The following is a 126,507-nucleotide window of genomic DNA, read 5'->3' on the forward strand; positions in this document are numbered from 1 at the left end:
CTGCTGTAGACAGGCCAGGGTGCTCAGACATCACCTGGGGGTTGGTAGAGGATGAAGGACCTGATCAGATATCGAGGTGGGGGGTAGGTTCTGGTTAAACTGACTTAGCAGAATTCTTATTAAACTAGATTTTACAAGAAAGTGCAGACATGGGTCCAGGAGAAGTTTCAGGAGCCTAAGAGACTCTTAAACACAGAGAACAAACTGAGGATTGCTGGTGGGGTGTTGGGTGGGAGGTTGGGCTAAATGGGCGATGGGCGTTAAGGAGGGCACTCGCTGGGATGAGCACTAGGGGTTATATGTTAAGCGATGAATCACTAAATTCTATTCCTGAAATCATTATTACACATTATCACACTCTGTTCTGTTCCAGCATAAAATTCAAGTTGCCTAAAATTTGCCATTGGTCCTAAAATAAAATCTGTGACCTTTACCACAGCCTTTAAAAGCTGTACTTGTTCTGGCTTCCAAGAATACTCTCCTCCTTGCTAACTACACCCTAGTTATACTGGCCTGCCTTCAGGTCGAACATGCCATGCCAAGCTCTTGCCTCAGCGTCTTTGCATATGTTGACCCTATGCCCAGAGTGTTCTCTCCCAGCTCTGCACAGGCTCCCTCTTGTCCTTCTGGTGTCAACTTAGCCTTCCCAACCCCGCTAGGTAAAAAGTGCTTCCTTGAAAGCCCTTCAGATTTGCAGTCTGTTTCCCCTGTCCCCTCCAATTTTAAGTGGATCAAGGGCAGGGAACTGTCCGTCTTGCTCCCGGCTACAGCTCGACGCAGCACAGAGCGTGGCACATAGCAAGTCTGCTGTGCTTTACTCCCCAGCTCCTTTCTGGGTCCACAGGCCAACCCTCAACCAGCCTGGAAGCTGTTTTCTGACTTCCTTTCCTGCAGCCCCTATACTTCTGTTCTCAGGCTTTGCCCTTTCTCTACATCTCTGTCCATCAGGTCTCATTGGTCTGTCTTCCAGAATGGTACCCATCTGGTTCTAGGTGTAAGTCCCAGCTGGGTGGGCTCCCCCTGCTGTCATCCCTCCCCCACCACGGAGCTGGTGTGGTGCCAGCCTAAGTAGGGTCACTAGGAGCCACTCTAGAGCCCAATATTACCCTTTCCCCACAGAGTGGGATAAGAAACAAACACTTAAAAGCAAAGAAGGCTTCCAAAGTCATAGTCGACAGGAACCAGGCAGGTGAAATTGGCAGGTGGAACAGCAGAGGCGCCGTGCTGTGGTGAGAGGCACAGACACCTGTGGGGACGGAGCTCCGGCAAGCTGGAAAGAGCAGGCCCCACCGACAGGGAGTTGCTGCTGCTCGGCTCCAGCTGATTGTTGCCATGTAGCAATCAGGCCCAATGTCACAGGCTCAGATTTTTTTTTAAGACAATCGAAAACCCAGGGAGCCTGGGTGGCTCAGTCAGTTGAGGGTCTGACTCTTGATTTCGGCTCAGGTCATGATCCCAGGGTCATGGGATTGAGCCCTCGTGTGGGGTTCTGTCCTGAGCATGGAGTCTGCTTTGAATTCCCTGCTCCCCCCCACCCCCCGTCCCTCTCCCTCACTTACATGCTCTCCCTCCCTAAAAACAAAAATAAAAAATGAAAAAAAAAAGAATCCAGCACCCAAAACCTGTATTTTTATTACTTTCTCAGTTAAGTTAGCAGCTTATTCAGTTTTTGAGAAAACATATGGATCAAATAAAACCTATCAATGGGCCACCTCTGGTTGCAGCCTCTGGGAAAGGTGAGGCCCTCTTCCCACCTTGGAAGCAACCCTGTAATTGCCCACATCACCCTCTCTCACCTGTAGAATCCCATTCAGAAGTAGTCCAAAGTTCCAGAATCTCTTTTCCCCCAACCAAAAATCCCAATTTCCTCACTGTAGTGAAATCCAGCTTGCACTGGAATGCAATCTGATTCAAATCATTTCTGCCTCCCAAATTCAATAAATACCATGAGGATTACCTGCTTTTCAAAAGTAATCTAAATGTGTTTATGATGTTTCAATTAATAGAATCAGAGGTGATGAGCGAAAGTATGTAGCTAGGAGATAATTGGGGAAGGTGCCAAGAGCTGAGCCAAGCACTTTAGATGCAGGAAACTCCTTCAGTCATATGACGTAAGTACAGTCATTATCTCTCTTCTACAGAAGAAAAGGAGGCTTAGAAAACTTAAGCCACCAGCCCAACGTCCCTCACCCTAACAAGTGGTGACAGCAGGTTTGCTTAACACTGAAGTCTATACACTTAACCATATTATTCAATATTTCTTCTCTATGTGATAGTATATAACCTCCAGGTAATGGTGGTCCTGGACACAACTTCAAAAGGGACATCCTTGAGATATGTGTGTCCCTCTAAGAGCCTAAGAATACTCATGTGGCCCACCTCCTTTTAAGACAATTCCTCCCCTTCCCCACTGCATGCCAAGCCCATACTTTGAAGGCAAAAGCAGAGGGGCCTTCAGATATCAACAGGACTCCTTTGCAGACAGATGGTGCCCACTACTGGAGAAGAAAAAATGCCCACTTTTCCAGGCAACTCTCAGTCCTGTTAGGAAAGAGGCAAAAGGGACTCAAGTAAAAAGGCCTGGAGAAACACCCTGGCCACCTGGTCAACAATACTTCCCAACTAAGTCCTCATGTTATGTACCCCGGGGATCCCACCAGCCCAAAAGTACTCGAACAAACTCTCAATCGGGCCGTTGTTCCTGTTATTCTCTTTATTCCAAAACAGATTAATTACAAATGTCAACTTTTCAAATGCAACATCTGGCTAAGTTAGGAATATTCACAGCCTCTTGCTAAGGCGCCACATGCCAAAGAAACAGGATATTTGGGCTCACAGGTGTGCGCTCTGTGTCGGGGAAATAGAAAAACAACAAGCAAACGTATAACCACAATTCTGACTTTTTTTTGTTTAAATAAAGTTTCTTCATTCCTCTTTACGAACTGTGAATTGTTCTTGACTCCTTTTCTTGATGTTCATCTCAGCTTGCAAAATTTCTTTCCTTCTTCTGGCACTAATGTGCTGTTCTGAAAGAAAATGGAGACAAACACCAAATTACTGAAGGTTTCAGTTCGCTGTTACAGTTCCTAACTGGTGACAACAGAGAGACCAAGGTTCTCTGCCGTTTTAAGATCCTATTTATATAGGAATAATCATTAATCTATTAATTGTATTTATTTATCCCCCATCTCATTTCACAAGAGATTGTGAGACCACTAGTTCCAGCAAAAGCTGATGATAACGTAAATATGAACAACAGCGCAAACCTGACGACTAGGAAAGAAAAGTGGCATGTGGAGCTCTGACATGAGGTAATTCCAGGCACACCTCTCACAGTGCAAGGCCAGAAAGACAGTGTAAATTTCAACTAGGGGAAGAAAAAGGAAAGCCTAAAGAATGTCCATCTTCAATTTCCCACGCTCCGAGTCCGCCAACCAGCACGGGCCCTCACGTAGCTTGGACGATGACATTCCGGCCACTCAGGACAGAAACCCACACCATACTCCTGCCATGCAGGTCTCCAGTCGTGTTCTTGCCAATGGTCAGCCTCAGTGTCTAAACCTAAGAACGATTCTCAAAAATGGAACTCAGCTCACAGAAAAACTCTAAGAGGAGACAAAAACCTCTCTATCTCTTATTCCTTCTTTCCCCATGGCTGCCCTACCCTCGACTCTACGAACTGAGGGGAAACGTGAGAACGGAAATGACAATCTAGACAGCTGCTGTGCAGGTAGGAGGGTGAAGCAGCAAACAGGTGTTTTGGGCAGCTCCGGCAGGCAGAGGCACCGCGCCGACACGCACGCCGTCCTTAGCGGGCAGTTCTACCCAGTGGTGAGGGCTGACGCGATGGCGATGCAGTCTTGCAGAATGGTAGGCTCCAAACCGATTAATCCACAGTTCCAGGGGACACACACACAGGCACAGAACTAATCCTGAAGGCTGAAGTGAGTGCCCCTAATCCCCTGCCAACATGCAGCGGTTCCCAGGTGCACTAAAACGTGTGTGCTCCGGAACGACCATGAGGAGAGGAGAGCGTGAGTATGAAACAGGAGGAGCTGAAAGGGCAGCGGCCCACCAGCCTCCGTCTTGGCTAAGGAGGTGCAGCCTCTATTGTGCCTCATCAAATCGATGTCTGTCCTCAGATCAAAAGCACTTAGCTACCACAGACTTTCCTTTAAAATACTAGGCCCCGACCTCTGAAGTCCCAAACGTCCACATGATCAAGCATCTTTCCTCTCTCTCAAGCAGTGTGATTTGGGGGTAGCAGCAGCATGAGAGTAGACTATCTAAATAGCAAGAAAAAAAAATCAATCCAGAGTTATTTTGAAGAATTAAAGAGCTCAATATTTAGCAGAAAGGACTAGTTCTGAAAGTAAAATCTCAGAACAACTCTAATGCAAGACAAAATCAACTGGGTATGTTAGGGAATGGGGGAGGACACAAGGGACTGACTACACAGGGGAACTTTCTGGAGTGTAGAAATAGTCTATACCTTGACTGAGGTGCTATTTACACGACTGTGTAATTTGTCAATATTCAGATTGTACTCAAAAAGGGCAACTTTTACCGGATATAAATTGTACCTCAATTAAACCCAAAACAACAAAACCAGGACAAATGCAGTCTTTGTGTTGAGGATTAGATGTGCCAGCTTATGCTCACACATCAGTGAAAAGGCTCTACATTCCATGCTTTTGTTGATCTCCCTGATCTGCAGAGGATTAAAAATTAGATGGTTCTGCTGCCTTGGCAGGGAAGCCACTTCCAAGGCAAGGGATCAGGGAACATGACTTGAAAATTCAAATACTTTCCTTCTCTATATGTTGGCCTAGTTACAGGTGTCAGCAAATGATGCCCCATGGGCCAAATCCAGCCCACCACCTGTTTTTGTAAATAAAGTTTTATTGGAACACAGCCATGCTAATTTGTTTAGTCTACGGCTGCTTTCACATTATAGTGACAGAGTTGAGTAGCTGTGACGGAGGCCATATGGTCTGCAAAGCCTAAAATACTATCTTTCCAGAGAACTTTTCCTGATCCCTAGTCTAGAGGAACTGATCAATGAAGCGCATACTCTCTCTCCTTCCCTCCCTTCACCTTGCTTTCACCTCCATCCTCATCCTAGGATTAATACCTAGGAAAATGGGTGATATTTCACTTGACATTTTAGTCACACAGGGATCAGCCCTGAACTACACCCTGAGTTCTAGAAACCGGGGTTCTGATGCTGGCTTTGAGCTATGGCCATTAGTCCTTCGTAACAGAGAATCTCACCAAACCACACTGTTTGGCCCAACCAAAGATCAGTGTTATAAAAAGGCCTAGAAACAGTGACAAGGTGTGCCAGGATTTGCCATGGGACCATCATTTAATGAATTGAGATGTTCTGAACGGGGTCCCCTTTCAAGAAGTCCAAGGTTGCATCTGTCTTATCCTCAACTCTGCTTTCCTCATCGAGAAAGGGGCTGCTGTCTATCAAGTACCCCATGGGCATAAGGGAGGATGGAGTCTAATGCAGCCAAAGCCAGGTCAAATTACCCTATCAGTTGGGCTCACTCAGGGAGTTTTGGTTTTTTGCCCTGGTCCACTAAGTTCAAAAATGGCCCCAGAATTCAGCTTTGGCTTGGGGAAGGTGGGGAGGAACGAGTGGGCTGAACATCAGATAAAAAACTGACATGCATAAGGTGGGCAAGATGGGAAAGGGGCCCTGCTTCTGGGATGAGTCCACCCTTCATCTTTACCGTAGTGTCCTATATTTTGCCAATCTACTGCTCTGCTCTGCAGCGATCCTGCCAAAGGAAAGAGGGTTTGAGAATCAAGAAAGGACAGTGGGAAGAGAAATAAGCTTGAGAAAAGAAATGGCAAACACCCAACCAGAGCTTCCATTAGGGTCCGTGCCTCCCCCAGTGGCAGAGTTTGTTCTAGGACTCACAGCAGAACTTTCCGTATGAGGGTGCGTGCATGTCTGTGTGCACACATGCTGGAGAGGGGATGAGGACCATGGTCTCTCTCCCCAGAAAATGTACACAATTTTAGGATTTCAGATTAGGAACTCCTGCTAAACAGGATCTAAATCAAATGGTTTCCAGTCCACTACTCCCCTGATTTGTACATCTTGTGTGGGCAACTTCCAGAAAAGAGAGAACTCAACAGAGCACAGCCTTTTGGCTCCCTGGGGCCTGGACTGGCTGCTGCAAGGGAACAGGGCTCTGCTTAGAAAAAACAGCTGAGTCCCTGGCTCTTTCTCAGATGCGATGCGTAGCTGCCAAGTTAAGGCTCCTGGAAGGGCAGAGAAATGAACCAGCTGCCACTGCCGGTGCTAAGGGAAGCTCTGGTGGAACGTGGATCACTACAGGGAAGTGAGGGAGCACCTCGGGGCCAGGTCTCCACGAGGCGAGGCACTCAGCGCACAATGGCGACTCAGGCAGGGATGAGACAGGTGGCTCTCCCGCCTACTAATGGTCTCTGAGAAAGCCTCTCTGATCTGCCCAACTTAATTGGCAGCCATGTTGGAGGGCACACTATTGAGTTACATTCTTACAGCAAAAGTCCTGGAGAGGAGAAAGCAGGGCACATCTGAAAATGTTAACTTCCAAAGGTGCAAGCAGTTCTGACCTTTTCTTACCGACCTTTCCGTGGCTCAAATCACCCAAGTTCTAATAAAGTCAAATCAATGAGAAACACCTATGTGACATTTAAATTTGCTTCTAATCCAGGTTCGAAAATCAAGCTGCCAGCAAGCTGCTGCCGTGCTGAGATCTGACCGTTTGTGTGAACCTAAGGTTGTCTGGTTCTCAGGGACGTGGTACAGGCTACCGAGCAGGGCTCCCTGTTAGGGGCTTCTTAAAACCTATGGCATTTGGGGGTGGGGGTGGGATGGGATGGGAAGAGCGTGGACCTCACACTTAGGAGGAAACGCTCCGTGAGTCTGCCAGGGGTTATAGAGGATTAGCTCTGGGGCATGGGAGGAGGACAAAATAGGATTCCCCGTGGCGAGTAGAGAACATTTTTACACAGCCAGCACATTAACAACGATCTTCTACCGCACATGTTCTAATCCATTTTAATCTTCATAAAGCAATTATTTTCTTCTCTTGTTCTAATGTGTCAGGGCATAAATCACTGTGGTTTTAATACATTTAAAACTGATCACCAAGGCCCCTTTCGGACTTAAAAGGCTGGATTAAGGTGTCACACTTGCCCCTAAGGATACGAATCGTTCTGCCACATACCCTTGTTCAAAGAGCTGGGTGAGCAGAGCTGACAAAAATATTTCTAATCCCACTCTGAGTCCCTGGCCCATCCCCAGCCTTACCTCTTGATTGCCTGCTGGGCCAGCATCCTATTGCCAGCCAGGAACGTCACGCTGCCCAAGATGGCCAGGTACTTCAGGGTCTGGAACATGTTGAGCTGAGTCCAGTAGACATACATGAGCCCCAGCATGGCTACAGGAACAGATGTCATGACAGCCAATTAAACTGCTGGACTCTGAAGAGGTCTCTATTTCTAGACCAGCTCATTTTATTCCTTTTATCTGGTGCCAGAAAATTAACTCAATATACTTACCTTGGCTACCGAGAAATTCAGAGGTAAAAATCAGATGTCAGCTACCTTAACTATCCGGTTCCATGTTCCAACTCACATCTATTTCCTTTAATGTAGGTTTTTTATTTTTGTTGGGTTTTTTTTAAAGCATTACTATGATACTATATTTGGCATTCATTTTATTTTTTAAATTCTGAATGAAAGCATGCAGGGTTAAATAAATGAATAATTTCCTTTCTATTAAAAAAAGATTAATTAAGGGGATTTTGCCAGTGTGAGTAGGAAGGAAGCAGGAAGCACTGAGGAAGAAGGTTTAGTGAAAAGGGCTCAGGCCTGGGCACTGGGAGCCCTGGGTTCTGGTCCAGGCTCTTCCTTGCCTAGCTGCTTCCATTTCTCTGAGCCTACATTCTCTCACTTGTTGAACAGGGAGGATCGTAACTCCTGCCCTGGGCACCCACATCACAGCTGTGATGAAAATCAAATGAGGGAATGTGCACAAAAAACACTCTGGCAAGAAAAGTCATGGCTCTAAACAAATTTATATTCAGGTTCTAGTCTCAGCTTCACTCAGGAGGCTCAGGAGGGCTATCATCAAACCCAGTAACTAGGCTGGTGAGAAAGGTCATCCTGTCAATTTTGCCCAGAAAGATGACGGATGAACTACGGCAGGGGTTCTTAACTGTTTCTGAGGTCACGGACCACTGTGAGAATCTGATCAAAGTTACAAACTCCCTCTTTCCTGAGAAAAACACAGACACACATTTGCCTAGAATTTTAACTGATTCATCTGTGGACCGCTACAGAATCACACACTATGGATGCACAGAGGGTGATTCCCCAAAGCGTCAACGAAATCAGAGAATACTGAAATCTCAGTGAAATGCAAGGCGCCACAGATCCATCAGGGTCAAACGTCTCAAACGCTTAGCTGGTTTGTGAATTTACCGTCTTGTTATGTTTAGGTCCTAAGTTCTCAAGAGAATAACATGGGATAGTGTGGCCAACTGTGGAAGAAAGTGTTTTCTATTACTGTCCAGGCCCAGCCGCCAACAAACGTGAAGATCGATATGGTGGGGAAAGATAACCTTTGGAAACTGCATTAATGCTCTTCATCCAGGAAGATGGCTCAATGTAAAGCTACGGCAAGTGAGTAATCTCTGGAAATGAACAGGGCTATTAAGTATGGGTAAATGGCCAGCCAAAAGCAGCCTAGCACAATGAAACCCAATATAATGACAGCTGTTCTACGCTGATGGACCAAACAGGTTTATCATCATATTAACTGTCCTAAAAGGCCAGGAGGAAGAGGGAAATGTTATGCTATTAAGTCATTATAGTTAATAGGTTGTGGGTCTACTTAACAGGGCTTTTGCATGGGCAGGCAAAATGTCAGAGGAAGCTAAATGGAATTAGCAGCCTAGAGTGCTTACCAGCATGTCCCAGGTGAAAGATGATCGTGCTTGGAGCAAAAGTGAAGTTGGAGACATTGGCACCAATCCGGATCCACTGAACGATGGGGAGAGATAAATTAAAAAGACATTAGAACTTGAAAGGGAAGGCAACACATGCTACGTCAATGCTAATCCAATGAACAGCCCCAAGGGCTTAAAAGTTCATGTATACTTGAAGGACAGGAAATTTTTCCAAGTGACAGCCATCCTATTATAAGTCCTCGGGAAAAAAATTGTTCCCTCTTCTCTTTAGGAAGGCATTCCTACACCTGCTCTCAAATGTGCTCGAGTAACTCAAACCTGAACATCCTTTTTAATGACTGCAAACTCTTCTATTTTAAAGCAGGTGAAACCACAAAGCTGAAAGGTCACAGACCGCATTTATGATGAAGTAACTGGCACTCAGGCTAATTCCTCTAAGTACTGGTAAGATAAGACCCTTGGCAGCCGGTAGGGTGCATGCTCCTGCCGTGGGTTCCATGCCTTTTGAAATTCTGATCACTCATGAGAACAGGTGCCCATACCCTCAGTCTGGTTTCTGAAAGACTGTGCCATGCCTTCCAGATTTAGACTGACCAATAATTCCTTTACTAAAATCAATGAATAAATTAGAAACACAGGCAGCTAACTTTCCAGAAGTAAGATCTAATGAGTTTTCCATACAGTTATCAAAATTCTCTGAACTTCGAGGATATGCTTCTTATATTTATAATTTGTAAAGAGAGACCAAAAGAAAATTATTAAAAAAAATTCAAACAGTACACTGAAGTATAAAAATTTCCTTCCTTTATACTCCCTAAAAGGTCCTCTCCTTAGAGGTGACCAACACTAACAGATAATGCCTTTTCAAGGTTTTTACAAAGAGGACCATACTAAACATACTCTTCTACCCCTGGCCTTCTTCACCCAGTACATCTTGGCAATCTTGTCAATACCAGCATATAAATCTATATATTCTTTTAATAAAGTGCATATTATTCCATCATATGGATATACCATAATTTATTTAACACTTGCTTTTATGAGGGTTTTGGGTTGTTTATGGTTTTAGGTTCACTGAAATGCACAGCCTCTGTTCTCTGTTGTTATCTTTTCAAAAAAAAAAAAATTATTTATTTATTTATTTATTTATTTATTTATTTACTTGTTTATTGAGAGAGAGAGAGAGAAACAGCAGGGGAGAGAGAGAGAATCCCAAGCGGGCTCCGAGCTATCAGCGCAGAGCCCGACACACAATGCAGAGTTCGATATCATGAACTGTGTTATCATGACCTGAGCTGAAATCAAGAGTCAGACGCTAAACCGACTGAGCCACCCAGGTGTCCCTCTGTACTCTCTTTTTATATAGCTATCAGCATTGGGCCTTGCCTTCTTCACACTTGACCTCATCTGAACACTCCTGCAGACTATCCCAGTCCATACACTTTTATCATTTTTTAGTGGCTATAAGGTACTTTCTCATGCCTCTCGTTTATGGATCAGTTGGCTGTTCCCCACAGTGGGGAATTTCAGTTATTCTAAAATTTTTTGACCATCGGTTCAGGTCACAGCTGCTGGACCCCTTCAGAGCTGTGCAGAGGCCAGAGCACAAAGCCTCCTTTAGAACAGCTACATCTGCTGAGTCTGGCGCCAGACACACGCTGCCCATGCTAATTACAGCTACTCACCAGAGCAAAGAGCAGGAGCAAGGGCGAGAGGATCAGGGCTGTGAACGTATTGGACACCACGGTGGGGGGCCTCTTCTCAGGCTCTCGGAACAGGTGCTGCCAAAAGAAGACATACCAAGAGTATTTAAGAATGTGCCCTTGCCCGCAGGGGCTGCCATGTATACCAGGAACCAAAATGCCAATGACAGTCAAGAAGAAGAAATGCTTCCCAGAGGCTAAACCCTCCTGGAAGTGAGAGGACACTGGGCTTCTGCCTCTTCTCAATGCTGGCTTCTAATCCCAGAGGCCTCTTTCCAAAGACACCAGTCCCAGCTCACTACTTGGGCAACCCTCTTTTTCTCGCAAAGACTCACTGCCGTTTAGAGGTTAGAAAATGCAACCCATTCAGTGGCATTTTGCTTAGTGTCAGAGAGGGTGCCCAGGTATATGGATGGTTTGGATGATATATCCAAGGCAGGACTCTGGCTTTCATAATGCTTCTGGGTTCCTAGGGTGGCACTATCATATATTACTGCCCCACTTAAGTTAGCTAACTGGTGGTAACCTCACTCACTGTAAAAGAGCTTCACTACTGATGGTTCCAACCATAACTCACCCCTTCTGCATCCAGCCCATGGCTCTAAGGAAGCCCTAAATGAACCTTCTCTCTTCCTTGTTCTGCCTGATTTCCAGAATTGGAACCAGAAAGCTGGGCAAGCACTGCTCTGGTATTTCTTTGTTTTGCTTTGTTCTGAGAACCTCTGTATGAAGATCTTTGGGAGGCTCATCTAGACAGTGTCACCCAGCAGGGTCAGTGATGGACTAGGGGTCCAGAAGACTTCTATTTGGGCCCAAGTAGAGGGGCAAGTTGCTTTGCCAACTTTTTGCCTCAGTTTCTAACTGGAAAATCGGGGATGGGAGGGCAATGACCATCCTATTAGGTTTGCAAGGTGGCTGTAAAGACCAAATGCAATAGGGCATCTGACTGTGCTTTGTAAGCTCTAACATGTGCAAATTTAACTTCTTTTCAGTCTTTCTTCCAATGCACAGACTCATGTCTGTCTTTCCTTGCCAATGTCCAACCAACCCAGCTCCAGGATGAGGCAACACCACCTGGGAGTCCTGTTCCCAAATTTTCACCTCAGTTCCTCTTTGCTGCCACTACCATTAAGGGATCTCTAACACCGTCTATGGCAGATCAGTCAGCACCCTTCATCCTCACAGTTGTACCTTCTATTTAACTGCATTTTACAATCTTAAACAATGCTGTATCAACATTAGGAGGATTTCAAAGAAGAATCCTACTACTTACACCCTTTGGACCCTTGTCCTTTTTTTAAATAGTGAAACAAGAGTAAGCAGTCTGCTTGGAACATCTCGACATTCATTCAGATGTGGTGTGAATAGTTTCCACATTACTACAGTATGATCATTTCTTAGGACTGCAAAATAGTCCACTGAGTGCGTCCACCTCAGTCTCCTTAACCAATGGCTCAAACTGCTTAACAATTACTATACTTATTTTGTTTATGTTTATTTTGTAAAATGTTTTAGAGACTTTTCAAAGCCTTTCTTCCTTGATCAGTTACTTATTTTGATTCTCACAACAGTCCTGTGGAGCTGAGCTGGGCTGGGCAGAGATTGCTAACTGTGTGCATGGAAGATGAATCCCTGGAGAGAGGATTGCCTGGGGGAGGAGACCCCTATGCTCCCACCCAGTTGAGTTTTCCACCTACAGGCCCCAATAGCCCTGATTTCTGCAGGAGCAGAGAGGAAGAATGCCAAACCCATCGGTCCTGTAGCTGTCAACTGAAGGCTGAGCCTCCTGAATGTTTAGGAAAAACAGACTGTGATTCTGTGTCCAACTATGTGCTTTCAGGGAGCTGGTCACTGGGCTCTTTGAGCCTATTTTTTCAAGTTCTAGGTTGGCACTGATATTTGTCCCGTTTAATTTGCAGTGTGGTGAAGCCAAAACTATAAAATATCGTGTAAACAGGTTAAAGGAGATCCCAGAGCCACAGTTCAGGCATTCGCTGCCCTCTCTCGTTGTGCCCATTTTACGTATCTCCTCCATGTTTAGTGGGAGAGCCCTTAGGCTCCTTATACCTGAATTTCCTGTTTGGGGGTGAAAAGGTTCTTGGACAGGACAGTCGATGGAGCATCTTCTTCAGGGAACTTGATGACCACATCAGCCTAAAAAAATAAGGGCAGCTTTTAAAGGCACAGGGTAGAGAAGGGGTTGAAACAGGGTAGCATGCCCTAACCCACATGCAGGCCCATAACTGAAAACAGCTCCTAGCAGTCTAATCACTTCTGATCTATTAGCTGACAACTGAGGCAGTAAAAATGTCAAGAACAAAATAATAAGTATTTGTTGAAACTGCTTTTTAGAGCTAGAATTTCAATTTTCTACTGGTCTGGTGAGCCCCACAGAGCTGCTTAATACAAAAATCCCAGCTGGTATTCAGGCTGTTACAGTTGCAATCAGAAACTGCTGGTGTCCCTGGGAAGTGTGATTTAGTCACAGAAAAAAGAAATGAAAATGTGCTCTCGTACAAAAAGCAGCCCGAAGTCCAGGAGAAGAAAAAGGGCTCTGAATACAACGCAAAGAAATGCAGCCGCCCCTTTGTCTTGCAGAGGGAGCGACCGCCATCCAAGGCCTGGGGTTTGGCCTCTGCTACCTTTCCAACCTCACCACCCACTGCTCTTGACCAGATGCAGGGGCTCCAGCAAAATGGACCCACTCAGGCCTCACCGAAAACATCTTCTGCGGGTCATTCCCCAGCCCCCAGATACTTTTCTGATAAACCCCTGCAATTCTTCCACCCCTCACTCGAATGCTGTCTTTCAAGAAGTATTTCGCTCATCACATCCATCAGATGTGAGATATGGAGGTGAAAAGCACTATGTAAACTATAACACGGTATGCCAATATTGGTTAATAGTTCATTAGCATCTTGCATATTCTAGAATTCATCTGAATTATTTTCAAAATTCAAATCTTACCCTTTCCCACCCCACCCTGTGAGGCTATACCACATCTCAAAGACCAGGCTTTTATCTCTTACATTTATGTATCCCCCATAGTGCTTTGCTATAAAATGAAAACTTCCTTTGAGTGGAACTTTTATAGAAATTTGCTAGGACCCACGAGGGCAAATTCATGCTTCATTCATTCACTCAGTCACTATTTATCCAGCACCTACGATGTGCCAGGCCATGTGCATACCCCTAGGACTACTAATGGAAGACAGCACACGGCCCCTCACCTCACCATGCCTATTTATTGCCCTGCACAGGCAAGGCCAGGGTAAAGAGGCCATGTTCCTGAGAAAGAGCAGTCTCTGTCTGACTGTGGCACAGCCACTCTTGCCTAGGTCAAGGTGCATTAGGGCATACCACATTCCAAAGGATTGGGTTCTTCAAAGTGGCATCTCCGATGATCAAATAGAGAGTATAGGTGCCGGATGCAGAGTCAAATTCGATCTTTCTCTCAGAAGTATCCAGTTCAAACTTGTACACGTTCTTGCTGTCTGGCTCAGCAACAAACACTACTTCCTGGCCAGTCTTCTGGTTATGGAGTCGGACAAATGTCTGGGTAGAACAATAATAATACAACCTTTCATCTGATAATTTCAAAGTTCCCTCCATACCCAACACCAAATCAACAAGGCAGCAGACTATTGGCTCTTTTGTCACAGTGGAAGCTCTGGGATGTGCCAGACCTGCCTAAGAGCGAGGAAGGAGTGGCCATCCCACTCTGGTTCCCAGCTCAGAGATTAGAGATCACTTTTTGTTAGTCTAAGATATTTAACTTAGGGGTCCAGCCAATTCGCAACTACATGGAGGCTGAATGCCCAGTTTGTGGAAGATTTAAGCCCTTTGCTGCTACTACAGTTTCTTCTTCCTGCCAGCCTTTTGGCCACTTTGCTGCCCAATTAACTTCTTCACCAGAGGGTGAAAAGAAGGGAAATGAGGTGGAACTGTAAGAGGCCCATTTTCAATTTCCTAGTGCCTCTAGCTAAAGATTTAGTAGAAGAGGCTTGAGGATTGATAGCAAGGCAGAGTTCTAACCAAGCAGAGCAGCCTGGTGTCACAGAGAAAGCCCAGGCTCTGAAGACAGACACATTTGATTCCACTACTTTTTAGGTGAGCAGGTCACTTCACCCCCTCAGGCCTTGATTTCCTCATCTTTATGAGAGAACGATTAACCTCTATATGTGGTGTACCTGTGCAAAGATTCACAATGATAAATGCAAAGCATTTAGCACAAGACCTGGTATATGCTAGCTAGTTGACAAATAGTAGCTGATACTGTCACCAATGTGATGGTACGAGTCCTTATCCCCCCAATGGCACAAGAAACTAAGGTTTCTGCATATTAGAACTGCAGCAAACTTAACATCCATTCTGAGCTTTCCTTTCAGGTGTTTCAAAATAAAGAACGGAACAAGGCTGGAAGGTTCCAAGGATTAAATGAGTTGCCATGTTACGCAATTCAGCCCTGGCACCCAGAAAAAAAATGTAAATCTCATTTGTCACTCTGCATCTGGGCAACGAGGAACCACCATCAAAGTATTTAGAGAAAAGGTCCAGAGATGTGAAGTATCCTGACTACAGCAGTCTTGGCCAAGAATGGGATTTAGGCCTGACCTTCCTCCTGTGACAGCCAAGGGCACGTGGCAGCCAGGTTCACCTGCACAACGCCATCTCTACCTGGGGGGGTTCTCTATGTCACGGTTCCAAAGCAGAATCTTAAATGAGACAAGTATTCAGTTAAAGTTACACTCCCTCACTAATTCCCTGCCTCAGCCCTAATCCCACCAGTTTAATCTTATTATCTCTTCTCTTCATATTCTTTCTTCCCTTGTGCTGTTTGGTTGGCAAACGTCATTCAGAAAAGGAGCTCGGAAATGTTGAGAGGCTGAAGTGCTTAAAGTCAGTTAGCCATGGCTAAGTGTCCTGACCAAGCTCTCTGAAGCATGGGGGTGGAGGGGAGAGGAGCAGAGAAGTGCCAGGGGTGGCGGTCTTGGGGGCAGCCACTCTGGAGCCTGGCCACATGTGCAGCAGTTGTAGCTACAAGAAGCAGAAAGCAGGAAGGTTTCCAAGTAAATCCACTCACCTCAGTCATCTGCTCTGAAGCTGTCCCTCGGCACAAACTCGACTCCGCCAGCTCTTGCTAAACTATCCCCACAAAACATCTCAACCAAGGCCCCTATGTCCCATGTTGTTTTCTTTCAGTAAAGTATTTACTGGAATTTCCCATTATAATACTATCATGGATGGGGAAGGCCCAAGAGCAGTTATTCTCAATCTAGGGGGATGATAGGGGCAGGGGAGAAGGTGTCTGAGAGGATAAGGGGCCACATCAGATTCTCTGGGGAAAGGGTATATGGTTTGAAAAAAAAATTTTTTTAAATGTTTATTTATTTTTGAGAGAGAGAGAGAAAGAGAGAGAGCACAAGCAGCAGGTAAGGGCAGAGAGAGAGGGAGACACAGAATCCGAAGCAGGCTCCCAGGCTATAAGCTGTCAGCACAGAGCCCGACACGAGGCTTGAACCCACGAACCGGGAGATCATGACCTGAGCTGAAGTCAGATGCTTAACTGACTGAGTCACCCAGGTGCCCCTGAAAATCTTCTAAATAATAATTCTCATGATTTTATATATGGAAAACAAAAATGAAGGCTATTGTTTTCTAATACAAATTAAGCATGAATTAAAAAGGGCTATTCTTCAGATTCCTAAAAAGAGGAACTCTGCTGTGGTCAGAACAAAACCCTTTGGGCCTACCTAGGTTTTCCTTTTTCAAAATTATTTCAATCTGTTTTGTTGTTTTTTTTTTTCCTCAGAAAGGAAAAAACCTCAATTAAGCGCTAATCTGCCTTAAATTTATCTTCTCAATACCAGCTGATCTTTTAAAAACAACTGTGTCGGGGCACCTGGGTGGCTCAGTTGGTTAAGCAATTGACTTTGGCTCAGGTCATGATCTCCCAGTTTGTGGGTTCGAGCCCAGTGTCGGGCTCTGTGCTGACAGCTCAGAGCCTGGAGCCTACTTTGGATTCTATGTCTCCCCCTCTCTCTACCCCTCCCCTGCTCATGCTCTGTGTCTCTCTGTCTCTCAATAATAAATAAACATTGAAAAATATAAAAATAAAAATAAAAAGAACTGTGTCTGCCACGTTCAGAGTTACAACCAGTATGAGTGGGGACAGTGCCATGTGGGAAAACGTGCCAGTCCATCAGGGTCCAGAGTGAAGACCTGAAAGGGAGTGTGGACTTTATACACCATGCCGTACACTCTAGCACATGGTAAGGCTGCAGGCCAGGAGGAACACCTGGGCTTTTTCCTGACCTGGTGAGGGGTGAGTTCAGCACCAGTGTTCACATCTACCAACTGGAAGAACAAAGCAAAGTTCTGGTGGCTGTCCGCGATGAATGTGCCCTTGGCTTTTGCTGGGTAGGTCACCCTGAAAGAGACATGTATACAGTAAATCTTCGGAGAGGATCTGCAGGTCTCTGAGAACAGAATAAAAAAGACAAACTGAACTTCACTGCCTAATCCTCCCTCTCCCCACTGGAAAACTTCCCTGCTGCAGACAGACAGGAGTACAGTTGTCTGTGGCCAGAGGGCAAACCGGACTAGGAGAGCCAGGACTGAGAAAAGCACAGGATAAACTCTCATCGGGGTCTGGGGAAATGCTATGCACAGACGCTCCAGGCTGTCACTTCAAGGACCTAAGGATGTCAGCTCAACCAAGTCAGGTACCAGTGGGGCTCACGTGTCCCTCTGCAGCTACAGGGGGGGGAATAGAGAGTTGGGCTGGCAAGCGGGCAAGGAGAAATAATCACAGGATTGATGTCAGCAGCATGTGGGTGCATGGTTGGAAGATGAGGGGGTAGGAGATGTAAAGGAAAGACGGGTACTTATCACTTTTTCTTTTTTTAATGCTGTATTTTTTCATGGATACAGTTTCAATTTACTTTTCTGCCTCAAGTTGGGTTTTAAAGAGTTATTTTCTCAAAAGGCAGACTTGATGAGAAAACTATTCTTTTCCCAGCCATCTCCTGGGATGCGGTAAGATGGCCATGGGAAAAAACAAGCCAAATGGTTATAAAGCTCACACCTGACTATATTTTATACTTAGGCTTTATATTTACGTGTGAGGAATACCAACTCTTCATCTGTATAGAGTATTAAACTTTGCAAGGCACTCTTAGATTATTTCCACGGACTCTCAACAGGGCTCTCATCTCCAGTGTCACTATGAAAATAACTAAGCCAGAAGCAGAAAGCCCAGCCTTTTCACATGACTTAAAAGGAGTGAATGTTTAGCTTCTAGGCCCTGGCTAACATCTCCTGTCTTCATAACAGCCTTGAGGGTTCACCTACTTTCTCTAGCAGCTATAGCCACCCAGTCAAGTTGAGGTCCAAACTATACCCAGAGGTCTAGATGGGCCCCCCCCAAAACAAGAATCTGGAAGAGGGCTGACAGGCTTCATATAGTACCCAGCCTGCTCTGATCAACTGCCAATGATGACCTTGAAGGTTGTGTTAGAAAAGATTCTGAGTTCAACAGGAACAAAAGCTATGACTGATTAGTGATGCCTTCCACAAACTTGAGAAAGGAATTCACAGCCCCAGTGCTAGGTATCTGCCATCTCCATTCTAAGGACCTCTGAGGCTTCCAACCAATTTCAGACCCACTGTGAGCCGAAGGGAGTAGTCATGAGGCCACTAAAAGCCAATTCAGGACTATGAAGATAAATGACCAAAATATAAATACACTGCTTCCTTCGTTGAGAAAGTCTTGCCTTTTTTAAGAAAAAGTCATCCGAACTAAATAATATACTTGGTGACATAGTTGATTCAGACTCAGATGCTCCCTATCCCATTTTGGACTAACTGCTGGTAGAGACAACCCCAAATCTGCTTGGATGCTGTGTGGCATGGTGCCAGCAAAATTGAAGCCTCTTTAATTTAGAGTGCAAGCTGGATTATTGCTGACCCAGAAATGGCATCCAGAGGGGATCAGTGCCTGGGCGTGCTCCTCTCAGCTCAAGCCTAGACTTCCCCGGTGCCCAGAAGGTACCCCACCTACCGGGTGGTTTTGGGTGCGATGCTCTGATCCTTATCCACAGTGGAGAGATCAACGTTCGTGATGCCAACTTCAGTGGAGATCTTAACTCTGAGCTAGAGTGAAACACAGAAGAAAATCACCAAGTCAGCTGATACATCAAGAATTACAGGCATACCCAAATTTTCCTCATAAAGGTGAGCAAAGGCATGAAAAGATCCTAGGACAGGAGTCTTCAATGATTTTAATAAAGCTGACTCGGCCAGGTAGGATTTCCAGCTCTTCAATCTCAAGGCTTAAAAGCAACTCCGTGGGGCTCCCGGGGTGGCTCACTAGGTTGAGCGTCTGACTTGATTTTGGCTCAGGTCATGATCTCACAATTCATGAGACTCGTTTTCTCTTTCAAAATAAATAAATAAACTAAAAACAAACAAAAAAAGCAACTCCTTGATTCTTATCCCTTCTTCTCTTCTTTGGCATTGGTTGGATGGTATATACTAAAAGAAGAAAACAAAGTAGGATTTTTCACGTGTCCTTTAAAATAAATAAGGGGGAGGGGCACCTGGGTGGCTCAGTTGAAACTTTGGCTCAGGTCATGATCTCACGGTTTGTGAGTTCGAGCCCCACATCAGGCTCTGTGCTGACGGCATAGGGCCTGCTTAGTTAAGATTCTTTGTCTCCTTTCTCTGCCCCTCTCCTGCTCGTGTGCTCTCTCTCTCTCATTCAAAAATAAATAAACATCAAAAAAAGGATATGAAGGGGTGCCTGGATGGCTCGGTTGGTTAAGTGTCCGACTCTATTTCAGCTCAGGTCATGATCTCACGGTTTTTGAGTTTGGGCCCTGCACTGGGCTCTGCAATGACAGTATGGGGCCTGTTTGGGGTTTTCTCTCTCTCTCTTTCTCTCTCTCTCCCCCTCCCCTGCTCATGCTCTTTCTCTCACACACAAATAAATAAATAAACTTAAAAAAAAAGAAATTAAAATACATAAGGGGGAAATTTGTAAGCAGTAACCTTCAAATAATTTGAATCAACAAGTGCTTGATTCTAATGACAGCTATTGTTTGCTTTGTGAAAGACACTGACTTTAAACGACAATTTCATGTAATCCTCACAACAATTCTCTAAGGTAGTGCTATTTCAGATAAGGAAATTAAAGATTAAAAAGATAAAGCCACTAGCTCAAGTTTTGATGGCTAGTAAGTGACAGAGCCAGTATTCAAGCTCAGGCATTCTGATTCAGTGTCCATACTCTTAGGCACCTGGTTATCCAACTTCCCAGCAACAACTTACTCTGCACCAAGCAGTATTTTAAGTCTGTCCATGAAGATGTAAGAAGCATGGCAGACATCTGCACCATTCGCCAGGCACTTCTGCACACATGGTAGGGATGTGCTTCCCTGTTTCCCTGGAATCAGGTGTGGCCACATGACTAGCTTTGGCCAATGAAATGTGAGCCCCCAAATGGAAGCTTTAAGAGTCAGTGTGTGATTCTCTCCCCTCCTCTGCCTGGACACAGACAATGCAGAAAGAGGCCAGCTCCTTCAGTCTGAGTCCCAGCCAAAGGACAGCATGAAGCTGAGCCTCCAGTTGATATGCTAAGATACCTAGCATGGGCAAAAAAGAAACTTTTGTTATTTTAAGCTAATGAGACTTGGAGTCTGGCAGAAGCACAAACCAGCCCATCTTGACTCTTAGGGTTTGAATTCTATATATTCCTTGTAAATATTTTCACAAAGAGGAGCTAGATAACACAATAAACACAATAAACACAAACTTTTTAAAAGTTAGACTTAAAGTGTAAAATTCCAAGAGGCAGAAAACATTCTGAAAGTCTATTCATGGGAAATTTTTTAAAGTCCAAGTTTTGGGGTGCCCGGGTGGCTCAGTTGGTTAAGTGGCTGATTTCAGCTCAGGTCATGATCTCCCAGTTGGTGAGTTCGGGCCCCACGTAGGGCTCTGTGCTGACAGCTCAGAGCCTGGAACCTACTTCGGATTCTGTGTCTCCCTCTCTCTCTCTGCCCCTCCCCTGCTGTGTTCTGTCTCTCTCTCTCAAAATTAAATAAACATTAAAAAAATTTTTAAATAATAAAAACTGTAAACCAAAATAATAAAAATAAATAAGTCCAAGTTTTAATGTGCAAATTATAAAAACCCAAGGTACTTTTTATATGCAAACATATCTATAAGACTTGCAAATATTTGCTAAGCTTGAATGTAATGCTTAAGGAAATCCTTGCCAAATCCACTGGTTTATAGTCTAAGTCAGGATCAAGGAACAGAGATAGAGGGCTGGGCAAATAATTGAAGAATGGCTTTAGCATTTTGCTAAAATGCACTATCAAGGTGTAACAACCTCAAATTGAGGACAAAGAAGAAAAATTAAAAAGGGATAAAGACAGCTATCAAGTAATGTAACAGCCTTCTCTCCTACCTCCATAATAACTATTTTGTGACAACAGCCTCAATTATCAGATTGAATAGGGCTATTATGTTTTACTTAAAAAACAAGGGGCGCCTGGGTGGCTCAGTTGGTTAAGTGTCAACTTCGGCTTGGTCATGATCTCACAGTTCATGGGTTCGAGCCCGAGTTGGGATCTGTGCTGACAGCTTGGAGCCTGGAGCCTGCTTGGGATTCTGTCTCTGTCTCTGTCTCTCTCTCTGCCCCTCCCCTGCTTGTGTGCGCTCTCTCTCTCTCTCTCTCTCTCTCTCAAGAATATTAAAAAAATTTTTTAAAAAAACAACAAAAAACTGAATGTACAAGATTTATTACAGAACCTGTAAGGATAGTCTTACCTCCTACTCCTAAATACATAGCCACCTATAGGTAGAATTATACTCAGCCTCGCTGCCTGTCACTGAGGTTAGGCAACTGGGTGAATAACAGTGGTAGGGAAGGGAAACAGATGGCCTTCGAGTTGAATAAATCCCCAAGGAAAGAGTTGGGAGCCTCTCCTTTGGCTCTTTGGGCTCTGCGCTGAGCAAACAGCTTCGCAACTCACATAGGGCTTGGAACCACATGAAACTCAATGTGGAGAGGCACTGGGACCATTTGAAGAAAAACTGGAGTGGAAGGCTTAAGCAGAAAAGTAGCCAAAGAGCTGTGATTAGACTACTGCTGTTTAGCAAGATACCTCCCACTAAGATCACTTTGCCTACATCCCCCTAGCACAATTGGGGCACACAGGTGCAGGGGATATACAGAGATGGCAAGATGCACGCACTTCTTGTCCTAAAGAGAAGCATAAATGTAAAGCTAAATGTTAACAAACCAGGCTGCTGCTTTAATGGAGGGGTGTACAAAGTGCTATGAAAGCACAGGAGAAATAACTGTGACCTAAGCTGGCCTGGGGGTAGCCCTTGCTTGGTTGGGGGGCGAGAGAATGTGTAGCACAACGGCTCAGAAGTCTTCCAGTTTGGGGAGAGGTAGGAGTTTAGCAATATTCCATGCTATAAAAACAATCCCTCTTCATAGTTAACCATTCTGCAACCTACCCATCAACACTACCCAGATAATTCTTTCCTTACTTCTGTGACTCATTCCTTCAAGGGCTCACCCATTTAATTTGTAAATGTGATCTTAAAATCATCGTCCCACCTAAATTTCCATAAACAGGAGATGGTTACATGACTAATGGTACGTGTACACTATGAATTACCATGGAACAATTACAAAGGACAAGGTAGATGTCTATAAACAGATAAAGAGATATTATCACCTATTTTTGAGTACATCCATTGACATAATTATATTTAACATCACTGTCATGGAGTCTAGGCAACTGGGTGAATTATGGCAGAGGAATGGTGGAGGGTTGGGAGGAGGTCATCAAGTTAAAAAGATCCCTGAGGGGAAAGCTGGGAGTCTCTATTTTATGACAAGAGCAAAGAATACAGCTGTTTTTAGAATAATCCTTTTTTTTTTAAATTTAAATGTTTTTATTTATTTTTTGAGACAGAAGGAGAGAGAGAGGTGGGGAGAGAGAGAGAAGGGAGAGAGAGAGAGAGAAGGGAGAGACAGAGAGAGAGGTGGGGAGAGAGAGAGAGAGAAGGGAGAGAGAGAGAGAGAATGCAAGCAGGGGAGAGGCAGAGAGGGGGGAGACACAGAATCTGAAGCAGGCTCCAGGCTCCGAGCTGTCAGCACAGAGTCCAACGCAGGGCTCGAACCCACGATCTGTGAGATCACGACCTGGGCTGAAGTCAGATGCTCAACGAACTGAGCCACCCAGGCCCCCCTAGAGTAATCTCTTTTATGTAAACAAGAAAGGATAAACATACATTCATGCATTAATTTTGTATCCTTCCTTTTCTTAAAATGTACAATAATTAACTGTTAGAAATGGATTCCTCTGAGGAGAGGAACTGGATGGAAGGGATGAGAGAAAGCTCTTACATTTCATTATATACTTTTACAAAATTCATTTGCACTTTGAATTTTTTTTAACTACATGCATATTTTACTCCTTTTTTGAAAAAAATAGAGATTATCTCAGCAATGAGACTGTGTGCCATATACTTTTTTCTTTATAAACATTTTGTATTGAAAAGCACCACCCGGGGCGCCTGGGTGGCGCAGTCGGTTAAGCGTCCGACTTCAGCCAGGTCACGATCTCGCGGTCCGGGAGTTCGAGCCCCGCGTCAGGCTCTGGGCTGATGGCTCGGAGCCTGGAGCCTGTTTCCGATTCTGTGTCTCCCTCTCTCTCTGCCCCTCCCCCGTTCATGCTCTGTCTCTCTCTATCCCAAAAATTAAAAAAAAAAAAAAAAACGTTGAAAAAAAAAAAGAAAAGCACCACCCAATAAAGAGAATTGCAAAAATAACCATTCTTCCAGGGTGCCTGGGGGGGTGCTCAGTCAGTTAAAAATCTGACTCTTGGTTTTGGCTCAGGTCATGATCTCACAGTTAGTGAGTTCAAGCCCCACATGGGGCTTCATGCCAAAGGTGTGGAGTATGCTTGGGATTTTCTCTCTTTCCCTCTCTCTCTCAAAATAAATAAATAAACTTAAAAAAATAATCATTCTTCCTTTCAGCAGATGGATACATAGAGACAGATGTTTAAAGATTTATGTAAGGCTCCTCAATGTATCCTAATTATAGTGATAGAAAAGTCATCAACTTTTAGCTTTTTCCTTAGAACCCTGACTACAAACTTTCAACAGTAACATGGTCACTAAGGCCCGCTAATCAAGATTCAACTGTGTTTTAAAGACATTATAAGCATTCCCAGACAATACGCACACATGGATGACAAAAGGGCAGATTGCAGTGAACTCAAGTCATTTTGGGTTTGCTCTCAGCCCTAATTCTAAAAGGCTCCCTAAGTTAAAGGTTTCTTTGTTGCAGAGAAACACTGCAGGGCTGTTCTTAAATAGGGAACAGTTTAAAACAAGTCCTTCTGCTCCTAAAATCTTAATACAAATGAGTCTCTGGAAACACTGAAAAGAAAAGCGTTTTTATACTACTCTTTTAAAGCAAATTGAGAAATAAAAATTATCGTAACTTTTTTCAAAGCCATGTTGTAAAGAATTGAGTAAGATCCCTGTGGGTTAGCTGCTTCTTCCTTCAAACTAACACTTCAAGATTAGTTTTTATAATAGGAAAGGGACTTGTTTAGCCACTTTAAATGCAGCTAAGCCTGCTTTACATTGAATCATGCTAGTCTTTTCTTTGCCTGTACTGCATGCCACATACACCTCAAAAAATGTTTTAACGCCAGGAAATGTAGTCTTTCTGCTGAGAGTAATAACCCCCTTGTTTAGCTCATTACTGTCAAAAATGATGGTGCATTAGGGGCAATTAATGCTAATGACAGCTTCTAAAACCCATGTTTCCCTGACAGCAAGTCCAATGTCAATGAGGGCTATTACAGGCCTTCCACACCAAACCACCGTTAATGCACTCTGACCAATGTCAAGCGTCTCTCAGGAGAGGAAACAGGACCTGCTGACCCGCTCTGAGGTTCTAAGTGTGACTATTACTGAAATTACAAAGTAAAGTTGCGTATGTGACAGAGGTCAGAACGCACACACACGCGCACAGACACACACACGTACATATGCATGCATAAAGCTCTAACATAATGAAGGAGAGATTTTTTAATGCTCACTCCATCACCAGGAAGGAAAAGGACAGCAATGGCCTCAGTTGGGGCTTATTATCATTGCATGAGTAACAGCTATTAGCCATTTCTGCTATTTTGCACTTAAATAATTTTTCCAACAATCACAGAAACACTTGGACAAACGCCAGATTTGATGTTACAAAAAGCCAAGCTGTTAAGTAACCAAGACAGCATAGCATTGGTATAAAAATAAAAATATTGATTAATGGAATACGACTGCAACACTAGGTATTAACCCTTGCCTGTATGGTCAACTGATTTTTGATGGCAAGATGCAAGTGTGCCAAGACAATTCAATAGGGAAAGAATGGTCTTCAACAAATGGTGCTAGGATTTCCACATGCAAAAGAAGGAAGCTGGACCCCTACCTCACACCATGTACAAAAACTAAGTCAAAATTAATCAGACACCTAAATGTTAGAGTTAAAGCTATAAGAGGAGTAATCTTCATAACCTTGGATTAGGCAATGGTTTCTTAGATATGACACTCAATAGGATTTTTTTGGGGCGCCTGGGTGGCGCAGTCGGTTAAGCATCCGACTTCAGCCAGGTCACGATCTCGCGGTCCGTGAGTTCGAGCCCCGCGTCAGGCTCTGGGCTGATGGCTCAGAGCCTGGAGCCTGTTTCCGATTCTTTGTCTCCCTCTCTCTCTGCCCCTCCCCCATTCATGCTCTGTCTCTCTCTGTCCCAAAAATAAATAAACGTTGAAAGATATGACACTCAAAGCAGAAGCAGTGAAAGAAAAATAAAGAAACTGAACCTCATCAAAATTAAAACATTTTTTGCTTCAAAATCCAAAATCAACAAAGGGAAAAAACCTACAGACTGTGAGAAAATATTTGCAAATTATGTATTTGACAAGGGACTTGTATCCATAGTATAAAAAGAACTCTTAAAATTCAAGAATATATGGGCCCCTGGGTGGCTCAGTCAGTTGAGCATCCAACTCTTTTTTTTCAACGTTTATTTATTTTTGGGACAGAGAGAGACAGAGCATGAACGGGGGAGGGGCAGAGAGAGAGGGAGACACAGAATCGGAAACAGGCTCCAGGCTCTGAGCCATCAGCCCAGAGCCCAACACGGGGCTCGAACTCACGGACCGCGAGATCGTGACCTGAAGTCGGACGCTTAACCGACTGTGCCACCCAGGCGCCCCGAGCATCCAACTCTTAATTTTGGCTTAGGTCATGATCTCACGGTTTGTGAGACTGAGCCCTGTGTCGGGCTATGTGTTGACAGTGTGAAGCCTGCTTGTGATTCTCTCTGCCCATCCCCTGCTCTCCTGCGGGGATGCACATACATATGGTCCCCCTCCCTCTCTTAAAATAAAAAAATATATATACATACAAAAAAACCTCAAGAATATATAAAAAGATAATAATGTATCAAGAAGAGGAAATAAGAGGTATATACATTGGGACGGAAGAAATAAAAAGACAAAAAACAATTTCTTTTTAATGGGCAAAGGGTCATCTGTACAGACATTTCTCCAAAGAAGATATACAAATGGCCAATAAGCACATGAAAAAGCTGCTCAATATCATTAACCATCAGGGAAATGCAAACCAAAATCTCAGTGAGATACCACTTCATACCCACTTAGGAATGCCAGGATGAAAAGACAGATAATAACAAGTGTTGGTTAGGATGCAGAGAAATTGGAATCCTTATACATTACTAGTAGAAATGTAAAATAGTGCAGCTTCTTTGAAAAAGTTTGTCAGTTCCTCAAAAAGTTAAACATAGAGTTTATCATATGACCTAGTATTCCATTTGTAGGCATATACCTCAAAGAACTGAAAACAGATGTTCAAACAAATATGTGTACATGAATGTTTATAGCAACATCATTTTAAAAAGCCAAAAAAAGTGGAAAAGCTCCAAATGTCCATCAACTGATGAACGGATAAACAAAATGTGGTATATCCATACAATGGACTATTACTCAGCCATAAAAGGAATAAAGTACTCATACATGCTACAACATGAATTAACCTGAAAAATATGCTAATTAAAAAGGCCAGACACAAACAGCTATATATTGTATGATTCCATTTATATGAAATGTCCCAAATAAGCAAACCATGGAGACAAAAGTAGTAGCTGTTAGGACTAGAAGATCTATTCCTGTAGAATAAGGAATATCTACTATAGACGCAGGACTGCTTTCTGGGGGGACAAAAGTGTTCTGGAATTTGAAAGTGGTGTAAATATAAATAAATATCTGTAAATATACTAAAAACACTGAATTATAAATACTTTATTAGATATGTGAATTATATCCTCAAGAAAGCTGTCACCAAAAAAAAAAAAAAAAAAAAAAAAGGCCAAGCTACTTTGTATAGAATAAAAAGCTAACCCTTTGAAGATGAGTTACCATAGTTTTAAGGGCCCAGGAATGTAAGGAAATATTTTTATACCACTCCATCCTTTTCTTCTCGAATGGTCGGAAATGGAGAATAAGCACTCAAAAAATAAGATTTGGTTTCCACTCACAGGGAGTTCTCAGCCCAATGAAAAAGCAAACATATAAGCAAACAACGGTAATAGAATACAATAAGAACAATTATAGATAGGATATAAAATACTACAGCAACAAAAATAAACTTTAAGTAGATTGAAGTCCTAAATATAAAGGGGAAAAAACTTAAAAATTTGTAGAAGAAAATATTGCAGATTATCTTTTTGACCTTGGAGTTTTTTAAAGACACAAAAAGTATAAACAACATAAGCAAAAAGGCTTTTAAATTAGGCTTCACTGAAAATAACTTTTGTGCATCAAAAGATGCCATAAAGATAACACTGGGGAAGACATCTGATGCTTATAAGTAAAGCTTACTTTCCAGAATATAAATAGCTCCTAAAATTCAACAATAAAAAGACTAACAAACCAAAAGAAAAACAGACAAACAAGACAACAATTCACAGAAGAGGAAAACTAAAAGGCCAATAAACACAAGAAAAAAATGCTCAATCTCACTAGTAACCAAGGAAAAACATTAAAACAAGAAACCATTTTGGGGCACCCAGCTGGCTCAGTCACAAAAGCATACAACTCTTGATCTCAGGGTCATGAGTTCAAGCCCCATGATGGGTGTAGGGATTACTAAAAAAAATAAATAAAACCTTAAAAAACAACACACAAGACACCATTTCATATCCATCAGATTATCAAAAATTCATAATACCAAATATTGGTAAGAATATGAAGAAAAGAGCAATTTGGCAATATTTAATAAAGCTGGAAGACAAACACACTCTATGACTTCACTCCAGATAAATAAACAAAATGTGCACAAGGAAACGTACCAAGATGTTCACAGTAGCACTGTAATGGTGAAATCTAAATGTCCAATAGGAAAATGAATTAATAAAATCTACTTCATTCATAAAAGGAAGGCAATTACATGACAATTATCCACAGTTACGCATATAGCTCTAGTTCTACAGGTATAAGTGTAACTAACTGTCATATAATATTGAATGAGAACAAGTGCGTTGCAAAAGGATGCATACAATGGGGCGCCTGGGTGGCGCAGTCGGTTAAGCGTCCGACTTCAGCCAGGTCACGATCTCGCGGTCCGTGAGTTCGAGCCCCGCGTCAGGCTCTGGGCTGATGGCTCGGAGCCTGGAGCCTGTTTCCGATTCTGTGTCTCCCTCTCTCTCTGCCCCTTCCCCGTTCATGCTCTGTCTCTCTCTGTCCCAAAAATAAATAAAAACGTGGAAAAAAAAATTAAAAAAAAAAAAAAAAAAAAAAGGATGCATACAAGATAATGTATAAATTTTGAGAAGAGGCAAATCAATGCACTGTATTATTTAAAAATATGTACACGTGTGGGGCACCTGGGTGGCGCAGTCAGTTAAGCATCCGACTCTTGATCTCGGCTCAGGTCACGGTCTCACAGTTCACGGGTTCGGGTCCCGCATCAGGCTCTGCGCCGATGTTGCAGAGCCTGCTTGGGGCTCTGTCTCTACTTCTCTCTGACCCTTCCCCACTGTGCTCTCTCTCTCTTTCTCAAAATAAATAAACTTAAAAAAAATTGTTTCAAATATGTACATGTGTAGCAGAAATATAGAAGTTTCTTACCAAAACAAAAGGGAGAGAGTGGAGCAAATATAGCAAAATGGTAGGGTTTGAAGGAGATGAGTGGCTGAGAATGAGTGAAGGAGATGAGGTACATGAGAATTCACTAAATTATTTTCTGTTCTTTTCTGTATATTTGAAGTAGTCCATACTAAAAAATAAAAGTTTTCTGGGAGCACAGATGAAGGAGTAACATTTGAACTAGACTCCACAGGATGAGCAGTTCAGCATATGAGCAAGAGAGGGGAGGGGCATTTCTTATGCAGGCAGCAAGAGTTGAAACCCAAAGACATGTGCATGTAAAGTATATCTGAGGAGTAGTATGCAGTCAAGAGCAGCTAGCATTGAGGGGGTGGGGACGCACCCACACTGAAGCATATGCACGTGCCTTCTAAGCCATTCTCAGGAATCTAGACCTCACTCACAAGCAATGGGGAACCAAAGAACAATGATTTTATCATTCTAGTGGCACTTAGGGAAAATTAAATGAAAGAGGCAGAAATCTGAAGACAATGGAACTACAGTTGGCACTTAAACAACGAAGGGTGAGGAGTGCTGACTCCCACCCAGTACAGTTGAAGATCCATCTAGAACTTTAGACTCCCCCAAACCTTAACTACTAATAGCTTGCTGTTGACCAGAAGCCTTACTGATAACACAGTCGATAAACACTTATTTTGTATATTATAAATATTGTATAGTGTATTCTTACAGTAAAGCTAAAAATCAAGAAAATGTTATTAAGAAAACCATAAGAAAGAGAAAATACATTTATAGTACCGTATTGCTTTTGTCGAAAAAAAAAATCCACGTGTAAGTGGACCCCTGCATTTTAAACCCTCATTTGTTCAAGGGTCAGATGTAGTTAGAAACTCCCTTATCTACAGACAATATAGGGCTCTACCCAATTGAGAACACAGGGACTAAACAACCAAGAACTCATGCAAAAGACATTCAAAGGTGGAATCAACAGGACTTGGTGACTGACTGAAAGAAGTAGAAAGAAAGGAAGAGGTTAAGAATGACTGTGTCATATGGGTATGGCACTTAAGCTGGATATGTTGTTATCAAGACTGTAAAGGTAGAAGGAAGAAAAGGTTTCAGAGAGGAAAAAAAAAAGAAGGAAAGAAAGAAAAGTCTGCCTTTTAATGTGTTCAGTTGCAAATAGGGACCCTTAATGAGGGGAGCTAAAACTCATAAAGGTTCAAGGTGCACACTACAATAGCTTCTGTCCAACTACTGCGTTAGTAATGGACTGGGATCAGATGTCTCATGCTCAAAAAGGTCAGACATGAGGTGGAGAAAAGGGAGAGATGAGAGTTTCAGAAAGTATCTTCCTTTCTGACAAACTTTAAATATAAGTATTTAATCTACCTATGTTAAGTAATGCCCCAGTTTTGAAAAGGTCAAACTTTCTAGCTGCCTTGTCCTTTCATTTAAAAAAAGTGAGTGTCATAGGAACCAACTTGAGGAGCTTCCGAAAGGTCAAATCTGGGATAATGTGAGAAACAAAATAAATGATGACAGTAAGGTATCATAACCTACAGAGTAAAATAAAAATCCATGAGCCCAAAGTGTTATAAATAATTGAATAAATAAATGAAGACAGAGTCAGTCAGGGGAGGGATAGCTTTTTCTTGCAGAATTCTTTTTTTTTTTTTTTTTTTTTTTTTTAATTTTTTTTTTTTTTTTTTTCCAACGTTTATTTATTTTTGGGACAGAGAGAGACAGAACATGAACGGGGGAGGGGCAGAGAGAGAGGGAGACACAGAATCGGAAACAGGCTCCAGGCTCTGAGCCATCAGCCCAGAGCCCGACGCGGGGCTCAAACTCACGGACCGTGAGATCGTGACCTAGCTGAAGTCGGACGCTTAACCGACTGCGCCACCCAGGCGCCCCGCAGAATTCTAATTAATAAATGTAGAAACAGTGAAAAAAAGAGAAAATCACCTTTGGGCAGACAACACATGAATAATGGTTGCAAGCTAGACCATCAGGATACTTGCAGACTCAATTATAAAGCAGAAAAACAGCAACTTTACAGTAGAGACACCTAACAGACACCACTGAAACTAAGTGATCAAGGTTAACATCACCAGCAGTGAGACATATCAATATCATATACTTCCTAAGATGCACTGAGAGGGACAGAGTTTCACTTTTGGAGTATTCTTGCAAAAAATAAATTTAATTTTGAGGAAACTCAGACAAACCCAAAGTGAGAGCCATTCTATGAACTAACTAGAGTACTCTTCAAAAGTGCCAAAGTCATGAAAGAAACTATCCTAAATTAGAGGAAGCTAAAGGAACATGTCCCTAGGTAGAATCCTGGATCAGAAGAGGGACATTAGTAGGATAACTAGTGGAATTTGAGTTACAGTCTACAGATTACTTAATAGCATTGTATCAGTGTTAATTTCCTGATTATTATCTGGATAGTAATTACTGATATATTACAGTTATACAAGACGCTAACATTTGGGGAAGCTGGGTAAAGGACATTTTTTATACTACTATACTTGGCTAAGTCGCACAAAGCATCAGAGAAATGAGGAATAGTTTTCCATCCTTAAAAACTAAAAACTTTAGGGGTGCCTGGGTGGCTCAGTTGGTTGAGTGTCTGACTTTGGCTCAGGTCATGATTTCGTGGTTCATGGGTTCGAGCCCCACATCAGGCTCTGGGCTGACAGCTCAGAGCCTGGAGCCTGCTTCAGATTCTGTGTCTCCCTCTCTCTCTACCCCTCCCCTGTTCACACTCTGTGTCTCTCTCTCTCAAAAATAAATAAACATTAAAAAAATTTTTTTAAACTCAAAAAACTAAAAACTGTATACTTTATATTTTTGCAACTTCGAAATTATTTCAAGATGGAAAAAAATGAAAAAGTATAATTTAAAAAAGTGAGGAATGCCTGGCTGGCTTAGTCAGTGGAGTATGTGACCTGTGACCTTGGGGTCATGAGTTCAAGCTCCATGTTGGGCATAGAGTTTACTTAAAAAAATAAAAATAAATTTAAAGAAAAGTGAGTGGGAAATGATACTTGAATAGTGAAGAAAAGAGTGATCACAAACAGCACATATTCAATTACTCAAAGAAAGGCACAGGGCCACTCCAAATTCCCCGTCATCCAACAGAATAAATGACAATATAAGCAAGTAGATGCAGCAAAGACACAGTGACAAAAACATTGAGAAGTGACAGCTGAAAGGAGAAAGTAATATCATAAAAAGGCCAGCTGCTGGAGCTGCACACAGCTCTGCAGGCTCTATGCCAGCTGTATCTTCACCAGAGAACGCTAACCAAACTATTGTGCAGGGAATCCACCCAAGTACAGGCTGGGTGACCTTGGACAAGTTACTCTACCCCTTTGAGCTGCATCTGTGAAATGAAGATGGCTCCACCCATGCCTTAGGGTTGTCAGAAGACTAAAATAATGTAAGCAAAAGCATAAAGACCTATGCTTCTCATGTCAAAGGACTTCAATAAAGGGTTTGTACAGATGATTCTAATTCAGAATAAGAAAAGGTTAAACCATATCCCATAGTTTAAGAAAGTAGGAAAATGTAGGGGCTTCCAACTTTAGTTCAGGTCACGAGTTCCAAGACCCGCCTTGGGCTCTGTGCTAACAGCTCAGAGCCTGGAGCTGCTTCGGATTCTGTGTCTCCCTCTATCTCTCTGTCACCCCAACTTGTGCACTCTCTCAAAAATACATAAATAAACATTTAAAAAATGTATTTAAAAAAAAGAAAAAAGAAAATGTATAATTCATCTTAAATAAACTTCTGTGAAACAGGTTGAAATGAAAGCCACAGTGCCTAAAGGGGTATACTTGAATTAGCTGGGAAAACCACCAATGTGAAGTACCTCCTTCCCAAGGTATCAGATAAATGAGGCATAGTTTTCCATCTTTAAAACTGCTTTGGGGGGCGCCTGGGTGGCGCAGTCGGTTAAGCGTCCGACTTCAGCCAGGTCACGATCTCGTGGTCCGTGAGTTTGAGCCCCACGTCGGGCTCTGGGCTGATGGCTCAGAGCCTGGAGCCTGTTTCCGATTCTGTGTCTCCCTCTCTCTCTGCCCCTCCCCTGTTCATGCTCTGTCTCTCTCTGTCCCAAAAATAAATAAACGTTGAAAAAAAAAATTTAAAACTGCTTTGGGGGGTGCCTGGGTGGCTCAGTCGGTTAAGCGTCTGACTTTGGCTCAGGTCATGATGTCACAGTTTGTGAGTTCGAGCCCCTCATCAGGCTCTGTGCTGACAGCTTAGAGCCTGGAGCCTGCTTTGAATTGTGTCTCCCTCTCTCTCTGCTCCTCCCCTGCTCAGTCTCTCTCTCTCTCTTTCAAAAATAAATAAAAAACATTAAAAAAAAATTTTTTTAACTGCTTCAGATCTTCAACACAACTAGAGGCAGCTAAACATCTGAAACACAATTCATTATGAAACTTACTGACATTCTTTTGTACTTTACCCAGATAGCCTTGCTACAGTGTGTTGTCACTTGATGATTTTCATCACCTAATTTAGCATCAAGCACTTTTCTAAACCTATCAAGACCTACCATGTAAAACATTACAAGAATATTTATGTCTCAGTGACGTTATGGGTGGTTTTTATTTTTCTGTTTCCTAAATTTTATGTAAGATAGTAACACTAAATTATAATAGAAAATGAGTAATTTATAAACAAAACCCACTATGATCAACATCTTGGAGAAGTCTGTCAAACAGCATAGTTTAAACCTACCCTTCTCTTAACATATTCACATTAACTTGGTAGTAAAGTGAGGTCAATATTAATTAATGCTGCGTGCCCACTTGGTCATTTCATTGGATTTAATGGGGACGAAAGAAAAGCACTCACCTCTACACTATTTGCAATATAACGGTTGTCACCTTCAACTTTGACAGAGAAGTCATAATAACCACTGGAAAATTTGACATTCATGAAGTTTAGTTCAAAAACATCCCTGTTAAAAATGACAGCAGGGTTAGCAAGAACTCACACAGCAAAGCCATGAATGTACCAAATGGGCCACATGCCGCCCTCCTTGAGACCATCCAGGGCTACACCACTTCACCTTTTAGCTTCCCACCCCAGTTGGGCAACCTCCTGCTCAATCACGGAATATGGTGTGGGGAAAACTTGAGACCAATCTCAAATGACCTCCTCTTTCAAGGGGCGTCTGGGTGGCTCAGTCAGTGGAGCGACTGACTCTTGATTTCGGCTCAGGTCATGATCCCAAAGTCGTGGGATTAAGCCCCACATCAGGCTCTGGGCTGAGTGTGGAAGCTGCTCAAGATCCTCTCTCTCTCCCTCTGCCCCTCTTCCCTGCCTGCACTCTCTTCTCTCTCTAAAATAAAAAATAAATAATAAATAAAATAAAATGACCTCCTCTTTCAAGATTCTAAAGTCCCTTTTTTCCCTTTGTTTCCTCCTCTCAGCTCCTAAAACCCACCTCCTTTGGGTAGACTTCCACAATTAAATGCAAAACAGTCTACAGTATGAAACCTATTATGTTTAAAAAAAAGAAAGAGAGTAGAAATGTTCAAAAAGCTGGATGCAGAGCAGTATAATCGTAGGTAATTTTATGTATTATTTCTACTTTCCTATGTTTTGTGAATTTCCTTAAAATGGCATATCTTACTTTTATAAAAATATCAGTAACTTTTATTTTAAAGGGGGAAAAAGGTAGAGAATTCTTAACTCTAATTACATAGCAAAATCCCCAATGTCTTTTACCATTGCGCTCACCATTCCTAAAAAATTTTTGCTTTTTAATTTCACATATTGCCTGTGTATTTTTTTTTTCTTTTTCTTTTTTTTTTTTTTTTTAATTTTTTTTTTTCTTTCAACGTTTATTTATCTTTGGGACAGAGAGAGACAGAGCATGAACGGGGGAGGGGCAGAGAGAGAGGGAGACACAGAATCGGAAACAGGCTCCAGGCTCTGAGCCATCAGCACAGAGCCCGACGCGGGGCTCGAACTCACGGACCGCGAGATCGTGACCTGGCTGAAGTCGGACGCTTAACCGACTGCGCCACCCAGGCGCCCCCAGCCTGTGTATTTTTATCACGGTCTAAAAAATGCATATTCTCGGGGCACCTGGCTGGCCCAATCTATAGAGGATATGTATGACTCTTGATCTCAGGGTTGGGAGTTAGAGCCCCACGTTGGGCCTAGAGCTTCCTTAAAAGAAAAAAAGAAATGAATATTCCCGATCTCATTAGCTTACTAATTTAACACTTAACAAAGTCTCTTATAAAAATTGATCCTTAATTCTTTTAAAATTTATCTAACAATATACAGCCATTACAAATAAGACTAAAGAAGAATATTTAATCCTATCGGGGAAATGTTCATGACATATTGTTATAGACAAAACATAATCCTTATTCAGTTAAAAATATATTTATTTGCAGGGCACTTGGGTGGCTCAGTCAGTTGAGCATCCGATTTTGGCTCAGGTCATCATCTCACAGCTTGTAAGTTTAAGCCCCACATGGGGCTCACTGCTGTCAGCACAGAGCCTGCTTTGGATCCTCTGTCCCCCTCTCTCTACCCCTCCCCCGCTTATGCTCTCCCAAAAATAAATATTTAAATATTTAAAATATTTAAAAAAACATGTACATACACACACACACATATATATACATGGACACATATACGAATGGCTTTGTATATACATATACATATACATACATATATATATATATATATATATATATATATATATATACACACACACACACACACACACACACCTATTTGCATAGAAAAAAGGTTGACCAGGGGCGCCTGGGTGGCGCAGTCGGTTAAGCGTCCGACTTCAGCCAGGTCACGATCTCGCAGTCTGTGAGTTCGAGCCCCGCGTCAGGCTCTGGGCTGATGGCTCGGAGCCTGGAGCCTGTTTCCGATTCTGTGTCTCCCTCTCTCTGCCCCTCCCCCGTTCATGCTGTGTTTCTCTCTGTCCCAAAAATAAATAAAAAACGTTGAAAAAAAAAAAAATTTAAAAAAAAAAAAAAAAAGAAAAAAGGTTGACCAAAAAAGACAACAAAATGTGAACAGTAGTTACCTCTAGATGGTAGAATTATGGGCAATTTTTGTTTTTTGTGTTTTTCCATATTTTTACTACAATAAATATGTATTACTTACACATCAGAAAAAAATTAAATATTAAATTTAAAACCAGCTACTTACATCACAATGACAAGACAGAGACAACTAGAAATAGATAGGGAAGGAAACAATAAAACTAAAGCACAATTCTTCTAGTTGGCTTTTTTTTTTAAGTTTATTTACTTATTTTTTTAGTAATGTCTACACCTAACATAGGGCTTGAACTCATAACCCCAAAATTAAGATTCCCATGCTCTACCAACTAAGCCAGCCAGGTACCCCTCTTTTGGTTTTAAAAATCCTTTTCTTCTATGACTGTAGGATTTTGATATCAGTAAGTCAAATTTACCTAACCATGGGGGCATTTTGTAATATCCATATTAATTTGGGTTATATTGGCTACAGACAAAACAAGTCTATTGGTGCCCTGCAAAAATAAAATCAGCACTTACCCTACAGGGGTAAAAGAAGTCTTCTGGAGGACAGTGGCTCTGGAAGCAACAGATTTAGCATGTTCTAGTTTCACAGTGGCCTGAGTCAGAGGCTGAGACAGAACATTGGTGACCTGCAACTAGAAATAAATTCGAAAATTATCTGTAGCAACAAAGACTGAAGGAGTACAAAATTTCATTTCTGGGGTACTTTATCCATAGGAAGCCAGCTCTGCAGGGGAAAAAACACCTCATTGCAGGACATCTTCACTGACTCTGGTCTACAGTCTATCAGAAATCAAACACAGGAAACACAAGGAGATTGGTAATGGGATAGATTATAGAATATTAGAGGTAGGGAGGATATTAAAGATGACCTTGTCTAATAATCTCGTTCTTCAGGTGAGGATAGGCTCTTTACATACACCCCCCCTTTATTGATCATCTGAAATAAACAGCACCATCTCTACTTTACAGATGAAGAAGCTGAGGCCAGTTAAGTGGTTGGTCTAAGACTCAACCTCAAGCCTATCAAGCTACGAAACCAATACTACTTTGTTCTCTTAGCCGCCCACTCACAACTCATGGTGAACTATGTTAATCAGGCTATTTCTCACACTAGCCTTTGCTGAGGGCGTGTGGGTGTAAGCAGGGAGAGGAGAGGTGGTTTTGAAGGAAAGGGCACTTCCTCAGGAGAGCATCTGGAGAGGCCACCAGGGTAGAACTGATGCAACTGTCCTGTGTGGAACCCCCATGTTTAGGCATAAATAAAATGCTAATTTCTTATGAAGATCTTAGCTTACCACGGATTTCCAAACAACAGCAACAAAAGCCCCATTTGAGATGACAACTCTATGCATATTCAAGATCTGTACATTTACTCAGAGATTCAGGCAGCATAAAAGTTCAGAGAGTCAGCATGAGCAGTCTATGCTTGCTGCTAAGTGAGAAGGAGGGCTGTGCTACGAAGAGGCAGAAAGACATACTGTCAACAGCAGGAGGAAGAGACCTGGTGTTAACAACTTCAAGCACCAGAATTACTGGGAAATTTAAAAAGTGGTCTTTAAATAACATAGTTAGAAAGTTCTGGTACTGGAAAATGCCTTTTAGAAGTAAGCCTTCTCAGGGTGCCTGGATGGCTCAGTCAGTTAAACGTCGGTCTTCACTCAGGTCATGATCTCACAGTTCATGGGTTCAAGCCCCATGTCAGGCTCTGTGCTGACAGCTCAGAGCCTGGAGCCTGCTTCAGATTCTGTGTCTCCTTCTCTCTCTGCCCCTCCCCTGCTCATTCTCTCTCTCTCTCTCTCAAAGATAAATAAATGTTGAAAAAAAAAATTTTAATTCAAAAAAATAAATAAATAAAGCAAGCTTTCTCTATACACCTGGTGTTACAAACCCTAAAATGCAATTTTCTTGCATTTAATTTCTTGAAAGCCTTACTGTTTAAAATCCTCCGAGGGGAGGGGAGAGCTTTTTTTGGATGGAGTTGAAGGGTTCTGTGACTAGTTCACCCAGGGGTCATGTCCCCAGTTTCAGGCTAAGGGAAATGAGCCTTGCTCTACATTTAATGGGTGTGTCCAGGGGTGGGGCGGGGGGGGGTGGTGGTGGTGGGTTACGGCCAGGTTTCTGAAAGCCTTACACTGGAAACAGCAAGAAGAGTGACACAGTTTGGACGTGGAAGCCATACCCGAAGGATAGCCTGCTCGTGAGTGTCAGAAGGAGAGCCCTCGGGCACAACCACAACTGGCACATGGTAGCGATTTTGAGAGAGTGCAGCAGCAGCAGAGGCCACGCTGAAGGCTTCTGAGAGTGACTCGAAGTTCTTCTTGCTAAAGATTGCATTCATTAGTTGGATGACCTGATCCTGAAAGAAAAGAGAAATGCAGCTTGAGATCCTCCTCCGGCAGGAAGGTGGGAGAGCCACCCCTCGTTCCCCACTAGCTGAAGTCATTCTCTATCTGCTTCTTGGTGTTCACAAGGAGGATCTTTCAGCCATTAATCCAAACTGACCGAGAAGGTGAAAAGCAAATGTTAAGATTAAAACCTGGGACGCCTGGGTGGCTTGGTCGGTTAGGCGTCCGACTTCGGCTCAGGTCATGATCTCACGGTCCGTGAGTTCGAGCCCCGCATCAGGCTCTGTGCTGACAGCTCAGAGCCTGGAGCCTGTTTCCGATTCTGTGTCTCCCTCTCTCTCTGCCCCTCCCCTGTTCATGCTCTGTCTCTCTCTGTCTCAAAAATAAACGTTAAAAAAAAAAATTTTTTTTAAAAGATTAAAATCTGATTTGGTTGTTTTTTTCCATCTTCTGGTTCAAACTGAAATTGACACATTTATTTGTCAACCTTTTATTGAATGCTTACTGTACAAATGCAAGATAACTACTGAGATATGAAAGTATATGACAAAATACATACAACAGTAACCTTATGTTCCAGGTTACCATATGTGCCATGCACTGTAACAGGTGCTTGACATGCATGAACTCAAATCTTGATTAAAACCCTGAAAAGATCGATATTATCAATGTTTTTCAAATGAGGAAAGTGAGGCTAAAGAAGGTTAAGTAAGTCCTACAAGTTGTAACAGGAGGAAAAAAAAAAAAAAAAACGACCCAAATTTATATGGAAGTCTATTTGTCCCGAGTCCTTCCAGAATAAAATATGTTCTTTCCTGATTCTTCTCACTCTCTGAGCTAAGCCAACTTCTCTCCCTAACCCCCTCTGGGCAGTACACTGGGGCTAAGTTTGAATTCATAAGACCAAACCTTATAACCAACATATACATTAGAAACAAACTAAAATAACTTTCCATTAAGAACTAATGGGCTGTTTAGAGGAGAAAAGTGAAAGCAGTTTTTTAAAAATGTGGAACCTAAAAGGCATTATTAAAATTCTGGAGGCTGTGTGCTTAAGAGGAAACATTTTTCACTTCAATCAGTTTTGTTTTTTAAAATCTACAATCTAACAAAAGAGCTCCCTTGTTCCCGACAGTGTTATTCACAGTCGACATGAAATAATTTTCTTTAATTGTACCAATTACATTTTTCCATCACTAGGCTGTTGACATGTTAAAATGGAGGACTGTTCACCAGAATGGTTATGTCAAAAGCAGTGACAGCAAAATTACTCCAGCCAAAATACCTGGTGAATAGAAGCTTGGGAATAAAGCAAGAAAAAGTTTAAGTTGTATATGTAGTATATTGCCAATTCATCTACTCTGCTGTGTACAGGAGAGTTCCTTAATGATTTGTACCATAAGACCCACATTCCTGCACTTTCACCCGTCATAGAAATTAAGAGAGTATGGGATCTCCAGACCTTCTACACTTAGGGTAAACAAAAGACAACAGAAGAATGCTAACACATGAATAAATTATTAGGTCATATCCTCCAGAGAAAATATAAAATTAATTCAAATTACCCAATGCAGATAAGTATTTACTATTTACTTGAAGAAACTCAGCACAGAACTCAAAATGCTTAAAAGAAATGAAAGTTCTAACTTGGAACCCAGATCTCTTCTCCTAAAATGAAAACAACAGCATCTTGTATTTTAAATCCTGTAGTTAAGGGTTGGTAACCTTCTCACAAACAAGGGGTACAAAGAGGGCCCAACTCAAAAAAGATTTCCCACACACATTCCCGCCGAAGGTTCTTGCAGGTTAACCAGTTCCTCTTGAAAAAAACAAACAAACAAAGAAAAAAGAAGAATTAACTCTTGGTAGATGTCTGTAGAAACATATGCCTCTCAGAAAACTATGTCAATCGGCAAAGATTAGCTAAGATTTAGCCATTTAGCCACTGCTGAGGCTGAGGTGGGAGGCAGAAGAGGCAGTTTTGCAGTACAGGAACAAGAAAGCTGGACATCCATTTCATAACACATGGGAAGGAGAGAGCCTGTAGCATGGGGAGACCTGGTTTAGAGGCATCTCTCCCACCTATTATCTGTGTGTCCTCACACATGTCACGTTGCCACTCTAGAGAGGGACCAAATCTGACTGAGCATATTACTCACAGATTTCCTATGGTGATCAAATGAGCCACACATAAAAATGCTTTATAAACTGTTAAGTGTTGTGAGAAAAAAAAAAAACAATAAAAAATTAAAATAACGCAAGCGTGACAATTTGTTTACATGTCCATCCCACTGACAACCAGTTTCTTGAGGACAGGCATTACATCTTTCTGTTTCTCATTTTCAATGCCTAACTCAAGACACTGGGTGACTACGTCCCGAGGCTAACTACACAGCCCCCTCTGAAAAAAGCTGTTCTTAGCAGATAAAGTCAACAACCCCTTTGGCTTTCATGCTTGAGAATTATCAGGTACCTCCTTAATGGATGGCTCAGTCCCCACGTGGTCCATGAGCTTGTAAGTGGCAGCCACGAATAATGCTGTTGTTTCCAGTCCTTCTTCAAACTGGAGATACACACCTCCCAGTTCATCCAGGCGAGCAACAAGATCCTGTCACAACAAAATGGACACATGTTGGAAGTCAAGTGGTAACAGAAACAAGATGAACAAACCTGTCGCCCCGAGCAGACAGTTTTGAGAAATCACACTCCAAATCTGAAGAACACCTCTGACATTTAGCACTTTCTCAATTAAGATGCTTAGGCACAGAGTGAAGAATATCACACAGGCATCTGAAGAGAACAGTATCTGCTGCAGCCCTGGGAGTGTTCCTTCCCTGACCCCTATACTCAAGCCTAAGCCCTGCTCTGGGCAGAGGGCCAGTGGGCCAGGCCGCAGTGCACCCAGGAAGCATCGTGACACAGGCGGATCCCATGGCCATCCTTTTGGATACAACCTACAGAGCAGAGCATTTCTCTTATTCAATGCTCTAAAGGATGAACAGAGACATATACCTCTTCTGGGCAATATGAGGGGGCAGCTAATGTGCCCACACTGGGTGGGGCACCCAGTGATGACACTGTGTGGACTGCCTGTCATCACTGACTATGCAGTCCATGAGAGTAGGCTCTGAGCAGCAGGAGGTCCTAGGTAAAGGAAAGGATGGAGTAATAAAAACACAGTGACCACTTGCTGAGCACTTATTATGTACTAGGGACTTGAGAACCTCACTTGTTCCTACAACCCCATACAAGGAATTGAGGCTCAGACATTAAAAATTTGCCTGAGATTACAAAGTAATGAGTAGCATTAAAAAATATCTGAATTTGAGGTTTGTTAGGCTCTAAAATCTGTGGACTATGAACCTATACCTACAAAAGGCTGCAAAAGTAGTCTGTTGCCTTATTGATGGTGTAGCTATCCTACCTGAACAAATATCTCCTAGGACATATTGCTCTGATACAAAGAACATAAGTGTGCCATGGATATGAAAAGAAATGTAACTGGCCAAAATAAACCATGCATGTCTCTCTGCAAGACTCTTCTAAAGGGTTTCAAAGACAGGAGCTGCGAAATTCATTTGGCAAAATAAATTCACACCTCAATCTCCTCCACAATGCTCCTCAAGTCAGCCTGCTGGGACAGGTGGGATGCTGTCTGCAGAGCCTGGACCGTTCTGGAAGATAAAGAGTACAACCCCAATGAATGGCAAATCTCCGTTTATCTACTCACTCTTTCCTATATTGGGACACTTTCAAGAATACCCCTCTCCTGTTCTTTACAAGTATAACACAGTCTCAGTCTTTAAGGAACTTAATCATAATCCAGTTGGGAAAGGACATCATATTACAAAGATCATAACAGCAAGAGAAGGCAGTCCAGGCAACATGACCTGAAATAAGTACCGTGGGCACAGGGAAGAGAGGGAGCACAGGTTCACTCTCCTCTGAAAATATGTTTTGCTCCTAGTGTCATCACACACAGAACACTGAGACTAAGACTTACTTAGTTTTAAAAGAGATACGCTCTTCAGGAGAACAGAATTGAATTCAACCAAGCTGTATGTTGTACAAGAAACTGTGCTAGGCAGAACTTAGCTGCCTGTTAACTTTCTACTTTTCTTACTCTAAGACCAAAGAATATTATAGAATCTACATATGCAGATTGTTGGGTAGAATTTGGAGCAAACCAGATGAATGTGTTATAAACAAGAAGGCTTCAGGAAACACATGTTGAATGTTCAATACTTGTGCTATCATCACCCTGCTGGGAGACCTGAAAGTCACTTAATCCTTCAGGCATTAAATAAGATAAAAGGAATTCAGTTCTGAAACCAGAATGTATTCCCTTTTTCTTTTCCTACCATTTATTTCTGATTATAAAAGTACATATTTGTCAGAACTTCAAGCAATACATTACTAAAGAAGAAAGTTAAAATTCCTATAATACCTACTCCTAAAAGATAATTGTTCTCCAACTTATTTTTAGTTTAATGATACGTTGTAGACAACTTTCCACATGAGTACATATAAATGTACTTCATTCTTATTAACCATGACATAGTACGTACTGTTTAGATGTACCAGAATTTACTCAATCTCCAGGTGATAAACATTTATGTTGTCCTAAGTCATACAATGCTGTAACAGATAGCCCTTACTCATCTCTCTAAATATTTTTAAATTGAAGTGAAATTTACATTAGAAAACTAACCATTTGAAAAGTGAACAATTCAGTGGTATTTAGTATGTATCTCGCAATGTTGTACAATCACTACTTCTGTCTAGTTCCAAAACATTCCCATCAGTCTAAAAGATAACCCCGTACCCATTAAGCACTTGCTTCCCAGCTTAATGGGCACAGCCCCTGGTAAACGCCAATCTGCATCTGTCTCTATGGATTTACCTATTCTGGATATTTCATGTAAATGGAATCAGATAACATGTAACCTGTATTTGGTTCCTTATACTTTCCCTTAGCATGTTTTCAGGGCTCACTTATGTTGTAGCATGTATCAGTACTTCATTGTTTTTATGCCTTATTCATGTAGTTTTATCCACTCATGAATATATTCCTGTAAGACAAACTTTCAAGGCAGAATGTGAAAGGTATGTATGCATAAGATTTTTTTATTAGATTCTATTCTCTTAGTGCAGATAACCTGGAAAATATAAATGCTGCTTTTCTAGAATGCATAAAGCTGAGGACCCCTGGTGGTTAAGCCACTGCTACTCAACCCCAGAATAGTTACCTATTTCCCAAGACACGACTGGGCCTTTATATAAAACCACCATTTATCAATCAGGTCAATGTGTTGGGGAATGTAGAGAGAGAATTTATCTGCTTTCATTGAGATCATAACAATTTAGATTCCCTCTATGGAAAATTAATTCCATTAAGATGACAAGTTGGAAAATAGGGGAGTTACAGTCCATGGACAGGAAAGCCCCAGAGTATTCAATGACTCCCATGGGATCTTTGTTGTTAAAAAGCACTAGAGAAAACGAAACCTGAATTTCCAAACAAGATAAAATCCCACATCTGCCCGTGATAAATGCTGAGGCCAGAAAAGGTTGCTAAGACAGCCAAGAAAGAACTTTTCAATTAAGGTATCATTTTTCTCTTCTTTAGAACGAGTGAGTGTCATGCTGGTAACAACTTCAGAAGTTTTTAGACTGAAATTAATCCACTTAGCTTTTGAAAAGTTTTGTCACTGGCTTTAATTACTTATTCCCCAGTCAGCAATTTCTTTCCCTCTGAAGTACTTTTTCAAACACTAAGAAAGCCGATCTTGTCTTGCTAATATACAGCAAATGATTTAAAGAAATTAGGTTATAGGACACCACAATGGCATCTTTTCAGATGGTTCCTTCAAACCTACAATTTTTTTTTCTCCATTCTAGACAAGTTTATGAACATTCATATCCTAGAATAAGTCCACTTAAATGTAGATGACCCATTTACAAGTCCTAATTTAGATCCAATTTCCTTACACAGGGCAAGTCAGTAGTAATGTTATATAAGGCACCCTGCCAGTTTGATCTTCACAATAACCCTATGAGACAGATACCGCTCTCTCTGTTTTACATATGAAAACACTGAGGTTTAAGGGGGTTGAAGCTCTTGGTGTTGGTCACAAAGATATTAAGTAGAAGAGTCTGGATTTGAACATAGTTCTCCTCGATCCCAAGCACATGCTCTTTCTACCTGCACGCTTTCTACAAGAAAACAGAAACATCAAAGTACAATTTCAGCCTTTATAAACTCTTTGTTGGGCACCTCCCATGCACCATGCTGTGTGCACACCACAAATAAAGAAGCTTACAATCTAAAAGAGAAAGAACTACAGAAAACCGAGGAAGTAACCAGCTTCCTAAGAAAGAGACTAAGAAGGAAATGCTCTAGAGAAGGAGCTTTTGGTGCAAGCCCACTAAGAACTGAGCACTGCAAGAGCTCCTTCACATGCATTATCTCATTTAATCCTGACATTTATTCTATGATGTAAGGATTATTGGGCTCATTTTATAGATGCGGCTCAGGGAAGTTAGTAACTAACCCAAAGTCAGAGCAAGAAAGGAACAGAGCTGGTGTTCAAAGTATAACCATATAACCAAGTATAACTGACTCCAAAATAGATGTACTTTCTTTGTATTTTTTCCTGTTCTGGGATTTTGAGGAGGGAAACTTTCTTTTTTGCTTGGAGGGAAAAGGAAAGTTTTGCTGTAGAAGATGGCACCAGACTGAGGCACTGATGACAGGGATATCTGGACATGATACTATGGATCTCACTGGGGATCCCTGGGGATTTCTCCCAAGGGATTATGAGAGGAGATCAAAATAATGTGACCTGAAAGCAAAGGACTGCAGGGCCAAGCACTGGACAAAGTGTGTACAAGACGTCAGCCCTGGGAAAAGTAGCCCCAAAGTCACTGATTACTTACTGACCGTGTGCAAATGAACAGGGTGTGAGTGAGAGAGAATGTCAACTGACTGTGAGCCCTGCCCTTAACAAAATTTCAAGTTTAAAAACATTTTGATCTTACCCCCTCCCCACAAAAACAAACAAACAAACAAAAAACCCAAAAATCTGGGAAACAACTGAACTATCTGCAATAGGGAACTGGTGTCACCAACATCTTGCTAAACAAATAACAAGAGGCCAGGTGCTCCCCCTCCTTTCAGGGGTTGCAACTGAATGGGGGACAAATACAAAACAAAAAATACATGTACTGTTATAAGTGGGGAATTTCAGTGTTAAAGAAAAAAACTACACATAGAATCACTTTTAACTTTAATAAATATCCTGGGCGCCCTGGTTTCGGTTCAGGTCATGATCTCATGGTTTCGTGTGTTCGAGCTCCACACAGGGCTCTGTGCTGACAGGGCAGAGCCTGCTCGGGATTCTCTCTCTCTCTCTCTCTCTCTCTCTCTCTCTCTCTCTCTCTCTCTCTCTCTTCCTCTCTCCCTCCCCCCCCCCCGCCCTTTCTCTGTTTCTCTCCTGCTCACGTTGTCTCTGTCTCTCTCAAAAATAAGTAAATAAACTTTAAAATGCATTTCCCTAATCAGGGCACCTAGGTGGCTCAGTCGGTTAAGTGTCCAACTTTGGCTCAGGTCATGATCTCACAGTTCATGAGTTCAAGTCCCGAGTCGAGCTCTATGCTGACAGCTCAAAGCCCGGAGCCAGCTTCGGATTCTGTGTCTCCCTCTCTCTCTGCCGTCCCTCCCTCGTTCGCACTCTGTCTCTGTCTCTCTCAAAAATAAACATGAAAAAAAATTTTTAAATGCATTTCACTAATGACAAAAAAAAAGTTTAGTAAACATCCTCAAGTCCGTTAAAACATTAATTTATAATAAACAGGAAAGTTGCTCAGAGTTCCTTTCCTATAAGTGCTTCTCCTTCACCTAAGCTTTTGCAGAGTAGTAGAGTCTGATTCCTAGAATGCTCTCTCCTCTGAGCACACACTTCTCCCAGCAGATGTTGTCTGTCACAGCTTCAAGGGATCCTATAAGCCCTCCTCCAGTGCAGGGCCTCCACTGCCAACAGCTCACTGTGCCCAAGCCAAACCTCAACAAAGATGCACGTGGCTTGTTGGCCTCACTTTCCCTCGGTTATCTCCTCCCCTGCTTCAGCCTCTAACCTCAAAAGCAATTCTCTTTTTTTAATTTTTTATTTTAAAAAAATTTTTTAATGTTTGTTTATTTACTTACTTTTGAGAGAGAGTGAGCACAAGTAGGGGAGGGACACAGACAGAGAGGGAGACACAGAATCCGAAGCAGGCTCCAGGCTCCGAGCTGTCAGCACAGAGTCTGATGTGGGGCTTGAACTCACAAACTCAGATCATGACCTGAACTGAAGTCGGACACTTAACCGACTGAGCCACCCAGGTGCCCCTGAAGCAATTCTGTCTTTATATGGCAGTGTGTTTATATTCTGACTCAGTATCTTGAGGAACACGGTGTCCAGATGAGTCCACCAAGACAGGGACCTTCCCTGTCTTAATTTAATATCGTGTCTGCAGCGCCTGGCAGAGCACATGGCACATAGTAGATGCCCAGAAAACATGTGCTGAAATCAGCGGACGAACCCTCTCAGGACAGTCTCTGACACAAATGAAGTCTGAAAAGTGCTCGACATGGTGACTTACGCTAACACAGTCTCTTCCTTGCTGAGGCGAGCGGTAAGGGCACCGAGTGCTTCTTGGGAAGCCAAGGGAAGGCCAAAGCCACTTAGGGCTGCCACTGCATGGTAGATCTGGGTAACGGATGAGTCTTCACTGACAGCTGCCAGAAGCAGATCTTTGGTCTCATTTGAAATAGAGATCTAAGAAAGGATTGGCAGACATAGAGTTTAGAACAGGTGCTGGTAGCTTGTGGCAAACAACACACAGAGAGACCGCCGAAGTCATACCACCCAGCTAGCACATGGTTGTCCCTCCTCAACTGCTCGGACACCAGAATTCAATGTCTGTAGGAACTCAGCATAACACTTTAAAAGATTCTGGCAAGTCACTTGTCTATTTGTATGGTTCTCCTATGTTCAATGAAACGGATTTCCAGAAATCTGGCATGGGGACATTCTTCTTTTACTCTGAACATTTTTAAAAGTTAAAGGGAGTTGGAGAGAAAAATCTAGGCTTCCCAGAAGAGAGGCAACTACAGGAAAAATTATTGAAAAGCCATGAAAAGTGAAAACTCGGAGAAAAAAATAAACTCCATTTCCTCAAGAAAAATAAAATCACAAGAATGGAATTCCCACCCACACTAATGGATCCTTATTGTTAAAAAAAAAAAAATTAATCTGACATGACCCTCCCCCTTTAAAAATACACATTACAGTGTAAAGCATATAGAAACGTAGAAGCTGGACTCACCTCACACCCTGAGAGGGCCTGGCTGGACTGGGCAGCATAGAAAAGGGAATCCACATTGCCTGGATCAAGGTTTGACTTAAGGAAGGCGCACGCTTTCTAAATAGGAGGGAAAGTCAATGATAAGTGGCAATATACACAGTGACTGGGAAAGCATACATGTTTTTTGAGGACAAAATGCTAAGCAATCTGTGATGGCTAAAAGTATGAACTATACAAGATTTTGTGTTTTAAGCAGGTATTTTCCATAGAACACTGTATTACACAACACTGTAGACTTCATATCAAGAGCAACAAACCTAAAGTACTCTCGTCCTTCTGAAGCCTAAGAAAAAAGAAAAAAGAGAAAAAAAAAAAAAATTTTCACTGATCACCTGCTGTGGCCATAACCTGTGCTGGGTGTTAATGATGCTCTTCCTTTTAATGAACATAAGGACCCTATGGTAGAGATTACCATTCCCATTTGACAGGAAAAGAAACTAAGCTTAGAGTTGGTAAGTCACCTGATGAAGGTGACAAAGCAACAAAATGGCAACGTCTCCACCGATTCTAACTGTACTAGGGTCTCCACTTAGATGTCTCCAAAGTTAAGTCAGGTTCAACACATCTAAAATGAGCTTGAAACCTTCTATTTCTTCACCTGGACCTTCCAGCTCATGTACAGGCACCACCACATACCCTACCACCTGAAGCAGAAACCTAGGAATCATTCTCGACTTTTCCGTTACCCTACAAGCCTGGTGACCCTATCTCCTTTCATTTTTCCAACCCAATCCCCATCCTCTGGCTTCCCTCATTGCCTTATTTCAGGTACTTGCCATTTGTCACCTAGTCTGTTTTAATCATCTCCTAACTGGCCTCAAGCCATACAGTTCATTCTGCATACTGACTGCTTCAAGGGTGGTCTTCACAAAATACAAATGTAACCATTTTACTCTGCTATCAAAACCCTTGGGTGGTTCCATATTATCCTCAGAAAAAGAGCCGAAGTTTCTGATACAGCATAAAATGCCCCCGTGATTGGCACTTTCAGTGCCAGCTTTACCACCACACCACCTCCGACTCCAAAGTCTTACCCTCCAGCGTGCTGCAGCTACCCAGAGACACTATGATCTCGCCTTGGTATGTATGTGACCCTGCTACTACCCCGGCTGGGAGCACCCTTCCCTTGTCCCTCCAGTCTGCCCAACCAGGTCTTATCTTCATCTCTGTTCAGATGTCACCTCTTCCAGAAAGCATTTACGGACATTCATCCCAGGTTAGGCCAGGGCCTTCCCTCCCAAATGCTCCCCCAAAGTGCTTACCACACTGTACTAACTACCTCCCCCAGTGACCAGTTACTGAAGAGCAAAAACTTGGATGAACCCCAATCATAGTGTCTGTCACAAAGTAGGCACATAATAAAACTCATGCTATTCTCACTGTATCAAACCACAAGGAATACTAATAGTTACATTGCTAAATATTTTGATGGAGGTAACATAAAATTCAGCTATTCAAAATTAAGTGGCAATAAAACCAGTTAGAAGTGGGTGCTTCTGAGGAGTAAGACAGGGTGTAGAACAAGGTGGGCCACGTAATGGTTTGATGCTTTTCACTAACAGTTGTGCTGTATTATCTGATTTTTTCCTGTGTGTGTGTGCTACTTTAACCAAAAATCTATTTTTAAATTTTATGAAAGAAGTTAAATAAGAGTCTCAAAACAAATGGGTTTCAACCAGAAGTTCGAGAAGAAAAAAAACACACAAAGAAATACTTCACACTGCACAAATTAGGGATCTGAAAAAGAAAACAATCTACTCAAGGAATCCTTCAGGACACAAGTACTTTATCGCCATCTGGTGCTTTAACAATAGAACAACAGCATCCAAGACCCCCCCCCCCCCCCCCACCAAGGATTATGGTCACTGCTACCACTTTTTGAGCACTTAAAATGTGTCAACATTGTTCTAAGTGTTTTATGTGCATTTCTCCTTAAGTATTAGGTCCTCCTCTTAAGTTTACAGACAAGAAACCTGAGTCATCAGAGAGGCAAAGTGACTTGTCCAAGGTCACTCAGCTCTTAATGGAGGAGCTGGAATTCAAACCCAGGCAGCCTGGCTCCATAGTTTGAGCTACATACAACCTCTGTCTCTCAAGGTTTTTCATCTCTAGTGAAAAATTATTTGTCCTGTAGGAAAACCAGCATTGTGCCAATTCCCTAATTCTTTGTACAGGCAAATGAAGGTAAACAGTCCCAGCAGTCAGTGGCTTTTAAGCTCCCAATGTGTACTAGGTTTTAACAGCAGCAGCAGAAGTGCCAGAAGACCTCTGGAAACACACCCTGGACTCTTGGAAGACCACCCAATGCTGAGGCTTCAGCTGGCCACTTCCAAGGGTTTGTAACTCTGACTTGAGCTGTCCTCATCCTACATTCGTTTTCCCAACTGAGGCCTGCAAATCGTCCCCTAAGTGTCCACTCCCTATCTGCTCCTCTCTAACCTTCTATGCCCTATATTAATACTCCCAATTATCTAAACATCCTCCTGAGCAAAGAACATCAGTGCTTTTCTCTACCCATTCTTCCCTACAACTCCCTGAACGGAATCAGGAACCAAGAAAAGATAGCTAAATCTCTCTCATCTGCCCTTACCTCTCCCTTATTTTCACCATTAACATCTCCCAACTACTCTGAACTCCTCTCACACCACACTCTGTAATCTCGCCAGACTTCGTCACCGTGTTGTGATATAGAGGCATTCCAAGGCAAGAGCTCCCACACCAGGTCCTTTGTAACGGGGCCCACCTTTTCCTCTTAAAAAAAAAATTATATATATATGTGTATATATACAATATATACTACATATATATACACATATATACATATATGTATTATATATATATAATATATATACTATATTATATATTATATATATATAATACATATATATACACACATATATATGTATGTGTGTATGTACATATATATTATTTATTTTGAGAGAGAGAGGGAGCGAGCATGAGCAGGGGAGGGAGAGAGAGAGGGAATGAGAGAACCTCAAGCAGGCTCCACACTGTCGGCACTGTCAACATGGAGCCCGCTGTGGAACTTGAACTCACGAACCATGAAATTATGACCTGGGCTGAAATCAAGAGTTGGACACTTAACTGACTGAGTCACCGAGGCGCCCCTTGGGCTCACCTTTTTCATACATACCTCTTACCACACTTCCCCCCGCACCTCTGTTCTGGCTGTCCCGGACAACCGACTCACTGCTCCCAAAACATAAGCACTTTTAAGCCTCCAGATTAGTGTGAGCAGTTCTCTCCATCTGGAAGCCCATTCATCTCATTCAACTTGTCAGCTAAACTTCTCCCTCTCAATTGGTAACTCCTGACATATTAACAAAATTCAAGACTTCTTTTACTTTATTTTATTTTATTTTTTGAAGTTTATTTATTTACTTTGAGAGAGAGCAAGTGGGGCAGGGGGAGAGAGAGACAGAGACCCAAGCAGGCTCAGTACCGCCAGTGCAGAGCCCGATGCAGGGCTCAAACCCACAAACTGAGAGATCATGACCTGAGCCAAAGTCGGATGCTCAAGAGACTGAGTCACCCAGAAGTCACCAAGACTTCTTTTAAAATAAACTTTACTTGGGGCACCTGGGTGGCTCAATCGGTTAAGCATCCGACTTCGACTCAGATCACGATCTCGCGGTCCGTGAGTTCGAGCCCCGCGTCGGGCTCTGGGCTGATGGCTCAGAGCCTGGAACCTGCTTCCGATTCTGTGTCTCCCTCTCTCTCTGCCCCTCCCCCATTCATGCTCTGTCTCTCTTTGTCTCAAAAATTAAAAATTAAAAAAAAAAACAAAAAACTTTCCTTGGGGGCGCCTGGGTGGTTCAGTCGGTTAAGTGCCCAACTCTTGATTCTGGCTCAGGTCACAATTTCACAGTTCGATTTCACAGTTCGTGGGGACTGAGCCCCTCCTTGGGCTCCACGCTGTTAGCGCAGAGCCTGCTTGGGATTCTCTCTCTGCCCCTCCCCAGCTCAGGTTCTCTTTCTCTCTCTCTCTCTCAAAATAAATAAATAAACATTTTTTTTAAATAAACTTTTCTTGATCCTTCTCTCCCCCCAGCTGCTACCTTCTCTCCGCTACCAGTGAGTTTCCAAGTCGGAAAAGCCAAAAGAGACTTTCCAGTGCTCACTCCCTCAACACTGGACAGAACTGATCACTTCCTTATTCTGAAACATTCGCCTCCCTTTGCTTCCAGGATTCTCCAGCACTCTCCTGGCTCTTGTCCTACTTCTCACAGGAGCTCCTTACTTTCATCCTCTTCTACCTGACCTTTCAACGCTGGAGTTTTTCAACTCCTAGGCCCACTTCTCATCCATCCTCTCTCTCCCAAGGCAATCTCACTCATGCCCACGGCTTCATCCAGAACTTTTATGCAGATATTCTCAAGATTTTTACCCCCAACCCAGACTTCTCTCAATGGCCATTTACAGGACTCAAAGGCATTTCAAACTCAACAGGTTTAAGACCAAATTCATGAACTTGCCTGCACAAACCTATGTTCCTGTCTTACAGAATAGCTCAACATCTACCTGTGCAGCAAACGCTGGAAGTCCAGGTGTTAACTTTTTTTTTTTTTTTAAGTGTATTTATTTTGAGAGAAAGAGCACGCATGCATGCAGAGGAGGGACAGAGACAGAGAGAGGAAGAGAGGAAATCCCAAGCAGTCACCATGCTGGCAGCACAGAGCCCATTGCAGGGCTCGATCCCACGAACCATGAGATCATGACCTGAGCTGAAATCAAGAGTCAGATGCCCAAATGACTAAGCCACCCAGGCGTCCCCGGGTATTATCTTTTGCACCCCTTCTGCATTCAGTGTTGCCCCATATTCCCCTGCCAAAGTCTGTCTTCTATAGAACAGGAAAGAAACCTTTCCAAAATGAAAATGGATCGTGATACTTGCTGCTTAAAATCAACTGCTCTTTAGAGAAAAAGCAAAAATTTTCCTGTGGCTGCCAAGGCACTTAGACTTAGCTCCAGCCTTTCTCTCTGGCTGCACTCCTCTCTCTCCCACTGTCTGCTTAACATGTGGCCTCCAGTCAGTCTCTCAAATGTAATCTGCTCCCTGCCTACACAGGTCCCTTGCACATGCCATTCTTTCTGCCTAAAGTTCCCTCCCCTGTCCCCGTTAACTCTTCTTCTCCCTTTAGAATTCAGATCAGTCATACCTTCCTTCATTTAATAAACAGTTACTGAGTGCCTACCACATGCCAGCTGCTATTCTAGGAACTGGAGATGTACAACAAATAAAATGGACAGGTCCCTGCCCTCAAGGAGCTGTAATTTAGAGGGATACAGAGTGAGATTTAAGTTCAGAGATTTCCTTGGGAAAGCCTTCCCTGACCAGGTCAAAGTCCCCTATTTATAAATAGTATATATCTCTTGGGGCACCTGGGTGGCTCAGTCGGTTGAGCGTTCAACTTCGGCTCAGGTCATAATCTCACAGTTCGTGAGTTTGAGCCCTGCGTCAGGCTCTGTGCTAACAGCTCGGAGCCTGGAACCTGCTTTGGATTCCGTGTCTGCCTCTCTCTGCCCCTCCTCCACTCGCGCGCTGTCTCTCTCTCTTGAAATAAATAGACGTTAAAAAAAAATTTTTTTTAATAAAAAATAAAAATAAACACTATATACCTCACCTTCGTAAAACTTACCGTTGTTACAAATATTCATGTATACATTTGCTTATATGACTAATGTCTATCTCCACTATTAGAGTATACATTCCAAGAGGGCAGAAGCTTTCTTTCACTGCTCAACACTGAATCCCCAGTGCCAAGCACATGGCACGAATTCACTAAATATCTGTTAAATGACTAAATGAATCGTGCAGCAGCCAGTACAGATGGCAACCCCCCTGTACAAGGTTGGGGCTTATGGCGAGCTTTCTCAGCAGACAGCGTGAGTGAGCTTCTCCCTCTGCTGAACTCCACACAACACGTGGGCCTGGGACTTTCTACATGCTATGCATCCTTTTGTACTCAGCACCTGATCTCACTATCGTGGTACCTGTCCTTCACTAGGTAATGAGCTGTTATCTTTTCTGCACTTAGTATAATGCCTGGCACATAGCAAATGCTCCACAAATAATTACTGCCTGAAGGAATGTCTGACTGTCTGCTATCCCTAGCAACCAGCTGAGTACCTGGCCCTCAACAAGCACTCAGTACTCGGTGAATGGTACAAACATCCTGTCCTTCATATGTACTCACCATGTACCAGACACTCAGCTAAGCACTTTATTCTTTTTTTTTTTTTTAATGTTTATTTTTGAGAGAGAGAGAGAGAGAGAGGAAGGGGCAGAGACAGTGAGACAGAGGATCCCAAGCAGAGAACCTGATGCGGGGCTCAAACTCACGAACCAAGAAATCATGATGTGAGCCGAAGTCAGAACTCAACCAACTAAACCACCCAGGCGGCCCAAGCTAAGCGCTTTATACAAATCAACTCATTTAATCCTCATAACAACCCTATAAGATAGGTACCATTTTCGCCTTTTTACAGACAGGGAAAGTGTGTGATTGTCTGACAACCTGTAAACACTGCCTAATGTTTCCTGATTTTAGTCATTCAAACACTACATCGCAAGTTTTGCCATAATATGTAACCTATTTACTTCATGTTTTCATTATAGTGAATACACAACAACTCTCATTATTCTTAAATCTTAAAGAAGGCTAAGCAGTAACATCTATAAAACCACCATTCTCATGTGCTTATTATTTTTATTTAAGTTTATTTATTTATTTTGAGGGAGAGAGAACGAGCAGGGGAAGGGCAGAGAGAGGGAGGAACAGAGGATCTGAAGTAGGCTCTGTGCACATAGCAGAGAGCCCGATGCAGGGCTTGAACTCACGAACCATGAGATCATGACCTGAGCCAAAGTCAGACACTCAACGAATTGAGCCTCCCAGGTGACCCTCATGTGCATATGGCTTTTAATTATACATATATAGAACCTGATTATTAAAATGAAATTGTTCACTCTTCCTAACACCTAAAACTAACTCTCATTCCACATTCTGTTGTTCCTACAACTGCCTTCTACTCATATTCTTATTAAACCCCATTCCTCTCAGTTTTGCTGGGAAAATCTCTTATGACAAAATAACCAAAATCTCCCCTAAGGATCTACCTGTGAGAGCAGCCAGTTCAGTGCACCTAGCAGGGCTGAGGGCATTCTCTCTGCTCAGCTGAAAGCAACAACAATGGAGCAGGATACACATCACCACATGGAAGTGGCAGTAAGGGAGACTGTCCTCAGTGGACTTATTTAGTGCGCACATCTAATAGGGCAATTTGCTAGCTTGAACCTTCCATTGCTTACGATGTGCACATCACACAATCACCGCAGCACATTCCACAAGCGACTTGAAGAACAAAGTGTGATTAACCCATTTATCTTCTGGTTAACAGGCACATTTGAGAGCTTCCATTTCTAATAAGCTAACGTTTACAATTCATTCAACAACCATGTGTCGAACACCCTCTGTTTATTAGCCATCAAGCAATGGGGATGACAGTCGAGAAAAATGTCAATCGATGTCCATCACCCACTACTACTACATAATAGAGCTGAGAGCTAATACTTAGTACATACTCCATGCCATCACCATGTTAACTACCCTAACAGACTATGAGTGGTGAGTGGACTATTATTATCTCCATCTTACAGATGAGAAAACAGATTCTGAAAGGTTTGGTAAGCTGCACAGTTAACTCAGCTATGTAGTTCTGAAGTCAAGAACTTGAAGCCAAGCAGTCTGACTTTAGAGTCTGTGTTATAAACACAAAGCCATAGCTGGCCCAATTATGCAATTACCCCATATCACACTGCACTGCAGCCATCCAGATGGCTTCAGTCTGCATCTTCAGCCCTGACCAACGTCCCCTCAAACTCTGGACATCACCAGAGAACACCTTTAGGAGTATGTGTTCAACCTAAATCCATGTGGAACCCCAAATCATGAGACAGATAAAAAGGCACTGCTCTAGCTAACGTGGAAGTGTCTCATTCTTCCATGATCTCCCTGGACTGAATCCTACAGTTCCATACAAGCTTGAAAATGACCAGTAGAAACTGCTCTTCCTGCATTCAAATCCACCAAAATTTAATATTAACCTAATATTCCAATTTTGTCTCCTATATCTCACAATATAAAACCTCTATAGGTTTTATAGCAAGACTGTTTCACTCTGTGTCTCCCAATCTGCTCTGTCTCATCCCCAGGCCCTCTACAGACTGCAGCCCTCTGTACATTGCAGTATCTGTGCCAGGCATTGTCTGAACTCCCCTGAACAAATTATAAATAGAAGCAAAACTTTTAGAATATTGACGATGATGATAATAATAATAATAACTACCACCTGAAGGGCCTTTTGTAGGCCGAACACTTACTAGGCTTAATAGGATTTCACTTTATCTTTATAATGATCCAGTGAGGAAGGGATCATAACTCCCATTTTACAGAGAGGTGGAGCCAGAATCAAAAACTTGGGCTAACTAGCACCGATGCCTGCACTCGTTCTTTTGAGCAAAACTAATTTTACGAGGAAGTACATTCACCTTGAGGGTTTATAACAGTATGATCACAAGGAAAAATTGTCTCCTTAATACAGTCATATGTTAAGGAAGGAAATACTGGGCAGGAAACAAGAGCTAGCTGTCAGGAAGAAACCCGAATGAGTGTGGACCTCATACAGCAGGATTAACAAACTTTCTGTTTGTAAAGGACCAGAGAGTAAATATTTTAGGCTTTTCAGGCCAGACGGTCTCTTCAGTAACTACTCAACTCTACTGCTAAAGTGCAAAAGCCGCTACAAGAGTGGGCATGGCTGTGTTTCAATAAAGCTTTATTTACAAAAGCAGGATTTGACTCTGGGGGCCATAGTCTGTCAACACTTCTGCCATACAGTATTCAGATGATGGCTGGCAGACATCGGGCAAATTACCTAACCTTTCTGAGCTCCCATTTCCTCCTCTATTACAGGATACTATTTTTGACCACATAGAATTAAGACAATTAACTCAAGCTAATATATCCAATGTACCCAGCACACAGGAGGCATTCAATAAATCAAGAGCAGTTACTGATTTTAGTGTGGGGCAGGAAATGTAAAAGTAAGCCTAAGACATCACAAACTCTCCTACTAGATCACATAAAAACAAGCAAAAAATGCACATAGAATGCCATTTTGGCCTACTGGCTAAAAGGCGACATTTTGAGCATCAAAAAGAATAACAACTGTTATTGTAGGTCAACTATACTTCAAAAAAGAAAAAAGAAAAAAAAGAATAACAACTGCCATGAATTGCAAAACATTAACCGGGACTACCAGTTCTGGCCGTGGCAGAATTAAAGGCATTGAAGTTACCTCCTGCTGTCAACAATGACAAAACTAAAAAAATATACGAAGTTGAGACACTGGACAACAGACAGTACAAAGCTGTGATGCTTAAAAGAAAGTAAATAGTATGAAAACGATAGCACAAATGACAGGATTTTAAATAGAAATATCTCGTTATATGGTTCTTTTGTTATTCGTGACATAGCAAAATAGTAATTCAAAGTATATTGATGAAGTTCAAACGCACATTACAATCTCTAGAGCAAATACTAAAATAATAAGTAGAGCTAAAAAGCCAACAGAAGAGATAAAATGGAATAATCAAAAATTAATTCAATCCAGGGCACCTGGGTGGCTCAGTCGGTTAAGCATCCAACTCTTAGTTTTGGCTCAGGTCATGATTTTACGGTTCGTGCATTTGAGCCCTGCATCGGACTCCATGTTGACAGTGCAGAGACTGCTTAGGATTCTCTTTCTCTCCCTCTCTCTGCCCCTCCCATGCTCTCTCTCTTTCAAAATAAATAAATAAACTTAAATTATAAAAAATTATTCAATCTAAGACAGGAAGGAAGGAGGAAAAAAACAGCTAATCAAAAAACAAGATGGTAGACTTAAACTAAACAATATAGTTACGTTACATATAAATAGACTAAACTCCCAATTAAAAGATATTGTCAGATGAGATTTTACAAAAACAAGTCCCTACTAGATACTGTTTACAGAGAGAGGGTAATCTGACAACACCTGAATCCACTGATCCAACTTTATCATAACTAAAACAACCAGATGTTAGTTACACACCCACTGATAGAAAGTACACATAGGAAGTACCTATGAAATGTTTTTGCCAAGAAAATTGACCTGAGGGGCGCCTGGGTGGCTCAGTCGGTTAAGCGTCCGACTTCGGCTCAGGTCATGATCTCGCGGTCCGTGAGTTCGAGCCCCGCGTTGGGCTCTGTGCTGACAGCTCAGAGCCTGGAGCCTGTTTCAGATTCTGTGTCTCCCTCTCTCTGACCCTCCCCCGTTCATGCTTTGTCTCTCTCTGTCTCAAAAATAAATAAACGTTAAAAAAAAAAATTAAAAAAAAAAAAAAGAAAATTGACCTGAATACAAGTAAGCCTCAAGAGCTAACCATCAGTTTACAGGAATACAAGAGATAAGGAGGTATGTTCAAAAACAGTATGAAGATGCTATCAACCAAAGGCAGAATGTGGAAACTTCTCCAGGATGAGTTGATCTGGCTTGTTCTACAAGTAAAAGGTACTGGGGGAGGGGAAGATGGAAACGGTTATTAGACGAAAAAGGTCTTTAAAAGCAAAGTTTTCTCCAACTGGTAGCAGAAGAGATCAGAGAGATTTGAAGAGTAAGAACTCAACATGACATTACTGACTTAAATGGGGAGGGGACAACATGAGAAGTAATGTGGGTCGCCTTGAGGAACAGAGCAGCCCTTGCCTGACAGCCCACAAGAAAATGGGGATCTTAGACTTAAGGCTGCACAGAACTGCATGCATTCTGTCAATCACCTGAAGAAAACTGAAGCACATTCTTCCCCAGAGCCTCCAGATAAGAGCCCAGCCTTGGCCAACACCTTTACTTGGACCTTCTGTGACACTAAGTAGAGAGCACATACAAACCTGCCTGGACTTCTCACTACAGAATTATCAGCTAATAGATGAATACTGTTTTAAATAACTAAATTTATAGTCATTTGTTATGCAGCCACAGAAAACTAATAACACAAGGCTTATATGAGAAACCTGGCCTTAACCCCTTTACCCTAGCTATCCATGCTACTGTAATAAATAAAATGTAAATTCACTTAAGACTGTTCCTAAAACCAGGTAAAGTTTTAGTCATGATGCATGTTCCTCATCAAAGGTCCAAAAAAACAAAAAATCAAAACTGCCTGATACAGTGTCAGTGTTTAATAAATATGAATGCTCTCATCTTGAATTCCTTTATTATTTATGAGTCACACGTACAGGGCACTTAAGAAGTCCATGTGGTATTGTACAGTCTCACTCAGAACTATAGCAACAGTTTCTAGAGGTAAAATGTCAAGTTTAAAGTAAAATGTCAAGTTTCTAAGACTCACTCTTCTTTATATTCTACTATAACACCTGGCATGGTCCTAAACATACATTAGGCATTAAGAAAAAAAAAAAAAAGATCTGGCAGATGGAAATAAGTATTTTTTACATTGGATTTGCCTTGGTCTTCCTCAAATGAGCAAGAGTTAGTTCTGAAGTACACAAAAGGAACACAGTCAAGGGATGAGGCCAAGACAAAAGTAGCCTTACCTTTACATCTGGCACCTGGGCACCAAGGCTGCTGAGTCCCACGATGGAGTAGAAAGCAGTTTCCAAACTTGTGAAGGGGCGGTCCAGTGAGGCTTTCAGTCTCTCCACATCTGGCTTGGTGAGGTAGTGAGTGGGCGTCAGAGCCTGGGTGCTGGCTATGATTGTCAGAGCCAACAGGAAGACAGTGCTTGAACCTTGGGGGGAAATGACTATTAAATACACTCCACAAACGATTCCAAAGTTCTACGTACAGTTCCAATGATGGCATACACCAAGGTCTGGGAACCAAATCATAAGAGGAAGTGGGAGGGGACTGGGAGGTTTAAACTGGAAAGAAGTCCTAGGGAAGTGGTGGGTACGGTCTCCTTCATCCATCTGAAGGGCAGTCCTCCTGGCAGCCTCTGTGGGCTCAAGCACAGAACCCATCATGCCACTCCACTTCAAGCATGTTTGTAACTCCTATGCCGCTAGAACAGGCCCAATCCTGACCCCTCACCACGGCCTTGCCTGCCTCTCACAGGATCTCTTCCCTCACTCTTCCCTCCATCTGTGGCTCTCTGGCTCCCTCTGTTCCTCTAATGAGTCATGTTCTTCCCAACCCAGCACTTTTTCATGCTTTCCCTTACTTCAACTTTGCTTAATTTTTACTCTCAGATTTCAGTTCAAGTATCTCTTCTTTAAAAAGCCTCCCAACAGCCCTCAGTACTTGGGTTAGGTCCCCAGTACTATAGTGACTTATACAGCCACACTATAGAGTACTATAAAGAATGTGACCTCTGAGGCCAGGTTTAAATTCTAGCTCTGCCACTTATTAGCAGTGTGGCTGTGGCAGTTACAATGTGGCCAACCCATGCCTTAGTTTCCTCAAGTGTAAAGTGGGACAGTAACAGTACCTACCTTAGGGGTGTAATGAGGATTACATGAGTTAACATAGAAAGATCTTAGAGCAGTGACTCTTACAGCAAGAACTACATAAATGTTAGCTACCTCTATTAGCACTGCTATTGTTGCCAGATCAATGCATAGCAACCGGTACTTCTTCCATGTTGTCTTTTTCACAACCATAAGTAATAGTGTAATGTCTGATTCCTTTGCTAAACTGTAAGCTCCAGGATACAGTTTCTCCGATACATCCTCATATTTCCAAGTATTACACATCACTCGGCATAGTACTAAATTAATATTTGCTAAATACATGGAAAGAAAAGTTAATCCTTGTCTATTACGCTCCAGGAGACAGGAAGCAGTTAGGAATGGTACATTCTATGGGCTGTTTCCTGAATTGCCTGCCACCCGATTGTACAATATCCATCCTTCACCACCACCACCTTATCCATACTTTTCATGGTTTCAGTTACCCATGTTCAAACACGGTGCAGGACTGTCAGGTCAATAGTAGCCTAACGTTACATCACAATGCCTGTGTCATTCACCTCACTTCATCTCATCACGTAGGCATTTTCTCATGTAGTTATCTATATCAAGAAGGGGGAGTACAGGACAAGATATTTTGAAAGAGAGGGAAGACCACATTCACATAGCCTTTAGCACAATGTATTGTTGTAACTGTTCTTTTACTATTAGTTATTGTTGTTAATCTCTCACTGTGCCTGATCTATAAATTAAACTTTATCATAGGTATGCATGTATAGAAAAAAACACATATGTATAGGGTTCAGTTTTAGGCATCCACTGGGGTTCTTGGAAAGTGTGCCCTGCAGATACGGGAGCACTACTATAATCATGAGGCTAACAGAAATGGTCCTAAACCTCTGCCTATAGTGTCAAATTTACTTTGAACTATAATCCCTTAAGAAAGGCATTATTAGGGAGAGCCTGGCTGGCTCAACTGGTAGAGCATGTGACACTTGATCTCGAGGTTGTTGAGTTCAATGCCCACATTGGGCATACAGATTACTTTTTTAAAAAAGCATGATTGTATCTATTTTACAAATAAGAAAATTCAGAGTGAGAGTAGCCTGCAGCCGATCTTGGACTCAAACTCAAATCTAACTAAAGAGGTTAGATAATTATTTTTTGGAGTATATTATAGAAATGATGCCTACATGAGTGCTACTCAGAATCGTTCTTCTATGAATGCTAGTTCTATTTAAATCCTTGTGTATGTGTTAAATAATCTAAAAAATGTGCAAGTTCTTTTTAAAGCACTAGAAAGGTGCCTGGGAGACTTAGTCATATGAGCATCCGACTCAATGTTGGCTGAGGTCATGACCTCATGTTTTGTGAGATCAAGCCCCACATGGAGCCCTACATTTTGGGATTCTTTCCCTCTCTCTCTGCCCCTCCCCTGCTCACGTTTCCTCTTTCTCCCTCTCAAAATAAAAAAATAGACATTTTAAGAAAACACTAGAAGGGGTGCCTGGCTGGCTCAGTCAGTTAAGCGTCCGACTTTGGATCAGATCACGATCTTGCCATTAGTGGCTTCGAGCCCCGTGTTGGGTTCTGTGCTGACAGCTCAGAGCCTGGAGCCTGCTTGGGATTGTGTCTCCCTCTCTCTCTGCCTTCCCCTGTTCACTCTCTGTCTGTCTGTCTCTCTCTCTCTCAAAAATAAACATTAAAAAAAATTGTTTTTAAAAACACTAGAAAGAAATCTATAAGGCATTCATTAATAAAATATTTATTGGATGCCTACCAAGCCCTATTTTTGGTATTAAAGCAGGAAACAGAAAAAACAAAACAAGACCTCACGGAGTCTACATTCTAGGGTGAAAAGAAAGATATCACACAACACAATTAAGAAACGTTACTTATCACGTTAGGTGACAATCATTATGGAGAATAAAAAAGCACAGAAGAGATTAACTGAGAAGAACTACAATTTTTAATATGAGAGTCTATAAAGGTCTAACCAAGAAATAAAACTACTGTGTATAGACCTGAAGGAAAAGAAGGAGCAAGTCACAAAGACATTTTTGGGGAAACTATCCCAAGAAGAAAAGCAAGTGCAAAGACCCTGAATCAGCAGCATATATAGTATTCTTGGATATTAGCAAAGAGGAAAGTATAGCTAGAGTAGCATAAGCAAAAGATGAAAAGTACGGAAGCGGTGATAAAGGCAGCAGAGGTTAAATCTGAAGGGCCTTTAACATCTTTGTAGGGCCTCTGGCTTTTAATGAGTGAGATGGGAGCCACTAGAAAGTTTTGAGGAGTGATTTGATTTACATTTTAACAGGATCATTGACACAATTGTCAGGATTTAATGGGATCTTGACACAATTGTCAAGAATAAACAAAACTGTGTTGAGACTATGCAGGAGAAAGGACCTAAAAAGGATCACCAGTTAGTAATAACCCAAGTAAAAAGATAATGGTGGTCACAGCCAGGGTGACAGTAGTAGAGGTGAGAAGCAGTCAGAGTCTGGCTAGAATTCAAGGTCAAAGCCAGAACTTTTAAAGGGTAGAAAAATGCAAGAAAAATCTGAATCTCCAGTGCTTTGTATACATGCATGTACTCAATATATTAAGATCTAGTAAATGACTATGAAAACATGTGTGGGATATGCCCATACTATATGCTAAGTATTTGGCATGCACTGAGTCATTAAATCTTCACAACATGCAAATGAGTGTGGTTTACAGACCAAGAAATTGAGACTCAGGAGTTACCTGCCCTAAAAAACAAATGAGAATCAAACTGCAGGCATTTTGAATCCAAAGTTTGTTTTTAACCACTCTATCACCCTCAACTTTTCAAAAACTGGAACAATGACCCAGTATCTTATTCACTGTTATCGTGGGCAAGTTACTTCTCTTCTTTGAAATTCTGCCTTCCTATCTGTCAAATGTAAATAATAGTACACATGCCCCACGCCGCCGCGGTGAGACTACATGAGGATTCCATTCTGCACAGTGCTCACTCAATAACTAGCAATGCAGTTAACTTTACTGATGCTTGCTTAGTGCCATATACTATTTTAAACTACGCAAGGGAATCAGCTTATTTTGATACAGCAATTTATGCAGCGGATAATGTGACTGATCTAGTTTACACATCAGAAACTGAGGTGCGGAGAGGTTAAGGAACTTGCGCTGGAACACAAAACGAACACTTGGCAGGCTACAAGCATGCACCAGGAGAATCTAACTTCAGAATTTATACCCTACGTTCTCAGGTGAGTGATTTCCTTCCTCCTTTTTACTAAAAAGGAAACCACGGTCCAAAGAAGAACGATTTGGCCGAAAGCTTCCACTCAGGCACCCCCCGCCGGCCCGGGAACCGCCGCGAGTCAAATGAATGAGTGAAGCCAGACCTAGGGTTAACCGCGGCCCCCGGTTGGGCCTCGGGGGCACCCGTAGCTCCACGCCGCACTCGCACCCACCCCACCTCCGCTTGCCTGCAGTCCCACCAGCTAGACAGCCCTCCATCACACGACCCCAAAAAGAGCCCAAGCACATGCCCCTTCCCCACAGGGGAAGAAGCTCCCGCCTGGCCGGCTCCCGAGGGGCGAGCACTAGCCTCCCGCGGGCTACGGCCCACTCGCCCAGGCGTGCCGGCCGCGGGGCCCCGTTGCCGAGCCATGCACAACGCCTCACCCGGCGACGCCATTTCTCCGAGCAGGTCCCACCAGGGCCCGAGCCGCAGGCTGACTTCCGCTCGGGAAAGTGGCGCCAAGAGCGCGCCGGAGGGGACGCCAGGGACTCGCGGCGGTCTGCGCGTGCTGGGATGGGATCTAGACACAGGTTAGTCCCTGCCGTCCCGCTGGGTCGGGCCAGTCCCAGCAGCTGGGGCCTGAATTCCAGTCCCCACGCGCAAAGGGCGCCGCGGTCCTTCTGTATAGGCCCGCCTCCCCCCCGCAACCTGGCCCATTTGGAACCGGCCGCCTCGCAACGGTCTTGATCCGGGCGCTACAGGTACGCGGTTGGATGAGGCTTTGGGGAGGGCCCGAAACGGGGCCTCCTCTGATTGGCCAATCGCGTTGATTGGCCGATCGCGCCGTCACTCAGTCTTCTCTCTGCAGCCCGGCCAATTTTAAAGGAATGGGTAGGGTCCCTTGAGGAGGGGCAGGTAATATTCGAGGGCTTAGGTTTTCTTTTTCTTTTCCTTTTAATTTTTTTTTCCTTTAAGGAATTATGGCAGTTTCCTCCAAAGACTGTTTCGCTCGTTAGTAACTGACCTATAGGTGACGTTTAGTACCTCTCAAAATAACTCTGAGCCTATTAGCCCAATTTTACAGAAGTAACAGGGTCAAAAATAGAAGTGACTCCTGAGACAAAAGCAACTTGTTTGTTTTAAGATAAGAAGAATCCCGTAATAATAATAAAAAAAATGAAAGTGTCTTATCTAAGAACTCAATAATAACTAATTGTAATAATTGAGCGTTTACAGGATAGCCCGAGTGTAGTAAGCATTCTCTGTACTTTATTTACTCCTTATCACCATTCTGTGAGGTTTGTACTGTTATTCCCATTTTCTAGAGAAAGGAACTAAAGATTTGAACCCAGACATTCTGACTCCATAATCTGTGCTTTTAACTGTTAAGAACATCTAAAAGCATGCACAATATGGTAAATATTAGTGTCCCCAATGTCATTACCCCAAATAGGGAAGAGTGGTCTTTCTGTCTGCTACTGTGCTATTAAATAAAATAGATACTTACATACTAGTTATACGTGAATATCTGAATTTGACTTTAAATTAATTAAAATTAAAAGTTCCTTAGTTGTGCTAGTCACATTTCAAGTACTCAATAGCCACATGTGGCCACTGGATATCATTTTGGACAGCACAGAATTACAGAAATTTCCAATATCACAGAAATTTCTAATGGATGGTGCTGATAGAGAATATATATATATATATATATATATATATATATATGTATATATAACTCTTACTGAAGCACCTGAGTGGCTCAGTCAGTGAGCCTCTGACTTTTGATTTATATTCAGGTCTTGATCTCGTGGTTGGTGAGATCGAGCCCTGTGTGGGGCTCTAAGCTGACAGTGCAGAGCTTGCTTGGAATTCTTTCTCTCCTTCTCTCTCTGCCCCTCCCCTGCTCAGGCTTTCTCCCTCTCTCTCAAAATAAATAAATAAATACTAAAAAAATCTCCCAACTCAATAATAAGACAACCAGTGTTGTGCTGGAACCATCTCATACTGACTTGCGAGACTCACTTATTAAATTTAGCAAGAACTTTTCAAATTGGTTGTTAAATACAGCTACTTAGAAAAATTAAATTATACAAACTTAACAATGAAATAAAATCTATTGAAAACCAAACTCATCATTTCATTATTATTTTACTACATTTTACCATTGTGTATGCTTTTATGGTTGTTTATATCTATTGCAATCATGGTGTAGGCACATTTGCAGCTTTACCAGATAATGCCAAATTATTTCCAAAATGGTTGTACCAATATACACTACCAACTCTGATTTATAGGAGTTCTGTGCTCCACATCTTTGTTTTTTTTTAATGTTTATTCATTTTGAGAGAGAGAGCGAGAAAGAGAGGGAGAGAATCCCAAGCAGGTTCTGTGCAATCAGCACAGAGCCCGACGTGGGGCTTGATCTCACAAACCATGAGATCATGACCTGAACTAAAGTCAAGATCTGGACACTTAGCCAACTGAGCCACTCAGGTGCCCCCCCCCCCCCGCCCTGTTCCACATCTTTGTCAACATCTTATATTCATGCCAATGTAAAAAAAAAAATTCAGGCAATATAAAAGTTTAACTACCATAAGTTTTCCTACACGTATCCCAACATTTGTGTGTGTGTGTGTGTGTGTGTCTGTCCATATGTATACACACAGTTTACACACATTGCTCAACAACTTGCCTTTTCATTCATTACTATATGCTAAACATTCAGAAAATAGAGATCTATTCAGTCACTCAGTCAGTTTTTATTGAACATTATCTTGTGCCTGGCAGTATTCTAGTCTCTTAGAATACATTCGTGAACAAAGCAGCCAAAGATCCTTGGCTTCATGGAACTTACATTTTTTGCAGGAGGAGATGATAAACAATATCATAAGTAAGTGAATGATACATTAAAAGGTATTGCATGCTATAGAAACAAAAAGTAGGAAAGGGTAAGGGAAGGGGAAGGGGAAATTGTTCTACCTCAGTTTCTTTTAACAGCAGCATGGTATTTCTTACCTATCCATTCATGCCCCATGAGGCTGACAATGTGCTAGGTGCTGGGAATACAGCCATGACCGTGTAGAGAAGGTTTCTGTCCTCATGGAGCTTACAGTCTGATGGGAGACAGTCAACAAACAAACACAAATGAACTTGATAGTTGTAGGTAATGGTTAAATACTATGAAAAAAAAAATTAGAAAACAGCTGTGGGACTGCGTGGGGAGAGGCTACTTCACTTAGACTGGTGACCAGTAAATGCTTCTCTGCGAAGGTGACATTTAAGCTTTCACCTGAGTGATGACATGGAAGCAGTCCTAAAATACTAACCTTTCTAATCCCCTCTTCATTCCTAGGATCTGTAGTCGGGAGGAAATAGTGATCCCTTGTGCTTCTGACAATGATTCAGGAAGTGTGGATTTGCAGCTGAGCAACTTAGAGGATGTTAAAAACGATGCAAGTAGCCTTGAACTTACAGGTGAAAGGAGGAAAGGATTTTTATTTATTTACTTATTTATTTATTTATTTTTATTTATTTATTTTTGGCAGGGACTTTTCAAGTCACATTGCTGGATAAGAGCCCTCAACTAGACTTTGACAATGAATTTGGTCCCTGCATTTAAGAGCTTGGAATATGGTTGGCAAAATGAGATAAAATATATTTGTGTAGACATATAGGAAACTGTGACAGGCAATCCTGCAGACTTGCACAAGTCTAGGTGCTGGAAGGATTCTGATAAGAGAAAGATGGTTGTAGATGGAAACTTGATTGGGCTACAGAATATCTATCTTTTATTCTACAAACAGTATACAGTTTGTATACCAGTTGCTGAGTATACAGTAATGAACAAGATTGACATGTTCCCTGTCCTCAATTTGCTGGAAAGGACCAAAAAAAGTAAACATATCAAATAAAGTATGAGCTGTAGTTAATACTCTAAAAGAATTATACAAAGGGCTGAGACAAAAAGTAAGGGAGATGGGAGCCGATTTTAAGCCATGGTCGTCGGAGAACACCTATCTGAGATGGTGTGGTTCAAACCTGAAGGAGTCCTCCAGGATATGAAAGAACAACCCATGCAAGAAGTAGAAGAAGGAACATTCCAGGTGGATATAATAGCATGTGCATGAGACAGGAAAGACTATTTAGGAACTACATTTACTCATTTCTACACTCAATCAATAAATATTTATTGAAGCCCTACTATGCTATAAACGCTGATCTAGCTGCTGGAGATCTACTAGTGAACAGAACAGACTTATAAATAAATGACTGGAACTCAGTTTAATATGGATGATTGGGAGTGGGGATAGGGAACAAATATAAAGAGGTTTTTCAGGAGCTAGGAGGATACTTAGTCAAAACAGGCAAAGAGAGGATTTAAGAAAGGCATCCTGGCACAGAGCCCTGAAAGATGAGTGGGTGCTAGCTAGGCAAACAGGGTAGGAAGTAGGGAAGGTGGGGAAGAAGGAGAAACATGGAGAGAGAAGGAAAGCCCATGCAAAGATGAGAGGTGAATGAGAACAGGGCTTCTAGTGCATGAGAAGAATGTGACAGTGAGTTGCAGGAATCTGCAGGAGAGGCTATAATTCAAGAGAGCAAAAAGTGTACAGAAGAAGGGTGGTAGAAACCCTCAGATGATGGGTATGTAAAGGGGGAAATAGTAAGACTGTTTCCCCGACAGGAATAAGGGATTTGGTTTAGGAAAATAGAGGAGGTAAGGATGCAAAGCAATACGAAGAGGGAAAGGATGCCACCATAGTTGTCACTCAGCAAAGGAATAATATTTACTAACACTTCCTTGGTGCTAGCTCTGTATCAACCAAATGAAGTAGGCTCTATTATCATCCCCATTTTGGAAATGAAGAAATATGTCCGGAGAAAGTAAGATCACACAAGGTCAGAATGCTAGAAAGAGGCAGAGCAAGGATCCAAGCCTAGGCAGACCTACTCCATAGCCTGTGCTCTTTTTTTTTTTTTTTTTTTTTTTTTTATGAAATGTATTGACAAACTGGTTTCCATACAACACCCAGTGCTCATCCCAAAAGGTGCCCTCCTCAATACCCATCACCCACCCTCCCCTCCCTCCCACCCCCCATCAACCCTCAGTTTGTTCTCAGTTTTTAACAGTCTCTTATGCTTTGGCTCTCTCCCACTCTAACCTCTTTTTTTTTTTTTTTTCCTTCCCCTCCCCCATGGTCTTCTGTTAAGTTTCTCAGGATCCACATAAGAGTGAAACCATATGGTATCTGTCTTTCTCTGTATGGCTTATTTCACTTAGCATAGCCTGTGCTCTTAATCAAAGTATATCCCAGGTCTGGAAGGAGAGACTTCAGACAATTACTGCAACCTGGTCCAGTAGGGAGAGATCAACAAGGGGCTGCTACTATATTTTAAGCTCTTGTCACTACAGAGTCATAGACTTTTTTTTTTTAATGTTTATATTTGAGAGAGAGAGACAGAGCATGAGCAGGGGAGGGGCAGAGAGAGAAGAGAGGGAGACACAGAATCCAAAGTAGGCTCGAGGCTCTGAGCTGCCAGCACAGAGCCTAATGCAGGGCTCAGACTCACAGACTGCGAGATCATGACCTGAGCCGAAGTCAGATGCTTAGCCGACTGAGCCACCCAGGCACCCCAGAGTCATAGACTTTTTAATAATAAAATCTACTATTCAAATGCTTATTGGAGGCCACATACTGAGATAAGTCTTTTGTATTTATTACCTCACTTAATCCTCATAATAACCCTGTCTTACAGGTGAGGAAACTAAGGTTCCAAGAGGCAAACTAACTTGATAAAGATCATGCAACTAATAAGTAGTAGAGCCAGGATTCAAATTAGTCTCAAACTGAGATATAAAGTCCGTGCTCTTAACCACTCTGTCATAGCTCACACTTAAAGGTTTTTGTAGCTTAGGAGGCCCTTAAAGAATGTTGAATTTGTAATTGAGAAAATTGAGACTCAGAGAGCAGAAGGGACTTAGTCAAGGTTGCAGAGCAGATAGTAAAGGTGAGACCAGGACATGCCTAACCTGATGTCCAGTGGCTCTCCCCACTAGACTGTATAACTTTACGTAGTATGGAGGCATCACCTGCTGTGTTCGTTTTGGTATTAGACTCGGACATCTCTGACATCGCTGGACTCCCTCAGGAATCGCTCACAGATAGCTTCAGACACCTGACCCAACAAGGCCCCCTCAGTGAGCCCATTGTTGAGAGGCTGATCCAGTCTATCCAGGAGTTTTTTAATGGTGACCTACAGGTATGTGCAAGCAGTCTTACCTAGTTATGCAACTTATTCCTCCATTTTAACAAATATTTTAAACATTTATTGTTTTGTTAACATGCAAATATAACTGATATTCTAGACTATAAAACTTATTTATGATTATATTTTGATAATATGCATATATACATTTATAAATTGTATTTATACTTGTTTATAAAAACTATAAAATTCCTATTAAAGGAAGAAAATAAAAATAAAAGTCTTTACAAATCCCACTCTCCTAAGATAACTAATGTTAATGTTTTAGTGTATTTATTTTCAGTCTTTTTCTTCAACACATATAAATGCATGTAATTAGGCATGCCTGGGTGGCTCAATTGGTTAAGCATCCAGCTTTGGCTTGGGTCATGATCTTGCGGTTCATGGGTTCAAGCCCCGTGTCAGGCTCTGTGCTGACAGCTCAGAGCCTGGAGCCTGCTTCAGATTCTGTGTCTCCCCCTCTCTCTCAGAGCCCCCCTCTCACATCAGAGATGGTGGGAGGAAAAAAGTTTTCTAGGTCAATAGCTATAGATCTATATTTTCCTACTTAGCACAGTATTCTGTTGTTCAGGCAAAACATTCATTCATTAGTTTATTCTGTGAGAGCACATAACAGAAGAATTTATCTTAACCTTGGGCATTTCCTTTTTTTAAATTTTTTTTTAACATTTATTTATTTTTGAGACAGAGAGAGAGCATGAACAGGGGAGGGTCAGAGGAAGAGGGAGACACAGAATCTGAAACAGGCTCCAGGCTCCGAGCTGTCAGCACAGAGCCTGACGCGGGGCTCGAACCCACAGACCTCAAGATTATGACCTGAGCTGAAGTTGGATGCTTAACCGACTGAGCCACCCAGGCGCCCCAACCTTGGGCATTTCTGAGGAAGGACACCTTGAGCTCAGATCTGAGGAATGACTAGGAGACACTAGGAGAAGTTAGAATTGGAGGAAGTATTCCAGAAATAGGACATGGTATGTTTAACAACCTTGAGGCAGAAAGGAGAAGAGCATGTTTTATGAACTGAGAGAAGCCTGGTATGTTTAAGTGACAGTATCGAAGGTGTCTGTCATTTGTCAACAGACACTTAGGTTGTTTCCATATCTTGGCTGTTGTGAATAATGCTGTGGTGAACCTGGGAGTGCAGAGGTCTCTTTGAGATCCAGATTTCATTTTCTTTGAATATATATATGCAGATGTTTTGGTTTGTAAAAATTATTCAAGCTTTACATTTCCTTTATGTATAATGCTAATTAAAAATTTTTTAGGGGCCCCTGGGTGGCTCAGTCGGTTAAGTGTCTGACTTCGGCTCAGGTCATGATCTCACGGTTTGTGGGTTCAAGCCCCACATCAGGCTCTGTGCTGACCACTCAGAGCCTGGAGCCTGCTTTGGATGCTGTGTCTCCCTCTCTCTCTCTGCCCCTCCTCTGCTCACACTCCATCTCTCTCTCTCTCTCTCTCTCTCTCGAAAATAAATAACATTTAAAAAAATTTTTTTAAAGCCAGAATGTTGGTCTTCACTTTTTTTTTTTAATGTTTATTTATTTTTGAGAGAGAAAGAGAGAGGGAGGGAGACAAAGCAGGCTCCAGGCTCTGAGCTGTTGGCACAGAGCCCGATGCAGGGCTTGAACTCACAAACAGTAAGATCATGACCTGAGCTAAAGTCGGACACTAAACCGACAGAGCCACTCAGGCACCCCTGTTGGTCTTCACTTTTGACTTAAACTGTTCTTTACACTTAATGGCAGCAGAGCTTTATATAAAGCATTTCTTTGTAATTAATATAGGGATTGCATTGCTGCAGTGAATTGAAAAAAAAAGAAAATCCATTCCTTGCCTTGATCTGAACCCACAACCAGGCAGGAAAATAGATGAATAAGAAGATAGTTTTGTCAGAGTATCATAAATACCATGATAGCAACATACACATGAGGTTTATGGATACTCTTAGGAAAGGCACCTAATGCTGCTTCAGGAGGAAATGCATTTTCCAAGTCTTAAAGGATATATAGATTTTAGTCAGTAAACAAAAAGAAGTGTAGAGAATTCAGAAGGTGCAAAGACCCAGAACCAAGAAAGGGCAGCATAAAAATTCATTTGTCTAAAGTTCAGAATGCTGCAGGGCAAGGCAAGAGATGAATTTGAAGAGGTTAGCTGGGGTCACACTGGGAGAGCCTTGACCTCCATAGGTTCTACTGAAAGATACTTGATAGGGAGTTACCTGATCAAATTTGCACTTAATAAAGATGAATCTGGTGATGGCTAGGAAATAGATTGGAGGGGAGCAAGCTGGAGCAGGGAAACTCAGTGTTGGATTGTTGTACTAATCTAGATGAGAAAGAATTAGGCCATGAAGTCAGCTTCTGGCTGTATGTATTGCTACTCGCTGTCCAGAGAGCTTATACCAGTTTATACTATCTCTAGCCCAGTAGAGAAAGATTAGAAGAAATTCTCTCAAGATTGTGAAATTATTGGTATCTTTTACTATCTTCTTTATACTTTATTTTCCAAGGTTTCTGTGATAGATACTATTTTTACAATCAGAAAAAGAATAATACAAAAGATTTTTATTCTTCAAATAATGACTTGTTTTTTAAAAATATTTACTTCTTTTGAGAGAGATAGAGAGCATGCATGCATGTGGAAGCAGGGGGTCAGGGGGTGTGGAGGGGCAGAGAGAGAGAATCCCAAGCAGCCTCCTCGCTGTCAGCACAGAGCCCCATTTAGGGTCTGTCTCATGGACAGTGAGATCATGACCTGTGCCAATATCAAGAATTGAAGGCTCGGGGTGCCTGGGTGGCTCAGTCCCTTAAGCGTCTGACTTTGGCTCAGGTCATGATCTCACTGCTTGTGAGTTCGAGCCCCACGTCGGGCTCTATACTGACAGCTTACAACTTGGAGCCTGCAGCCTGCTTCAGATTCTGTCTCCATCTCTCTGCCCCTCTCCAGCTTGTGCTCTGTCTCTCTCTCTCTCTCTCAAATATTAAAAAAAAAAAAAAAAAAAAAAGAGTTGAAGGCTCAACCTACTGAGCCACCCAGGCTCCCAAGATCTTGCATTTTAATAGGAACCCTTAAAGTCTCAAAATAATCTTTAATGGCATGAAGAGAGCTAGAAGTGGGGCACCTGAGTGGCTTAGTTGTTTGAGTGTCTGACTCTTAATATAGACTCAGGTCATGATCCTGCGTCATGGGTTTGAGCCCCACATCGGGCTGCATGCTGAGCCTGGAGCCTGCTTAAGATTCTCTCTCTCTCTCTCTCTCTCTCTCTCTCTCTCTCTCTCTCTCTGTCTCTCTCTCTCTCCCCCTTTCCCCCTCTGTCCCTCTCCCCAGCTCATGGTCTCTCTCTCTCTCTCTCAAATAAAAACTAAAAAAAAGAGAGAGCGAGAGCTGGAAGTAACAGCATCAAAGGTCACATTTAGAAAGTTTAATCAGTTAATCAGTATACAGACAGGGTGGGTAGGTGGGGAAGCAAAGACTAAAGGTGGGGAGAGCCATCATGGAGCAGTTAGTAATTTAGCATTTAATCTAGCTGAGAGGGAAAACTAAATCGTAAGCCCAAGCAGGACCAGCAGATGAGGAATTTCATTCCCCTGTAATTTATTCATTACTTATAATAAAAGACTGATGCTAGAATTAATGAGATGTCAGATGTTTGAAACATTACAGGAAACTTCCCCAACGCCCTCTACAGGGGTGCCTGGGTGGCTCAGTTAGTTAAGCATCTAATTCTTGATTTCTGCTCAGGTCATAATCTCGTGGTTCGTGAGTTTGAGCCCTGCATCAAGCCCCACACTGATGGTGCAGAGCCTGTTTGAGATTCTCTCTTTCCCTCTCTCTCTGCCCCTCCCACATGTGCTCTCCCTGTCTCTCAAAATAAATAAATAAACATTTTTTAAAAGCCCTCTACAATTATCAAATGAGATTATAATATGTAATTGTGTTTTTGTCATTTTTCCACAAATTCAGAGTGAACTTGAGAAGCTGACATTCCTAAGATCTTTGTCTTCTCTCAGCCGAGCTTTACCTTATGATGAAACCGTAGGAGCATTCATCCACAGCCACATTGAGGACATTGTGCATATCCTAAATGTAAGTATTGTGACCTTATCACAAATTATCAGGACCACACAGAATCAGTGACTTGACTAACAAATGTTTTAGTGGCTTTGTATACATTATCAAATCCCTTGGCCTCTTTCATATCAATATCTGTGCATGGAGGAGAAATACTCAGGAATATCCACAAATATAATTACCCTTGAAAACCAACTAAAAGATGAGTAGAAAGGAGAGGAACAACATTTAAAATTCTCAGAAAGGACAACACTGCATTCTCATTAATCACGCTATAGTTGTGAGGCAAACTCTATAATCAGATGCCTAAGTTCAAGTGCCAGCTCTGCCTCTTTCTAGCTGTGTGACCTTTGGGAAGCTATTTAACTTCTCAGCACCTCAGTTTCCTCATCTATAAAATAAGAATAGCTGTATACTTCACAGAGCTATTGAGAGTACCAAATAAGAAATAAATGTAAGTCATGTAGCATGATACCTAACACATATTTTACATTTGAGAAACATGGTTGTATTCATTTTACTGTTGTATTTGTACTTAACTCCAGCCACACTCAGCCACATTCATTTATTGACTTATTGAGTGCCTCATAATTCCAGGCAGTGTCCGGGAATTGAGGCTACAAAGATAAGACATGAGTCCTGTTCCTAAAGCCAAGCAAGGTGTAATCCGGTGTCTTGGGGACTGTGACAAAAGTTTTAAAAAGTATAGTATGAGTATGGAGGAGTTAGTGAATGGTCGATTCCATGTCAAAAGATCCAGAAGGGCTTTACAAAGGAGGTGATGCACTTAAGCAAGTGTTTAACTTTTTGATGCTTTACTTTTCTCATCTATGAAATATCCCCTTCAGTTTCTCTGAAGCCTAAAATTCTGAATCTGAGATTTCTCACACACTCCAGGAAAATGAGTAGTTTTTTTTTTTTTTCCAACCCACAAATCTGTAAGGCTAATTAGACTGATGATTAGTTTTCAGAATTGAAGGCTAACCAGATAACAGGTTTGTTAAGCAGTAGACAGTTATCAAGGGTCTTCTGTATTTAGAACACTGTGGTACTTTAATGAAGTATACAAATTTCCTGGAAGTATTCATCTTTGCCCTCCAAGAGTTTACAGTCCATTTGGAAGGGACCACACTTCATAAATAGGTTGAGAACTATTCCAACTAATACATCAAGAAGAGTAAAATGATATTAATGCAGATTTAAGAATGAATACAGTTTCCTACTCAGCTTCACTCCACAGAAAGAGGGTGATAGGCAGCCACAGGACTCAAAAAAATGTCACAATTCCAGAATCTCACTTCTACAAGAATGGGCAGCAGTGGGTTGCCACATTTTCGACCAGCCAGCTCAGAAGATCCACAAATGCAAGTCACAAACAGCAAAAGTACACTGAATTTCCCCATCCCGTGCGTCTAGATCTGTCCTGCCAGTAGTAAAATACCCACTGTCAGGTATCAACCAAAATTTGAGCTAAGAAGGGGTATAACCTAGAATTAAAGGTAGTTGGTGTCCATGAGAGAATTGCATGGATCATTGCATCACTGGACAAGTCTACAAATTCCCTGAAAGTCCATGTGCAGGGAATAAAAGAGTACAGCTCCCAAAAACCAAGAAGAGAGGTACCTAAGAGGAGAGGCACTTCTGCTGAGTAACCTACAGGGAGGGGAAATCCATTATAAAGAAGAATCGTAAGGCATTTGCCAGTCTTCTCATGACCCATGCCAATGCATGCCTCCTCAGTATTTAAATAAAAAGAACCAAAGAAGCTATGAACAGAATATGGAAAGGATGGGGGAAAAGATCTATTATGATACTCCATGAAAGAAGATTTATAAATAAGCACATGAAAAGACGTTCCCTCACTGTGATTAAGGAAAAGCAAATTAAAACCGCAGTGAGATTCAACTATACACCCACTAGAACATTAAATACTGACCATATGGCCCGGCAGTTCCACTCCTAGGTAAAACAAAGCACGTGCCCAAACAAAAACATGTACACAAATGTTCATAGAAGTTCAATTCATAATAGCTAAACCCTGGAAACAAATGTCCATCAACAGATGAATGGATAAACACATTATGGTATATCCTTACAATGGAATGCTATCCAGCAATAAAAAGGAACAAACTATTGATACATGCTACAACTTGAATGAATCTCAAAATAATCATGCTGTGTGAAAGAAGCCAGAAAAAGAAGGTCTATGTCATATGATTCCATTTATATAAAATTCTAGAAAATGCAAACTTATGTAAGGTGACATCAGATCAGTGGTTACCTGAAAATAGGAGTAGAGTGGGGAGAAACAGGAGTGAGAAGTTACAAAGTAACACAAAAAACTTTAGGGAGTGATCCATATGTTCATTGTCTTCTTTTTTTTGGTTTATTTTTATTATTTTGAGAGAGAGAGAGAGCAAGCCCGGGAGGGGCAGAGAGAGAGGGAGACAGAATCCCAAGCAGGCTCTGTGCCGTCAGTGCAGGGCCTGATGGGGGGCTCAGACTCACAAGCCGTGAGATCATGACCTGAGCCAAAGTTAAGAGTTGGATGCTTAACCGACTGGGCCACCCATACGCCCCCATATGTTTATTATCTTGATTGTGGTGATGGTGTTTCATGGATGTACACATAAGTCAAAATCATCAAACTATACACTTAAATATGTATTGTTTATTGTATGTCTATTATCTCAAAGTCAAAAAAGCTGTAAAAATTCTGTTGAGAACTTTAATAGAAAAGAAAAAATGCAATGGCAACTGGGATGTAGAGTAAAGAAATGATAAGATTGGGCCTCTGGGTGGCTAGTTGGTTAAGCACTCGACTTCGGCTCAGGTCATGATCTCACAGTTCACGAGTTCAAGCCCTACATCAGGCTCTGTGCTGACAGCTCAGAGCCTGGAGCCTGCTTCGGATTCTGTGTCTCCCTCTCTCTCTGCCCCTCCCACTTGCACTCTGTCTCTCAAAAAAATAAAAATTAAAAAAAATTTTTTAATAAATAAATAAAAAAATTATAAGACTGATGTGAAATTAATCCAGATAGATCTTCTGATTAAGCTTGAAGGATGTGATGGATAGGGTAGACAGAAGGGACCAGTGGGTAGGGGCTTTGACTGGCAAATTACTACATAGCTCTGTCCAGGCCAGGGTTCTAGAAATAAGCAGAATAGCAGTGGGGGTGCTTTTTAGATGCTGTTGGTGGCCAACAGCAGACACAGGCACTAAGACCTACTCTACTGGAATTTTAATAGAGGCAGACCTGTCCTTAGTGCCTCTTACTTCTCCTCTGCCTGCTAGGGACTCTACCCTAATTCTGTACCTGGGGTCCTCCACAAAACCCAGCTACTATTTTGTTGTTTGGTAAATAAAGGTACACTTAGTATTGAACAGGCACTGTATTTACTTGAGCAGCAAGGCAGGCAATGGATGAGAATGATGTGCCAGAAGACTGTTCAGTTGTATGGGTAATAAATGCTGAAGGATTTCAGAGGATGGGCAGTTCATAGTAGACTGAACTAATATGAAAAGACTGTCCATTTGTGCCAGTGAAAGTTTGAGCTCCCTGAAACAGAATGGTGGAGAGGAAAGAGAGCTATTTTAGGAATTAGAAGACATAATTCTAGTTCCAGTTCTGTCAAGCACAACCCATGTGATCTTAGACAAATCATTTAGCTTCTCTGAACCTCTAGCTCCACCTGAAAAATGGAGACAGTAATATCTGTCTGGCTTTCGTTAAGGCCTTTGAGACAAACTCTGTCATTTTGTTAAGACTTGTTAAGATTCTTGTTGGAGAAAGCAATACAAATCAACTCTGGCTCACTTAAGTTAAAAGAAAAAACAAAAACAGCATGCTGGGATATCTCTCTTAGAATCTGAGGAAGAGGTTTAACAATCAAGCCTCCAGAAGAGCATGTTCCAGGACAACTCCTGGGGTCTCAAAGGCAGGGGTTGCTCTCCAGTGACTATGACTCAAACCTCTAGCAGCTCTCAATCTGTGTCTGTCATTCTCAAATTCCAGATTCTGGGGGGCGCTTGGGTGGCTCAGTCTTGGGTTCAGTGTCTGACTTCGGCTCAGGTCATAATCTTGCATTTCATGGGTTCAAGCCCCACATCGGGCTCTGTGCTGATTGCCCAGAGCCTGGAGCCTGCTTCAGCTTCTGTGTTTCCCTCTCCCTCTGCCGCTCCCCAGCTTGCACTCCCCCCCCCTTTCTCTCTGAAAAATAAATAAACATTAAAAAAATTAAAATTCCAGATTCTGGGAGAGGGAATCCAGTTGGCTCAGACTGGGTCTATTCTCCACTCCTTCATCAATTAGGTATGTTTGGGGGCAGCATCATATAGTAATGACGTGATTTCTGGGCATCCCTGTCTGTGTATTGGAGGCAGTTCCCAGAGGAAGAATGATTGCTGTGCTCTGGATAGTCACCCAAGAAGTTTCTACTACACAAATACTTTACAAACAAAAAATAGCCTCTCACTTCTGAATTCCCTATAGTGGTTAGCATAATTGTGAACAAATAATAAGACTTTCATACCCAACTGATTGTAGGCCTGGTGGTTTAGTTAAGAGGCGCTGCCTTCATCCAGTGTGAGGAGTGTGGCTGCAGGAGTGGAGAATCAGATATTGTGCAGAGCAGGCAGCGGCTATCATCATGATTGATTGGATGTGGCAAATGAATAAAGCAGAAGAAGAAATCATGTCTTTTATGAGCCCTGGGAAAGAGCACCATTGATAACAATGGAATGCTGGGAAGGTGTGTCCTTTGAGGGGAAAGATAATGAACTCACTTTTTAACACCAAGTTTTCAGGTCGTAGCAGTGATCTTAGTGGTGATGCCCTTGAGATAACTAGATGTGGGCAAGGAGAGCCCTGGGGGGGCTGAAGGCAGAGTCTTATGCTTTGTCCCTTCTAGACTATAAAGCCATAAAATTAAGTGAACTCCTTGAGGAAATAAGGAAGAGCGTCAGGCCACCAGCAAAATCTGACCAGCGTTGGAAAGTGAGAAGAGAAAGAGAAAAGTTGGGAAGGGGCAAGAAAGAGAACACAGTAATATTTATTGAGCACTGCCTCCTGGACACTATTCTAAGTTCCCGGTGAGGCTTTTTGGTGGCAGGTAAGAGACATCCACTCGAGGCAGCTGAAACACAAAAGGGGAGATTTGTTCTTAGTTCTGAGAACTGAGTGTTCCCAGAGTTCACATACTCAGAACTTTCTCTCCATGTCTTATCTTTGCTCCTTTGCATACATTTTCATTTCTCTCTGTCTCACCCTCTCCCCTCTCTTCCCAAAGTTTTCCCTCTCTGTTACCCTGTTCATAGGGCACAGTGTTCCCAAATTTAAAATTTTCTCCTCTTAATAGGCCAGCTACACTGAGATTGAAGCTCGTGGTCTCAATTCCAGAGTGCTGAGACAAAGAATCTAATTGACCTTAGTGTGCACTCCTGTCTGGATAAGCTGGGGTTAGTGGGACAGGACGACTTAGCAGAGACATGGCTGTGAGGTACCCATTCCTATGACCCAGTTTCCAAAGAGTCTGGCTAGACAATCCAACAAGGCTTCCAGTACAACCATTTACATTTGCTATTTATATCAGCTCCTGAGACGAATCTCTATACAGATAAGGAAAGTCAGGCCCAAGGAAGTTAATACATTCAGGGTCCCACAAGGAGTGGGTGGCAGAGCCAGTGCCCAAACCCAGCTGCTGTCTAGCTCCTAACATCTCTGTTTTTTCTTTTCTGTCACTCTGCAGAGTTTATTTCCAACAAAGCAAGGCAGCTTTCCCTCTGCCAATGTGGACTTTGGAAAGCTAGTCCTTTTCTAGGACAGCCAACATAATAATATTAGGCACTATAGCAGAGTGCTGTTTAGTAGAAACAGGGGTTCAGATGCCTCAGCTGGAAATAATCACAAGTAATAAAAATGACGAATAACAGACACTAACAGTTATCAAGGGCTACTAAGTATTATGAACTAGCTCCTTTAGTATCCACAACCACCCTGTGATGGCAAATAGTACTGTTACCACCTCATTTTACAGATGAGGAAACTGAGATACAGGAGGTTAAATAACCTGTGTCAGCTCAAATGGCTAGTAAGAGGCAGAGCCAGGCCTCAGGCTCTGGCTCCAGAGAATAATCTTCTAGCCTGGCCACTGTCCTGCTGCCAGTCCTGTGGAACAAAGGAGCAGGGCCCGATGAAGTTCCTGCTGTTGTTCTTGAAGGCCATCTACATCTCTGATCATCTGGCCCAAGGACTTGGCACATTCTTGACTCTTTAAAGTTCTTTCCCTCTCATTGCAGATGCTGGTAGAAGAGGAGCTTCTGCATTCTCTCTTCAGCCCTGTGCACCAGGAGGTCTTTGTCACCATTGCTGACCTCAGGTGATACCCATCTGCCCCCGCCCACTACACATGCCCCAGTTTTTCATTCAGGGTCAATACCAGAGCCAACTGACATATTCCATATTTTGAACTTTTGCAGTTTATATAGGGAAGGGGAAGCCAAATCCATGTTTTGTGTGTGTGTGTAAGAAATTTGATTTCAGATATGCTACCGTCCATATCTGAAAGACCTTATTGGAACCTCTTTGGAGTTCAGTTTTGTCCCAAGTATATTCATTGGAAAGTTACTCTCATTTATGTTTCATGACAGTACAGTTCCATAGTCCAAGAAATTTGGAAGGGCCTGCTGTTTGTCTTTCTTGGAGATTTATATGGCATACTAACTTATTAACCATCCCAAGAAATCCTGTAAAGTTTTTTTCGTATTTATTTTTTATATATCTGGAGAGAGCACAAGCAGGGGAGGGGGTAGAGGGAAAGAGAATCTTAAGCATGCTCCACACTCAGCACAGAGCCTGATGCAGGACTTGATCCCACGACCCTGGTATTATGACCTGAGCTGAAATCAGGAGTCAACCAACTGAGCCACTCACTCACCCCTGTAGTTGAAAAGTATTTTTGAACTTGGCCCAACCCACCATTCTCCAAACTAACAAATGTTCAGCAGAACACCCTTTGGCAAGTTGTGGTTTACTATGTGAGACTGTAGCAGGCTTTTCTCCATGGTTGAACTGGAAAAACCCTGGAAGGATGTCACTCCAGTAACCTCTTGGGAAGGCAGGGAGGGAGAGGGGAGAAGGATGGAGCCTCTGAGCCCTGAAACTCTTCCTCTAACCTTTTATGAGATTTGTCTAAACAGGCTAACAAGCACGCCATTTGTCTCTTCCATCAGAATGATACACCAATTGGTCCACCCTTTCCTCTTGGGTTACTTTGATCCCTGCTTATCAATGTCAAATCAGATTCTTCCCAGCTCACTACTCCCAAACTGTCTTTTTTTAGTTACCAAGATGTCCATTTGCTACTTGGCTCTGAAGATCGAGCTGACTTTTTCAGTCTTCTCACAAAAAGTATAATCACTCTGCCCCCTGTAAAGACTCTTACCCAGCTGGAGGAAATCGTGCCAAGTGGATCCTACAACACAGAGGTAGTAACTCATGCTTTGCTTTAATAACGTGCCATCCACAGCATCAGCTGATCATGGCCTTTGATAGTGCATTTGATTTTTTGGAACCAGCCAAAAATCATTTAAGCCAAATCTGGTGAATAAAATAGGGAGTTAAATTAAATAGCTTTTTTTTCCTCTTTGTCTTCTTTCTTTCTTTCTTTCTTTCTTTCTTTCTTTCTTTCTTTCTTTTTCTCTTGGCTTTTGACTTTGAAGTAGGTGGGAATGGTCCATATACTTGGCAGATATTTAGGATTATCATGTGCTAAGTATCATGAGAGGCAACAGAAATACAACACTACACTCTCTAATCTGGGGAGCTTACATCCCAGTGCAGAGACACAAACCACTGATAAATATCATATCTGGTGGTAGTAAAGTGCTATGAAAAAAATAAAACAGGGAAAGAGGAGGATAAAGAGTAGTGTGATTGGGAGGCACAGGGGCTTTTTTACGTAGGTGGTTAGGGAAAGTCTTCCTGATGAAGGGACTGTTGAAAAGATGGTATGAATATCTCTGAAGGGGAAGCTTTCAGGCAGAGAGGGAAAAAAAATGCAAAGGCCTTGATTTTCATCTGCAGCTAGTAAACTGGTTGGTAAAGCAGTTGCCAAAGGGGACTTAAGTCCCCTTTGTTTCAAGATGTCAGAAAGAAGGAGCACCTGGCTGGCTCAGTCTGTAGAGCAGGGGACTCTTGATCTCAGGGTCATGAGTTCAAGGCCCATGTTTGGAGTAGAGATCACTTTAAAAAAAATGCAAGATGTCAGAAAAAGTCACAAGTCACACTTTAAAACTATTTTGATGACCCTAATTTCCCAACTGTAGTTAGAATCGGTTAACTGTGTTCCCAATAAGGCTGAAATGTCTATTTAAAATTAATATATTGTACTTGGAACATTCTCCAGAATAGATCACATACTGGGACACAAATCAGCCCTCAACAAGTACAAAAAGATCGAGATCATACCTTGCATATTTCGAGACCCAAATGCTGTGAAACTTGAAATCAACCACAAGAAAAATTTGGAAAGACCATAAATACTTGGAGATTAAAGAATATCCTACTAAAGAATGAATGGGTTAACCAAGAAATTAAAGAGGAAATTAGAAAGTACATGGAACCCAATGAAAATGAAAACACGAGAGCCCAAAACCTCTGGGATGCAGAAGGCAGTCATAAGAGAGAAGTATATAGCAATCCAGGCATTCCTAAAGAAGGAATAAAGGTCTCAAATGCAGAACCTAACCTTAAAGAGCTAGAAAAAGAACAGCAAAGAAAGCCCCAAACCAGCAGAAGATGGGAAATAATAAAGATCAGAGCAGAAATCAATGATACCAAAATCAAAAAAACAGTAGAACAGATCAATGAAACCAGGAGCTGGTTCTTTGAAAGAATTAACAAAGTTGATAAACCCCTAGCCAGATTGATCAAAAAGAAAAAGGAAAGGACCCAAATAAATAAAATCACAAATGAAAGAAGAGAGATCACAACCAACACTGAAGAAATATAAACAATAATAAGATAATTTTATGAGAAATTATATGCCAATAAATGGGCAATCTGGAAGAAATGGACTAATTCCTAGAAACATATAAATTACCAATACAAACAGGAAGAAATAGAAAATTTGAACAGACCCATAACCAGTAAGGAAATTGTATCAGTAATAAAAAATCTCCCAACAAACAAAAGTCCAGGGTTGGATGGCTTTCCAGAGGAATTCTACCAAACATTTAAAGAAGAGTTAACACCTATTCTTTTGAAGCTATTCCAAAGAATAGAGATGGAAAGAAAACTTCCAAACTCATTTTATGAGGCCAGCATTACCTTGATTCCAAAACCAAAGACCCCAATAAAAAGGAGAACTACAGACCAATTTCTCTGATGAAAATGGATGCATAAATTCTCAACAAGATACTATCTAATAATACATTAAAAGAATATTTCACCATGATCAAGTGACATTTATTCCTGGGATGCAGGGCTGGTTCAAAATCTGCAAATCAATCAATATGATACCTTATATTAATTTAAAAAAAGGATAAGAACCACCTGATCCTGTCATAGATGCAGAGAAAGAATTTGACAAAATACAGTGTCCTTTTTGATAAAAAAAAAAAAAAACCCTCAAGAAAAGGATATATGGATCCTATATATGATATAAGGATCATACCTCAAGATCATGAAAGCCATATATGAAAGACCAACTGCTAATATTATCCTCAATGGGGAAAAACTGAGAGCTTTCCCCTAAGGTCAGGAACATGACAAGGATGTCCAGTCTCAGCACTGTTATTCAACATATATTGGAAGTCCTAGCCTCAGCAATCAGACAACATAAAGAGATAAAAGGCATCCAAATTGGCAAGGAGGAAGTCAAACTTTCACTCTTTGCAGACAACATGATACTCTGTGTGGAAATCCCAAAAGATTTCACCAAAAACCTGCTAGAACTAATCCATGAATTCAGCAATGTCGCAGAATATAAAATCAATGTACAGAAGTCGGTTGCATTTCTATACACCAATAATGAAGCAGCAGAAAGAGAAATCAAGGAATTGATCCCATTTGCAATTGCACCAAAACCCATAAAATACATAGGAATAAACCTAACCAAAAAGGTGAAAAATCTATACACTGAAAACTATAGAAAGCTTATGAAAGAAATTGAAGAAGACACAAAAAAATGGATAAACATTCCATGCTCATGGATTGGAAGAAAAAAATATTGTTAAAATGTTGATACTACCCAAAGCAATCTACATATTCAATGCAATCACTATCAAAATAACACCAGCATTCTTTACAGAGCCAGAACAAAGAATCCTAAAATTTGTATGGAACCAGAAAAGACCCTGAATAGCCAAAGTGATCCTGAAAAGGAAAACCAAAGCCGGAGGCATCACAATTCCAGACTTCAAACTGTATTAAAAAGCTGTAATCATCAAGACAGTATGGTACTAGCACAAAAACAGACACATAAATCAATGGAACAGAATAGAGAACCCAGAATGGACCTACAAACTTATGGCCGATTGATCTGTGACAAAGCAGGAAAGAATATCCAATGGAAAAAAGACAGTCTCTCCAGCAAATGGTGTTGGGAAAACTGGACAGCAACATGCAAAAGAATGAACCTGGACCACTTTCTTACACCATACACAAAAATAAACTCAAAATGGATGAAAGACCTAAATGTAAGACAGGAAGCCATCAAAATCCTAGAGGAGAAAAAATAGGCAGCAACCTCTTTGACCTCGGCCAAAGCAACGTCTTACTTGACATGTCTCTAGATGCAAGGGAAACAAAACAAAACTATTGGGACCTTATCAAGATAAAAAGCTTCTGCACAGCGAAGGAAACAATCAGCAAAACTAAAAGGCAACAGATGGAATGGGAGAAGATATTTGCAAATAACATATCAGATAAAGGATTAGTATCCAAAATCTATAAAGAACTTATCAAAATCAACATCCCAAAAACAAATACTCCAGTGAAGAAATGGGCAAAAGACATGTTTTCCAAGGAAGACATCCAGATGACTAACAGACACATGAAAAAATGCTCAACATCACTCATTATCAGGGAAATACAAATCAAAACCACAGTGAGATACCACCTCACACCTGTCAGAATGTCTAAAATTAACTCAGGCAACAATAGATGTTGGCGAGGATGTGGAGAAAGAGGAACCCTTTTGCACTGCTGTGGGAATGCAAACTGGTGCAGCCACCCTGGAAAACAGTATGGAGGCTCCTCAAAAAATTAAAAATAGAGAACTACCCTACAACCCAGCAATTGCACTACTAGATATTTATCCAAAGTTTACAGGAGTGATGATTTGAAGGGGCACATGCACCCCAATGTTTATAGCAGCACTATCGACAATAGCCAAAGTATGGAAAGACCCCAAATGTCCATTGACTGATGAATGGATAAAGAAGATGTGGTGTGTGTGTGTGTGTATATATATATATATATATATACATATATATATCATACATTTTATATATAAATATACAGGTGTGTGTGTGTGTGTGTATGTATATATATATATACACGTACATATATATATATGTATATATAATATGCATTGTATACACACGCACACACAGTGGAATGTTACTCGGCAATCAAAAAGAATGAAATCTTGGGGTGCCTGGGTGGCTCAGTTGGTTAAGTGCCAACTTCGGCTCAGGTCATGATTTCATGGTTTGTGGGTTCGAGTACCATGTCAGGCTCTGTGCTGGAAGCTCCGAGCCTGGGGCCTGCTTCGGATTCTGTGTCTTCCTCTCTCTCTGCCCCTCCCCTGCTGTTCTCTGTCTCTCTCTGTCTCTCAAAAATAAATAAATGTTAAAAAAATTTTAAATAATGAAATCTTGCCATTTGCAATAACGTGGATGGAACTAGAATGTATTATGCTAAGCGAAATAAGTCAGAGAAAGACAGATATCATATGACTTCACTCATGTGGAATTTAAGATACAAAACAGATGAACATAAGGGAAGGGGAGCAAAAATAATATAAAAACACAGAGGGAGACAAACCATAAGAGACTTTTATTTTTTTTTTTTAAATTTTTTTTTTTCAACGTTTATTTATTTTTGGGACAGAGAGAGACAGAGCATGAACGGGCGAGGGGCAGAGAGAGAGGGAGACACAGAATCGGAAGCAGGCTCCAGGCTCTGAGCCATCAGCCCAGAGCCTGACGCGGGGCTCGAACTCACGGACCGCGAGATCGTGACCTGGCTGAAGTCGGACGCTTAACCGACTGCGCCACCCAGGCGCCCCAAGAGACTTTTAAATATAGAGAACAAACTGAGGGCTGCTGGCCGGGTGTTGGGTAGGGGAAAGGGCTAAAGGGGTGAGGGGCATTAAGGAGGGCACTTGTTGGGATGAGCACTGAGTGTTTAGTGATGAATAACTAAATTCTATTCCTGAAATCATTATTACACTATATGTTAACTATGACGTGATGTAAAAAAAAAATAATAAAAAAAGAAAATAAATAAAGTGAATATATTATTTCACCTCAGCTCACAAACTGCCTACCAGTACTTTTACATTGGTTCTGTGCCTTTCCTCAAAGATAATGGAGCCTTAAAAGTGTACATTGTAGTTGATGGGAATGCAAATGGGTGCAGCCATTCTGGAAAACAGTATGAAGTCTCCTTAAGAAGTTAAAAATAAAACTACCCTACAGGGCACCTGGCTGGCTCAGTTGGAAGAGCATGTGACTCTTGATCTCAAGCCCCATGTTGGGTAAAGAGATTGCTTAAAAATAAAAACATTAAAAAAAAATAGACCTATGATCCAGCAATTGCACTTCTAGGTATTTACCCAAAGGATACAAAAATAGAGTTTCAAAGGGATACATACACCCTGATGTTTATAGCAGCACTATCACCAATAGCCAAATTATGGAAGGAGTCCAAATGTTCACAGACTGACAGATGGATAAAGAAGATTTGGTGTGTCTACACACACACACACACACACACACACACACACACACACAATGGAATATTACTCAGCCATAAAAAAGAATGAAATCTTGCCATTTACAAAGATGTGGATGGAGTTAGAATTATGCTAAGTGAAATAAGTCAGAGAAAAACAAATACCATATGATTTCACTCATATGTGGAATTTAAGGAACAAAACAAACGAACATGGGAGGGAAGGAAAAGAGATGAAAACCAAGAAACCAGCTTTTTAAAAAAAAAATAAGTGTTTATATTTATTTTTAAGAAAGAGAATGCAAGCTGGGGAGGGACAGAGAGAGGGAGAGAGAGAATCCCAAGCAGGCTCCATGCTGTCAGCACAGAGCCCAATGTAAGGCTTGAACTCATGAACCGTGAGATCATGACCTGAAGTCAAGAGTTGGATGCCCAACCAACTGAGCCACCCAGGCCCCCCAAGAAATAGATTCTTAACTATAGAGAAGAAACAGTGTTACTGGCAGAGGGGGGGCTGGGCTAGATGGGTGATGGGCATTAAGCAGGGCACTTGTTGGGGTGAGCACTGGGTGTTGTATGGAAGTGAGGAATCACTAAATTTACACCTGAAACTAATATTAAACTCTGTTAACTAACAGGAATTGAAATAAAGACTTGGAAAGAAAAAGAAAAGTAAAATTCTATATAGAAGCAAAAAAAGTATAGTGTTGGGGAACTTCATGGCGGGGGTGTGAGGGGGGACATCACTGATCCTATGCCTTTTCAGTCTCTCTACAGGCAGACACTTCAGGCATTCTCTGAGATGCTCCAGAGTTTGGTAGTAAAAGACCCACATTTGGAAAATCTCGACACCATTTTTAAGGTAAATAGGATATCAGAGAGAAGGGGAAACTATTTTTATTAACTGGTGAAAGTGGAAGACAAAAATGTGAAAGGATTAAGTTTTAAGAGATAGCATAATAGTTAAGAGTATCAGCTATTGGGGCGCCTGGGTGACTCAGTCGGTTAAGCATCCGACTCTTGATATCGGCTCAGGTCACGATCTCACAGTTTGTTTGATTAAGCCTTGCATTGGGCTCTGTGCTGACAGCATGGAGCTTGCTTGGGATTCTCTCTTGCTCCCTCTCTGCCCCTCCCCTGCTTGTGTTCACCCCCCCGCCCCGCCACTCTCAAAATAAACAAACATAAAAAAAAATTAAAAAGAGTATCAGCTATCAGTGTTTAGTCAGACTTGGATTCAAATTCTGACTCTGCCATTCAGTGGTTATAAATTCAGCAGAAATGAGCCTTCCCAGAGTCTCATTACTTTTAAATTGAAATAGTAATTACAGTGAGTATTGAATAAATGGCCTTCAATATGTGATTTAAAAGGTTGCTATAATTATTCCTTAAATTACTATTGCTTACTACCATAGCAATGTTTCAGTCAGTGACCAGAGAACAGAGTGAGCCTCATGAATGAGTAAATAGGTGCCTACCAGGCAGGATTCAAGGTCATTGATAACGCCCTGTCCTCACCTGTACCCATTCCAGCGTATGCCATTCCATCATTAGGAATTTGCTCATTGGAATGCATTCACTGCAGATCAAGCATCTACTCCTCTTGCCCCTTATTAAAATGCAGATATCCCAGAAAGGAATAGCCCTTGAAGCCATTAGGCATCATCTGTGCCTAAGTGCAGATGGACATTTATCTTTGCCACAACTGACCTTCACCTTATTTCTCCTTCCTCTTATATTTGTAAATCAGCACTCCAGCCATATTGGCTTTCTCTCCTTTATCCAGTTGTGCCTTGTACTTTCCTATGTTGGCAGCTTTATCCAAGCTGTTTCTTCTACCTAAAATGCCACTTTTTTTTTTTTTTTTTTTTTTTTTCTACATGGGGCCATGAAATGTAACCTTTATGAAGTTCCTAATTACGAATGTTTTCTTCTCTGGGAATCCTTCCCTGACTGTTACAAGCAGATGCAATTTCTCATCCTCAGAGTTCTTTAATACCACAGCCTTGATTTTCTTTTCCTTCCGAAGAGATTTCAGAAGGCTAGAAACACAGGAGAATAGGATAAATAATGGAAGAAAGTGGGATGAAGGGAAAAATAAGTCTAGAAAATAAGCCTCTGTAGAAGCCAGCCCATCTGATCCCAGGTCTTTATGCCTTGTTTGCCTTTGCACCACTTTCATTTACAACCCTAACTGATCATTTAGGAAGACCTTTTCAGATACAGTGGTGACATGTAGAAATTCTCTCTCCATATTTTCTTCTAAACAGAATAAAGATGTTATCCCAAATCATTCTGGTAAACCATTTAGTCTCCCTCTATTTTTTCACAGCAAATGGACCCCTGGTTACAATCAACCAAAGACCATGAGCGGGAACGGGCCACAGTCAGCATGGCTCAAGTTCTAAAGTGCTCATCCAGACATCTCAGCTTGAAGGTAAGCAGCCCTTCAGTCACACAGGAAGAAGGATCCATAGCCACCCTACTACTGCCTATTTCCCCTCCTATGTATGACTTCCCAAACTGATGACTTCTTGGTGCTCCATGTATAATACCATAGCACTTAGCATTATTCACGTATCTGCCCCCTCTAAAATTTGAGCGGTTTGAGGCCAGCTACCACGTTTATTAATTTTGCATCCCTGTTGCTTAACACAAGAGCTAGAACATAATAACATAGCAAATATTTTTGAATAAGTGAGTAAATAAATGTAACAGTGGCCTAGACTCTGTGCAGTGTCATATTTGAATTAATAAAGTCAAACAGCAAATGTAAGTAAATCAACTTTTTTGAGGGTGGGGGAAGTGGCAGAATCTTAAGAAGCCTTCATGCCCAGCACTGAGCCGATGCAGGGCTCAGTCCCATGACCTGAGCCGAAATCAGAGTCAGACACTTAACTGACTGAGCTACTCAGGAGCCCCTAAATATCTCCCAGCATCCTACAGAAGAAGGTTCTGTGGCACCTCTTTTTAAATCCTCTCATTTGTCTCTTTCACTCACTCACTTCTCAGTTCTGAATGCTTTCCCATAACTCCTGAAAAGAGTTCATCAAAACTAAGATCCTCTTTCCGGGATCTCTTCCTTTTTTAATCTGTGAATCTTTTTGCTCTTTCCTAGTAGATCTTCCAGGCACTAGAGCTTCTGTCTCCAGCCATCATTTCTCCAATCTAATTGGAAGAGAAGTTAGTGAGGAATGCTAGGTCCTAATGCTAGATTTTTTTCGTAGAGATTTTGTCTTTGGTATAAATATTCTAACAGCCATGCTTATTAAAAGGACAGCATTCCATTAACTTTTTTATTTCTCATATTGGAAATAAATCCAAGCTTTCCACCTCCTTACTGAAGTAAGTTCAGTCCCTCAAACTATGCTACTTCCTTTTTTCTCTCGGGTCAATGCAGCCATCACTGACTACCCTACTATTCTGTCATCACGTTGGTCTTCTTTCTACATGCTTCAACCTCTAATTTTGGCTGCAGACTAAAGAAGAGTTTCAGGGACACCTGGGTGGCTCAGTTGGCTGAGCATCTGACTTCAGCTCAGGTCTTGATCTCACGGTTCATGGGTTCAAGCCCCACATCAGGCTCTGTGCTGACAGCTCAGAACCTGGAGCCTGCTTCGGATTCTGTGCCTCCCCTGTCTCTGCCCCTCCCCTGCTTTGCATCCTGTCTCTGTTTGTCTCAAAAATAAATAAAACATTAAAAAAATTTTTAAGAAGAGTTTCAAATGATCTCTTATATATAATCTTTCTATAGGCCCTGGAGATCATCCTTAGTGTTTTCTTCCTAGGGAGAAGTGGCAATACAAGGTTGCTAAATATAGGTGCCATCGGAGTCTGTGAACATCCAGGAAGCTATAGGCAGAATTTTGTGCAGTGGAGTCTTCTAGAGTTTCCTGAGGAAGGTCCACAGCTTTTCTTAAACCAACTTTATTGAGTTATTGTCATCCAGACATAACAATTGTATTTATTCCTTCTGAAAACATTTGCTGCATGAATGTGATGGATTGGGGGCTTCCACTTTAGTTCCTTCTAGTTATCTACATGTAGCCAGAGTTATTATCTTGAAACCCATGTCACTCGTTTGATCCAGTGATTTCCAGCTGTTCCTAGAATACAAGGTCTTATACAATCCAACTCCTACCTGTCCCCTTGCATTCGCTGACTTACTTTGGCCACACTGGCCTCCATTATCTTCCTTACCGTATAAAGTCCTTCCTGCCTCATGGCCTTTGCACTTACTACTTCCCTCTGCTTGGAATGACTTTCCCCAACTCTTCACGTAGCTAACTCCTTCTCATTCTTTAGTGCTTAGTTCAAATGTTTCCACCTCAAAAAGGCCTTTGCTTGGGGCGCCTGGGTGGCGCAGTTGGTTAAGCGTCCGACTTCAGCCAGGTCACGATCTCGCGGTCCGTGAGTTCGAGCCCCGCGTCAGGCTCTGGGCTGATGGCTCAGAGCCTGGAGCCTGTTTCTGATTCTGTGTCTCCCTCTCTCTCTGCCCCTCCCCCCGTTCATGCTCTGTCTCTCTCTGTCTCAAAAATAAATAAACGTTAAAAAAATAAATAAAAATAAATAAATAAAAAGGCCTTTGCTTACAAATAGATATATACTTATGCTCTGTCTTATCACTCTCTTTCCTTCTTAGGGCTTCTTAAGATCAGAGATTATCTTGTTTGATTGTTTCTTTATTGATTTACTATCTTTTTCTCTCTTAGAGAATGTAAATTCCATCAGTGATTATGCTTGTCTTATTCACTACAGCATCCCCAGTGCCTAACACAGAATATGCCACACAGTAAATGCTTAATTAAATATGCACTGAATAATAAGTGTGAATCAGCTCATGTCCCTTCTCTGTTCAAAACTCTCCAATGACTGTAGCGTCTGGGTGGCTCAGTCAGTTGAGCAGCTGATTCAACTCAGGTCATGATCTTGCAGTTCTTGAGTTTGAGCCCCACACTGGGCTCTGTGCTGACAGCTCAGAGCCTGGAGTCTGCTTCAGATTCTGTGTGTCTCTCTCTGCCCCTCCCCTGCTTACATTCTCTCTCTCTCTCTCTCTCTCTCTCTCTCTCTCTCTGTCTTCAGCACAGAGTCCAATGCAGGGCTCGAACTCGCGAACCACGAGATCATGACCTGAGCCGAAGTCGGATGCTTAGCCGACTCAGCCACCCAGGCGCCCCTCTCTCAAAAATAAATAAGCATTAAAACTCCCAACGGCTTACCATCTTACACAGAAAAATAGTCAAAATTCTTACAGGGTTCTCTAAGTTGCTATACCCTATACCTAATCTACCTCCTATTTCTTTTGTTTTTTAACTTGTTTACTTTGCTCCAGTCTACCTAACCTGTTTGTTCCTCTGAAACACCAAACACACTCCTTTCCCTTTGCACTTGCTATTCTTTCCACCAGGAGTGCTTTTCTCCCAGATATCTACATGGCTGCATCCTTCATTTCAACGTGAGTGAGGTCTTCCCTGATAATCCTAAAATAGCAATTCCTGTCCTTTTTTGTGTATTTTTCTTCATCATAGTATTTATCACCATTTAACACGTAACAAATGTTACTTCTTGGTCAAAGTCGGTTAAGCATCCAACTCTTGATCTCAGCTCAGGTCTTGATGTCAGGGTCATGAGTTCAAGCCCCACACTGGGTTCCACGCTGAGCGTGAAGACTACTTAAAAAAAAAATTTACTTCTTTGCTATTTTATGTTCTTCCAACTAGAATATCATCTCCATGAACAGGATATTGTCTTTTGTTCACAGCTTGTATTGCCAGTGCCAGTTACAGTGCCTTAGCCCTAAGTGTCATCCTCATAACCAGTTCCTGGTTCATAAGTACACTCAGGATTTGTTGATTGGGTGAATGAAGGTTCTATCAGTGAATGAAAGACATTACATGGCTGTGTGTATGTGTTGCTGTGTTGACTGTAAATAGGTGAAACAGGCTGTTGTTCGCAATATCTCAGTCCATTTCTCTAAAGAGCCACATAAGGAATTTCTCTCTGCTTCAGTCCTAAGAACAGTTGTGCTTCCTCTGCATGGGTATTTGCTTCTTATCTTCTAGGCAATGTGAATCATATTATGTGGGACATTGTACGTACCTCCACATTAGCCCTGAGAAAGTTCAGAACCTAGCTCTGTGTCCTGCCTTGAGCAAATGATTATGCATTCTGCATGCAACCAAATTCTTCACATTTATCTTTTCTACCTTCATTTTTTAATTGTCTTTTTTAATTTACTTTTTTTAACTTTTTTATAATTTCCTTTTTTTACTATTTTAAACTATATTTCTTTTTCTGGTATGGTTTTTTCCAGCTACCTTTTTTCCCATAATAAGGTAAAATATCAACAAATACATTTTTTAGTTTTATTAAATACTGCACCTCAACTTTGTATCCAACTTTTTCACTTAGCAGACATTTTCCCACCTTACTATAAATTCCTAGGATACTTGACTCCTAATGGCTGTATTCCTAAAGTTGTCCTTTAGGACAATTCCTAAAATTGTCCTTTACTATTGGACAATTATTTCCAGTATGTCTTTAAAAATAGTACTAGAATGAACACCTGTATATATAAAGCTTTTTCATTCTTTAGACTGCTGACTTAGGTTAGAATTTGTCCTATTTAATACCACCTGATGGACATAGTGTATACACACATGTTCAGTGTTTACCCTAAAGAGATCTAAGGGCTGCATGTGACTCTTGCACTTTCCTGAGCAGAGGGTGGAAGTAGAATTACTTTTAAGTAACTCAAATCTAAGGCATCAAATGCACCCGTATGCTAATGGTATTTTTCTTTTTCTTCTAACTAGCTTCCACTGCAATTCCAAAGGCTTGGGCGCCTGGTGGCTCTGATGGCACTACTGTGTGGGGACCCAGTGAAAGAGGTAGCTGAGGAGGCTGCAGAGGGCACGCACTACCTACTGCATATCACGCTGAGGCTGAAGTGTAAGGCACTGCTGATGGCAGCCAGTTCTCCTTGTGCCCTCATTCCCTATATTCTAGAAAGACTTTTTATGGTAGTTTTCAAAGAGAAAGGCACATAGTCCACAAGCATAGATGAACCAACATTGACTTGATAACCTGAATCAGAACCCTGGATGATCCATTAGTGTCAGCCGTCTGCATGGCCATGGAGTTGAAATAGCTAAACATGTAGCCTCATGTACAAACTAAAGTTTGTTTGTTAAAGTAAGTTAGTTTGGTCAGAAGTGGAAGTTCTGCCATCATCTGGGCCTTCATTATTATTTATTTATCCCATAAACATTTTCTGAGCACTTACTTAGGATCTAATGGCAACCAGAACTCAAGTGGTCCAATCCTTGTATAACACATTGTCTAGTGGGGGAATCAGACAATCAAAGAATCAACAAATAACTCTGTAATTATAAATAAAGAAATCTGCTATAGGGAAATTGCAGGGGCCATGAGGAAGAATCCCATCTAGCTGTGGCATTCAGCAAAGGCCTCTCTGAAGATAACCTGAAAAATAAGAAACATTAGCCAGATGAAGATGTAGGAAGAGCATATTGGGCAGAGGAAACAACAGGTATGAACTTGAGGAGTTTGAAAAATAGAAAGAGGGTCATTGCAGTCAAGGAATGAATCACTGACCCCCCCCCCCCGCCAGGTAGGAGAGATTTTAGAAGATATCTAGCCCAGTGCCCCAGCATTTGAATCTCAGTCTAATCTACTCCCACCAAAGATTACCCTGCCTGGGCTTGCTCATCCCCAGAATAAGGAAACTCTGTGCTTCCCAAAACAGCAATCACATCTTTGGGCAGCTCTGAGTATGAGGAATGTCTACCAAGACATATATAGCCAAGAAAATACAACTGATTATTCATTCAACAAATATTTATGAAGCACTTACTATTCTAGGTGCGTTGGTGAACAATACAGACAAAGTTGCTTCCCCGAAAGAGTTTCTTTTCCAGGTGGAGACTCTGTATCCTCAACCAGGTACTCAAAGACTTCCCATAGATAATTTCCAGCAAACACGAGTCACAGAGCAACATGAAAACAAGGCACTGTGAGGGAGTACTGGCAGGCTCGATAATCAGCAAAACTAGACACAGAAAGATTTCTGATATTGGAGTTATCAGACATTGTGAAAGTGTGCAATTTTTTATGGGGACCTAAGCTTCATAAGGAGATCCCTCAAAAGTCCTCACCAATGGGGGAATGGTTTAGTGTGTCTCAGTTATACTCTCAAATCACTCAAAAGCTCTGTTCTCAAAAAAGCTCTTTTCTTTTTCTTTAAGCCCTTTTGATATATTGTCTGACCACAGAGGGGGAAAAAATCAGCCTTCAGATTAACACATGCTCCTTCCCCCAGGCACTCTTATCCAAGTGGAAAAGATAAGAAGAGTGAGATCTTTGGATTCACTTCAGCCTGGGGATCGACCAGACTTGCAAACTCAATAAGAAAGACATAAGCCAGAAAATATTAATATTCCATGTTTTCTTCTCAGATGTCACTCATGACAAGAAAAATCACCCAAGCTTGAGGAGAGCAATGAAAAAGTGTCAAGAACTCCTAGAACTCTACAGTATTAAGCAGTTCTACAGTTGTCCCTTCAAAATTGCCCAGGTAATCAGAATGGCTGCAGATGTAAAGACAGATAACTGGACACGTGGGAGAGGATGGGAAATACCAGAAGTCTCATACATTTTGTTATGAGAATATAAAATGGTAGGTAAAGCCACTTGGGTAAAAGTTCTAATTTCTTATAAAACTAAACATACAAGGGGCACATGGATGGCTGTCAGTTAAGTGTCCAACTCTTGATTTCGGCTCAGGCCATGATCTCGTGGCTCCTGGGTTCGAGCCCCCCCGTGGCATTAGGCTCTCTGCTGTCAGCACGGAGCCTGCTTCAGATCCTCTGTCCCCTTCTCCTTCTACCCCTCCCAGCCTCAAAAATAAATAAACATTAAAAAAAGAAGAAGAAAACTAAACATACAAGATTGCCTGCAGAATTTCCTCTCTAATCATTCCACAGTTTGGAGACGAGGCGCCATGGTTGTGACTGTTATACAGCTGGCCCCGTTAGTTTAATGGTTTAGGTCAACCTGTCAGTGGGGCCAGTATCACTGTTTGGATATCTCTTCAGACAGGCTTTGCTCTCATTGATTGCTCTTCTAACCTTGGCCAGCCTCTTGCAAATGTAGATTCTTGTCACAAAAAGGAGCTGCTAGAGAGTGTAGTTGACCCAACAAGCTATATATTTTTAAATTAATATATGTATCCATTATTCAACAAATATAGGTACCAGGCACTATGTTAGCAGATGGGGAAAAAAGAAACCTACAGATTTACTCAGGTAGGGTCTAAGGTGTCAGGTAATTTAAATTCCCTGTGCATCCGTTTCATCTGTACAGGGGATCTGTAAAAATTGGGTTGTAAGTGTTAAAGGAGATATTGTATGGAAAACCCTTTGCTTAGTGCCTGTCATATAGTAGGTGCCTAGTAGATTACACGTATCATAATCATGTGAAGGACTTTATACACCACCAAGCACAATGAGAAACAGAATGAAACATTCTTTGACTATATCATCACCAGCCAAGGTATTTTAGCTATGTCTGGGACCCTGTGAGCTGTATAGCACTAAGGCCTTTATTTTAGTTCTGTTCCTATAAAAGGTGATTCTTTATGAGGATCTTGGTAATAAAACCTCTTTCTAAAATTCAGAACTGTAAAAGGCCATGCACAGACCCTAGCAGTGGACATTTGCTCTTGCTTCCAGTTTTTCACTTTTGTAAACAAGACCGAAATAAACAGCCTTGTCCATATTTGTATGCCTCTCTAATTAACCCAACAAAATTAACATAATATTTCTTATTCAGGCTTCTTTCTATTGTACTAACTTTCCTGGAAGTTCATTTTCTCTAAATCATTTCAGGTCTTTGAAGTGTTTCTCAATTCAAACGAGCTCTGCCAGTTTGTAATGACTATATTGGATGGCCTGAAAAATCTGAAACATCCCTGCACCCAAAAATCAGCAGGAGAATTGCTGATAACATTGGTGAAAAATGCAGAGTCCCGATTTGAGAAGGTAAAAAGCTCAGTGGTCGTTTCCTGGGTTTGAAATATCAGCAAATGCTCTCCCCTCTTGCAGTTACTAAGGTCTCTTCTGCTACTCCTGTTCAATGGAGAGTAACTACTGTTGGCCCAGGGCCCATTGTTCAGTGGACTCCCCTTCAGCAAGCATGTAATAAAAACAGTCACTTGTATGCAACTAGGGATGGATAGTTTTAAAATCCAAGATGTGCTCCATGTTTTCCAGAATAGAATAGTTTTGAGGGAAGATATCATTAGCACTTATGAGAATGGTAACTTCTACTTAGATCCTCATCCAGGTCAATTCAAGGTGCCAAATTTTTGAAAAGCAAGCCATGAGCAATCATCAAAGGAGGCCAACTTAGCTTAAAATCAAGAGATTTTATTTAAATGTATCTATAGTTGATACATCAAGAAACAACACTGTAATTATATCATTTAGAAATATGGGAGGACAACTGAAAGCGATAAAAGGGGTAAAGTAGTAGTCCCTGGAGAGCAGGCCTGGGGAACAGGCAGGAGAGAGCCTTGAAATAGCACCAGACTTTTTAAATTGTGTACATGTTACACTTTGATAACAATAAATGTTAATTTTAAAATGATGAAAACCGACTTTTAACCTATTAAAATAGCAAAGATACAAAAAGAACAACGTGATGAGAACATGGTGAGATGGGCCCTTGCATCAGCTTTCAGCTGTAAAAAAGGCCAACTCTGAGTGGCTTGCACACAGCTGAAGTTTAAAGGGTTTGTCTGCTCGTACAATAAGAAGCCTGGAAGTGAAGTATTTTCTAGGACTGGCTCAGCCAGTCGACAGTGTTATCAAAGAGCCAGGGGCTTTTCCATCTGCCACTTTGCCTGTTCACATAGTCATAAGGTGGTCACAGCAGTTTCAGACTTTATGTACAGATAAGACTGTATCCAGCAAACAAGAAAGATACTGCCTTCCTTTTGTCCCTGTAATCAGGGAGGAAAGTGTTTCCCAAAAGCCTCCAGTAGATTTTTTTTCCCATGTTTCATTGGCCAGAATTGCATCACATGCCAGCTTAAAAGCGGCTCTGGCAACTGGTGATAATGAAAGCCATTTTGTATGAGGGTGCTGAGGACTGCCTTTCTGAGAAGCTGACATTTCCACAGAGACTTGAAGCCATGAGTCTATGGGTGGGCAGAGAAGGCCAAGAAGAAAAATTGCGCCAAAATCCAGTGGCTCCTGTTTCCAGAGATGGTAGACATCTCTGGGTGAAAGGCAAGTATAGACTCCTCTGGCATTGTCAGAGTCAGAGCAGAAAAAAATCCCAACTTCCTTGGAACACTTTTACTAGTTTGGTTTATTATAAAATCAATACATAGTCATTGAGGAGAAATTAGAAAAATATGTAAGCAAAAAAATCAATATCCCATCATTCAAAGTCACGTTATTAATATCTTTGTATGTAAGTTCTTCTAAATATTTTTATATACATATACATACATAAAGATCTATTGTAGGTAGTTTTTAAATACTAAACATTCTTGTCACCCCCTGAATCTTTCAGAAATAGCCACGATATCCTCAGTAACCATCATTGTCCCATAGGATCAAGGTCTTGGTGATTTCTTTTCCTTCTTCAGGTGCCAGAAATTATGGGAGTGATCTGTGCCCGGCTATCCATAATCAGCCAGCCTAGAGTCCGCCAACAAATCATAAATACTGTGAGTTTGTTTATCTCCAGGCCCAAGTACACAGATATAGTGATCAGCCACCTTCTGTGTCATCCAGTACCATATGACAGGTAACAGAACCTAGTATAGCCTCTAAATTAAATTGGAGTGTGTGACACAGCCCCTGGTATTGTGGAACATGGCTGCCCTCAAAAATCGAATGATATTCTTGTAGAAAAGATAAGATATAGACAGATAACCTACAATATAAGTCAGAATATAACGCATAAACATAAAGAAACAATCCAACAAATCCAGAATGAAGAACACTGTATAAGATAGCTGGACTAAACTCTTCAAACAAGTTAATGTCATGAAGGAAAAATGTGCTGGGGTCACTGTTCTAGATAAAAAGGCACCAAAGAGATAAAGCCAAATGTAATACATGAACTTGATTGGATCCTGGATGAAAACATAAACTGTCAAAGAAAATTTTGAGGAAATTTAAGTATAAACTCTGTAATAGATTACTGAATTAATGTAATTTTCTTAGGTGTGAAATGATAATGTGGTTATACAGAAAAATGTTCTTATTCTTAGGAGATCAAAGCTGAAGTTATTTAGGGGTGAATATCATGATTATCTGTAATGCACTTGAGAAAGATTTAGCCAAAACATACATACATATATCCATAAATAGGAATAAATCACATAGAGAAAAAAACAAGATGCTTTTTTACATACAATTGTGGCTTTCAGAGTTGGAGGCACCCTGAAAGTTCCGGGAGATCCTTATGGGGAAGATAATGAAGCATTATGAGAAGGTTCTAGGCCCCCACTTCCTTTATCAGAGCAGCATCTTTTTTTTTTTTTTAATGTAAGCTCTGTGCCCAGGGTGGGGCTTAAACTCACCACCCCAAGATCAAGAGTTTCATGCTCTACCAACTGAGCCAGCCAGACAAGAGCAGCATCTCTTTTTGTCTGCTTTATATATTGTGATTCTGGGTAATTATTATATTTGAAAAAAAGATTTCTTCGCTTTTTTTTTTAATTTTTAAAATGTTTATTCATTTCTGAACAACAGAGAAAGACAGAGCACAAGCAGGGGTGGGGCGAAGAGAGAGGGGGACACAGAATCTGAAGCAGGCTCCAGGCTCTGAGCTGTCAGCACAGAGCCCAATGCGGGGCCCAAACCCACGAACCGCAAGATCATGACCCGAGCCGAAGCCGGACACCCAACCAACTGAGCCACCTAGGCGCCCCAAGATTTCTTAGCTTTAAACTGTTTGAAAACCACTTCCAATGAATGATTCTCACAATGTCTTGGTGCAGTGCTGATGTTTTCTGTAAGCTGAACTTAAGACACTTTACCACTAAGTCAAATAAAGGAAGACGTTTACCCATGCAAAAAAAAAAAAAGAGTTCATACAATTTTTTTAAAAACTATTATTTTGTATATTTCTGTAATCCATTATTTTTAAACCTTTACTGCTTGCTTCAGCTTATATGAAACTTATAATTTCATATAAAATATTAAATATAGATTCTTATATGAAACTTATGATTTCATACAAAATATTAAATATACTTAATCATTTTAAAGTGTAATTTTAGCATAATTTTATTGTTCTAGCTCTTGGAACAAGAGTTGGTTTAACTGGGGTGATTGTTCTTAGGAGTCTGTGCAAAGCAACTACTATGTCCAAGGTGCTGTTGGGCCTGTAGAAATAAGGGATAGGACACAAGCCCTGTCCTGGAGCAGCACACAGTCTGATAGCAGACCTAGATGAATAACAGAGGACTCCAAAGCAAAATAAAAGAGTTCTGTGGAAGCTCCTGTAGGAGGTTATTTAATTAGATGAAGGATTGGGGAGGGAGTTTTAAAAGAAGGGCAGCCACAAGCTAAGTGTTTAGTGTAAATTAGCCAAGTAGAAGGTGGGACAGGGCAGTGGAAAAGGCATTCTGGACAGGAGGAATAGCAAAACTAAACACAAGGAAGGTATGAAACAGCTTGATGAATGCATACCCCCAAAGGGATGATGCAAACAAAAACCACTGAATCAGTATCACTGGAGGGGAAACCGTATTTTTAACAAACTCTCCAGATGTATTTTTCACACTAAAATTTGTGAACCATTGGCTTATAGGCTAATGTATGTGTTTTCCTAATTCAGATGCATTCCCAGCACTTACAAATGTACAGACCAAAAGCATTTTTGAAACACTTTCACAATAAATAGCTTCTCAAATTATTTCATTTACTTCCTAGGGAATTCAAAGAAGGGAAAAAAAAAAGGATAGGTAAATATAGGAATTTCTTAATTTCATCCCAAGAAGGAATGTTCATTTTCTACAATCTGTTGCCCCAGCTAGGAGCCTTTTCAGTATTTCATATTGCCTTTATGGCCTTCCCTTTAGGAGTCCTTTAGGACCTTCTCAATTTGTTTTATTCGTGGATGAGAATTATCAGAGGAGTGAAATTATCAGGGAGTGAAATGTTGGAATAGTCTTTAAGCCTCTCAATTTTTAGAATGATTCTGATATAGACAGTTGGAAGACCATACTTGCTGTAGCACACAAAGATACCTAAGTAGATTCCAGAAATAAGAGAATGAGTTAAAACCAGGAGTAACTCCCAATGTTCCCCTGATAATGCTCTTCTACAGTGTTTATATAAATGTCAGGCCCTACCTTTGAGTCAATTATAGAAGAAGAAAAGTTCCTGCACACTATCTTTCTTCGAGAAGAGACCTGGGGTGCCTGGGTGGCCCAATCAGGTAAGCATCCGACACTTGGTTTCGGCTCAGGTCACGGTCTCACGTTTCGTGAGTTCAAGCCCCACATCGGGCTGTGATGGCAGTGCTGAGCCTGTTTGGGGTTCTCTCTCTCCCTCTCTCTCTGCCCCTCCCCCACTTGCTCTCTCTGTCTCTCTCGAAATGAATAAATAAAATTAAAACAAAAAACAAAAAAAGAGGGGCACCTCGGTGGCTCAGTTGGTTGAGCGTCCGACTTCGGCTCAGGTCATAATCTCACGGTCTGTGAGTTCAAACCCCGTGTCAGGTTCTGTGCTGACAGCTCAGAGCCTGGAGCCTGCTTTGAATTCTGTGTCTCTCTCTCTGCCCCTCCCCCGCTCATGCTGTGTGTGTGTGTGTGTGTGTGTGTGTGTGTGTGTGTGTGTGTGTGTGTCTGTCAAAAATAAATAAACATTTAAAAAAAAAAGAAAAAAAGAAGAGGAGATCTCTTCTGGGGCACCGGGGTGGCTCAGTCATTTGAGCATCTGACTCCTGGTTTCAGCTAAGGTCATGATCTCACAGTTTGTGAGTTCAAGCCCTGAGTCAGGCTCTGTGCTAATAGCTTGGAGCCTGCTTGGATTCTCTCTCTTTCTGTCCCTCCTCCTCCCTCAAAATAAATAAGTAAACTTAAAAAAAAGTCCGGGGTCACCTGGGTGGCTCAAGTATCTGACTCTTGGTTTGGGTTCAGGTCATGATCTCACATTTCGTGAGTTTGAGCCCCACTTCAGGCTCTGAGCTGACAGTGTGGAAAATGCTTGGGATTCTCTCCCTCTTTCTTTGTCCCTTCTGCTCTCTCTCTCTTTCTCAAAAGAAATAAATACACTTTAAAAAAAATAAAAATAGAAAGTCCAGTAGTAAAAATTTTAAAATAAGTAAATAAAAGAAGAGACTTCTTCTAAGGAGAATCAAAGCTTTATTTCTCAGCTTGGACTTGTCCAAAACTTGAGGACCATAGACTGGATTGAATAAATATATCTTTGAATTCCTTCTGTAAGCCTGGCATTGTGCTAGACCCTGAGGGGTTCATAGAAGAAAAGCCAAATATAATCCCTGCCTTCAGAGGGAACAGATGGACACATACAAAGAACTGAAAATAGTACATGTAAGATCGAGGCAACCTCTATACAGAAGAAATTGTGAAAGTGTTATGAGAACTCTCATGAGAGACATGGTAAAGAGGCAGCAAAAGTTTCACAGAGGAGATGACATTGGAGCTGGACCTTGAAGGATTTTGTCAGGCAGGGAAGCGTTTGGGAAAGGGCCTTCCAGTTTAAGGACAGGCAATAAGCAGAAGTGTAGAGTTGTCAAAGTCCATTGTTTGGTAAAGATGAATGGACTGGGGTAGCTAGAGCGCAGATATGTGACAGGGATCTGAAAAGATCAATTAGGACCAGTTTGTCTTGAAGTCCATGCTGAGGCATGGGAATTTGAAATTATAAAACCTTGGGACTTACTGTTATGAAATCAGAGAGTAAGTCTTTTGATAGCCTGAAAACCTGAGCAGAGAGGAAAATCACTTACAGATTGGATTCCAGATTTTAGGAAGGTCATGGTCATGGTGGGCCTAGGATAAGCCATTCTCCTGAACCCTCTTGGTCTTTGGGATTTCCAGGCATCTGGCTGAATTGTGGAGAACTCTGGATGTAAAACTGCCCAGCACCACCTGGATTCTGTGGAGACTCCTGAGGAAGTTGCAGAAATGCCATAATGCACCCACCCACGAGAAGATGGCCTATATGGCTGTTGCTGTAAGCCACTGAACTTTGCCCTTCCAACTTCAACACCATACGCTCCCCCTCTTGGGATGACTGGCCCAACACCCCATCTGTAGTATCCCTTCTCATCACTCTCAAAAGTTTGCATCTGTCATCCATTTATAAATCTACAATGTCTCTGCCAAGGGATTGATATGGAGGGGGCTTGGGAGAATGAAGGAATCAATATGGTATAATGAAGTTTAGTTTAATCAGTATGGTTAAATGTTCCTTTATCCTTTAAAAAATATGTATCATCATAGTAAAAGAGTAATATACACTTGTGAAAAAAAATGTCAAATAATACCGAAGAGTATAAATAACAGAAAAGGTCCTCCTTGAGCAGAAGTCGGCAAACTTTTTCTGTAAAGGACCAGAAGGTAAATATTTTAGGTTTTCAGGTCACATATAGTCTCTATCATATATTCTTTGGATTTTTTTTTAAATCTTTTAAAAACCTAAAGACCATTCTTAGCCTAGCTGTATCATCTCCCTAAAAATGAACTTTCTAGAAGTATTTATACATGTATAATTTTTTTTTGTATTTGGTATGCTTTCCCCCATTTTTTCTTTTAAGTAATACTTTTTAAAGAGAAGTTTTAGGTTTACAACAAAATTGAGTAGAAAGTACAAAGTTTCTATATACTCTCTGACTCCTATGCACACAGCCTTCCCCACTATCACTATATATTTTTTACTTTCTTTCCTACCAGCTTACGGTTCAGCTCTCTCTGACCTAAGTTATTATCATACATGTATTTTTTAGCTTCCAAAATTATTCTGACGTCTTTAATCTGCCATAATCTTCTCTCCTATTCTCTTTGTTTTTGTGGATTTATACCTTTTTAAAAACCCCTATAATGTTAACTTAGTGTAGTTTTAGGAGTTAGGGCAGACAAAGGTACATTTTTAATCATGTTAGTCTATAAAATTGTATGTATATATTAATAGGATCAAATTACATGTACTGTTTGATGATCTGCTTTTTTTAAACAGTATATGAACTACTTTCCATGTCAAAACATAAGCCTCTCTGTTATTCTTTTCATGGCTGCATAGTAATTCATTCATTTTTATTACGTTTTTAAAAATAGATAACAATATGGCACAGAACCATTTATTTCATTTCCAAGTTTCCTATTAGTGAACATTTTGACAATTTTCAAACTTTTGCCATTAAAACAGTGCTATAATAAATTTAATCACACACACATGAAGTCTGTTATACATATCCAATTATTTTCTTAGGATAAAGGCCATTGTAGGGGAATTTATAGGTCAAGGGGTGGACTGATTTAAACTTTTGAGAATTCCCAGATGGTCCTCTAAAACATTGCCCTTCTACCAGTCATATGTGAGAATGCCCATTTACCCACACCCTTACCACACTGAGCATTCCTAGCCTTTTTATTGTTGCCTAGCTGATAGGTAAAAAAGGAGTATTATTTTAATTACAATCTTGTTATTGGTGAGAGTGAAGTAGCCATTTATATTTTGTGACTTGTCTGCTCATGTTCTATGTACCAGTGCTTCTCATATTTAATATGCATGCAAACCAGGGCACCTGGGTGGCTCAGTTGGTTAAGCATCTGACTTTGCAGGTCATGATCTTGCCGGTCCCAAGTTCGAGCCTCACGTTGAGCTCTGTGCTGACAGCTCAGAGCCTGGAGCCTGTTTCAGATTCTGTGTCTTCTCTCTCTCTGCCCCTCTCCCACTCATGCTCTGTCTCTCTCTCTCAAAAATAAATAAACATTAAAATTTTTTTTAAAAATAAAAATATGCACACAAACCACAATCAGCTAGGGATCTTACTGAAATGTAGGTTCTGATGCAGCAGGTCTGGGGTGGGGCTTGAGCTTCTCCATTTCTAACCGGGTCCCAGGCGATGCCAGTGCTGCTGGTGTGTGGCCCATACTTTGAGTAGCAAGCCTTTACCTTTTTTTTCTTACTGATACAAAAAAGGACTTTATATATTAAAAACGTCACATCAGCGCAAATGATTTCTCTAGGTTATTTGTAATCTAACTATGTTTACTACAAATTTTGCCATGGCTTTATATTTGTATGTGGTCAAATATGTTAATAGTTTCCTTTATGGTTCTGGATTTTAGACTCCCCTCACTCTTGAGTAACTTTTAGTAACTATTGTACTCCTATTCCTTTTCCCCCTCACTTTCATGTCCCTGCACCGTTTACCACTACTGTTCTGCCTATGGGATAGTAAAGCCAGAAAGCATGTTCTGGCACAAGCACAGATAAAGCAAGTAAGGGATAGTGCTAACAGGTGTTCAGCCCTCTGGTGTGTCTTTTCTACCACAGGCAACAGACGCCCTTTATGAGGTGTTTGTGGGAAACAGGCTCCGAGCAGCTACATTCCGACTCTTCCCTCAGCTTCTCATGACACTGCTTATCCAGATACACCACAGCATTGGCCTTACCATGTCTGATGTCGCCATCCCAAGCGGTCTGTACACAGAACAGGAGATGTCTTCACAGGTCACCCCTTTGTGGTACTGCCTTTTGTGATATCATTGACCTTAACTAACACTAAGCTCTCAGCACTGTGGTAGACACAAGGATAGCCAAGATGTGGTCCCAATTGTGGGAGAGTTTACAGTCCACTATCATGAGACGTCAAGATGAAATGCCCAGGAATTATTCTGGGCTCTCACTGGTTGGTTGTCTGGTTTTATTGGTGCCAAGGTAAACTCAGTATAAATTCACTAGTGTCACTGTGGCCCATGACTTTCTTTCAGACGAAGTGCTATAATGTGGATTGTTAAGAACACCTGACTAAAAGTCAGGAGAACTGAGTTCTAATTCTCATTCATTTAATTAGCTATGTACCCTGGGCAAATCTTTCTGTGGTTCTGTGCCTTGGTTTCCCTATCTGTAAATTAGGTCAGGCTCAGTACTCTCTAAAGACCCTCTAGTTTTAGGATTCTCTGGTGTTATGTCCAGCATACAAGTTCAGTAAGTAGTAAGGGTAGTTTATTTTTTAAAGTAATCTCTCCACCCAAAGTGAGGCTCAAACTTACAACCTGGAGATCAAGAGTTGCATGCTCTACTGATGGAGCCAGCCAGGCATCCCAGTAATGGGGGTAGTTTAAAAAGCAGTGTGGGTAAGGGCACTGGAGGTGGCTCAGTTGGTTGAGCATCTAACTCTTGATTTCACCTCAGGTCATGATCCCAATGTCATGGGATCGAGCCCCTGTGTTGAGCTCATGCTGAGCATGGAGCCTGCTTGGGATTCTCTTTCTCCCTCTGCCCCTCTTCCCCACTTGTGTGCTCTCTCTCTCTCTCCAAAAAAATAAAAATAAAAATAAAAAGCAGTGTGGGTAAATTTATGGAGGGGGTAAATTGTATCTAAATAAAGCTTTAATTTTTTTAAGTTTATTTATTTTTGAGAGAGAGAGAGCAAGTGGGGGAGGGGCAGAGAGAGACAGAGAGAGAGAGAATCGTGACCTGAGCTGAAACCAAGAGTCAGATGCTTAACTGACTGAGCCACCCAGGCACCCCGAAATAAAGCTTTGGAAGAAAGCAGTGGGTATGGGTTTAGCATCCCATATCATTTGTTTTATCATAGATTTCTTTTCAAACTCCCAGGGATACAAAATTTAGTTAGATTTCTTTATGCTAAAAATTTGTGTGAAGGGCTTTTCAAGTTGTTAGAGCATTAAGAGTCTTTGGGGAAATCTGGAAAGAAGAGAATCATGTGCTGATAAGTTGGAGGGACCTGTTCTAGTCACGTGTACTGGTTTTGTTTGATTTAGCTTCGCCATACAGGCTACAAAGACTCTCCTTCTCAGAACATTGTGCTGGCAGGAATTCAACATCATGGAAAAGAATAAAGGATGGACCCTCTTGGAAGGAAAAGATGGCCATCTTCAGGGAATATCTCTCCTTGCCAAGTAAGGCTTCCTTGCCATGTACACCTGCTCTAAATCAGCATTGATTTAGGTACTTTTCTCCCTTTTAGTTAAAACAGCAACCTAAGTTGGATAACATCACAGGTTAGGGAAATACCCACTATGCCAGGCAAATATTTTAGAGGTCCTGACAGTGCTATACCCTCCTGTGCACCTGAAGCTGGGCAAAATCCTCAGAGGACCCCTAGCCCTGGGAATAATGCAATCTGGATAGGAGCATTTATTTCCACCACCACCCCCCTTTTTTTTTTGGATTTTAATTTTGAGAAATCTCTACGCCCTCCATGGGGCTCAAACTTAAAACTTAAGATCAAGAGTCATACTCTCCACTGACTGAGCCAGCCAGGCACCCCAAGAATAGGAGCATTTCTAAGAGGTGTCCTATTGGGTGTTCTGTTTTGCAGTGCATTGCTGGAAAGAAATCACCTCTTTGCAAATAAGATCATGTACTTGTTGGTCCCTCTTCTTAACCGAGGGAATGATAAACATAAACTCACATCTGCAGGATTTTTCGTGGAGGTAAGATTCGTTAGAAGCTGAATTCAGGAAGCCTGTAAAGCAGCACTGCCTGCCTTCCTGGGCCCCATCCAACTTCATGGCAGGCTGGGATCCATAACAGACATGGGATAGAAATAGTTTCAGGCTCAAGCCTACTGAAATACTTCTTGTCTTATGTACCTACAGCGTAAGCATCACCCTGTAATATAGTACAGGTTTCAAAGGAAAATGTGTATTTTGGAGTTGGTGGGAAGGTGGTTCCCCTCCTGAAAAAGGGCTTAAAGGTAACTTCTACAGGGGTGCCTGGGTGGATCTGTCTGTTAAGCGTCCGACTTTGGCTCAGGTAATGATCACACAGTTTGTGAGTTCAAACTCCACGTCAGGCTCTGTGCTGACAGCTCAGAGCCTGGAGTCTGTGTCGGGTTCTGTGTCTCCCTCTCTCTCTGCCCCTCCTCTGCTCACACTCTGTCCTTCTCTCTCAAAAATAAATAAACATTAAAAAATTTTTTTAAAAGTAAATCCTTTGGCTTATTTCTGGATTCTTTCAGCTTCTCCAGAGTCCAGTGGCTAGGAGACTGCCCAGCATATACTCTATTGCCCGCTTGAAAGACTGGCTACATCATGGAAATAATGTCTTCAAAACTCTTGCCCTAAAGGGACTGCGCTATCTTACCAGACACCAGGAGATGGTAGGAGGGGCCCTGAGAGTACTGATTTATAAGTCACAAATCAAACATACCCTAGAAAGACACCCAAGAAACTGGTAACAGCTGAGAAGGAAATTGGGTAGCTGGGAATAGGATCGAGTGGGAATGCATCCCTTTGAACCATTTAAATTTTATGCCTAGGAAATATGTAAGTACTGACTATAAAGTATTTCATGAAATTATAAGAACTAAATAAAAAGTCCAAGTCACATATATTCATAAAATTTGAAACCTACAATTTGTGTAAGGAGGTACCCTCACTATCATCACAGCCTGAGTGACATTCAGGTGTCCTTTTATGTCTTGAACCATGTTGCTCTAAGGAATAAATTGGATATGCCATGGTATCTATCCCAAGATGTGTATCATCTAAACAAAGATCACTGACATTCATGTTGAAAGAGAGCTCATTTTCTGCAGGGCTAGCTAGAAACTAGGCGTGGGTCAGAAAGGAAAATTAATTCCGGGCCTTCGACTTTATCATCTGAGTTCCATTTCTTTTAAATATGTAAATATCTGTGTATGTCTGACACAAGAATGACAGATATTAGCATGTTAATTGTTAATACTTTTTACATGTGTGTCTTACACTTTGAAACTCTGAGATTGCTTCATTTTGGGAGTTTCAGAAGAACAGAATCCCAATTCAGAATGGGAAGGACCCTTAAAGGTCCTCAGTCAATTTCTGCTTGAATTCCGGCAAGGAATCTTTCTGCTCTGGATACATTCCATGTTGGAGAACTCACTATGAGTTGAGCTAGCCGTTCCACTTTCTCTCTCTATAAGCAATTCCTTACATTAATCCTAAGTCTCTGTTATTGGACCATCTCCCTCTTGGTTCCATTTTTTCCCTATGAGGCAACTTACAACAGCTCTGCTCCATTCTCTATCAGCCCTGCCAATACTGAGAGGGCAATCATGCCCTCTTTACTTCTCTATTCTTAACTAGCCAGCCCTACCAAAAATTCAACAAGCACCAGGTACTGAGTTAAGCTGGGGAGCCCTACTTTGGTAACAGATGAAGTGCTATCAGGAGAGGTGATGGTGCACTCCCTTTGGGCACACAGAGGGAAGGCATCAAGAGCCTGTTGCCGTGCATCTTAGACCTCTTATGTGAAACCGACGAGAAGATTGTTTTGTTGGCCATCCAGATACTCCTGCAACTCGTCGAGACAATGGATTTCACTACCCTGACTGCCATGATGAAGACCCTGTTCTCCCTATTTGGTGATGTAAGACAATGAGAGAGGAGAGACTTTCCTAGGGGAGGGTAATTGGCATAACAGCAAATAGAAATTGGGATCCTTCCAGGTAACCTGTGATGTTAGCAGGACTGGTGTTACTGTTTTCTCAGATTAAAAAACAAAAACAAAAAACAGAGATGTAGAGACTTGCCAAGGAGAGGCTCTACAGAGATGTAGAGACTTACCCTGATCATGGGGTGGGGAAGGAGTTTGTATAAGAAAAGATGTCTTTCAAGGAACAATCAGGATGGGTCAAGGTGGTGGACTATACATATGTCCCCATCCCAAATCCCAAAAGATTTTTCAAAAAAGAAATACATGGAGCACAATGAACCATGTCCTTGGAAGAGTCAAATATGCCAAGGTTGGGTTTTTGAATTTCAGCAAAACAGATTGTGTGAGTAGTTAATACTAGTATCAGGCACAAACTGTGGTGACTACATTTCTCATATGCAGAGTGAGAGAACAACCAGTAGTACAAAGTAGCAGGTCTTGCTAACTTTACCTATATTTGGCTTCTTGCCCTCAGCTACCTACAGCTAAATAGCCTCATGTTAGGACTGGGTTTTCAACTGACCTAGCCCTTGCAAGTTAAGCATGAACACTTTCGATGAGTTGCTTCCCTTTGGATACTTTATAGGTGAGACCTGATGTTCATCGTTTCTCCATGACCCTCTTTGGAGCCTCCATAAAGTCTGTGAAATACACAGATAAGAAGGGTATAGAGAATCAAGTCCTGGACAGCTTGGTCCCACTACTTCTGTATTCTCAAGATGAAAATGATGCAGTAGCTGAGGTAACACCTCTGTCAAACTTCTTTCAGCCCTGAATAACTTCCAATCCAGAGCCAAATATGCAAATAAGCTTTTATAGCTTTGAGGGCAGGGACTTTGCCGTGCCATCTTTATTCACCATTTCCTCTAGCACAGACTACCTTTCAATTATTTTGCCTAAGTGAATTATGTAAAAAATCTTACTCCTTATTTCTGTATAGGAAATTATGGCCCTTTGTGGGTAAGAACAATAAATATACCTTGTTGTTACCCCACCCCAATATTTAGCCTAGCACAGAGGCCTAAATACCATGCCCAATTCAACAAACTTTTTGTTGATGTCAATAACAATATCCCATTACCTTTCTTTTATTTAAGAACTGACTCATGGCCTTTGGACAAACAGACTTGTGTTTAGGCTAAGTCAAAAATAGTAGCTCCTCTGACAATCTAAAGAAGGCTCTGCATCTCCTTAATCTTCCACAAGTTTCTGTCATAGAGTTGTGGGTGGGATGTCATCATCTTTGGTACTTTCCCATACCTCAGGAGCCTATCCATCCCAAGGTGTTAACTATGACCAATTACAGCAAACCAGAGAGGTGCGCAAGGATTCTGGAAAAATGCTGACCTTGCCCTTATTTATGCTCCCCATTACAGAAATGAAAGCGGAATCAGAAACAAGATTTAAGATTATAGTGGGCCCTGGTATCTTGACATGGGGGAAGTGTTATGGCCTCATAAACAGAAATATGAAATATTTCAGACCCCAATAAAGTATGGAGTAGAGCTTCCCAACCGAGTGATGGAGAAGTATGTCCTGTAGGGGTCCTAGATATGTGGATGCGTTGACACCCATCCCACCCCACCCCCACCCCTGTCAGCCCTTGGCAATCAGGCAAGGCATAGAGCAGCCGAGGCTCTGGGCTTATTTTCTTTCAAACCTTGAATGATCCCTAGCCTTGTCTTCAAGGCTAGAGAGGTGGAATCTAACATTAAACAGGTTGGGAGTCACTAACACAGAGAACATAATAAATATCCATATATCTACTACCCACTGTAAGAAATAAAATAGGAATAAATCACACACCTATCCCCAAATGAATTCCCTCAACAACTATCATCCTGAATTGTATCGTTACCAACTTCTGTGGTAATATGTTTTCATGTTTTAAAACTTTATATGTAGAAAAACACTTTGTATGTTGTATCATTTATAAATCTGTCAGCAGGCAACTTGCTCTTTTTTGCATATTTAGCATTATAAGACTTGCCCGCATGTGGGGCTCCCGCTCATTTATTCTTCCTGCCGTACAGAATCCTCCATCTTGAGGATACCCTCACACTTCTCCCTCCTGTGCTCGGACATCTACATCGCCTCCAGTTTTTCATTACTACGATGCTGCAATGAGCATTCTTTTATGTATTTCTTTGCATACCTGTGTGAGAGTTTCTTGAGGGAATAAACTCAGAAGTAGAATATCTGGGCATCTTTAACTCTCCTAGATATTTACAAATAAACAGAGTAGCTGAACTAACTTGTATTCCTATCAGTCTCCAAAAGAATGGTCCAAATCTAGTGGACGTGGAACAAAATACTTGCTTGGATACTCATCTGAGGTGGTGTGTGGTACATGGGAAGCGTTCTGAGAGCAGTGAATAGAGAAGAAGCCTACTTGCTAAATTCTGCTCAAGCATCTGGATCAGGAAGGGATCAGTGCCTTCCAGAAGTCGTTCCAAGTCAGAGATTCCACAAGGTCTGGGAGAAGAGAAGCTATACTTCCCTGTATAAAGTGACAGGAGAATATCACAGGAGCAGCACGTGGGCGGAGGAGCCCTAGGTCTAGGAGTGGGGGAGTGGGAACTCCTGCCCAAATCCCTGCTCTGGGTATTACACCTGACAGCTCTCACTGTTGCCCTAGACCAGTGGCTTCTCCATCCTCCCCACAATTCTGCAGGCTTTATGAGTCCCCTATAGGAACTGACTGTGGAAATTGAAGGAGGACAGGACTCTGGTGCCTTTCCATCCCTGCCCTCGCTTTAGCCAGGATAATTCTGAGTTTATCAGCTTTTCGTATTGGACTTCAGTATCAATTTTATTTGAAGAAAAGTTAGGTCAGCTAAAAAAAGAAATATTTGAAAAATGCTGATCTCTGATAATCCTTTCCACAGGAAAGCAGGCAGGTCCTAACTATATGTGCCCAGTTCCTGAAGTGGAAGCTGCCCCAAGAAGTGTACTGCAAAGATCCCTGGTACATCAGGTGTGGCAAAGTTGGAAAAGTCTGCAAGTTCTTTGTACGTGAGCAATAATGGCTTTGTTAGCTCTTTCATATGCTAGCATACTTATTTTTTCTGATGTAGTTTTTAAGGGAGGAACACGACATAAAGGAAATATTTCCCATCCCCTTTCACATCAGCAGCTGTTATCCATGAACCGTCTTGCTTTGGGAACCTATTTTTCTACAGTTTCCTCCCAACTGAGTCACAGATGCACTTTCTATTACCACCCTTTCTCATCAGAAAGACTCTCTTTTGAATTCCTGGGAGCCCCATTAACCTGGGTCAAAGGCATATATAGGGTATAGGGCTGATAGTACATGCTCAAAAAACTGCTTATGGAGTGAATTGAAATGGAGTTATGTATTGCCTTTACAGTGATCTCTAATCCTTTTCTTGGGTGTAGTGGATTATTTTACCCTCCTTTAGAACATGTTTAGGGAGCCGCAAGCAAGGGTTGCTAGGCTATCATGGGCCATGCAGCATGCTTAGCAGCATGTCACTGACTCTGCTAGGACCCAGATGGCATCCTTTCTCCTCCCAGACTTAACTAAGGCTACTGGGGCCAATCTCAGGGGAAGGCTTGAGCCAGGGCAGTTTCAGGGGGCCTATCCATGGTTTTCTGGACATCTGACTCTAGAACTGCTGGGATCCTACTATGAAGACCCTAGGACTGACTATTCCCACAGGGATCTTCCATTTGTGTAACCTATTTAGGACCCAGTGGCAGGCTCCTCCGATCAGAGTTACAGGGCTAGGAAGCCTCACAGTGTCAGGCTTTCCACTGGGGATGATCTCTCTGACCTGTAGGCAAACTTACATCTGAGGCAGTGATAACAATATTTACAGCAGAAATTCTGATTATAGATTATCCATGTACCATCGTAAGATCTATAGGAATAGATTCTGATTGCCCTCCTCCTATCCCAAGCTGCCTATGCCTGTAGCAGACCCACTGAGAGGCACATTTATTCAGCCAGTAGGCACAACACATCCAATGTGCAACAGGCCATGGGGAACCCAGAAACATGCCAAGGATACAAACTTCCCAAGGGAGCTGGCTAGCTAGGAAGGGGGATAAAACTTCTGTGGGAAGTTAAATGGAAACTCAAGGTGGAAAATGATATGTGCCAAGAAAGGAGTACCTGCAAAAATGCTCAGAGCAGAGTAAGGTCAGGAAGGCAAGGGTGATGGGGGAAGAGCTGATAGGGAGGCAGAGCTCAAGGCAGAGAAGACTTAGAAACAGAGAGGTGGAGATGGACTTAGAGGCATCACGGGCACAGTATGTGGCATGAGTGGCTGTGAGCAAGGTGTATTCAGAGGATTTAACTTTGTCTAGGGGCTTGTTATTGTGGCGCTAAGCAACCACAATCACTATTTCAAGCACTATGCTATATGTGTCCGATGTCTGACATAGTCCCTGACTCTGGAAACTATAGTGAGGCTGACAAAAATAGTCGTGCGTTTCACTCCTTTCTACTCTTTTTTTCCCCACTTAGGGAAAAAAATGCAAGGGGAAAGTTAACCTCGTAGCCCAAACATTGATGTTCTCCAAGAATGCAAAGCTTCCTATCAGAAGAGCAGCAGTCTTATTTGTAGGTATAAATAATCTTTTCATTTCTACAGTCACGTTACCCTATATTCTCCCAAACTGTGTTGTTGAGTATCCTCATTGTTTATGAAGATAACTTCAAAAATACTTTTTTTGAAGAAAGGGGCTGTTGTCTTTAGGTAACTTTCAGGCACTTGGAAGTCAAAGTTTTAGAATCTAATTATCAAAAGGCCAGTTCTGCCAACTGCTTAGAGCCAGAGCCAGACCACAGACTCACTGACTTTATCCTACATTTAGGGCTCTTATTGAAGTATGTGGATCACAGTGAGCTCAGGATGAAAGGCACTGACTGGATAGAGAAAGGTGAGTGACAACACACTTGGGTTTGGTTTGGGACATCTCACATTTTGAAAGGGATCTGAGGCAGTGACAGTGGGCAGGCTCTCTGACAGAATTTAGACCCTGGGAACCAGAGAGCCTGACTTTTGCAGTAAGAAAGCCCTTGGTGACTTCAAGTGAATGATGGTCTCATCCCAGTCCAACTACCCGATTAGGAAAGGACATGACCCTATTTTTCTGGAAGCCAGCTTTGATGAGTGTCTCAGGAACAGTTTCTGAATTTTTTCAGGAAATAAGACATTACCTAGAAATACTATCTTAGTAAATTATGATGATACCTCACAAGCACCACGGAAATGGCTGTAGCACTACTTTCCATAAGCAGTTGTCCTGTGAGATGGTAAAACTTGGTAATACAGATGTTTTATAATCATATAAGGCAACCATAACATAAATGGCTTTCTGAATTGTCAGTGAGTGGAAATTTTCTGTAACTGTACAGTTTGGAGGATTTAGCACTCAGAGAACTATTTATTCCCATTTAAGAAGTAGTCCTACAATTAGAAATGCCATGAAATGCTAAGCCTCACACCCAAAAGTATGTAGTAAGAGAACCAAATTAAAATCCTGGGGGTACCTGGCTGGCTCAGTCGATAGAGCATGAGACTCTTGATCTCGGAGTTGTGAGTGCAAGCCCCATGTTGGGTGTAGAGATTACTTAAAATATTTTAAAAAATAAAATAAAATCCTGAACAATTCACTGCTTTTAAAGTAAGAATATACAACTGGTAAAATAGCCAGAAGCTGGACCTTATTTAAGAAAGATGATGAGAGGGGCACATGGCTGACTCTGTGAGTAGAGTGTGCAACTCTTGATCTTAGGGTTGTGGTTTCAAGCCCCATGTTGGGTGTAGAGATTACTTAAAAATAAAGTCTTAGAAAAAAATTATGAGAGGGGCTCCTGGCTGACTCAGTCAGTAGAGCATGCAACTCTTAGTCTCAGGATTATGAGTTTGAGCCCCACATCGGGGGTAGAGTTCATTTCAAAGTAATTAATTAAATTTTTTTTAAAAGATGATTTGGTGCTCGCTTTGGCAGCACATATACTAAAAAAAGATAATTTGTATAAAAAATTATGAGAAATGTTAACCAGATTTGTTGTAGTGATCATTTTACAAAATATATAAATATCAAATCATTATGTTGTACACCTGAAACCAATATATAATGTATGTCAATTATACCTCAACAATAACAAAAAAAGCAAAAAGCTTTAAAAAAAATGGAAGATCATGCCACTTTTCTAAATTCTTCTATCTCCTCACAGCTATCAGAAGCAAGAAAAAAAAAAAGTAAAAGTAAAATAGATTCTTTTATTCTATGAGGTAGGCCTGTGCCTGGTTGATTCTGTTCAATTAAAAAGAAATTATTTTCTTTTTTTAACTTTTTTTAATGTTTTTATTTTTGAGAGAGAGACAGAGTGAGTGGGGGAGTGGCAGAGAGAGAGGGAAACACAGAATCCGAAGCAGGCTCCAGGCTCCGAGCTGTCAGCACAGAGCCTGACATGGGGCCCGAACTCACAAGCTATGAAATCATGACCTGAGCTGAAGCTAGACGCCCAACTGACCGAGCCACCCAGGTGCCCCAGAAGGAAATTATTTTCTAATCTAACACAAGGGGAGCAAAAGTTCCATTTTCATTCTAAAGTCATTTATGTATAGGATCTATATATGAACCTTATGAAATTGCCAATCTGTAGGGCGAAATCAAGTCAAATAACATTCTCATGTGGTTCAATCTAATGGAATAATCCCACCCTCTTCCTTCCCTAACAGTGCCTGATCTGTCTTAGAATAGGGTGTTCCAACACTCCTGAACAAATTTATGTCATTTACTGTAGGTAATTTTTAAGCTAAATTTAAACAGAAAAATAACAAAATTTTAAATGTGAATTTAAACTGACTTCATGACAAAATAAAGTTCCATTCCTTTAGATTCTAGAATTGATGTGTACTCCTTCATGTATTCTGTGAAACAGATCTTAATGCAAGAACTGAAAGAAATTAAAAATAGTTAAATATTCCCTTTTGGAAATAAACATGAGTTTAAAGGCTAAAATGCTACTGAAGAAATCAAAAGCTTCAAACTGTGAAGAGGTCTTGAGTATTTTTGAGAACTCGGAGAACTGGAAATTAAAAAGAGAGCTTTATCTAGGGGGCCTGGCTGATTCCATCGGAAGAGCATGCAACTCTTCATCTCAGGGTTGTGAGTTTAAGCCCCAGGTTGGGTGCAGAGATTTATTTATTTTAAATAAATAAAACTTAAAAAGAGAGAGAGCGCCTTATCTAACTAAATATGATACCAAAGACAGATCCATAAAGTAAAAGAATGATAGATTTATCTATATAAAAATTTTATTTCTTTTAAATATTTATTTTGAGAGAGAGAGGGGGGCAGAGAGAGAGGGGGAGAGGAAGAATCCCAAGCAGGTCTGTGCTGTCAGCACAGAGCCTGATAGGGCTCTATCCCACAAACCATGAGATCATGACCTGAGCTGAAATCAGGATTTGGATGCTTAACTGACTAAGCCACCCAGACTCCCCTCTATATAAAAATTTTTAAAATCAACTTTGATTAAAAAAAAAAAAGAAACAGAGCTAAAAACCAAACAATAATTTAGGAAATATATTTGTACTGTGATAATGAGTTAATATCCTTAAATCAGTACATCTCTCTCTTTTTTTAAGTTTATTTATTTTTTTTTTTTAGTAATCTCTACACCCAGCATAGGGCTCGAACCCACGATCCCAAGATCAGGAGTTGCCTGTTCTACCGACTGAGCCAGCCAGGCACCCCAACAAATTAATACATCTCAAAAGACAAGTGGCAAACAATATGAATAAGCAGTCTATAGAGGGCGAAATCAAGTCTATAGAGGATAAATGGCCAGTAAATATATGAAAAAATATTCATTATTCCTAGTAATCAGAAGTTTGAAAACAAAACAATGATGAGATGCCAGGATGACTTTTTCTGCCAAAATGGCAAAGGTTACTAATTAATAGTCACCATAAATGTGTTAAGGAAAAACTGACATTATTGTACACTGCACTGGTATGAGCATAGACAGATATACCTTTTTTATATTTAAGTTCGGCAATATGTATCAAACCCTTTAAATAAATATATACTTTGACTTATCAATCTCAATTCTAGGAATTTAACCTATGAAAATCAGAGGGGTGCCTGGGTGGCGCAGTTGGCTGAATGTTCAACTCTTGATTTCGGCTCAGGTCATGATCCCAGGATGTGGGATCAAGTTCCACATCCAGCTCCAGTTCCATGCTGAGTGTGGAACCTGCTTGATTCTCTCTCTCTCTCTCTCTCTCTCTCTCAAAAAAAAAAAAAAAAAATCAGCAGAAGGGTACCTGGGTGGCTCAGTCAGTTGAGCGTCTGACTCTTGGTTTCGGCTCAGGTCATGATCCCAGGGCCGTGGAATTAGACCCACATTAGGCTCCACACTGAGCGTGGAGCCTGCTTAAGATTCTATCTCCCTCTGCCCCTGTTCCCCACTCAACACTTGGTCTCTTTCTCTCTCTAAAAATAAAAATACCCAAAAATAATAAATAAATAAATAAATAAATAAATAAATAAATAAATAAATAAAATAGCAAACATGGAAAACATCCAAGATTAGAAATACTGAGAAATTGCTTTCATAAAGCATGGCATATCCATATTATAGAATCCCATGAAGCCATGAAAAAATTTTTTTAAATTTTTTTTATCAAGTAATCTCCATGCCCAACATGGGGGTTTGAACTCATGACCCCAAGATGAAGATTCACATGCTCAACTGACTGAGCCAGCCAGGTACCCCAAAGCCATGACAATATCATAGAAAAAAAATTTAATGACTTTGATAAGTGATGATGCAATATTAAATAAAACAAGCAATTATTAGATAATCTGCATGACCTGGTTTCATTTTAACAAAAAAGCACATGTATGTAACTGAATAGAAAAAACAGAACTATAACTGTTTCTCTGGTGGTGGAATTATGGATAACTGATTTTCTTCCAGTGCTTACATGTATTATCCAAATTTTCTAGGCAGTGAACATATATTTATTTTATACTAAGAAAACAAAAGGTAAAGATTTAAAAAAAATAAAGTACACTTAAAAGAAACTAATGATTTAAGAGTAATCTCTAGGACCAACACAGGAATTTAGAAATTAGCAGTCTTAGACATGGCTTGACAGATGATTTGATTTCAGGTGGACTACTTGGCATTGTGGCTATTGTAAAGGAGTAAACTATTTGGAAACTCAAAAATGAATGCTTTGTAGGTCACAATTGGAATTGATCTACAAATGTGTAATTTTCAGACAGATTCTTAGAAATGGTCCTTTAGGGGGGCGCCTGGGTGGCGCAGTCGGTTAAGCGTCCGACTTCAGCCAGGTCACGATCTCGCGGTCCGTGAGTTCGAGCCCCGCGTCGGGCTCTGGGCTGATGGCTCAGAGCCTGGAGCCTGTTTCCGATTCTGTGTCTCCCCCTCTCTCTGCCCCTCCCCCGTTCATGCTCTGTCTCTCTCTGTCCCAAAAATAAATAAACGTTGAAAAAAAAAAAAAATTAAAAAAAAAAAAAGAAATGGTCCTTTAGGGGCGCCTGGGTGGCTCAGTCGGTTAAGCATCCGACTTCAGCTCAGGTCACGATCTCACGGTCCGTGAGTTCGAGCCCTGCGTCAGGCTCTGGGCTGATGGCTCGGAGCCTGGAGCCTGCTTCCGATTCTGTGTCTCCCTCTCTCTCTGCCCCTTCCCCGTTCATGCTCTGTCTCTCTCTGTCCCAAAAATAAATAAACGTTAAAAAAAAAAAAATTAAAAAAGAAATGGTCCTTTATCTCACCTACTGTAGGCTTGTTGGCTGTTTGGTGTCTGAATCAGTGATCATTTCCATAGATATTCACCTCCCACCTGTGTTTTCTGGCCACATAGATCTGAGAGATCTGCTGTGTGACCCTGAGCCCTCTCTGCGCATCATCGCCTCTCAGGCTCTCTTCCAAGTCCGGGAGGTAGGGACTGAACAAGACCCCAGGCAGACTGTTTGCGGCTTGAGGAAACTCATGGGCTGTCTTTCTACTTAGAAATGCAAGGCAAGTAACATCAGGTAAAAACTAATCCTTTCAGAAACCATAGAAGCAATCATGCCCCATTTTTTTTTTCAGACTGAAAATAATGCCAGCCTGAAGCTACCTCCTGCCATTTAATTACCTCAGAACATATTTTTTGCTGTCAAAATCTTTAAGGAAATAGAATATATGAGGGAGGGAAGCTCTCGGTGTAAATTTGCAGAAATCATGAAATTCTATGGAGCTTTTGAGGCATGCCAGAACTTGCATAAAGTTCCAGTCTTGATAAACAGGTCTAGCACAGCTTCAAAAGAGATTCTAAATAAATGTTAATATAGCAATTTTAGGGGGCGCCTGGGTGGCTCAGTCGGTTAAGCGGCCGACTTCGGCTCAGGTCATGATCTCGCAGTCTGTGAGTTTGAGCCCCGCGTCAGGCTCTGTGCTGACAGCTCAGAGCCTGGAGCCTGTTTCAGATTCTGTGTCTCCCTCTCTCTGACCCTCCCCCGTTCATGCTCTGTCTCTCTCTGTCTCAAAAATAAATAAACGTTAAAAAAATTAAAAAAAATATATATATAGCAATTTTAGGATGATTGGGTCTTCTGTCAAAGCCCAGTCTACTTGTCAACAATCTTAAGAATAAATTAACAACCAATTCTTATAGTTTGATATTATTGGTGTATGTTTATGAAATCCCTGTGGCCTTTCTACTTCCTTTCTCTTTCCCTTAAAAACCTTCAAGCAAGAAAAAATTTCTGAAGTGGTATAATACTAAATCTACCCCAATTATGCAAGATTTCCACTCTTTCCCTCCCCTTTTCATTTTCCTGATTCCCTCTCCTACAACTACTGTCAGATCCTCAAATGGCTCTAAAATGGGAACTGTTATTTGTTGAGCACCCACTGTATGCTTTAAGCATAGATAGAGAACATTTTCTTACAAGCAGAAGCTTTCCAAGAAAGAGGTTAGTTTGTGTTGGGTGAATACTTTGATAAGCTGCATATAGAAGGGTGGGAACCCCCAAGAGACATACCAGATTAAGTAGAAATTGATCTAATTCCCAGGCTTTTGTCTGGTTGAGGAACATAAGTGGAGAGCCACAGGTGAACTCTCTAGGGCAGTGGAGAGGCCTCTGGGAGGTAGTGACATGGAGTGACATGTAAGAGGTTGAAAGAAGCCTTTCTCTTCACTCATATATATGCCAGAAGGAAAAGGGGCAACTGGCATGTGAAAAAGAGACACACCCAATGGTGAATTGCATTAGGTTTTTGTTGTAAAGCAAGCAACATGAATCTTACCACCCTGTCCCCTCGATTTTCACTTTTCACCCCCAGCCCTCTGCCAATACATCTTTACAAACAAATTTCTTTATGATTCATGGTGAGTTGGGTTTGTTTTCAGGGTTGTGGCAGCATGCCGAGTGTGACTTCAAAAGGATCCCTGGCCAAGAGAGGTCTTCATATTTGGGACTAGCAGTCAGGAGTTTTGGAGCTAATTGCAGGCCAAGGCTATCTGCTGAATTAAATCTTCACCCTTGAGCAGAGCCAAGAGGACACCTTGAAGCTAGCTGCTGGATGCTAAACTTGAGTGCACTGAGCACAGTTGAGTTAAACATGTCTCCTGCTGCTCTCTCCTTGGTCTCACTCCATTAAACCACTTTTCACTATCTGCTTTTGAACTGTCCATTTTGTGGATTATCCAGTGAAAATGACTAACACTCATTAAGTATTTACAATGAGCCAGATTCCTAAGTACATTATATGATTAATTCTTTAAATCCTTATAACCACTCCATATATTATTCTCTCCATTTTACAGATGGGGAAGCTGAGGAACAGAATTTGAAAAAGTGACTTGCCCGAAGTCACATAACCACTAAATGCCAGAATTCAAACTCAAGTAGTCTTGCTCCAAAAGCCACATCCTTGGCTAGTCTCCTCCGCTCTGCTCTTTTCTCTTTGTATTTATTTATTTTGGGGTGTGAGGGGCAGAGAGAGAGGGAAAAAGGGAATCCCAAGCAATCTCCATGCTGTCAACACAGAGCCTGACATGAGGCTCAATCCCACAAACCATTAGATTATGACCTGAGCCAAAATCAAGAGTCAGACACTTAACCGACTGAGTCATCCAGTCACCCCTGCTCTGTGCTGTTCTAATCTGCTCTGTCCCTCTAATGTCAATAAATGCAGATCCACTCTACAATTAAATCCCAGTTGTTAAACTCATACCCCAAATTCAAAAATGCTGTAAAATGATATCGAGCTTCAAATAATAAAAATAAAGTTAGCATATCTTATTTAATAGGATACTATGTACATTGTACACTGTAGAGGAGTGTACTTAGACAAAAGCTCGTGGTTATTCTTGAGGAATATTGTTTGAGTCCCTGGTTTGACCTCATATGCCACCCTGTCTCACAGCAGTGAAGACGTATCTCTTCACTCATATTTATGCCAGAGTCCATTTCCCTCCAGGAAGATTTTTATTTTCTGAGTAATACTACCAACAGGGAGGGGCAAGTACAATAATACTTGTTTCATTGTGTTAAAATTCATAGAGAGAAGCATCCATTAAGAAGCAGAGGTCGGGGGCACCTGGCTGGGCCTGTCGGTGGAACATATGACTCTTGATCTCAGGGTCGTGAGTTCAAGCCCCACGCTGGGCAGAGAGATTACTTTAAAAAAAAAAAAGCAGAGGTCTGATTTTTTTACTGACTACCTCCGCAGTTTGGGAAAGGCTGAAGAAGTATTTAATAGTGATTGTATTAACAAATCCAAATATCCAAATATTCCAAATATCTCCATTATTTTTATACAAGGCTCTTCTCAAACATAGTTTTGTGTTTTCATGGAATTTTTTAAATATCTAAAACAAAAATTTCTGGACATTTAATTTTGTTATAATATGTTAAAAATTCAGTATAAGTCAATAGGATTTCAATTTTATCTTCATCATATACTATTAAAAGGTATTGCTCATTATCTATTGCTGGCCTAGCCATGTCTTTATTATTTTAGATTCTTACTTTTTTACTCTTAGTATTGCTTTTCTTCCTTATACTGAGATACATATTTTATTAAAAATTATTATTTTGGGGGGCACCTGGGTGGCTCAGTCGGTTAAGCGTCTGACTTCGGCTCAGGTCATGATCTCATAGTTTGTGAGTTTGAGCCCCGTATCAGGCTCTGTGCTGACAGCTCAGAGCCTGGAGCCTGCTTCTGATTCTGTGTCTCATTCTCTCTCTGCTCCTCCCCCACTTGTGCTCTGTCTCTCAAAAATAAATAAAATGTAAAAAACAAAAATTATTTTTTCTTATTGAAAGATTAAACTATCATGTAAGTAAGAGATGGGCTTAGGGAATGAGAGCATCTCCTAGACATCAACCCTGCCAAGTAAACTTACACTGGGTAAAATTGTAAAATCTCTCTCTCCTTCCAGCTTCCCCCTCCTTCCTGGCTCGAAGCTCCTTTTTCTATCTCTCCCTCTCAGGAAGGGATCTAATGAACTGGCTGTTATGCGAAAATGATTAATAATGCAAGTTTTAATGAGCCTAACTCTTCCAGGGATGTTTGCTTTTTTTTTTAATTTTTAATTTTAGAGAGAGAGAAAGCATGCAAGTGGGGGTGGGGCAGAGGGAGAGAGAGAAAAAGAGAGAATTTTAAGCGGGCTCCACACTCATTGTAGAGCCCGACGCAGCGCTCGATCCCACAACCCTGGGATCATGACCTGAACTGAAATCAAGAGTTGGAGGCTCAATGGACTGAGCCACCCAGGCACCCCCAGGGATGTTTGCTTTTTAATAAGGTAGATCTCTAAGCCAAAGGCATGAACCTTTAATTGAGAAATGTTAGGCATTACTAAGCAGGATGGAGAGGAGGTATTTGGAAATGAGTTTGAAGGTAAGGGTGGGATATAGAGATTTTCCTGTCATCCCTGAAACCACATCATATCAGTTGCTTTCCCTACATCTTCAAACCCTTGTCAGAACACAGCAGAGGAAAAGCTTTAGAAAGGATAATTAACTGCTTTCTGTTACAGAAAACACAGAGGGAAGTGATGGATTTTATTCTTCCTGAACAACAGTGATGACTTCCCAGCACAAAGAATGACTGAGTGCCAATTGTTGAATGATTCAGTGATGTCTCTTTCTCTCACCCTGTGGAGTTTATAGTCTGAAGTCCAAGGGAGACAGCACTGGTTTAAAGTGGTTCCTATGGATACCAAAGAATCTTTATGAGGGACCTGTCACTCCAACCCTCCCCCCTTTTCTTTTGACAGAGGTGGTAGTATGAATACAGCAAGGGACATTTTTAAAGGGAGCAGGGATATGGGAAGAGGTTAGGAAGGAGATGGAGCTGAGATTCTAGAAAGGATGCTTATGTGAATTAGATTAAAAGGTGGAAGGTTGAGACAGTATAGAAGATATATCAAACATAGAGTCCAGCTTTTATGACCCCCCAGACACTACTTTTCAGTGAAATCTTGCCCCAGACTGGTCAGAAGACCACAGGTAGAGAATCTGTCTCTCCAGACACTCAAATATTTATGAGGCCATGGTTCTTATGCCATACAAGGCTTTATCTCCCAAACCTTTGTCTTTCAACCACCCACCAACCAAAGTAAACCTACTAAATCCTGAGTTAAACTCTGGTGTGCATCAGGTAATCTTAGGAAATCACTTTTGTGGCAAAAAGGGCAGGACACTAAAAAGGATAAGAATTTGTAGGCAGTTCAGGGCGCCTGAGTGGCTCGGTTGGTTGGGCATCCAACTTCGGCACAGGTCATGATCTCACAGCTTGTGGGTTTGAGCCCTGTGTTGGGCTCTGTGCTGACAGCTCAGGGCCTGGAGCCTGCTTCAGATTCTGTGTCTCCCTCTCGCTGCCCTTCTCTCTCTCTCTCTCGCTCTCGCTCTCGCTCTCGCTCTGTCTCAAAAATAAATACACATTAAAAAAAATTTTTTAAAGAATTTGTAGACAGTTCAAATCAAGTATTCTGACCTTAAAATTAAAGAAATTGATTTTTTCAGGAAAGACCTCAAGTTTTTCCCCTGCAAGAGCTTTGGTGATTTCTAAGGAGTTTTGGATTATATTACAACCCAGATTATCATTTCAGTTCAAGACCCCACAGAATTATACAGTTTGGCCAGTCAATCCCACCACATTTTAATAGTTTCATATGAAAAAAATTTTTTCAAATAGGCCAAACACATTTCCATAACTTCCTTCGTGGTATCCTGTTTTAGAGCTTTAAATAATCTTGTTGGAAATTTTTTCTTTTTCAGATTTCAAACCCAAAAGTCTTTTGCAAAACTTTTTTCAGCAACTGAATTATTAAAATAATTGAAAATGGAACTTGGGGCACCTGGGTGGCTCAATTGGTTGAGCGGCCGACTTCGGCTCAGGTCATGATCTCACGGTTTGTGAGTTCGAGCCCCGCATCAGGTTCTGTGCTGACAGCTCAGAGCCTGGACCCTGCTTCTGATTCTGTGTCTCCCTCTCTCTCTGCCCCTCCCCTACTCATGTTCTGTCTCTCTCTGTCTCAGGAATAAATAAACATTTAAAAAAATGTTTAAAAAAAAGAAAATGGAACTTAAAAAGTTTTAAAGGGGTCTTCTAATTCAGACCTTCAGAACCTCAGACCTTTTTACTACTTAACAATGAATTGTTATAGCATTCTGGTTGTTATAAGAACCTTTTAAGATGTTTGAAATATTAATATCATAACACTACCCAGGCCTCATCACTGCCAAAAGTGAAATAAAAGCATGAAATAGACATTAGTTAAGTGGTCTTATATTGAAAAATCAGTAAGTGACTAAATCTGAAAATAATCTCAAGTATTCATCTGTGCATCTGATTCCTTATGTAAAAACCCTGTGCCTCAATACTTTTCTAATCAAAATATTAAATCAGGATTTATTTGAAATTAAAATACAGTATGTAAAGAGAGAAGTTCAGAAAACATTTTTTTCTTGACTCATGATAGATTTATTAAAGTGGTAATGCATATATATACGTATATATATATATTCAAAATTCAAAAGTTACAGAATATTCCTAGCCATCCACTTCACCTCCCCAGAGGTACCATGTTATCAATTTCTTATATCTCCAAGACATAATTATGCATTTATGAGTAGATATGTGTATTCTCTTCCCTGCTTTTTTCACAAATCAATTTTATTTATTTATTTGTTTGTTTATTTATTTATGTAGGCTCCATGCCCAACATGGGGCTTGAACTCACGACCCTGACATCAAGAGTCACATGCTCTACCAACTGAGCCAGCAGGTGTCCCTTTTTTCACAAATTATAGTATTCTATACATATTTTTCTGCACCTTGCACTTTCTGTCCTTAATATCTTTGAGATTTTTCTATACTACTCCAAAAAGAGTTTCCTCATTCTTTATTCCTGGCCAGTATTTATTACATTAATGGACACTTAGGTAATTTACAATTTTCTTTTGAGAGAGCACTAGTAGAGGGCAGGGGTACAGAAAGAGAAAGGATCTTAAGTAGGCTCCATGCTCAGCATGGAGCCCAGTGCAGGGCTCAATCCCACCACCCTGGGATCATGACCTGAGCTGAAGCCAAGAGTTAGATGCTCAGCTGTCACCAGGTGCCCTGAGAAATTCCAATCTTTGGAACAAACAATACTGTAGTGAGTAACTCCAGACATATGTATTTCACATATGGTCAAGTGTGTCTTTAGAAGAAAATCCTAAAAGTGCAATCACCAGGTCAAAGGATATGTTATTTCATATTAAAATATTGCCAAATGACTTCCATGGAGGTAATAACAGTTACCCCCCAGTGATGTAAGAGCATGCTTTTCTCCCTACATCCTTGCCTGCACAATGTGATATTCATTCTACAGATATTTATTGAATTCTTGCTATGGCCCAGGCACTATTCTAGGTAATTAGGAAATATCAATGAATAAAATAAACTAAAATCCCTAGTGGGGTTTGTATTCTACCAGAAGAGAAAAAGAATATAATGTATCATAATATATAGTA

At 41.4% G+C, this 126,507-nt stretch overlaps 2 protein-coding genes across 3 annotated transcripts; one reads left to right on the top strand and one right to left on the bottom strand.

Moving 5' to 3' along the window:
- Positions 1 to 2,698: 2,698 nt before the first annotated feature.
- On the bottom strand, positions 2,699 to 64,009 carry RPN2 (ribophorin II). The gene is made up of 17 exons (XM_047068671.1): positions 63,932 to 64,009; positions 59,378 to 59,571; positions 47,682 to 47,777; positions 46,956 to 47,131; positions 41,911 to 41,986; positions 40,786 to 40,920; positions 38,147 to 38,323; positions 36,481 to 36,599; positions 33,773 to 33,878; positions 18,744 to 18,835; positions 16,997 to 17,111; positions 14,042 to 14,236; positions 12,749 to 12,835; positions 10,664 to 10,759; positions 8,976 to 9,051; positions 7,316 to 7,445; positions 2,699 to 3,026 (listed from the first exon to the last, which is right to left on the bottom strand). The coding sequence occupies exons 1-17, from the start codon at positions 63,942 to 63,944 to the stop codon at positions 3,014 to 3,016; spliced, it is 1,896 nt and encodes a 631-aa protein (XP_046924627.1). The 5' UTR covers positions 63,945 to 64,009; the 3' UTR covers positions 2,699 to 3,013.
- MROH8 (maestro heat like repeat family member 8) lies at positions 63,703 to 119,506 on the top strand. Of its 2 annotated transcripts, XM_047068668.1 has the most exons (23): positions 63,703 to 64,078; positions 66,844 to 66,965; positions 69,604 to 69,749; positions 73,719 to 73,841; positions 80,125 to 80,204; positions 81,168 to 81,312; positions 87,555 to 87,650; positions 89,121 to 89,225; positions 93,604 to 93,739; positions 95,266 to 95,384; positions 96,697 to 96,849; positions 98,466 to 98,626; positions 102,900 to 103,035; positions 105,361 to 105,551; positions 106,815 to 106,952; positions 107,375 to 107,489; positions 108,017 to 108,157; positions 109,243 to 109,407; positions 110,060 to 110,215; positions 112,362 to 112,484; positions 113,966 to 114,065; positions 114,316 to 114,381; positions 119,355 to 119,506. In XM_047068668.1, the coding sequence occupies exons 1-23, from the start codon at positions 63,792 to 63,794 to the stop codon at positions 119,501 to 119,503; spliced, it is 3,153 nt and encodes a 1,050-aa protein (XP_046924624.1). In that variant the 5' UTR covers positions 63,703 to 63,791; the 3' UTR covers positions 119,504 to 119,506. The 2 variants fall into 2 exon arrangements, with proteins under 2 accessions (XP_046924624.1, XP_046924625.1); XM_047068669.1 differs by lacking the exons at positions 89,121 to 89,225; positions 105,361 to 105,551; positions 106,815 to 106,952; ... (6 more) ...; positions 114,316 to 114,381; positions 119,355 to 119,506 and having other exon boundaries at positions 102,900 to 103,118.
- The last annotated feature ends 7,001 nt before the right edge of the window (positions 119,507 to 126,507 follow it).

Source organism: Lynx rufus, unplaced genomic scaffold (assembly GCF_022079265.1).
Source record: "Lynx rufus isolate CCGP_SWC_20201006 ecotype Redwood Valley unplaced genomic scaffold, mLynRuf1.p SCAF_8, whole genome shotgun sequence".
Taxonomy (NCBI): Eukaryota; Metazoa; Chordata; class Mammalia; order Carnivora; family Felidae; genus Lynx; species Lynx rufus.

Bases quoted from the DNA above. Each gene is read 5' to 3' on its own strand.
- MROH8 (XM_047068668.1), top strand. From the start codon at position 63,792: ATGCCCCTTCCCCACAGGGGAAGAAGCTCCCGCCTGGCCGGCTCCCGA. The intron at 95,385-96,696 runs GTAATCAGAATG...AAATCATTTCAG, and splicing joins GTCCCTTCAAAATTGCCCAG to GTCTTTGAAGTGTTTCTCAA. The intron at 103,036-105,360 runs GTAAGCCACTGA...TTTCTACCACAG, and splicing joins TGGCCTATATGGCTGTTGCT to GCAACAGACGCCCTTTATGA.
- RPN2 (XM_047068671.1), bottom strand. The intron at 38,324-40,785 runs GTACCTGATAAT...CTTTTCTTTCAG, and splicing joins CTGAGCCATCCATTAAGGAG to GATCAGGTCATCCAACTAAT. The intron at 12,836-14,041 runs GTATGCCCTAAT...TTATTTTTTTAG, and splicing joins ACCCAATCCTTTGGAATGTG to GCTGATGTGGTCATCAAGTT.